This window comes from Beta vulgaris, chromosome 6 (assembly GCF_026745355.1).
Source record: "Beta vulgaris subsp. vulgaris cultivar EL10 chromosome 6, EL10.2, whole genome shotgun sequence".
NCBI classification, from domain to species: domain Eukaryota; kingdom Viridiplantae; phylum Streptophyta; class Magnoliopsida; order Caryophyllales; family Amaranthaceae; genus Beta; species Beta vulgaris.
In genome coordinates this window covers 71,394,111-71,499,096 of record NC_079207.1, presented here as the reverse complement: position 1 = coordinate 71,499,096, position 104,986 = coordinate 71,394,111, and the positions used below count along the sequence as shown (strand labels likewise).

Here is a 104,986-nt window from a genome sequence, read left to right as displayed (position 1 = left end):
ATATTTATTGTTTTTATTATATTTTTTTTTGAAATGAATCAGTTAGTTCTTAGCTATATTGTAAATATATATTTCAATTTGTGTATTTTGTATAATAATTTTTTGTCATTAATTTCAATCAGTAAGTTGTTTTATTTGCTTTTAACCTTTTTGTCTTTCAAATTTGATGGCAAAATGCAAAAAAAAAAAACAATTTTTTTTACCTGTACAGACCCTATTGCTGCGGTTTTACTTAAAAAACCGCAGCAATATGTCTATTTTTATTATTAAATATAGCATATTGATGCGGTTTTACCTAAAAACCGCAGCAATATTCTTTCTAAATCTGATTTAAAAAATATATATTGATGCGGTTTGGCATAAAAACCGCAGCAATATTTGTCAATATTGCTGCAGTTTTAAACCGCAGCAATATAATTAATACCTATTGCTGCGCCCTTAATTGTTGCGCGCCCAATACCGCAGCAATAGGGCACTTTTTAACTGCAGCAAATAGCATCTATTCTACTAGTGATTTTTTGTTATTACTCATCAATTCTTTTTGTCTAATAAGGTCAAATAAGTTCCAATTAGGTCCAATAAGGTCTAATAAGTTTCAATCAGATTCAATAAGATCTAATAAGTTTCAATCAAGTCGAATAAGGTTTAATAATTTTCAATCAGGTCCAATAAGGTTTAATAAGTTCCAATCAGGTCAATAAGTTTCAATCTTGTTTATGCATGCCTTTTAATATATTTATATAGATGCATATTCTTGAAGCAATCCCGTCCTTCACCATGACAAACTCTTAACTGAGTTAACTCCCCACCCTACTTTTCCTGAAAAACTAAATCGGTAATTTTCATTTCTCAAATTCTATTTACTCTCTCCTCTTCCACCCCAAATTCTCTCTCCAGCCTCAAATCCTTAATCTCCTCTATTGCACCACAACATTAATATGGCCGCCATTTCCGATCCCAGCCTCACCTTCCCAATTATGTCATTCTTCGGCGACACCACAACCACCTGTCGGATGCTGGATCTCGCTTCTTCATATGTTCTTGGTGACAACACCACTGCTTCTGGTGTTCAGAGGCGAATGAATTGTTATTCTCCTTGTTTTCGAAGATTGATTTCAAAATTGTTTTTGCGAGGCCATTGTTAGAGGTCATGTTGCTTAAGCTCTGCACAAGCCAACTGCGCCGTGCACTAGCGCGTGGTGGAGTGAGGTGTGATGGCGGCGATGTGAAGACATTTGTAAGAATGTCTTGAGTTTCATTTCAGATATTTTCTCTGAACTTTAGTAGTCGTTTTCTCATTCATTTGGTTCTTCCTTTACTGAAATACAAACCTTCCCTTTTATAGGGTGACACCAACTATACCTAGATTCTAGAAAATTTCCACCAGCATTCTTACATAAAGAAAAAAATAGAGACAACTCCCTAATCCCTAGATAACTACCTAGTACATTTAGGAAAAACATGAAATCCCTGGCTGCTCACTAGCTGGCTACTAGACTAGTTTGCTACAACACATAAGGGCCCAACTCTCAATACTCCTCCTCAAGCCATGAGTGAAGGTGGAGACTGAACTCCAAGCTTGGACAGTAAGTAGTTGTGTTGCTGTGTCGGCAGTTGCTTTGTGAAGACATCAACATGTTGTTGTGCAGTTTGAATGTACTTAGGTGAGATGACACGTTCCTGGCTTTTATCTCTAATAAAATGGCAGTCTATGTCCACATGCTTAGTTTTTTCATGGTGGACATGATTTGCTGCTATGGCCAATGCAGCTTGGTTGTCACAATAGAGAGAAAGAGATGCCAATATTTCACTCCCAGATCTTTGAGGAGTTACTTAAGCCACATGATTTCACAAATGGTCAAGGCCATGGATCCATATTCAGCTTTAGCAGAGCTCCTGGCAACAATTGTTTATCTCTTAGATTTACAGGATATATGAGACTTTCCTAGGAGGATGTAGAACCCTGAGGTGGATCTCCTAGTAGAGGGACATCCAACCAAATCTGAGTCACAGAAAGCAGCTAATTAACTGAGCTTGAGATGAGTTGGCAAGGAGGATGCCTTGCTTAGGACACCCTAATAGATATCTAATCACTGTCTTAGCAGCTTAAAGGTGGATGGAACTAGGATTATGCATGAATTTGCTAAGAACATGAACAATGTAGGTAATGTCAGACCTTGTCAAGGCGAGATAGATCAATTTTCCTACAAGTTGATGGTAGACAACAGGGTTAATTAGGAAGGGGTGTCTCATCAGCTTCAGTAGTGAGCTTCGAGTGAGTATTGATAGGTAATCCGAGAGTCCTGCACTGTTTCATGCCATATTCTGCAACTAGGCCAAGCACATATTTCTTTTGAGATAAGAAGATCCTATTTGCTTGCCTATCCACTTCAATCCTAAGAAAATACCTTACCTCTCCCATATCTTTCATGTGAAATTGACTTGCTAGGAAGGTTTGGTTTGAGTAATCTTACCCATGTCATTGCCTGTGATGACCAAGTCATCAACATATATATACAAGGATGGCAGTAAAATAGCTTCCTTCCTCTTTGGTAAATAAGGAGTAGTCTGACCTTGATTGAACAAAGTCAAACTCTTTCAAAGTTGTGCGAAGTTTTGCGAACCACTGCCTAGGAGCCTGTTTAATTAAGTCCATAGAGTGACTTAACAAGCTTGCATACAGTGCTCTTAGCTCCACATTTCCCACTGATCGCTCCTTCAGGCGTCACTTCAATTCTACTTCCCTCGCCAGTGTACCCATGTGGAAGGCTCATGTACACAGTTTCCATTTGGTGCACAATCCATTGTTTTATTGAAGCAACAACCAATAAATTAAAGACCTAATTGTGGCCATTTTTGCCACTGGAGCAAATGTCTCCTCATAGTCTACCCCTTATTTTTGTCTGTTTTCATCACAACGAGCCTAGATTCATACCTTTCTATGCTCCCATCTGGGTTGTATTTAATTTTATACAACCATTTACCCCCTATGGCATGCTTTTCAAGGGATAAGGTAGTAATCTGTCAAGTTTTATTGCTTTCTAAGGCATTAAGTTCTTCATTCATCGCACTAACCCACTCTTTGTTTTTTACAGCATCTTTGTAATGCTTAGGTTCACTTTCCTTTACAAGGTGAGACATAAAGTAGGTGAATTCAGGTGTTGTAGGTGTGTTGGTGAGAGAATGTATAGTGGTAGGAGTGGTGTAGTTACTGGTGTGGAAGTTATTGTACCACTGAGGAGCTCTATAAATTCTAGTGGATCTTCTAAGTTGAGGTGGAGCATATCTAGGTGGTTTAGGTGTAAATTCAGGTTCATGTGGGTTTGTGTCTTGGTTAGGGTCTTGTATAGGACATTGGGTACAGTGTGGTTCATCAATGTCTTGGCTAGAAGCAATGGTAATAGGTGAGTGTTGTGGTTCATTATTGCTGGTGGAGAATCAATTCCATGGCCTGTTGAAATCGAAGGAAAGCTCTAACCACTTGACTATCCCTCACTCTTAAATATAGATGAGTATGGAAAGCACAGAATATACGACGTTACATATATACGATAATACGAGTATGGGTAGCACAGAATATATGACGTTACATATATACATATACTCTTGCTTCCGTCCACTACTTTTATTATCAAAATTATTCTGCTTGCTATGTTGGCATTGATATCATCCACATCTCCTATGCCATCAAACAAATACGAGCACTTTAACGGTACTTTTTTTGACAGGAAAAAAAAACAATAGAAAGAGGGGAAAAAAGAATATAATAAAAATCAACAAAAGATGATGGAGTTCTTGCTTCAAATTAGGGGTTAATTAGTTATAAGAATACACAAAAGTGTGCTTTAGATAATAACGTCAAATATAAGGGCTTCATCATTTTGAATTTAATTGAGAAAAATTAGAGCAAAAAAAAAGATTCATAGAGTGAAAATCTTGAAAATAAAGCAAAATTAGTCTTAACACCATATGATGCGGGTGCAGCCAACGCTACCAACTCTAACTAGTAGTCAAAATACCACATACTATTTACTTGGGTGCAACAAGTGTTATAAATGATGTCGAAGTTAACTTTTCTCGACACATGTTCACGTAACTTAGGCTTCTAATCAATGAAAAAATAGAATAAATGAAAAAAAAATACGAATTCTTTGTCATCGGCAAGAAAAGTTAGTTCCGGTTTAGCTTTATTTATGACACTCGCTGCACCCAAGCCAATAGTTTGGGGTGTTTTAGTTACTAGTCAAAGTTGGTGGTGTATAACTTGTGGTGTTCATACCAGTTTTGCCTAAAAAGAATGAAAAATCGTAAAACCCACAAATTAGTGTAGCAAAACGTGATCAATATGAGAAAAGTTTATCGATTTCGTAGTTCAATACACAACTCAGTTGGTTGAGGAGGCCTAAAGAATTCTAAAAACTATAAGCTGATGGATCTTCGTCTAAAGATAAGTAGAAAAACATTAAATTAATTTCAGCACCACCAATTATTTTACACAATTTCAGTTCAGTTCAATTCAATTCAATTTTATCAAGTTCTGTTAAGTCCCATCCGCTGCGATAAGTTTTAAAATTTTCAATTAAGAGGAACATGGCTTTAAACAATGAACTAAGTGTTATGATTCCCAAGAGGCCAAGATGATCCATAAAGTAGATAATACTTGAAGAAAAACCTTATTATGTTTCACTAATAATTAATGGTTAGTTTCTTATCTTTAGTTATTGTTAAAGATCTCTATTATATAAGCCAAGGGAGGAGGTGTGGTGTCCTATTTTGAAGTGACTAAAATACCCTTAATGATCTAATTAATGGAATGAAAAAAATTACAAAAGCAAATCATTTAAAAATTCTCATTCCAACTTGCCATTTAAAACAAGTTTAAAATGGTATATGCATCAAATACTTTAATCAAAAATTAAATGCACAAAATATTTATACCTTATAAAAAAATATGACATACATAACGTGCACATGAAAAGTCTGAACATTCACTACCTTTGATACTCTTTAATTCAGTTAAACCAACTCATTATTTTTGTTCTTTCTGTTCAATATTCATTCACAAATTTTGAAATTAACGCACGTATCGCGTGCATATGAAAGCTAGTAATATATTATTAGAGTCGTACTTGATATTTCACTTACTCTTTCTCTCCTCTAACTCCATAGTAACCATGACCACCATCATTCTGCAACCGGACTAACAGTACCCCTCCATCCTAAACAACCACCAACCGAAGCAACCCCACCACCACTCTACCACCTAAAACCACTACTGTCCATCCAAAATGACCCCATCATCACTAACCAATCGAAACAATTTAACTATTAGAGCCTTAAACTAATAGTTAAATTGTTTAAGGGTCTATTAGAGCCTCCCGTTGTTATATTTAAACATACAATTTAGAAAATTAAAGGTTAAACTTTTCCATTCTATTTATAACTCTGTATTAAACCCTTTTCCTTTTCTCGTAACAAACCAAACACCTTCTTAGTAGCTTCAATTACATATAATCCTACACGACTAAAGCCACTAGAGAGGTGGTATGAATCGAATCAATTCGAGTTTGTCCAATTATATATCCGGTTTAAGTAATTGGGACCATTGATGTTTGATTACTCAATAATCGACTATGTATGTTACTTAACTAATTATTAGAGAGGATACCTTTGCTACTATCCTAACTAGCTAAACTTCGTTTGTTTCGGCATAGAGTTGATATTGAGGGAGTTCAATCCCATCCATATATCTTTCACTCTCTAATGTCAATTAGAATAAAATGCCTTATCACATTTTTTTTTAAATGCTATATGTGCATGCATGTTACAGGGCCACCAAAATTTTTTGCATAGAAGAGTTACAAAGAGCAATAGAAATTTAATCAAGGTCTTAATTACCAGCCCTAAGTATTTATTAACAACTCAATAACTGATACTCGCGTTTATTTATATATACGTATATAAAATAAAAATATTAGGAATATTAATACTTTAAGATCTAGCACACATGTACGTATATTATATATACTTTATTTATACGTACATAAAATAGAAATGATTGGAGCTAGCACACATGCTCATAACATAGTGTTAATTAAGTAGCTAGCGACAACATTTCTTTTTGTCCTTAATTAGTTAGCACTAGCAAGGTGACATGCAAGTTTGTTGATGGTATCAAGTGAAAACTCCATAATCTGATGAGGTTCAGGTGCATCTTCATTTATTTTCTCATATTCAAAAGTAAGTTTCAACACGCAACATTCGTTCTCCTTTGGAATTACTTGGAATTTGTTCGCGAATGTCTTGTAATGAATCTTTAATATATCTGCATCAACCATGCTACGATATATAATCTTGTTCTCCTCATCAATTGCATCAATCCTCTCAATGATGCATTGTGCTTTCCCATCTGTTAAGCAATTATATTTAACTACTTACTCAATATTGCGAACAAATACTCAACAAATTGTTTATATATCTCTAGCTATTTGGAACGCAGAAAATATACAAGCCGAAACTATATTTTTAAAAATATATATATATACACTTAGCCAAAAAAGTTTCTATAGAAAAAATAATTTCAGATCAGATCAGTTCAGATCATGCTTATATTTAAAAATTATTATTACTATTAAATATCTCTCATTACATATTAGTAAAAATTATAATAATTGAATATTAATAAAGTACTCATTGAGACGAATCAAATAAGACCCCACGTGACTATATTTTTTCTTATATATTGAGAAAAATCTAAAAGATAAGATTTTGTAATCAGATCAGTTCAGATCGGATCGGATCGGTTCAGATCAGATCAGAAAAAATAAGTTCAGATCAGATCAGTTCATATCAGTTCATATCAGATCGGATCATATCAGATCGGTTCAGATCAGATTAGAAAAATTAGTTCAGATCAGATAAGTTCAAATCAGAAAATTTCAGGTGAACTAAACATAGACTAAAACCGAAGAAAAAAACTTAATAGTAAGGTATATACCGATGACACAGTCCCATTTTCTTGTACTACCCACGCATGTCCAGCCACCTTGGAGTACCTTATTGCTTTGAACATTGTGGGAACAGACGTCGGGAATATTGGACTGATTGGCTAAAAACATTTGGAAAATCTTGTCTGCACAACATTTGAGTTCCACTTCTTTCTCCAACTTATGAAATTGAGCCATATTTTCCTCCCTTCTTTCACAATTAAATTGCACAAATCTAGCTAGTTGTATATGATTGAATTGAAATGGTTGAAGTAACTGAAGTAGTGTTATGGTGCTTTATATAGATGAGTATTGATAACCAAGAATATATGACTTTAAATATACTCTTGTTTCTGTCCACTACTTTTTAGCATAACTTATTCTGATTGCTATGTTCGCGTTGAATTCTGTCGTATTTGGCTATTAGCGGATAGCTATTAGCTGTCAGCTTATTGTATTAGTTTATAGTTGATTTTATTAGCTAATGATTGATTGTACAAAAATTATTAAAAGAGACGGTCTAATTTTAATATAAAAGTAGACTTAGTCACTAAATGGATTAAATTAGTCACCGAAAGAAATTAACCTTACCACCACTTGAAACAACCTAGAGATCACAACCCTACCACACAAAATCCTACCATTCCATTCGAAAAATAACCACCTTCGACCCAAAAACAACCACTATTCAACCGAAAACCACTCACCATCTATTGAAAACACCTCCCTCCCTCTGAAAAATCTACTAGATCTACAACAGAGACTAGAGAAAAGTTGATCAGTCGGCGTAGGAGAGAAGAAGGGGGCGGCGGGGGAGGGTAAGGTGGGACTGCTGGAAGGGGAAGATTGGCGGAAGGGGAAGATTGGCGCTGACAGAGGAGAGGAAGGAGAAAGTGGTGAAGGAGGTAAATTTTGTAGTGTAGGGATGATGGTGGTTTTAGGGGAAAAGTTGTGGTGGTGGAAATATTAGAGTCTCCCTTTGATATATTTAAACATACAACTTATAAAATTAAAGGGTAAACCTTCCGTGCTATTTGTAACCCTGTCTTAAACCATTTTTCTTTTCTCGTAACAAACCAAACACCTTCTTAGTAGCTTCAATTGTATATAATCCTACACGACTAAAGCCACTAGAGGTGGTATGAATCGAGTCAATTCGAGTTTGCCCAATTATCGATTCAGTTTAAGTAATCGGGACTATTGTTGTTTGATTACTCAATAATCGACTCTCTCTCTCTTATTTATCTAATTATTAGAGAGGGTACTACCTTTGCTACTATCCTAACTAGCTAAACTTCATTTATTTGATCATCCTTTTTAATGGTAGTTAGCTCAGTATAATTTCTCGTTCTACTTTTATATACTTTTCGTCAATAATAATTCTCCTTTATCTCTTTGTTGGAGAGTTTTTTTTTAATCTAATTAGTAGGTTCTTGTCTCAACTAGTGGGAATTTGGAATTTGATTTGTTAGTCTACCCTTTTAGGAGTATAAAGTTCAGTTTTTATGGTTTAATTTATTGCAAAGATATAGTTCAGTGATTAATGGTTTCATGTACTAATTTACGAGTAATAATGGATTTTTGTATGCTATCTTCCCAGTGCAATAAAGAAATTTATTCTCGAAACTATGTCAGAACGATAGAAACTCTCATAAAAGGATGAATCATTCAGCAAATTGGGGCTATGTTGTATTGTAAGACCTGATTCATTATCATCATAATTACATCATAGAGGAACTTTATTTGATTAAATTAGGTTGTGTGGCGTTTTTCTTTAATATCGATTGTAGATGTCGTATGACTTTAATTTCAATCGACGAAATTTATCGTTTCCTTCAACAACAAAAAAAATACTATAAAGGGTTTTGATACTTGAATCATCATAAAATAGCTTTTCCAAACTAATTATCATAAAATTATACGTTGTGCAATTTCGTAAAAAAATTACTCCCGTTGTCCCATAATAATGTAAGTCATGTTTTCGTATACGGTCCCAAAATGTAAGTTTTATTTCCATTTTCAATCAATAATTATGACCTCAATACCTTCATGATTATAATTTAATTTCCAAAATCTCATCATGATTTCAACTCTCAATTCACCATTATTAATGACAAAATAGGATCTTTTACCCTATTTAATTAACTTCTCTATCTATACATTAAATCATGTAATATGAAATGTTCAGAATTTCCAAATAAAGTAGTTATTAGGCCCGGGCTATGCCCCCGGGTAAGAAAAGTTCATTTATTAATATAATACTTTATGATAATAACACTAAATATAACTTAGTTTAGTGGCTAAGACTTTAGTATATGTACTTGAGGTCTTGGGATCAAGCCCTATATTGTGCAATTTTCTAAATTTTTTAATTGTACATGGATTACATGAACTAAAACTCCTTAGGGAGAGCGCCACGTGGCACCGTTTCTTGTTCATGCTCACCTTTTAATATATTTGTATAGATATGAATTTATTTATCTAAATAAAACAAGATTTCACTTAATTAACTTAAATTTCTGTGTAAAAACAGAATAAGAACTTATATTATGAAACGCATGGAATACTATTTAGGAGTAATACATAGCCATAGAGACTAAGCCTCATGCTTTCATACTACATAGTCAGCACAACATCATAATGATGCGTACATAATTAATTAAGATAGTTTGCTATATGTATAAGATATAGGCATATAGCTTATTGGAGCATACATTGATTTAGACCACCCACATACACAGTGGAATTTAGGGATAATATGCATATTAGGTAGGTGCCCTTATTAATTAGGGACCATTGATGGATGAGCAGCAAGTTCCTTGAAAACAGAAAGTGCAAACTCTAGCACATCATGAGGTTCTGGTGCAGCTTCATTCACCTTCTCATATTCAAGACTGTAAACAAAGATGCAATTGCCATCACCCTTTGAAACTACCTGGATATTGTTTTCCAGGCTCTTGTAGTTCTTCATTACCTCTCCATCAATCACTTTGCGATGAATCTTCATATTCTCTTCATCAACTGCCTCAATCCTCTCTATGAAGTATTGTGACTTTCCTCCTGTATGTTACGTGATATATATATGCGTTACATATCAATAATATTGCATTGAATTATTGTAAATTTGCCTCATCAAAAATCTGTGAGTTGTTCATGTAGATTGGACATACTTTCATTTTCACTTTTTTCGAAACTAATGACGACTACTAATTACTAAACTCAAGTTCGTCTATGTAATTAGTATTTGGTCCTGGCGATGCTTCGTATCAATTACAATAAAGGAATATGTTATTTTTTATAATTCATTTGTTATGTTTTTTTTTATTGTCCATTGGAAAATTGAAAATTTGATGTCATTATGTAACGAGTACAAATAAATCTTAAGTGTTTGAGAGTTTGAAAATAATAGATTAACTAGGATTTGGGATAGAGTTAGATTAGGGTTAGGGTTAGATTAGGGTCAGGGTTTAGGGTTAATAATGGTTAAATGGTAAATAAAGCTAACGGCAGTTAGAAAAAGCATCTGGTGAACGTTTGGTATATAGTGAATATCTGAAACATTAAGGGTATATGGTGAATTTTTCAATTTGACTGGGAATTTGGTGAAAAAACATTTAAAATATTGAAAAAAAAATTCTACAAGGTACCACTGTACTTTTGACTTATCCTTTTGATACCCAATATACATGGTACCATCGTAATTTAGACTACTCTACCATAACATTTCGTTAAATAATAAGGGTATTGAGTTCCTTGGAAAAAAAAAAGTTATTTGAGAGTCAATTAGGGTAATGAGGTTGTCTCGTTTTGCATGTCAGTTTGCACACCAGGAAAATCAATCGGATGAAGTTTTGGGGGGGAATTTCCGCTCTCAAATGTGATAACTTATATAATTCAGTAAACAAAAATTACTAAAAGAGACGGCCTAATTCTAATATAAAAGTAGATCTAGTCACTAAATGAATTAAACTAGTCACCAAAAGAAATTAACCTAGTCACTATTGGACTAATTCTCTTTTTAATATTGGATTTGTCATTGTCTAATTTTAATTTAAAAGTATACGGTCTCTTACAAGACAAGCTCTTCCGTAAAAGTTTCCAAAGAAAATTAGCAAGAAAGTCAGAATTACCAATGATACAGTCCCATCTCCTGACGCTACCCACGCAAGTACAAGCATCTTCATGGACCTCAATCTTTGCAACTTTGCTGGTGCAAATATTGTGAATGTCGGGTAGTTTCGCCATTATTTGTTCAAATAGCTTCTTTGCTGAGCAGTTTAGCTCTACTTGCCCCTCCAACTTCTTTTGATTTGCCATATTTCTCTCGTTAGAAATTGTAGAAAACAAAGATGATTATGGTAATTAATTACGTTATAAAAATGACCACAAATAAGGTGCTTTATATAGATGTGCATGCAGCTACAAGAATATATATTTTTCTTTGCTCTACCAATATAATAGTTTATCTTCTACTTTACAGATTTTTGGAGAATATATGATCTCTTCATCAGTTCCACTAAAAATAGTATAAACACATTTTTTAATCAGTAACCATACTAATACTCCAGATAAATAATATGTATAAGCTAATAATGCAAGCAAATGTAGCAAACTTTAGGAATTCCGTGGTCACTACCATATGTGCAATTGTGGAAGAAGAACAGTTTCAGATTAGATTCTTTTTTATTTCAAGGAGTCCAATTTTTTATTGCCTGCAAAGTTGTAATGTGGAAGAATAAATATGTCTTTAGTATAGATGCTTTGAAATTTATTCAAGAAGTGATTCTTCAAAAAAATGGATGCCTCGAGTCTCGTGAGGAGTGTTAGATATTGTGAAACTTAGTAATTTTTGAGTATTTCATGAATTAATATATATTTTCTCCGTAGCTAAAAAATATAACATTTGCCATTTTAGGTCATATCGCAAAAAAAACAACATATATATATATATATATATATATATATATATATATATATATATATATATATATATATATATATATACATTATATACACATACATATATACATATATGAGAATTATTACAGAGATGAAGTAATGAGAGAGAGAAACAATGTAGAGAGAGAAATCTCTATTTTAGATTGTATTGACTTAACCAAAAAGGAGAGAAAAGAATGCTACTTATAGTAGCTTACAGACTACATACATCAAAACAGTAGAGAAAGTTAGTTATAACAACTAACTAAGTTTGTTATTTTTACAATAGTATAAAACTAACTCTAGGGAAATACAACCAACTAATATATACAAGAGTTATTCTTCATATCCCCCTTCAAGCTGGACATGTGACAAATCCACAAGTCCAAGCTTGGAAGCAAGATACTGATGTTGAGGTCCAGATAGAGCCTTGGTGAGCAAATCATCTAATTATTGATGATGGAGGAAACATGGGCTGTTTGGAGGAAGCCTGCTTCAATCTGCTCTCTGACATAATGACAGTCCCTCTTCAAATGTTTAGTGCGCTCGTGGAACACTGGATTTTGTGCAATGTGTTCAGCAGCTTTGTTATCACAAAGTAAAGTAATGGGCAAGGAAATAGTAACATGTAAATCTTGCAATAACCCTTCTAGCCAAACAATTTCAGAAGCTGTACTAGACATACTCCTATATTCTGCCTCAGCAGAAGCTTTGCTAACTGTCTTTTGCTTTTTAGTCTTCCAAGACACCAGATGAGAGCCCATAAATATACAATATGCACTAAGAGATCTACTTGTGAAAGCACAAGTACTCCAATTAGCATCACTATAAGCACAGAGCTGCATATTACTAGTAACAGAATAAATTAAGCCCAAGTTGAGAGTGTTTGTTAAATATCTCACAACATGAATAGCAGCTTGTAGATGAGGCTTTCTAGGACAACTAACAAATTGACTCAAATGCTGAGTAGCATAGGACAAATCTGGTCTCATGATGTTGAGATATAACAACCTGCCAATAAGCTTCCTGTATTGGTCAGGTGATGTCAATAATTCCCCTTCATCTGTAGAGAGGCTAATGCCTTTAGGGAGAGGAGTAGAAACTGGTCTAGTATTGTCAAGCTTTAAGTCTTGAATAACATCAAGAATATATTTTCTTTGATTCATGAAGGTGCCTGAAGAATTTCTAATGACTTCAATTCCCAAAAAATACTTGAGTGCACCTAAGTCTTTAATGGTAAAGGCTGCATCCAAGGCTTGTTTAATGACATTGATCTGAGCTTGTGAAGTACCAGTGAGAACCATATCATCCACATACACAAGGATCACAATAAACTCCCCATCTAGATCTCTGGTGAATAAAGAATAGTCTTGTTTAGATTGAACAAAACCAATGGAAGCAAGAAATCTACTTAACTCCTTATTCCATTGTCTAGATGCCTGTTTCAGACCATACAAGGACCTTTTAAGATGACAAACATCCCCTGGCTTAGCTTTATCATATCCAAGAGGTGGTTTCATGTAGACCTCTTCATCTAAGAATGTAAGAAAGCATTGTTTATGTCTAATTGACATAAAGGCCATTGTCTGGCAGTTGCAAGAGAAATGATAACTCGAACAGTTGCAAGCTTAGCAACTGGACAAAAAGTATGAGTGAAATCTTCCCCTTCAACCTGCTGATACCCAGTACCCACCAATCTGGCTTCAAATCTTTCAACTGTGCTATCTGGGTTAAATTTGGTCATAAAGACCCACTTAGAACCAATGGCCTTCTTCCCAGCAGGTAACTGTGTGAGGTCCCAAGTATTATTTGTTTCAAGAGCTTGCAACTCTTTCTGCATAGCAGATCCCCATTCAGAAAATTGACTTGCTTCTTTGTATGAAGTAGGATCATACACAATATTGCTATTATGAGACTGAACAATGAAAGAGTGAGAATGAGAAGATAAAGGTATAGTAGGACATATGAAATCCTTGAATTTAATAGGAGGTTTAGCAAGTCTAGTAGATGGAGGTCTGAGAGGTTTAGGAGAAGAAATAGGAGGATTAGCAGGGACAACAATATCAGTTGGAGAAAGAGAAGGAGAAGGAGAAGAAGGTGTAAAAGAAGCAGGTGGAGAAGTAATAGAGGCAGGAACAGTAGAGTTATGTGAAGAAGTAGGAGAAGAAGGAATAAACTGATTAACAGGAATAGAGGAAGAAGTAGGAGATTCATGTAAAGAAGGAGTAAAATCTTGGTGTAATGGGTCATCAAATGTAACTATAGGAACTGAAGAGGTATTAGAAGATTGTGAAAGAGAAGAATGATGAAAAGGAAATAGATTTTCTTTGAACACAACATCTCTGGACACAAATGTTTTATAAGTTTCCAAATCATAGACCTTGTAACCTTTTTGGGCAAAAGGATAACCTATGAATAGACATCTTTTAGCCCTGGGTGTGAACTTGTGTTTATTTCTATCATTGTTATAGGCATAACAAAGACAACCAAATACTTTGAGCAAAGAGTAATCAGGTGATTTTTGATAAAGAAGGTCATAAGGTGTTTTCCAATTGATGACAGAAGAAGGCATTAGGTTAATAAGAGATGTAGCAGTAAGAAGGCATTCACCCCATAATTTGGAAGGAAGATGAGCATGAAATTTAAGGGATCTAGCAACCTCTAAGAGATGTCTATATTTTCTTTCCACACGCTCATTTTGTTGAGGTCTACCAACAACACTAGTTTGATGAAAATCCCTTTAATCATGAACATGTCCAAGCATTGTTCTTGAATAAATTCTGTTCCATTATCAGACCTAACAATCTTAATTTTGGTTAGAAATTGGGTTTCAATTTGGAGAATAAAAGAGGAAATAGTTCTGTAAACTTGCAGTTTATTATGTAACATGAAAGTCCATGTACATTTACTGTAATCATCTAAGATGGTCAAGAAATAAGAAGCACCTGTGAGAGACTTGGTTCTATAGGGCCCCCAAAGGTCAATATGTATGAGGTAAACAATTGTGAGGCTTTATTTACACTTCTTGGAAAGGGCAATTTATGATGCTTAGCTAACACACAAACTTCACAAAAGAAAGTAGTATCAGGATTACAAGTACAATGAGAGAGATGTTTCATAATAGAGACAAAAGGATGTCCTAGTCTAGCATGTAGAATAGGAAAGGATATTTCAGCAGAAGAATGATTAGGAGAACCTAAATGAGTAACAACTATATTTGTAGTAACAATTTGAGATGAGGAAGAAGAGATAGTAGCTAGACCAGGATTGAAAACATCTGCATGATTGAGAAGATATAAGCCTTTGAATAACTTGCCTATGGCTAGAATTTTGGAATGATTCATGGAATAGAAGGTGCACATATTGTGTTTGAAAACTACTTCAATACTAGAATCCAAAGCCAATTTACCAATAGAAATCAAATTATGCTGAAAGCAAGGCACAAATAACACATCTCTAAGCATCAAATCATCAGTAATCATGACATCTCCAATTACAGAAACATGATTTTTACTCCCATCAGGCAAACCAACCTCAATCATTTTAAACAATTTTCTCTTGTTAATCAACATTTTATCATCAGAAATCATGTGATTCGTGGCACCAGAATCAATAATTCATGTATTACAATGTAAAACAGAAGAAGTTTTACCTGCACAGTTAGCAAATGAGTGTCCAGTTTGAGTAGAATCTCCAGAAACTTGTTTCCCTTTCATAGCCTTCATGACTTCTTGCATAATGTTCTGGAACATTACAGGGTCTACATTTCCAGTCTTATTACCAGCAACATTGTCATGAGTATAGTTTGCTGGGCCAGCAATATATAACTCTAGAGGATCATTTTCCAGAGCATAATCTTCAACAACAGTATTAGCAGCAAGTTTGGAAGATGTTGTTTCCATACTTCTTATTGAACCAATCAGGAAAACCATTAAGTTTGAAACAAGTATCTTTAGTATGTCCTTGTTTCTTGCAATATTCACACATTCTGTCAGTCTTTTCTTTCCTCCACTCAATCTTGTAAGAAGTTTTAGCATGAAAAGGTTGTTTGTGTGCAAGGAGTGCACTAACCTCATTTCTATGATTGAGACCACTAACTTCTTTTTGCTTCTCAACTTATTGTGCTAAGTAATAGGCTTTGTTAATAGGTGGTAATGGATCCATAGCTAAGATGTTACTAATAGCATTATCAAACCCACTGTTGAGACCTAATAAGAATTGCATCAATTTTTCTTCAGATTCGAACTCAGACAGTCTTTTCAAGAAATTACAACTGCATCTAGACAGAATTCCACAAGTACAAGATGGCATACTCCTCAGATTTTGTAATTCATCCCAACATTTCTTCAATTTACCATAAGAAACCATAATGGACTGATTTTCTTGACGCAAATTATCCAACTCACGCTTTAATTGGTAAATTTGCGGTCCATTAGACTGACCATAACATTCTGCAATTTCATTCCAGAACTGTGCAGAACTTCCACAAATGTAAAATTCTCTCCTATATCTTCATTCATAGAATTCATCAACCAACATATTATCAAGTAATCACAACGCATCCATTGATTATAGTTCTTATCACTTTCTTCAGGTCTTCCAATACTTCCTTCAACAAAACCTATTTTATTCTTAGCTATTAAAGCTCTACGAATATTACGCTTCCAACTAACATAATTGTTGCCATTCAGATTAACAACAACTAATTTACTCATAGTTTGATCAGAATTTGAGATGAACAATGGATCTATAAGATGCACTTACATTAAAAGTGCTTCCGAAAAACGAATTCGAGTTTTCAACATTCTGATTTTGTTTATCGCCTCCATTTGTGCTGATTTCCACCATTTTTACAGATAATCAGTATGTCTTAAGAATACTGTTCAAAGAAACAAAGATTATAGAAGAAAATTCTATAAAATTTCAGCAAGAATTAAAGAAAATCTGCTCTGATACCATGAGAATTATTACAGAGATGAAGTAATGAGAGAGAGAAACAATGTAGAGAGAGAAATCTCTATTTTAGATTGTATTGACTTAACCAGAAAGGAGAGAAAAGAATGCTACTTATAGTAGCTTACAGACTACAGACATCAAAACAGTAGAGAAAGTTAGTTATAACAACTAACTAAGTTTGTTATTTTTACAATAGTATAAAACTAACTCTAGGGAAATACAACCAACTAATATTTACAAGAGTTATTCTTCATATCACAAAAAAATGTAACATTTGCCATTTTAGGTCATATCACAAAAAAAGCAACATATATACATATACATATACATATACATATACATATACATATACATATACATAATATGACCGTTGTATATATCACACTAAGATGAAATAGTAGTTTTATAACGAAAAACACTACTTTTATATGAAATTTTAAAGATGAAAAATTGATATAAGGCACCATTGTGTTTCTTGACTCCAACCCGACTGGAACTTGTAAAACCGACATGTGTGTCGACCCGATCCGAAGATACATCGACCCGTATATTTGACTCAACCCGTATTTACCAACTCTGAAATCCACCCACCCACCGGTTGGACAAGTGGTCTACATGGCTCCCTTTTTATTTCTCTATATATCTTTGTTCTTCTTAATTTATGTGCCTCCTTTTCCATATTATAAGTAAAAGTGAAGGGTGGAAGTATACGCATGCACCTGTGGGCTATGCTCGATTGCTCGTTGTTATGGTCAAAATTTGCAAGATATGATGTCAAACAAATACATCCAGGCGACAAATTAGTAACATCGTGACACCTGAAAAGTAATGTTTGGACGACGGGTGAATGACGTCTGTATGACGGACGAGTGATGTCAGGACGACGGGCGAGTATGAGTGACGTATGAACGACGGATGAGTCCGGACGACAGATCATTAACACTGCGACAACAAGAAAGTGATGTCGTCAAGGGCGGACCTTTTAAGGGGCAGGACTAGACCTTACCCCTATAAGGTTTTAGAAAAAAAAATAGGTTTGTTATTTGTTTGGCTCGTTAAAGAGAAGCCCAAATTATATGGGACATAACAATATTTTATCCGTGTCTGGAGAAGGAGAAAAATTGAAAAGGGAAATGGGAAAGGGCACAAATAGAGACCACCTTTTTTTGGAATATTGTGATGTTGATTCTTACCTCATCTTTCTTCTATGTGTAATCACGTGAAGATGTGAGTTCTAAGTTTACTAATCCATTTCTTTTGTTTATTTTTTGATGAGTTTTTTTAGAGGATGTTTGTTTCTAGTTCATTAATTATTATTATTTTTGTCTTATACAAATTCTTTCAACACAAAGCTTTAAACTTTTGGCTTTTTTATTTTATTTTATTTTATTGTGAAGTTGAAAGATTATTTTAAAAATTAATAAATATCATATAATATTATTTATGAAGAAAAGGTTTTATCCCTCTACCTATATCCAGTTTAGGACGGTGTCTCCGTATTTGTACTTATTATATGATGGTATACTTGGATTTGTACCTGTACCCGGAACTCGTACCTGTATGGCCTATCCCTATAGTATAGATATAACTGAAGGTCTAAAGTAAATAATTGGCCCTCAATAGCAAAAGTTTCAAGATGTGTCACTGGATGTCGCGACGAAAGGTGAGTATCGTCGCGACGCCCAAACGCCAATAGTCGACGCCCAACAACATAACCAACTCAAAACAAATTACCAGAGAGGTGATTACCAACGTCAAAAGGAAGTCAAAAGTTGTTCCTATATTTGTGGGATCCTTATTTCCATTGATCACTTGACTATTCAACATGAGATAAAAGATCACTTGGCAACCGAGGTCAAAACAGTTGGAGAGAATCGATGAGCCAACCAAGGACATTTATAACTGATTTATACTGTACTCCATGTGACGCCAGTAGTATTGACCGACGCGACGGATGTAGTCAGCCGACGAGAAGGAGCAATAGACCAGACAAAGTTGTTGCAACAGTCCTTGTAATCAAGGAAGCACTTACTACTACCCTAGAACATGTGGGTCAAAGCAATATACATTACTTGGAGGAGTCCGCAAACAGCAAGAGGACTACGTCATGGGTACAAGTACAACCACTATGTTCTACACTGTAGGAGGCACACATCTCTTTGGTCAACCACTTACAACCTCCTAAAGAGTTGTAAAAGGAGAACAATTCAACATTATTCAACTTGGATTTTGATTAAGCAACCTACAAAAGATACACCATCAAAGGCCATGCATCCTCACTTACACACTTCTCACTCCATGATTATATTTATAATTTCTCAAAGATGCTCTTCTTGTATAACTCTTCTCTTAGTTAAATACTTTAGATTAACATTGTATAAACATCCAATGTACATGTAATTTTTGGATATCAACTAGTAAAATTGGTAAAGTTATGTAAGGAAGTATATTTCAAGAAATGAAGAAAACTCAAATGTCTAATAATGCAAATTCAAGCAATCTAAAAGAGAAAAATTTACTAGTTGAAATCCAAAAATTTCACTACAACAAATATTGTATATCAAAATTTCCACGTTATCATCCTCCAATTCTCAAGCATCTCAACCGCAAATTATTGTCAGCCAAGAATATGTAAAATTAAGATCTAAGTAAGGTCTTTCTTTTTTACCATTAAATTTTCATTACTTCTTTGACTAATAATTAGGGATGATTTGGACATTAGGCTTCATCTACCTACAGTTAAAGATCACAAGAGAGTCTCCTAGAAAATCAATGATCACTCACTAATTTTAATAGGTTATGTATTCTACCTTTTTATATATACTTGTCCTTGGTATGAAAATCATGTGGGAGCCCAATGGTAGGAGCTCCCACTTCCAAATCTTGTGGTCGAGAGTTTGACTCTCATCATCCCCATATTTGGGGTATTTGTATGGATATTTGCTTTTGGATATAAATCTCCAGTTTTTAGTCTCCGAAAAATTACCGAATAAAAAAAAATGGTATGAGGGTAACATAACTAATAATGTGACAAAAAGTGCAGCAGAGGCTAAATCCTATGAAACAGATGTCAGGTATGGAAGAAGGCTGTGATTTTGTGCAAAAATGTATATACTCCTGAGTCCTGTGTTCCAAAATAAATGTATCATTTACAGGCTATACATCTGGTAATAGGAAGGCTTTTGCTTTTGAAATAAGAGTAGGGTAGAAGGATATAACACCAAGGAACATAATCAATGGCACAACCAACAGAAGGAAATAAGGGGAGGTAGACACAGCTTGAGAACTCAAGAGAACTTGACTGTGTACAAACCCGTCTTCCATCCTTATCCATGACTTCAGGGCGAAAGGCTGATCCATGATCTCTATGATTCTAGCCCCTCTCGCCCAATCACCATACCCGCCATAACCAGTGTGTCTACCGTAGCACAGCCACATCTTCTTGTGAGGGCAGCACCAGTCATTTCCATGATCATGCCCTACAAACACAGCCTACCACCAAAAACAGAATAAGGCTCAATTGTATATAGACATCGTTTGCTACAAAGTTCTTCATGATTACATGCATTTACCATATATTGCTTAAATTAAAAAACATAAAATTACCTGAGCTGAAGGCCGATCTTCCAATACTTTCATTATCCCCGATTCAGTTTCTTGAGTACAAACAGATTCCTTATTTATTGAGCCTATGCAAGGCCGAGGAACCAAAAACAACCAAGGTCCGGCCTTCTTATATGCTATACTAGGTATGTGCCAGAAGAATAGTTCAGGAACCCTGCAAAATTTAAAGAAAAGATAGTCTCCCATAAGTTCCATGTAGTAAATACAACCAAAGCTAAGAATAATGTCATTGAGAATGAATCTAACAAAAGAACCCTATACCATAAATCTAAATATTGGTGTCATGTTCATCATTTTCGAGTTGTATTATAAGATTCTTAAGTTATGCTTAATAGTACCTAGAATCTGGATTAATTTCTTCAGCTATACTTTTGAGCCACTCTGCTTGGGCAACTGAAGTAACTTCCGGATAGGACCCTCCTCCTGAATCTAGAAAATACATAAATGCCACTGGCGAATCTGGGTTCTCCGATGATGAGACTTGCAGGACATAGTTCGATACACTTGGCCAAAGATTTTTTGGTCCTTGCTGAGAGAACGAATACGTATTATTTCCTATCTGATTATTCATCAACTGCACTCTTGTTGTACCCCCGAAGCTGCAATCTCCATCTCCTGATGAATCATATAATGCAACAAATAACAGATGGTAACGATCACATATGAATTCTCGATGCATCTACATGAAATTTTTTTACAACTCCGAGGATTTTTAAGATGAAGCCTTTCTCAAGAGTCAAGACCATACACATACAAGACCTTTATATTTTTGTTATATTATACTTCATTTAAATTTCATTTTGAAATGGAAGACCAGACCCTTTATATGCAAGTTCTTGATAATACAAAAGTTATACTTAGCCAAATCTATAGTAGAGTAATATGAAAGGCATTTTGAGGGGTGTAAAACTCTTTCCTAAAAATAAGTTCTTTTTTCTCAGTTTGTCAAAAAGGGTTATAAGTGGGAAACATCATAACTTTCTCAATCTTACTAAATATTTCTTAAACTTGCCACCATGAGAAAATAAGTAGGATCTCAATTACCTGTGAACGATGAGTTAGATGCCGAGCAAAGTAGTGGGGGAACCCCATCTCCTGAAAACCATTCGTAAGGCCACTCGAAATAATCATCGTCATGATTACCGAACACACTGGCCCAAGGTATGCCCCTATCTCTTGTGGGTGAAGTAGCTTGATCCCAGTACAGGCTTGCATTTGCAGTAGGTATATTATTGGCAGTGATTACATCTCCAAGGTATACAACAAAATCTGTCATCCAACAGACAATCACTTGTGAGAACGAACTTAAAAGGCATGTAGAAAATTTTCATGAAACCAATACACTTATAACTACTTAGTAAATCAGAGAGGAGCCTGAAATTTGCAAAGATGATAATCACCAGACGAACTTCACATGTATCATCAGGATAGAAATAGTTAGCATCATTGGGTTAGTCTGATTTGAAAGAACAATGTACATCTAATTCCATATCACGAGTCACCTACCAAGAGGTAGCACAAAAGTTGGAACAGGGTCAAACTCTACTATGTCAATAACAATGAGGACAGGCTTGGACTAGGGCTAATGAACTAAGGGGACATGAAGATGAGTTTACGGGGTGTTAAAAAGAGATGAGGTAGTGACGATGCAAGGATGTGATGAGAAGCGGAATTACTAATCTCATTTTGGTGCCAATACATTACAATTACCCCCAATCCTCCTCTTTGCACACTACCTCATCTCGCCTATCATGCTATCACTACCCTCTCCACCCAAGTCTCTTTCTCTTTTATTTCTTCTCCTATTCTTTCCTCAACTTATTACCTCCATCTAGGTATCCAAATATCCAAGCATTGCCCTGACATTAGTAAACAATAACACCTTCATATTATCCTTGAACTGAATATTCTTCAAGCCAATCAGCAAGTTGATCACCTATGATCTTCATTAAAATTCCACATATTGAGTTATGAATTATCTTTTAGCTCAAATGCACACCCATCACAATACATGAAACTGAACTAATTACCCGGGTTACAACCAGCAGTTATGTTCCAACGACGAAATCTAACCTTGACTTATGAAGTTGAAGTCTGTTGAACTATATATAAAAGACAGAATAGGGAGGGTGTAAGCAAAAAAGATTATTACTTTAATCAAACAACTTAAGAAGATTCATATATAGCTAAGGTTTTCATGTTGGTAAACACTTCAAGTGTTCTAGGTTTAGCCACTACAGAAAAAAAAAAAAACGAGCAAATAATCCAAGCTCAAATCATACCAATGAGTTCAATCACATTCAATTCTACAATTTCTCATGTATAATTAAACCAGAGAAATCTTCCAAAGCCAAGGAATCACTGGAAAAATTTATGTAACTACATCAATTCTAAGCCTAAATTCAAACATAAAATTGATCAACAGCTTCTTCATAGTACTTCTTAATTAACATAATCATAATCTTTAACCAATTCAAAATTCCAGACAAATTAAAAACTAAAATTTACTACAAATTTGACACCCAAAAAAATATCCAACATAGATATCACATAACTCCCAAAATTTAGTAAAACTTTCATCTAATCCAAATTCCAAATAAACCCACATAATTAAACACACTAAAAAAAATTCTAGATTTCTTTGTATTTTTAACAAAGATTCAAACTTTTGAACACCCAAAAAAATAAAAGTTAAAAAAAGACCTGGGTTTTCATGATCAAGAAGAGATGACATGGCTTTCTGAGACTTGACATCTTGCCTAGGGCCCCACTTAGTCCAACCATCTTCACCAAAATGCAAGTCTGCAAAAATTGCAATCTTGAAAGATGATGATCCTGCTTTTTTTGGCTGCAATTTTTTCAGCCCAACTGTAAATTCAGAGCTTAATAAAAGTACCAAAATTTGAAAGAGTATGAAGAAGAAAAAGTTTTGCTTTCGATTAATTGAAGAACCCATTAAAAAAGATGATACTACTGTAAGATTAATTTGGTGCAAAATCAAAATTTTGAATGAGTTCGGTAACACTAAGAAAGGGAGGTAGTTGTGTTTCAAGTGTCAAAGGTTGACAAAATCAGAGGAGGACTTAGACTTTTCTATTTAATCTAGGAGAAGAAGTTTTTTTAGGGTATTATTATTATTAATATTAGTAGGATTTAATCCAACACAACATATACTGAGTTATCATCAAAAGATAAGTTATTCCCTTCCAAAAAAAATTGATAAATAAGAAAAATAAGTTTAAGCGGTTAGAGATTACTTTTTTTTTTTTTTGCCATAGGATAAAATCCGGTGTATAAGAATAATTATAAGTTTACCCCGATCGTTTTTATTAGGGTATTAATTAGCCAAGTTTAGGCTGCTCGTGAATTATTCGAGTTCGGCTCAAAATATCGTGAATATGTTCGAAAATTCTTTAAATAAGATTTTTTATGTAAAATATTAATTGTCCCTCATCGTTCTATATTAAAAATAATAGTTTTTTCTTTCCATAAAATGTTACTATCCTAGTTATACTTATACTTATGGTTTGATCTTGTCCCATATTGGTTGAGAAACAAAAGATTAATAGTGTGTGGCCCTATTAAAAAGAAATTAGAAAGTAGATACAACCTAGGCCAAAGTACTAATATGAAGTGTCTTGATTCACAGCTTGAGAGGACTCGGTGCTTGCTCTAGAAGAGGCAATAGAGGTGATCATGGGCCGAGCCGGGCTATGTCTAAAAAAAATTATCCATTGGCCGGCGGGGACAAAATGAGTGAGCTTTTCAAGCCAAAATCATGCCAGACTAAAAAAGTAGACTAAAAAGTCATCTTTAACATGCCCAAAGTCCGTCCAAAGAAAAAAAAATTGAATGAGACGGATCCGACCACAGGCCAAAAAAATTTGTCTAAAACCCATTCAAAAATCGAGCCGGGCTAAAATAATCAGCTTTCTAAGGCATGCAATCGCAAGTTTGTGATTCATGTAGTTTTAGATTATCCTTGACTACAACTCAGATCCCACTTACCCAAGTAATAACTTCTTAGTTGTTAGTTGTTACTAAGGGAAGTCCTTTTCTCACGATATTGCTTACTATAAGTTATAACTGGAGACAGCTTTCTCTTTTTCGTGCTTGTCAAATTCTTTCACTTTTCGATTTTCGTAGGTTTTTCTCTCTCATTTGATCTTCAAGGTACTCAATTTATTCTCTCTAATTTCTTTTTTTTGGTTTCTTTCGCACTTCTAGTATACTGTCTCTATATATATTTCTTAATTTATCGCTTGAATTTAAATTCAATCTAGGTTTTTCTGGTGAATCAATTCGTGATTTATCTCAATAAATTCCCAATTCAATTTTGTCTTCACTGAATTACAACTCTATGAATTTCTATTTAATCTCGCATTACTCGAAAATTTAGCTCATGATGAAAAAATCAACTGTAAAATTGAGTAAATTATGTGTATGTTGACTAATTTTGCCATCCTGGTATAGCTATTGTTATCAGAAGACGTGCTCATCTTATGTTTTCTAATATTAGTTATATTTGATTTTATTTATTTATTTATTGGTCGTATGTTGAATTTTCTCAGTGAATCAGTGGTCCTCATTAGTATGGTTGTTTGTCTAGGAATTTTCGAGGAAGCTAGGCATTATAATTGATAATATACCATCTTACAAAATATCTTATGCCTCTTAACAATAATACATATATAGGGTATTGTTTTTTTATACTGTTTCTTGAGTATTGTGTGTTAGTTTTGTTGTGTGGTAGCTAGAAAGTATTGGTATATCTGATTTTTGTATCTGTTACGAGTTGTAGAAAGAGGAGGTGATATTTGTCGTCTGTGCAATCGTTGCTTCATTGGTGTTGCTCGTTGTTCGTTCTGGTATTTTATGTTAATCGTGATTACTTGATTGCGTATTGTGATATAGGAATAGGAATATGCTCTCTTTAGTTTACTTCTGCCTGATTCTTTTGTTCTTTTCTTGTTCATGAAGTTTACTGGATAGTTGTTTTATGGAAGATATACAAAAATTTCAACATCATGTTTGACAATCCTATCTAATATGTAGCTGATCTTTTGCATTGAAAGCTGTTTTGAAGGTCTTGAAATGTTTAGATGTTTGGGGATACTAATATGCTAAATATGGCTATTGCGCTTGTGCTTTACCCAATTATGTCAAACGAATATATTGTATTTCCGTGATCTAGGATCAGCAATGAAATTAAGAGCATAATTATTTGTTCAGCTGCTTGTAATTCCCCATGACTAGATTATATGTCTATCAATGGCGATGTGTAGCTATGGTTATCTGTCTGTCAATGGAAATAAATGAATTTCTGAAAATTGGGTAATCTTCTGGGAAAGCTGTGGAATAAAATGAACATTCTGATTAGTCATTTTAGTTATTAGAGGTTACGACACTTCTCTGTTCCTAAGAATTACCATTTTAAGTTATTTACTCCCTGGCCCTTTTTGGACTCTCGTATTCTTAATGCATGCTTGCTGTGCAGAGAACCAAACCATGGGACAAGCTTTGGGATGTGTTCAAGTGGACCAGTCAACTGTGGCAATTAGCGAGAGATTTGGAAAGTTCCAAGATGTGCTAGATCCCGGATGTCACTGTGTTCCATGGTGCCTTGGGAGCCAGTTGGCTGGTCAACTTACCTTGCGTCTACAGCAACTTGATGTTCGCTGTGAAACCAAAACTAAGGTTTGATATTGGTTTCATTTGGCAGTATTATGGACTTCTTTACTCTTTTGATGATCGCTGAATTTCGTTTAGCAACTTAATGTCTCGTCTTATAATTGAAGGTTGTTCTACATTTATCTGCTTTTAAAATGTCACGTCAATAACTCATAACTATGAACTATATCATGGAATATTTCTTTTCTTGGTGCTTTAATATCTGTTTTTATGCCTGAATGTACTTGAAATCACTGTAGAAGATATGAAGCAGATGAAGTTCCCTTCTCTTTAGTGTAACCCCTTTTGAAACAGCTGATTAGAGAGAAAAAAAATTACTTCTATATTAACGTTCACTATTTGTTTTTCCTGTCTTATATCTGGCACCTTTTTATAGCAAGAATTCGGCACATGTGAATGATATATCCATTGAAGAAGGTACTCAATGGTGTTGTTTCAGTATACATAGTGTTGGAACACAAGGTGACACTCAAGAAGGGGGGGTTGAATTGAGTGGTGAAAACTAATCGATTTTCGCAAAATCTCTTTGATGGCACTGTGACTGGCACTGTACCAAACACTCGTAAATCGCTTATTTGAATTTTGCGAAAACTTAAACTTAAAGTATATGAACTTTCATACGCAAACACAAGATATGACGTGGTTTAATCTCACCTCTGAGATCTACGTCCACACGAAACAAAACTCTTTATTTCTTTGAATCCTAAAATGTCAACCTCTTGATACAATAAGACTCCCTTACTACTAACCCTAGTAGCACTAACCAACCCTTAACTTTAAGAGTTGACACTCTCTATAATAGTGAAATTACAGAAAGAAAGAATCCTCAAACGTGTGCTTCTTATTCAAGCAATTAGAGGACAATTACAATCGTACAATAGTTACTCGAAACTGATTCAAACAGTGCTATGCTCAGTGCCGTAGGAAATTGTTTTCAACTCTTAATATTTCTAATTTTTCTCTCTGAAAACGTGAGATTTAAAAGTGAATTACAAAACCCTTTTATAGTACATGGTTTGGACGAATCTATTGGTTATTCAAAATATAAGATAAACATTGATTTAAGGAAAACTTATCTTTTTAGAATTAAAGATAAAGAGGAAAAAGGATAAAGTTGTTTTTCTAAAAAGGAAGTTTTATCTCTTAAATTAAGGGTTAAAAGATAAAGATATTTTGAAGGACTTTCGTCCAAACCATGTACTATAAAAGGGTTTTATAATTCACTTTTAAATCTCACGTTTTCAGAGAGAAAAATTAGAAATATTAAGAGCTGAAAACAATTTCTTACGGCACTGAGCATAGCACTGTTTGAATCAGTTTCGAGTAACTATTGTACGATTGTAATTGTCCTCTAATTGCTTGAATAAGAAGCACACGTTTGAGGATTCTTTCTTTCTGTAATTTCACTATTATAGAGAGTGTCAACTCTTAAAGTTAAGGGTTGGTTAGTGCTACTAGGGTTAGTAGTAAGGGAGTCTTATTGTATCAAGAGATTGATATTTTAGGATTCAAAGAAATAAAGAGTTTTGTTTCGTGTGGACGTAGATCTCAGAGGTGAGATTAAACCACGTCATATCTTGTGTTTGCGTTTGAAAGTTCATATACTTTAAGTTTTAGTTTTCGCAAAATTCAAATAAGCGATTTACGAGTGTTTGGCACAGTGCCATCAAAGAGATTTTGCGAAAATCGATTAGTTTTCACCACTCAATTCAACCCTCCCTTCTTGAGTGTCACCTTGTGTTCCAACACATAGGAACAAACTAGCTTCTTTAGATAATTGATACCTATTTTGCTTGAAAATTAGAGGAGCGAGTATTTAAGTTATGTTTACATTATTATCTTTAATGTATATTCTATGTCCTATCCTTCTGAAAGTTGTGAGAACTTACTCCATGGATCTCTACTATCTACTGTTGACTTATTGTATCTACTAAGTGGATGATCTCTTCTCTTGATTGTTGTAGGATAATGTTTTTGTCACAGTGGTTGCATCTGTGCAATATCGAGCACTGGCAGAAAAGGCAGCGGATGCTTTCTATAAGCTCAGTAACACTAGGGAACAGATCCAAGCTTATGTCTTTGATGGTATGTGTATTGCCTTTAACAGAGGGATTTAGCATGTGTTTTGGGCTTCAGGAGGCTGAAAACATATTAGGAGTGCTCCTGATATTAATCAATATAGGTTTATGTTAACTAAAGAACAATAGTTCTGCCTTTTGATTACAAGATAAGAGGGAGTATTTCACTGTTCTGTTTTTTTACTTGGCTTACGAAGTGATTTAGGCCAAATATGAAGTTGAATTGTTCTCAATATGAGGCTCATTTTTTGTGCTATTGGTGAACTGCAGTTGGGTGCCTAGGATTAATAGATCTATGGACCTATATATGCCTAGCTGTTTCTTTATCTTTCTGTCTCTCCACTGTGTTAATCAGCATCTTTTATCGTGACAGTTATTCGTGCTAGTGTTCCCAAACTGTACCTTGACTCTGCATTTGAGCAGAAGAATGATATTGCAAAGGCTGTTGAAGAAGAGCTGGAGAAGGTAATCTAGCATTTCTAGCTTTACATAGGTGGTGTGTGAGAGTGAAATTGTGTAACAAAATTCAGTAATATGCCTCTTGTGTTAATGCAGGCCATGTCAGCTTACGGCTATGAGATAGTTCAAACTCTTATCGTGGATATCGAACCTGATGTGAATGTCAAGAGAGCAATGAATGAGATCAATGCAGGTAATGTGCTTACCGATCTTATAATCTCTGGGCGGTAGTTTTTCATTTCCTGGCACCAGTTTCTATGTGATATTAATACTTTTTTGTCTACTGTATAATTGATCGAGCAATGTTTTGGGCACTGGCACTTTATTTGAAAATGATGGAGAAAAGGTTGGGAGAAGAAGGGGAGGAAGGGGAGAGAAAAGTGGGCTTGTATTTTCCTTCCAAATCTTTCCAATATTGGAAGTATTTGGTTTATTAAGAGTGGACGGAAATTGATACCTTCCAATTCCCCTTCTCTTCCCTTCCCCCATGTTCCCATGTTGTATCCAAATAGGCAAAAGTGAACCCCTCCTTTTCTCCTCTCCCTTTCCCACCAAATTTCTCTATCTAACAAGCTAATGCTTGTCAGTGGTCATTTAGCATAGAAGAACATGTTGCTTGTCATCTCCAACCGATAGCCACGAGCCCACCACATCTTAGAATATGGCTCTATGATCCGTTTCTATTATTGAATTTTATTATAGGAGACATAGTATATAAGGTTGGTATGTGTAGATTTTCTAAATTTTGTTGCATGTCGTTACGCTAATTCCTTGCGTGGCTAAAATTTCTGGTTTTTGTTGTACTAATATCTTTTTCTTCTGGAAATATGAGAAACTGATTTATGACTTTCCATCCTTCATAGCTGCTAGAATGAGACTCGCGGCAAACGAGAAGGCTGAAGCAGAAAAGATACTGCAAATAAAGAGAGCTGAAGGAGAGGCAGAAGCTAAATATCTGTCAGGGCTGGGTATAGCTAGGCAGCGTCAAGCTATTGTTGATGGGCTGAGAGACAGCGTGCTCAACTTCTCTGAGACTGTTCCTGGCACAAGTGCTAAGGATGTCATGGACATGGTTCTAGTGACCCAGTACTTTGACACAATGAAAGAGATCGGTGCGTCATCAAAGTCATCCGCTGTGTTCATTCCTCACGGTCCAGGCGCTGTAAAGGACATTGCAACTCAAATTAGAGATGGCCTCCTTCAGGGAAACACAATGGAGAGGTAGTAAGGTTAAGATGTTGATCTTTGCCCTCATCAAGTTTGCTGTATATGTCCAGTATGCATTTCAATGGAGTCATCTTATTCTGTGGTAAATGATGTATAGAAATTGCTTGGTGCGTTTAGATATGAAGAAGGGGAGGGGGGGATTTAATTTGGTATTGTTCAGACATTATATTGGTATTTTGCAGCTTTGATAGGATTACTGAAACTGGTTTTGTTAATGTTTGTGCTAAATAATCTTTCTATTAGATTCAGCTACTTTTGAAGCATTTATTATTCCTCACTGTGATTCCTTTGTCTTTGTTTCTAAGTATTCTACATATAAAAAAAAAAATTATTTTATGAGTAAATTACAGAACCACCTTTTAAATATATTTTTAATGATATATTCCTCTGCTTGATGTTATAGTATTTATAGGAAAAGAAGGGGTTTATACCAAAACACGAACACTAAATATCACTAACACACTATAATCACCAAGGTCCAAGGCAAACACTATATATGAACGCTATATACGATAATACGAACGTGTTACATATATTTTCGGCGTCCAATGATTAAAGATTTATCTTTCCTCCTAGTTTGAGACAATAATCAAAATGTTACATGGTTTGAATCCTGCCATTAAGTTTCTTAGGAGATTCGGATTTCCTGCGAAAAATAACATGATGCCCATATACAAGACGCATTCTTGACATCACAACTTAAGTGCATTAGCTTTGGAACTTTTCGAGTTTTTCTACCTTGCTCAGAAAAATAATCCGATGTTGCATTTGAATGTAAGAAACAGCTTTAAAATAATGAGTACGAGGGGAAAAAATATAAGGAATGAAAGTATGAAACTGAAGACCACATGAGATTGCAATTTCCGTTAAAAATGGCAACACTTAGCAAGTAAAGCTGTTGCTCAAGAGACATTCTCATCAAAAAGTCAAGACCAAAGAGCTGGAAACAAAAGCCAAAAGGCAACTGGTCCACCAACCAGCTAGAATTATTTTTTACAATTGACCACCATAATGAAGCAAGTCAACCAAACCCATGAATGCATTCCAAACAAAAAGTTCTCTAAAAGTCTTAGCCTACTTATTTTCACCCTTACAAAGATCTTATAGCCAAACATAAAGAAGTATCATCAATATCTCAATGGCAACCTTCAAGGCTTCAAAACCAACGCCAATCCGAGTTTAGCACTCTTTTCAATGGCACTCGTGTCCACCTCACCGGATATGGTGACAGTAGATTTTGGACGCCATTCATGCTGGATGAGGGCACTTGCTTTCCCATAGTTGTTGACACGAGCCTTCACTGAAGTCAGTGGGTCCAGTGCATGCTGAGTACCAATGGTAAGTGTGTTCTCATTACTTGAAAAACTGTGGCTCAGCTCAGCACCCACAGCTGTGTTAGTCAGCGGGCTCACGATGTGATAGTATGAAGCATTCAAGATGTCAGCTTTGTCATTCCTGCAACGGGATAATTGTCACCATTAGTGTTATTTGACTAACAATATAACACTTAAATCAGGTAGGAGGTTATACTTTCTTTCCTCTACAGCGATCAGAGCACATTGATTCAGCCAAGCAATTATCTGATGCATTGAACATAAAAAGCTACTTACACATTCAGAGATGCAATGAGATCAGTATTGGTAAAGTTCAATCCAGCATTGCACTTTGTGAAATTTCCAGAAGCAGTGTCAAATGAAAGGTCAGTCCCCAAAGCAAGAGTACTGTTTCCAATAACACCAGAAAAGTTAACAATAGGGTTTGCTGTCAAACCAAGGCTTGTGCTGATGCCAGCATACTCATGCAAGTATTGGAGTTCAACCTGTTGACATACTCAGAGTTAGGGCGTCCATCCATAACATCCACAATCATGTTTCATTTAAGCAAGAAAAGTACTAGAAAGATAATTCAATGTCACCTTGCCAGATCTCTGATCAGGAACACGGAAACTAAAAATAGCCTTCAAGCCAGGAGCAGGTTCATCAACTGTGATTGTGGTGAAAAGCTATGGAGGGGGGAAAAGAGAGACAGCAAAAAAGTTGAAAGATTAAAATACTAAAACCATCAAATTTTATCATGCTATATCTCATCAATTTTTGCTCACTTATCAATTATATAACCTATACAGCTTAGGCATCATGAACTTGGTATCCATTGACGATAATACATACAAAAATATACCACTCACGTTGGAGTTAGTGTCAACTTTCACATCTGTGGTAATATTCTTGTTTGTCAACTTAGTGCTCACATCAGCCAAAAACAACTCTCCCTTCTTAGTCCCAGTAGAAGTGATTGCCTGCAAGAAACCAAGTCAGGCATTCAAATTAGAAAGAAATCACATCAGGCATAACCAATCGGGATAATTCTCTACACTATAGAATAATAATTCAGCAACAACCAGCAATTGCAAAAACATACATAGTTTTTTATCCCCAACTCCCATATGCAATGGCCCTTTAAAATGTGATGTTGTTCTCTATGTATTTACATTCTTATTTTTGACACATGCAAAGGCAAACATATTTTAAACCATAATGCCAATGCTGGCTAATTAAAAACAAGTTGTTAAGTCAGAATTTCATTGCAAAAACCCTATTAAAAAATGCAAGAAAATGAACCTTCTAATTCACAAGAGTGAGGACAAAATCAGATTTTTAAACAGGAGAAGAAACAACGAAGCTAACGGAGTCTAAACTCCATAGAAATATACAAAGTGCAAAAGTCAATCCTAAATTTCATTGCACAGTCAAGAACATCAAGCCTTTCATAGTTTCATTTCATGAGAATGCAAAGGACGAAAGCAAATTCCTAGAATGGCAGTAAAAATAGTAAAGCTAATAGAGTCGAAAGTCCAGAGCAATATAAAGAATTAAAAAGTCAACACCTACATTCTGATAGGGCATAGAATGATAGAACACACTTTCACCTTCTTTTACAACTCGTCACAGCGTGAACTCAATATCACAACAAACAAACACAATTGACACACCCCAAAACCCATAACTAATCTTAGGTCAAATCTTAGTAACATGGACTTTTCAATTCACCTCCAGTACCCATGTCAAATCGTTGACACTGGGACATTGACACGAACACTTGGACACTTCATTTTGGGCCAAAATCATTGAAATTTTTCATAGCATAGCCAATTCAGCTACACGATTTCATAACAAATTCACAACCCAGAAAAATTGGAAATGTTCAGGTAACATAGGGTCAAAACATTCCCCAACAAAAAAAAATGGAAATGTTCACTAACAATTTCATCCATCCGATTTCATAATAAATTCACAACCCAGAAAACCCTAAAAATCCATCTATCATCATTTCACTCAAAATCTGGCGATCTTCTCATTCATACAGTTAATCATTTCCCCCAAAATGATTCCTCATAAACTAAATCCACGAAACTAACACCAAACTATCAGATTAAAAAAAAACCACGAAAAAACATTAAAAAAAAAAGGAGAGAGAAAAATGGGAGACTTACAACTCCATTAGAGGTGAAAGTGGTAAGGGTGAACTTGTGGTCACTCTGATAATCCCTGTATAGAAGATCTACAACAACAGCAAAAAAGAAACCCATAAAAAATCGATGAAATTAATCGAATTTTAGCGCAATCATTTCCAAATTAAACAAAGAAATTGAAATTCGTCGAACAAAATTCGGAAATCAGAGAAAAGAAATGAAACCTCTGGCTCTTTTGCCGATGTCAGAGTAAAGTCCTGGACCTTTCACCATCTCTTTCGTCAAAAAAATGGAGGAGAGAGAAAGAGATGAGAGTTTCGGTGGTTTGTGTGTGGTTGTGTGCTGGTGGAGAGAGAAGTAATGAAAGAAAGAGAATCAAAGAATATTTGGTGTTTGAAGTGAAAACCCTAGTGTGTTGTCTTCACCGTTGGATGGATTTTTGTAATTATATTTGGATGTATTGTGGGACAAGAAATCCATTTTTAATGAATTTCAAAACACAAAAAAAAAAAAAAGGAAAGGGTGTAATTAATCATAAAAATCTATCTATACAAATATATTAAAAGGCGTGCGAAAACAAGAAATTGTTTCTTATGGAGTTTTAGTTCATGTAATCCATGTACAATAAAAAACTAAGAAATTGCGTAGAATATGGTTTGATTCCAATACCTCAAGTACATATACTAAAGTTTTAATCACTAGGCTAAGTTGTATTTAGTGTTATTATCATAAAGTACTATATTAATAAATGAATTCTTTTACCCGAGGCATAGCCCGGACCTAATAACTAATTATACTTCAGTAAGAGTTAAAATGAATTTTTCACTAGGTAACCCTAAACTTTTACAAAATTCATAAGATACTTTTACGTTTTCAAAGAATTATCTGATATTTTTTAAGTTTACGTATAATGTACCAAATACTTTTAATAACTTACTGGTGTTTATTATGTTAACTTAAATGACCTAAAATTAGTTGTCCCTTATACTAATTTTCCTAATATTTCATATTATACCCAATAAATTCTTCTAAAAGCAGATAAATTTTTCTAATAGGTATTTTGGTCATTGTTTAAACTATTTTGATCGCATGAAAAAAAGGAATTTATATCACTATAAAAGGACATTTTTGGCATATTATTGGTTAGTATGCGAATTAGGTCGAGGTTCAAGTGATTTCAGGTCATTGATGTTAACGGAATCAACACCAATTAATTCTTGAAGGTGTCTAGTATATTATATGCAAACTTAACGGGTAACCGTTAAATTTTTAAAAACGCAGGGGTACCTCATGAATTTCGTAAAACCTCAGGGGTACCTGGTAAAAAATCCGAAGTTCAGAGGATAAACCACCATTTAATAGAAAATTTGTCAAAAACTAAATTATGAAAACAAAACTTTGTGGAATTGTATTTTGTTGGCAAACGAATACAATCCAGCATATTATTAGGTTTTGACCAGTTGAGCAATAACACTAAAATGAGTTGTTTTTCCTTTTATTTTCTCTTTCTTTTTCTCATTTTTGTTCATTTCTCATTTGCAATTAAAAAATAACGAAAAGAGAGCTCATAAATTAAAGCTTATACCATTTCTCTTCAAGAATTATCAAGAAATGCACTATTCTTTAAGCTTTTAGAGTTTTTTCAAAGTTAAATACTACTTTTATGTAGGAAAATACAAAATTGTGAAGAAATATAATGCCTAAATAAGAGGCCGGGAACTATCAGACGCATTGCATTGGCTGGCTTTGAACTACTCAATCTTCAATACCTTTAGTAAATTGTGAGTAGGTTTGTCGTTCTCTTCATTACAATCCTCCTAAAATTAATTAATAACATTTTCGAGAATTCCTCTTTTATCTTTTCACCTTATTAGTTCATTTATTCACTACTCTATTGCATTTGACTCAATACATATAGTACTTACATGTGAAAAAAGGCTTTTTGTTCGCATATGAATGACAACAAGTACCTAAATTCACAATATTGTAAATTACAATAGTTATAGCATAAAACATAATCTTATTTTTGAATTTAGAAAGGCTCATATTCTTATCAATGTTTATATTTTAAATGGTACGACGAAAGACCTTGTTTACACCTCAACACGCATGATGTTCTAGGTATAACATTTGCAGGCCAAACGCTTGATAATAGGGTAAAAGGTAAGAGGAATTCCTACTTCCTAAATACCGCATATAGAGAATTCGAGCTTGTCATCTTAATGTTATAATATAAGGTGGATTCGTAACTAATTACACCAAACAGGCTTGGTTCATACACGTATCAACATGCTTCTGTATTTAGCACAAATGATGGAGTTGATTTCATCATTCATTTTTTTTACACAATCATTGAATTAATTTGTATCTAAAGAAAGACAATTTTGGCAATTTTGGTCCTCAACTTCCCCATCCTAAGTAACCGAAATATGAAAGCATGTTTGGGAATAGGACATATTTTACATACCCATTTTGTCCACTAACACACAAGCAATAGAAGTGGTCCAAGCCCTGATCAGTCAAGGAAGAACAAATAAGAATATCGCCCAAATAATAGTAGAGATAAAGAAAGTAGCTAGTAGTTATCACTTTGTTTCCTGTATTAAAGTTAGGCGAGAAGCAGTTAACCTAGCCCATGACTTAGCCGCAAAGGCAAGAAAAGGATTAGTTAACTGCTCTCTGTTTTGAGTTTAATTTGATTTACCCTTTGTCAAAAAAAAAAAAAAAAAAAACAAGTTCTATGTGCCATTTGTATTTACTCTTTACAAAGTATTTGCCATTAGCATTTATGTGCATTAATTTGTCATTAAAACCAAAGGTCAAACTCTATATATTGCTCTCTATGACCAACTTAATTGGATTGGTAGGTATCAATCATCATGTAAGATCTTCTTAAATTTGTATTCATATGTTTTTTTTTTTTAAATCTATATAATTTCTATTTATTATGTTTATTATACATAATTAAAGATATTAATACTCACAGTTGTTGTATTATGTCTTTTAGTACTATTACAAAGAAATAGTTAGATAAAAAGACTTAACCACACAATTTAGTTGGGCCACTAAATGAAGCATATCTCACAATCTAAAGAAGAACAAAAGAAGTAGTTAGCTAAAGACGACATAGGGGCATTAAGAGTTAAGAATTGTTCCAAAAGCATTTGTCATAATTATGCAAAGGCCAAAAGCTCAATACTAAAAATCACTCAAAGTTATTTTGGACCCATAAACATCTCCTTATCTCCAAGAATAAGAAAGAGAAAATCCACAAACTCATATATTTGCATTCAAACCGCCGACATAAGTATCAATGAGTGCTACCAAGTAGTATTTGACCTAATGATTAGAAATGCTCTTTATAACCTTAAGATTATAAGGTTAAATCTTATTAAGGGATCTTATAAGGTATGAATTTCCTTTCACTCACCTTTTATTCTCAAATGGTTTAACTAACCTATTAAATTGGTCGTCGAACTAAAAGGTATTGAGACTGATAAGTTCATTCTCACTACTATTATAAAAAATATCAATGTATGTCAGGAAAATGGACTAAAATAATACTTATGAATTAATTATAGTTCATGTATAACAATTTAGTTGATGAAGTATTGGAAAATGATAGACAAGACTTAAAATCATATTTCGTCTTCACTTTTTCTTAGTTTATTACATACACCACTAGTAACAACAACAACAATAATGTCAGAGCCTTAATCCCATAATATGGAGCTGATTGCACTTTCTTCTATCAAGTTCATCCTATGCATCCTCTAAACGACATCTTACCCAAAACCACCGTAATCGAATCTCTCCTATCTTACATTCTTTCCATCAATATCTACAACTCTAACCAACCATCATTCGAATATCTTGTAAATGTTAGCTAGTTTAATTGCTAAAATCTTTTTAAGGAGGTAACGCTCATTACTATGTTTTTTCACAGTTTACGAGATGCAACTTCAAATACCAATATCTTGAGTTACATATATGAAAAAATTATATATTTAAAAAATACAAATTGGGACGAATCAAACAAGATCCAACATGACTATGTTTTTTCTTATGTGTATGAAATAAAAGATACTCAAAATTATGACGTGAATAATACATACGATCAAAATGTAGCAAATAAATTGAGACAGAAAGAGTATCTACATCAATTAATCTTGTGGACTGTAGTGCTCTCTACCCCAACAAAAAAAATCATTGGAATATCCTGGATTCTATAAGAAGAAAAAAAATCTAGACGTGTGTTCCAGAAACGAGTGAAAGGGTATGAACCAGGAAAAGTGTAAAGAGATGTAGGTCCCCATAAATCAAAGCTTACGTAAAGGCAAAAGAAGGAAAAAAAAGTAGAGATTAACCGTAACCCAAGTTTTATACTATAATTAGTAGCAGAAAACCAACCAACTCAATCTTAAAATACCATTCTTTCTCTTTCTCTCTCTGCAAAACTCCTGATCATCATCAACTGGAAAAAAAAATGTCGACAATTGCTGCAGAACCACTCCTTCACTTAGCTCTGAGACAACCTACACCCAAAATTCAACCAATTAAATCTCGGAAAAATTTACCCTTTTCACTGAATTTCAGTTCAAGAGCAAGCAAAATTAGAGGGAGTTTTTCTAGCAATAGTATTCAAAAAAGTGTCTCTGTTGCTCATTGTACTGCAACTACAACTCTTGCGCAAATTTCTGAACCTACTGAAGTTGTTTACAGTGAAGAATTTGAGTTGCCAAGGTTAAATAAGGTCTGAAGTTGATTGCCCATCAAGTGGATTTTTCTTGTTTGATATAAATATCAGAACTTTTACAATTTTATTAACTTGGGTGTGATAAAAATGCTGAATTTGACAAAGAATTTTATGTTTAGGATTTGGTTTTCTGAAGTGGGTTTGTTTTGTTTGGTGAAATTTCAATTATTGTGTTGGTTATGTGAAGTGGGTTGTTGTTATTTTGATGAAATTGTCATGTTTGTTCTTGATTTGGGGTGATGAATATGTTGATTTCTTGTTTTTATTAACTAGGTTGTTTTTTTATGTTTTGGTATAAAGAATGATAAGTAGTACTGATTTTTTTTTTTCTGATTGATTTGGAATGTGATAGGTGGAGGGCAAGATATGTGTTAGACTGGATCAAAAAGATGGAGATGATTGGCAGTTGACAGTTGGGTGCACTCTTCCGGGGAAATGGGTACTGCACTGGGGTGTGCATTATGTGGGTGATGTTGGAAGGTGGTGTATTTAACCTATCTAATATTGTCTATGTTTTACATGTTTGAATGTGCATGAATTTTTTGGTTTAGGTTTTGTTGTATATGATTTATGATCATAAGTCAGTTAGTTCGGGTTAAGTCAAAATTTTGCAATGTGTGTTATTTGGACTCTTTTGAACTTGAAGCATTTTGTCCTAACCGTCTGATTCACTACTAAGATATGGAGCCTGAATGTTTTAAGTCTGTAATTTAGTCTAGGAGGTGGTGAGGCTCTCGAAAAGTTCGCAAATGAAAGGAGTAACATAAATTGAGTTGTGATAGGTTGTTTGCTGGGTAGGTTGATTTATTTATAAGTATTTGTTTCTTGTTTCTAATGGATGTTCAGTGAGTGGGATCAACCTCCAAACGAAATGAGGCCTCCAGGTTCGGTTGCTATAAAGGTATATGTGCATTTCGTATTAGAGCTTGTAATTTGTTGTAAAAGTGTTTCTATGTGTATAGTTTTAACCCATGTTTTATGTATAATATCAGGACTATGCTATAGAGACGCCATTGAAACAATCATCTTCCTCTGAGGGCGAGGACTGCCTTCATGAAGTGAACATCAATTTCAATTGCAATAGTAATATTGCGGCGATCAACTTCGTGTTGAAGGTTATTTTTTAGTTGTTGGAGCTTGTGTTTCTTACGCATATGCTATAGCTGTGTCTGAATATTGCCTTCATGTTTGGAATTGGAGCAGGATGAAGAAGCTGGGTCATGGTATCAGCACAAAGGGAGGGATTTTGTGGTGCCTCTTGTTGATAATCTCCGTGATGGAGACAATGTCATTGGAAAGAAGGGCCTTAGTTCATGGCCAGGTTGAATATATAATGATGTCCATCTTTTCACTGAGGTTTTGTATATGGGTTTTAACAGTCTGTTGTCTATCCCTTTCCGGAGCTCATTGATGAATGAGAGCAGTTTATTACCTTTAAGAATTGCAACATTTGGTACACCTCTCTATCGTGTTGCATCTCAGTGCTTCTTAACTACAGCAAATGATTGTTGCATTGTTGTTAGTTAGATCCTTTTTTTCAAGGAGCTCCCGTTGCTGTTTCATGCTTCAAGAATTGTTTAATTTCTGATAGCTTAATATGACTTTAACCTAGGTTTTCTAATTCGATTCATGTTTGCATGATTGTCTTTCTACACTATGATTTGATTGGTAATAGTTATTACGCACTTAGGGGTGGGAAAGTCTTAATATTTTAGATTATATTCTGTTTCTCTGAACTTGACCCTGTTAGTTCACGTGATGCAATCTGTTGGGAATGTAATTGTTCATATGGTGTGCTTCGTTGTTGTGGCTAACTTGGCTTCTGAAGTTGATTTTCGTGATTTCTGGAAGTCAAGCTATTCAAAGTTTTTTAGCACAGTTTTGCTTTCTTTTATGCTCTAGTTAATAGATCTGCCATGGGAAAGCCTTAATATTAATTGATAGACATGGCACAGAAGTGGTTTTATCTATGCTCTAAGGAACAAATATGTGATAGAGGGCTTTTATTTATTAACTTGTGAACAATTTCTTGGGATCTTGCCTCATGTAGGAAATTTGTCTCACATGCTTTTGGAAGGTGAAGCACCGCAGAGTGTAGCTGAAGGCAGTGGTGAAGCATCTCCTGAGCCCACTTTAGCAAATAGGTTACTTGAAGGGTTTTATGAAGAGCAGCCTATAGTGAAAGAAGTTCCTGTTTGCAATTCACTATTTGTCTCTGTGAGAAAGTGCCCAGAGACAGATAAGAATCTAGTCTCTGTAGAAACCGATTTGCCCGGGGATGTTGTACTTCACTGGGGAGTATGTAGAGACAACCCAAAGGAATGGGAAGTACCAGCGGCACCACATCCACCAAATACTGAAGTGTTTAAGAATAAGGCAATGCGTACGAAATTGCAGGTATGAAACTTGCGTAAGAAAGAGGTACAAAAGTCACTTGGCCTCCTCTGTCTCTATATGTATACATACTGGTGACTATTCGTCAGTCACTTTCGGTGAATACTCTCTGAAATCTTTCTCTGGAGCTTGAAACTTTGAATGAGGCAGTCGATTTTATGTTGTCTGCTTGTCCTTTTCACACTTTCAAAATTTTATTACTGTTCTATAGCTAGTTAATATTCCGTTTTTAATTTTCGTGTTTTAATCTCATGTCTGTTGGATAAATTGGAACACATTTGTTTAACGCATCAACTAATTTGATACTCCTACTGCTTGATAAATCTGCAACCAAGCCCATAATATTCTACATCCACATAGTTCTGTTAATACAGTTGACTAATACACTTGAAGCTAGCTTACCTATATTTTGTTTGACCATCAAATTTGCTGACTAAATCACAATGGGTAAATACATGAAGCTGTACAGCGCATGGTATTTTTGACGAAATCAAGAATGAGTGATTTAGTCGATAAGATAATGGTTAATATTTCAAGATAGTTGTTTTGAGTTTAATTCTTATTTGAATATTTATGTTCTCTCTACAATAATCAGCTGTCTGCCATGCTTTTTGGTTTGCAGACTCATTCTGCGTGATATATTTTCATCTGTAATGGGTTGTGTAATCAACAGCTTCATCCTTCTCTTTTGCAGACTAAAGAGGATGGATTTGGATCTAAAGGATTGTTTACTTTAGATAATGAAATCACTGGATTTCCTTTTGTGCTGAAGTTGAATGATGACAAGTGGTTGAACAATAGGGGAAATGATTATTTTATCCCTCTGTCTGGAACACATAATAAAGGTGGTTCATCGGCTGAAATAGAGAAGAATGTCTCTTCGGAAGTGTTGTCTGGTCCCATAAGGGATGAAAACCCACCAGTGGAAAATCAAGAAGCTCATACAACTCCTTTTACGGACGATATCATAAAAGAGATCCGGAATTTAGTTACTGGCATCTCATCTGAAACAAAATGGAAGACTAAAAGTAAAGAAGCACAGGAAGATATTCTCCAAGAGATTGAAAAGTTGGCTGCTGAAGCATATGGTATCTTTAGAAGCTCCAGTATGACTCTTTCTGAGGAAGCTGTTGCAGGATTTGAAGAAATAGAACTCCCAGTCGAGATTTGCTCTGGGACAGGTACTGGATTCGAAATATTATGTCAAGGATTCAATTGGGAGTCTCATAAATCTGGAAGATGGTATATGGAGCTCCAGGACAAAGTTTCAGAGTTGTCTTCGCTTGGTTTTACTGTAATTTGGTTGCCACCGCCTACTGAATCTGTATCACCTGAGGGTTACATGCCAAAAGATCTTTATAACTTAAATTCAAGGTTAGAAATTCTGCCTACAACTATTTATTAATCTTTCTATGCGGGGTTCATTGTCTAGGAAAGATGAATATCTAGTTCATTAATGAGATTGACATTCTTTATTAGATGCATTTAATACATATATGTGATTCAGAAGGCATTCCATATTATCAGCTTGCATTTTGGTTGGTGGCCATCAAATTGCAATTCAGACTAAATCATGGCTATTACTTTTTTGGCTGTCATGACTTTGGGAACCAGATATGGTACAGTTGATGAGTTGAAGACTGTTATCAAAAGTTTCCATCAAGTTGGTATTAAAGTTCTTGGTGACGCTGTTATAAATCATCGTTGTGCACACTCCAAGAACCAAAATGGTGTCTGGAATATTTTTGGAGGCCGTCTTAACTGGGATGATCGTGCAGTTGTTGCTGATGATCCTCATTTCCAGGTTTCGACTGTCATTTAATGTTTTATATTACTGCCGTATATATGTTGGAAATATATTTCTTTCCATTGATATATTGTTTTGATATGGAATTTCCGGAGTTTGATGACATTGCAGCGGACCTTACCTGATTGCAAGATTGATTTCACTTGCCTTATGTGTGACTTTCCTATTGATATTTGTCAAGTATTTTCACTTGGTATGATTCACGAAACTGATGGGTTTCAATATTATTTGTTAAGAACTTAAGGTTGATTAGACAGGACGAAGAAACCTCATCTAGGGCAAGATGATCACCAAGAATTCTATAAAGCTTTGTGCAGTGGAAATCGATAATTAATAGGCTGTGGAGCCTGTCTGCACTTCTTCCAAGAAGTGACACATCCAGAAATTTAAAAGACGCTGTTATGATTAAGTTAATATGAAGTTTGCTGAGTTCTATACTTTTACTATACCTTTGTTGTTTTGGCATTCTTTTCCTAATTTTTGCAACTACAAAAGCAAATGATTCTTTTTCCCTTATAAACTATCTGAACTTACCTTATTGTTTGAAAATGGGGATGTGGCTGCTCACATTGGAGGTAAAGTAGATCTGTCACTGCTTCCAAGCCACCCCGATGTTAAATTCAGTTAGTATAATACCTGTGTCAGCTGCCACCTGGAACACAATGGAAAGCCAAGAATCACTTAGTATCAACCCATCTTTCTGTATAGTGCCAGTTCAACTAGAGTAAGCATATCAAGGGGAGGATGGAGGAAGGGAATAATTCTTGATGGTTATTACATTCATTGTCATGATTGCTGAATTGGGTTAGTGAGTACCATCAGTTCTTCCTTACAAATTCAGGGGCTGTTCAGATCATGTACTATATGGCTTATTGTGACCATGTTTCCCTCTTGTGACTGGATCTGTAATTTGCTGTGTATATATATGTCAAGATTGTCTGATTGTGCGTATGCATATGATACGGGCTTCCAAAATTTTAAGTCTCCACCTCATTTCTTTTCTTGATGGCTGGGTGAACCCTTGGGTCTGACTTGTTTTAAAGGTGCCTGTGTCACTCTATGTGAGGTGTCATTGGGGGCCTAGGCCGTACTTTTATATAGAAGAAATGGTTCACAGTGACTTAGGGCAATTGTCTTGAAGAAGGGTACATTGTGTTACGCATCCAAAACTGGTGCAAATTAGTTTTCTTTGAGATCACTATTCTCCTTTTAAGTAATGGCAAAAGGAGGCAAGTATTGCAGTTTGCTTACACTGATAATTCATATCTTGAGGGTACCTGTGTTATTCTGCTTGAATAGAGTTCTTTATGATCTTGGAGATTGATACATTTGTATGTGTGTTTGACGTTTGAATAAGTATGACAAATGGCATCTAGTGTGCTCTGCAAAAGTTTGCAACATGACTGTATATACTTGAGTATACGACTTCATGTTGTTCATGGAAGTCTGGATCTTATGAACTTTTTGTTTCATGATGGTGTACATGACTCAAGCACAAAAATATTCCTATATGACTAAGGATTGGTTTTGTTATTTAGGGTAGGGGCAATAAGAGTAGTGGAGATAACTTCCATGCTGCACCAAACATTGATCATTCACAAGAGTTCGTAAGAAATGATCTTAAAGAATGGCTGGGCTGGCTGAGGTTAGTTGCTTGGCATTGCTGTTTTGATCCTTCAACTTGATCATCATCTGGGATGATTGACACTGGCTTGAGTTGAATTCTGATTTTGTCAGTATTAGATATTCCACATTAGTGAATCTTTTAGGATATCATTTATATTTTGTACTCTTCATGTGCTGTGTCACAAATATGTAATATTTTTCTGTGGTAAAAATGATATTCAGGAAAGACATAGGCTATGATGGCTGGAGGCTTGACTTTGTTCGAGGATTCTGGGGTGGTTATGTCAAAGATTACATCGATTCTAGTAAACCTTACTTTGCTGTCGGGGAATTCTGGGATTCACTTAGTTATACATATGGAGAGATGGATTACAATCAAGATGCTCATAGACAGAGGATTGTGGACTGGATCAATGCTACTGGTGGATCTGCAGGTGCTTTTGATGTCACCACAAAAGGGATTCTTCACTCTGTATGTATCTATCCTGTTGATGTGTCACAAGACTTGGAGACAACTTAGAATTGTTTTCAAATTTATAATTTAAATGATATACTTTTAAAGTTTTAACTAATGAAAAACGATATGACTGCATTCACTTTGCATATATGTGTGTTTGTATATATATATAGGAAAACTTGATGGGACTTTTTGAGAAGAGTGGCAAAAGTTGGGATTATTCCCATCAATTTTTTCTATGCATGTGCGCGCACACACACACACACACACACACACACACACACACACCACATGCACATATGTATGTTATTATATGTATAAACCCAAATAAACTCACCCAACAATCGACATTTAGACTTGACTACAAAGGCTTTATCCTTTTCTTCTCAAAAGTTTTCGGGAAAATATGTTCAAATAAGTTCAAATAGGGGCTACCCATGTTTGATTCAAAACTGAAATAAGTTTCAAAAAGTTCACAGCAGTTCCTTTTAGTTATGTTAAGTTGTCTTTAGGGGAAAATATTGAATCCTGAATGCCAAATGTCCCTTTTTTGTTCTATTAATTTTTTTTTTAAATCAGAAACTACATATATTTCGGAAACTGCCATATACATGCAGCTTTTGTTTAAGTATATATTTTGGAAACTAGCGTTCAAATAAATGCAAGTATTTCTGAAAATTACATACCTTTTCACCTTTATGTTAGCCAACTTGCATATTTTGTTTAGCTTTTCCAGTTATGCAAGCATGTTGCAGTCATCTTAATGGACTTGCATAGCTTCTATTCCAGTTTATCCATCTTGTTTTCATTACTGGAAGCTAGTAATTTGTGTCTATTAACTGCTGTCATTTGCCTCAGGTGCTGGAGAGATGTGAATATTGGCGTTTATCAGATCCAAAAGGAAAACCGCCTGGGGTTGTTGGCTGGTGGCCTTCTCGTGCTGTTACCTTTATTGAGAATCATGACACCGGTTCCACTCAGGTTCATGCTTCTTAACTACACTTCTCTCATATCATGGCATTAGTATGTATTTGTCACTGGGAATTAGGAAATATCTGTGTGGCCGAGAGTCCGGGACTCAAAATCACTAAAGCATTTTCTAGATTCTCTTTCTTGAGTCCATGTTGTCAAATTTTGGCACCTGTTTGTTTTGTTAAATTACACTGCATGCTTAAAATGCTTGATTGAAGGGAAAGGATTGCATCCTAAACTATGTTACCTGAACTCTTCATTTTACCTAAAGTACAGATCCTTTACACCCTATTATAGTGACATAGGTGTGGAACAATGGGTACTTGACGCTTTGTTTCGGGCCAAAATCATTGAAATTTGCATAAAAAAGATGAGTTGGACACTTAGACATATAACCGTGCATGATTTTTTTTTTTTTGGGGGGGGGGGGGATGAAAATGGGTATGTGAGTCTGAATAACAGATTCTAGATTTGATGCTGGTTTGTGTGTGTCAGTGGGGAGGGTGGGATGAATGGTCTGGTCTGGTCTGGTAAAGTCCTATGTGACTGCATTGTGGCCCATTTGGATGGGGTCTCTTTTCCAAAAGTAGAAGGTTAATATCAGACTACTTGCATTGTTCTTTTCGCTAATCTTTACTTGTATACTTCCGTGTAGGGTCATTGGAGATTTCCTGGTGGCAAGGAAATGCAAGGGTATGCTTACATCCTGACTCACCCTGGAACACCAGCAGTTTTCTATGATCACATCTTTTCAAACTACAAACATGAAATTTCTACGCTCATCTCTGTCAGAAATAGAAAGAAGATAAACTGCAGGAGCATTGTGAGTTTCTCCCTTGAAATTTGCTTATATATACATATATATATATATAGAAGTGAGTTCATATGAGAATAAACACTTACATGAGAAATGAGAATCAATTATACGCACTATAACTCTCATCAATTTTACGCCCTATATATATATATATATATATATATATATATATATAAGTAGTAGTTTATTTAATCAGAAAAAGGGATACTTTCAGCTACTTTACTATCACTGAGATTTACTGTGCTACTGAAATTTGAAAGAACAAAGTTCTATATGCCCGGCTGCTTGTGATTAAGTGAGCACTCGGCAGTGGATGCAATGATGTATAAGTGACTGAATACCCTTACGGATATCTTTTCAGGTTAACATACACAAAGCAGAGAGGGATGTATATGCAGCAATCATAGATGATAAAGTAGCCATGAAGATCGGACCTGGCCATTATGAGCCGCCAAGCGAGTCCCAGCAATGGAGCTTGGCTATCGAGGGTAATGATTACAAGGTTTGGGAAGCATTGTGAGTACTCAGCTCGTTTTTCTTCAAGTGAGTTGGGAAGCATTTCATGATGGATTTTCTCAATGTAGATCCTGTTAAGTAAAAACCATCACAACTTCTCGGGATCTATAACATTATAACTGTACAGGAAACCCAGAAAGATGGGGTTTCGAGATGATTGAAATTTGCATTGCAGTGAAGTGGACCTATTCTAGCCCTTTACTGCCTAAGGAAGAACATGATGTCTTCGACGAGTAATTGTTGGATGTGTATGTGATCTGTCTATACATTTTTTCATAAGAGGAAGCATAGAGGAGCGCTAGTTGATTTTGTACTGGCACAATTTCGTACTATTTTCATTTAAACAAGACACTCATGTTTAAATGGGTTGTATCTTTGTCCTCTTATGTACACTATCTTCTCATTATATTTCATTGGCTTATCTAGGGAAGAACTATGTACTATCAGGCATAAGTTCTGGTTACCAGATTTAGTATTCATGACAATGGCAACTACAAAGGTACTCTTGAAGTCTCGAGTCGATTCGAGCCATGGCTACCCAGTGAGCATGATGGCTTCTTAGTTCTCTGGACAACAATACCATATGCCAATGTGTATAAATAGCTTAAGAGAGACTGGCTAGTGGAGTATGTGGGTTTATCTCTTTGAGTTTTACTCCTCAAAGTTGTTATTAAAAATCAGGGGGGAGGCAAAGTTAATGGGGGTCCTGTACCATTATTTAATTTTGGGAACCCCTAATTCATAATTCAAAACAAACAAAAAGGTCTTTATGATGGAAAAAATGAGATAATTATAGTTATTTCTTCTGTTTTTTTAGGTAATGTTTCTGTTACTTTTAAGAGGGAGTTGTTTAGTTTAAATTATTGGAAAGTTGAACATAAATGTATTAAAGATAGCTATTGAGAATTGAAGATGCTATTAGTTGAAATATCAAAATTTAGAAGGATAGAAGTAGAGAAATTTATGGGTGGAATTAGCAATTAATTGGTATAGCAATAGCCAATAAATAATATAACTGTAGATTTTCAATAATTTCTCTGTAACAAAATAGATGTTACACTTTTGAAATAGGAAAAATTATTTTTAATAAGTCAACTTTTGGGCGATCTTCTCAAAATAAGTCAATTTTTTTAATTATCTTAGAATAATATTTCTGCTGTAAACGATTTAATGACGTTGAAATTATGATACATTTCACATTTTAATAGGACGACGTTGTGATTTAACTCATTTATAAAAAAAGTAGATACAACGTTAATTTATTCATAGTTAATCGAAAGGTCGACTTAGTTTGAGAAGAACGCGCAAAAGTTAAATTATTAAAAATAACTTTTCCTTCTAAATATAGTTGTAACAAAATCGATGTTACACTTTCTTTTTAGGCAACAATCTCTCTCCATCTCTCCCCTATCACATGGGTCTCCTTTTTTCTCTTTATATCTCTCGTTTTCAAAAAAATTGCTTAGAAAAATGTGTTTTTGAAAGTGTAACATCTATTTTGTTACGGAGGAAGTACAAAACATAGGGCAATGTAATCATCGAAGCGCGGAAGAGGTCATTGGGTAATGTATCTCCAAGCTAATTAATGATATAGTTAAGTGACAGAAAGCAATGTCAACTAAAGGTTTCAGAGAAGTTCTAAAAATAGAATGCTAGCTGTAGGTATCGACACCGAGACTTTAGTTCATAGCTTGCAGTCTGCAGACCACCCGTTACCATTTATCCAGAAGGTTTCAGTGTATTTACATTGCACACAAAATATACTTGGCTTAATTTGAGGCCCCTAATTTTGAGGGGCCCTATGCGATCGCGCACTTTGCTCCTCAACAAAATGGACGGGTGGAACATAAACATAGACGACTTATAGGTCGTGCCTTACGTTTTCAGGGTTGTTTTCCTTTACCTTTTTGGAGGAGAATGTATATTAGGTGCAGCCTATTTGATCAACCGTACTCCATCTGCTTTGTTTGAGTTTAAATATCCTTATTATGAGATTTTGTTTGGCACCCCTCCTCCTTTTCATCATTTGCGCGTGTTTGGCTCTTTGTGTTAAGCTCACAACCAAAAGAGTAAAGGGGATAAGTTAGCTAGTCAAAGTAGACAATGTATCTTTGCGAACTATCCTATTGAAAAAAATGCTGGAATTTGTTTGATCTTGATATAGGTGACTATTAGGGATGTGAAATTTCATGAAAATGAGTTTCCTTATGTTGATAGATTGGATGAGCATACTCTAGCTGGGAGTACGCTTTCTTCTCCCCTTGGTGGAGGTATTGACGACTTTTCTTATGAGATGTATGATGATGTCGATATCGGGTAGTCGTCTGCTAGTGATAATGGTATCGCAAGGAATTATGATCCAGGTGTCGTAGATGTTCCTGCTCATACTATTGTTCTGAGAGTGTTGTTCTTAGCGCAGATGTTGGGCCTCTTGCTGATTACAGTGTGTCACTAGAGGTGGAATACATGGGTTATGAAAAATGGATTAAGGTGCCCTATGTGAGATTGCGAGATTTTGTTGTTAACACCGTGCGAAAGTTGAGTCCATCTCTCATCTTCTATCCATCTTCTCCCATTCATTCCTCAGGAACACCTTATACTTCAGCACATTTTGTGAATTATGATCGATTTCTTTTAGACATAGAAATTTTCTTGCAGCTGAATCTGCAGGTACTAACCTCGTTCTTTAAAGAGGCTATGAAAGACACAAGGTCGCTAGAAGCCATGCAGAAAGAAATTCAAACTTTGGAAGATAATGGGACTTGGAGCGTGGAAACTCTCCCTCACGGGAAACGTGCTTCGGGTAGTCGATGGGTGAATAAGGTGAAATACAATTCAGATGGAAGCATAGAACGTCTCAAATCACGATTGGTTGTTTTTGGTAACCGTCAGGTTGCTGGCATATATTACATAGATACATTTGCTGCCGTAGCCAAGATGATCATTATTGTTCGTGTTTTCTTAGTTATTGCTGCTGCTGAAAATTGGGAACTTCATTAGATGGACATGCAAAATGATTTATTACACGGGGACCTTTTCGGAGGAAGTGTATATGAAATTGCCTCCGGGGTTTCAGGGAACAAAATCAAATCAAGTGTGCCGTTTACAGAAGTCCTTGTATGAGTTGAAACAATCCCCGAGCTGTTGGTTCGCTAAACTTGCACATTCTTTGAAGTCGTATGGTTTCGAACAATCATACTCTGGTTACTCTCTCTTTACTCTCCATCAGGGCAAAAGTCAGATTAATGACCTAGTTTATGTGGATGATTTGATTGTTTCAGGGAATGATTCTGCTATTTTTTTTTTTACTTTCAAGAAGTATTTGTGTTCTTGTTTTCATATGAAGGATCTCGGAGTCCTGAAGCACTTTCTTGGTATTGAGGTCGTTCGTAATATAGAGGGTAATTGACTTTGTCGGAGTAAGTATACTCTTGATATCATCTTTGAGGTTGGATTGCTAGGTGCAAAATCTGCAACTTTTTCGATGGAGCAAAGTCACAATTTAGGGCGGTCTACTAGTCCTGTGTTTGAGAATGAGGATTGATATCACCGTTTAGTTGGGCACCTCATTTACTTGTCTTTGACTCATCCGGACTTGAGTTATGCTTTACATGTTCTATCTCAATTCTTGCATGCTCCACATTGTGATCACTGGGATGCTGCATTGCGCGTTGTTCGTTGCTTGAAACATAGTCCAGGTCAATGTATTCTTCTTCGTGCTGATCGATTGTGATTTGCGTTTGTCAGGATGGTGTGATTCTAACTGGGCTAGTTGTCCTCTTACTCGTCAATCTCTGTCTAGTTGGCTTATCTTTCTTGGTATCTCTCATGTATCTGAATATCAGTCTATGGCGACTTTGACTTGCGAACTAAAATGGTTGAAGGGTCTTTTTGGTAGTCTTGGAGTTAGGCATCCTCTGGCTATGAACTTGTACTGTGATAGTCAGTACTCTGCTCTCTATCTTGCTCAAAATCCCGTTTTTCATGAAAGGACGAAACATATAGAGGTTGATTGTCATTTTTAACGTGATGTTGTTTTAGACGGTACAATATTTCCATCCACGTTCCTACCAACGAGCAGTTAGCAGATATTTTTACCATTGCTTTGGGACACCAACAGTTAGCTTATCTCTTATGCAAGTTGGACATTTGTGATCTTCATACTCCAACTTGAGAGGAGGGGGGTAATGAGAATATTTATATATATGTACATATAGGCTTTGGTTTTATTCTTGTACGCCAGCTTATGATGGTAATTAAGCCCACTCTGTATAGTATATATTACACGTTTACTCTTAATGAAAAGCTAAGGCATTACTGCTTCCTTCACACTTGTATACTACTCCCTCCATTTCCTAAAGATCTTCCTTGTTACTGTTCCTACAGATACCAAGGAGGATCCATTTGTGTGGGGTGTGGGGTGGGTAAAGTAGGAGAGAAAAGGGTTAAGATAAATAAACAAATAAAAAGGGGTTAAAGTAGGAGAGAGAAAGGGAGTAAAATTGAATTAATAATGTAATGGTGGACCATATGATAGGGACATGAAAGGGTAAAAAGGGAAAAAAATTCCAAATAAGGAATAAATAAAGTAAAAGAGGAAAGTTTTTTTAAAACACACTTAAACGGAAAGTGTGGAGATCTTTAGGAAACGAAGTAAGTATATGTTTTGATGTTTTAATAGTTAACAACAAACTTTTAGTTTTACCAATACCCTTAAGGAGGGGGAGTACATTCTCCCTATTGCTTATTTTATTATTAGTATTTTAAAAAGCTATTGGGTTACAAATTGAGAAAATTAATTTTTTTTTTTTGAATTATTCAAGTGTTAAAGTGTCATCCACTTTAGTTTTAGTTCAGGAGTGTATTAAAATTATTGCTTGATTAATCAAATTAGGAATAATTTAAGGGATTCATAATCCTAATCAGATAATTAGGATTTTAGAAGTGATATTTTGATCAATTTAACCTCTAATTTTTGATCATATTTATACAAATAAAAACTATGCATATATGATTAATGATTTATGAGTCATACATCAACTATGAGAAATGTTTTTACACAATAAGTCTAACCTCTATTAATATGAAGACAATCATACATGAAGGCACTAAATTTTTATATCTATTAAAATGAGAAATGTTATATCTGATTTTTCATATCCATTATGGAAGAGTGAATTCAGAAATCCAAAGAACAACAATCTTTATCTAACCCATTATTAATAACAAAACTAGGTCTGACATGATGAACGTCAATGAGGAAGGGTGCGTTCTATTCAACTTATTGGCCCTTAACTTATTGGACCTTATCTGAACTGAACTTATTGAACCTGAACTGAACTTATTGGAACTTATTAAACCTGATTGGACCTGATTCAAGTTATTGGACCTGATTGAACCAGATTGGAACTTATTAGACCTTATTGGAACTTTTATTGACCTTATTGAAACTTATTATACCTTATTGGCCCTGAGTGAAACTTATTAAACCTTATTGAAACTTATTAGACCTTATTGGACCTGATTGAAACTTATTTGACCTTATTAGACAAAAAAAATTAATTATTAATAACATAAATATTACCACTAACGTAAATACTACCCCTCAAAATTTTTTATGGAGTAATAATTATTATATTTTGTCCTTTTAAAAATAATGATTATTAATTATCTCTCATGATAATTAATTTAACAAAAAAATTTACTATTTATATATTTGCCTATACATAACTTTCACCACTAATATATCTAATAGTCTTGTTTTGATTTTATAAAACACTAGTAGAAAAGCAAAAAATTTAATATGAATAATAAAATAATAGACATAATACAAATAAATAATAAAATAATGTAATTATAATTATTATTACAAAATATTGTAATTATAATAATTATTATTATTGTTAACCTTAATTATTTGATCATGATTATAATATCATTTAATAGCAATATGAATAATCAAATAATAAACAATAATACAAGTATAATAATATACATTGTGGTACTTTAATAAAAAATTCTAATAATAACATAATGAGCTAATAGTAATATGAATAATAAAATAACAGACATAATATAAATAAATAATAAAATAATAGGCATAATATAAATAAATAATAAAATAATAGACACTAATACAAGTATAATACTATATAATCATTGTGGTACTTTAATTAAAATTCTAATAATATATAACATAATCAGCTAATAGTGATATGAAATTATGAATAACAAAATAATGGACAATAATACAAATGTTTATTAAACATTGACTATTTGGACCTTATTAGACCTGATTGGAACTTATTGGACCTTATTAGACCTGATTGGAACTTATTGCACCTGATTGAAACTGATTGGAACTTATTGGACCTTATTAGAACTTATTGCTCTTATTAGACCTTATTGCAACTTATCTGAACTTATCTGAACTTATTGGACCTGAAACTTAATTTTTTAAGTTGAACAGAACGCACCCGAAATCATACATCATTTCTCCCTTCAGGCCTTCACTCCAATATTATAGGAAAAGTTTATTTTAGAATGTAATTCCTCCGTTAAAAATAGTTGCATCATTTCTATTTTGTGCATTATTCACATCTTACACTTAGATTGTCTTTGATAATATATATTCTAGGAAAAATATAGTCATGTGGGGTCTTGTTAAATTCGTCTTGATGTAAATTTTTTTAGGGTTATGCTATATGCAGCCTTTAGGTAGGGTTGCATATAAGACATAAATACACTACTTAAAATGGAAATAAGTTGTGAATATATGGAAAATTTTACATCAACCGATGTAATAAATATCAATCAATGCAATTTATTTCTATTTTTAGTTTCTTATATACAACCCTTAGGGCAGCATATAGTTTTTCCCATTTTTTTAATATAATTTTTGTTTTAATAATTTTTACTTATTGATAATTAAACATATTAATGGTCGAAATTATAGATCGGCATGCGTGAAACTTAGAAATGGTGTAACTATTTCTAAACGGAGGAAGTATAATTTATTGAACTAGAGAGAGGAAGATGGTGGAGATAGACCTACTGTCAATGACTAATGTGAAATTATATATAGACATACCCATCTGTTTTTATTCTGTAGATAACAGTTCTCTAAATAGTCTACTTCATAATATATCTTTTATATAATTAGCCTATGAGGAAACTAAAAATCCATCTTAAAATGAATAAAGAAAATCTTGTCTTGGAATGAAAGAGAATTAAGTCAATATTAGTCTTCTAGAGGGATGGTATTCCTATAATCACGCCCCACAAATCTCAAAAAAAGAGTTGTAACTCTCTAATTATCAAATATATACCATTCAATATTTAGAACTTGAAAAGAAATAAGAGTACTTAAACATTTGTTTTTCATGTCATTTACCTTCTTTGTGAGGTAAGAAATTCAATAAGGTGATTAATCTGTGGATCAATTCCATTGATCTTCTTGTCTTTTTGTTGGGAATTGGCAAGGTCTTGGCTTAAAAACCATGGCCAAAATACCTTGGCGATAACCAACATTCTTTTACATGCACCACCAATAAACTCCTCAGCTCACAAAAAAAATAAAATAAAGAGGAAGAATAAAAATCAGAATAAAGTTTAGAAAAAAAATCTAGAAAATGGGAAGAATAATAATGAATGAAGTCCAAATTATGTGTTGTTTGTGTATGTTAATGTGTTTGGCATTAACTTTGAATGCCAATATTGCTGAATTCGATGAGTATTGGCACAAACGAAGGTTGGAAGCTGTGAAATATTTTGAGGAAGCTTACCATCCTGAGCCTTATAATGTCACTAATCACTTCAACCATCAAGTTCACTTGTGAGTTTTTATGGTTTTACATTTCTTAATCTTCTTTAGATTTTGATTAATTAAGAAGAATTTTTTTGTAGATTATTTACCATATATAGAAGACAAGCTAAACACCATCTCATTTATAAGACTACTAGCTTGTAGGAAATACAGGCACATTGGCTGGCTAAGAAAATACCCTAGCATAATGCTGGGGATAAGGATCGAATCCCTAACCTCAAGGGCCAAGGGGGAGCGCTCTACCTACTTGAGCTTAACTCCTATCCTTATCACAAATTTTTATTAAAGAATGAAGGGGTAATTATTGCATGAAACAGATTTATGCTCCCCATTTTGAAGTTCATTTAATCCGCGTTCAAGTGTCTGCTAGACCGTCTAACACAAACATTTCTGACCAGATTTTCATTACAAAAAAAAAGCATCAAAAGTTAAGCAAAAGACGCAAAAAGTTACCCTTTTTGTGAAATTCTCACAACTTTTCACATATTTATGTGAGATATATATTCTTGTTATTTTTCTTTTCTGGTATAATATTTTCTATTAATAACTTTGGAAATCTCATATGGATTATTACCTGTATCAAATCTATTTTTTTTTTAATTTCGATACGTGTCTATCATTATCTGACATATGATTTTGTGTAAGTTGTATTAGTCATTGATTTATGTTCATGTTTTATTTGAAGACATGCTAGAAACATGAAAAAATTGAACAGCACAAGGAGGGGACTATTAGGAAAGGGTCATATAGGACCATGTGTGGCTACAAACCCTATTGATGCATGTTGGAGATGTCAGCCAAATTGGGCCGAAAATCGAAAACGGCTAGCTGATTGCGCCATTGGGTTCGGTAAGGGCACAACAGGAGGAAAAGATGGGCGTATTTATGTAGTAACTGACTCCTCAGACAATGACATGCAGAACCCTAAGCCAGGGACCTTAAGGCATGCAGTGATTCAAACGGAGCCACTTTGGATCATCTTTGCGCGCTCTATGAACATTCGATTGACCCAAGAATTGATCATGACGGGTGATAAGACTATCGATGCTAGGGGTGCTAATGTTCACATAGCTCATGGTGCAGGCATCACCATTCAATTTATTAAGAATGTCATCATACATGGCCTTCATATTCATCAAATATACCCTGGGGATGGTGGCCTAATCAGGGATTCAGCTAACCATTTTGGTCTTAGGACACGAAGTGATGGTGATGCTATCTCCATCTTTGGTGCTAGTAATATTTGGATTGATCATGTTTCCATGGCTCGAGGTACTGATGGTCTTATTGATATCATCCAAGGATCAACTGCTATCACCATCTCCAACTGTCATATGACTGACCATAATGAGGTACATGAAAAATTATTATTATTGTTTCCTCTACACTTATTATTGTTAGCTTGTAATTAATCTAAGGCCCTGTTCGGCAATAGCGTTTTAGGTAGTGGGTGGCGGTTGGACAAAAACGCTACTTAAGAAAATTTATGAGTGTTTGGTAAGTTAGCGGTTGTATTAGCGGGTAACGGTGGTTGGAGTAGATTATGGGTAGCGGTTGTAGAACATTAATACAAGTAACGAACCTTTGAGATTTACAGGTAGCGGTTAGCGAATAAACACTATATAATGAATGTCATTTATTGCATTTGACAATCTCATCAACAACTATTTTTGCCAAACACTCCTTATTAAACAATTACTTCAAACGATAATCTCTAACAGCTACTAGTAGACAACTAGTATACACCAACAACTATAACTACTGCAACAGCTAACAGCTACTAGAACCGCTAGTTTTGCCAAACAGGTCCTAAGTTTGCATGAAAAACTTTAGATTAGTTGCTCAATGCTATATGTGGATGTAGGTTTTTCTCTTTGGTGCAACGAATGACTACACTGACGACCAGAAAATGCAAGTCACAGTAGCATTTAACCACTTTGGAAAAGGGTTAGTTCAAAGGATGCCAAGGGCACGATTTGGGTTCATCCATGTGGTTAACAATGACTATACTCATTGGCAAATGTATGCTATTGGTGGCAGCCAACATCCTACAATCATCAGCCAAGGCAACCGATTTGTCGCCCCTTTCAATCCTTTTGCTAAAGAGGTATATAATTCTCTCATATCACACATATTTACCATGATCTATAAATGCATGTGTACAACTATACAAGCATGTTTATTACACTCTATCATCCATTTGTTATTAGTTGTAACATTTTGATTTTTCTACTGCTCATATGACCTACGTACTTTGAGGAGGAAATTAAAATGACTGTCATCGAATTTCAACATATTTTCGTAAATTTCACTAGCAGTTATCAGATAGTTTAAGATATTACTTAATAGTAAAAAATACTCACAAGCAAAAGCGTATTTATAAGTTAAGTCAAAGTCATAGTAAAACAACGTACTAATAATAGACAGAGGGAGTATATACACAATAACGCATGCATATAGTAGAGATATATGTTTTCGATTAGAATATACTACATTCAAGTTCCAATAATTAGCTGAATATTTCATACGTACACATATGATTATATGAATGATCTAATGAAGGTGACAAAGAGGGAAGCACCAGAATCAGAATGGAAATCATGGACATGGTTATCTGATAAAGATTGGTTTTTGAATGGGGCGTTTTTCCGCGACTCAGGACGAGGAAATGCGATAGACAGTAAGAACAAAGCTCAAATGTTTTCAGCAATGGCGGGGACGAAGGTGGGTGAATTAACAAGATGTTCTGGACCACGTAAATGCACGCCTGGAAAGCCTTGCTAGCACTTATTGTACTGTGGAAAAATAATCTATGAAAGACAACGTAAATAATTAGCAAGTTATTAATTAGTATTTTGATCAATGATCATGGAGCGAAATGCTTTTCATTGTATAAATTGTTAGATGCATTTTCTCCCACAAAAGACCTTGTATGGGGAGAAGAGTATGTTTTTTTTTTTGTTGATATGAGTTTTGTTTTTTTTAGCATTATCTTTTCTTGTGTTATTTTCTTTTTCCACAAATTTCATCGATTATTTTGTACTATGTTGGAGTACAAGGTAACAATTAAGGAGGTTGAATTGCGTGATAAAATTTAAGGCAAGTCGATCTCCACAGTTGATTCGTGCTAACTCCTAGCAGCGGTTATGTAGGATCTCTGAGACCAAGCCATACGCAAAAATAAGATTATAGCATTGTGCCTCATATAGTATGTTAAATATTTGCAGATTCGTTTTTAATGTTTTTGCTCAAATAAAGTCGTATAGATAGTAATAGCAATTAAATAAAAGAATAATGAGACACAGGGTTTTATAGTGGTTCAATCTCAACTCTGAGATTTACATCTACGTTACCTATTATTATTTTATTAAATGAATCTCAAAATATGACTCTGTTGATATAATAAAATTTCCTACTACTAACTCAAGTAATGATCCCCAACACCTAACTCTAAGTGTTGACAACAATTAAATTGGATACACTCCCGACCCCAACTTAACAGACCCTATAGGCTATAATCATAATTACAAAAAGATTTCCGTCCTCACAAGAGTGCTCCTTAGATAAGCAGATTGAGGATCGTTGCAACCTTAAGAAATAACTTTAAACTCTCTGTGCTATGCTATGTATGTGCTATCGGGATATGTTTTCACCACTCAAATACTCACAATCTTCCGGAAAATGTATTTATTTGGCACAACTGATTTTTATCCCTTATAAAGATCATTTTCTGATCAAATATCACCCTTAAAGATATGATAATCTTTTTGAATAATCTTGTTATTCCTAGATTTAAGGGATAAAATCTTTAAAGAAATCGAAAATATGTTTTGTTAAGAAAACTGATTTTTATCTTCTAAAGATAAAGATTTCATTCTTATCCTTTTCCAACTACAAATCATATTTCATAAACTCTTTTTCACCAAATCTTTTTCGAAAAATCTTAAAAAAAATAATTCTTTTCAAACTAATTTTGAAATTCCTTTTTATAAAAAAAAAAAAAACCCTTTTTATCCTTCAAATACAAAAACATAAAATTAACATAATTATCTATTTTTACTAACTATAAGAAAATAGTTGATCATCCTAATTTTTCAAACTTTAGCCTTAGCACAAAATTCCAACAAGTTGATTACATTTCATTAACATGAGTAAAGAACATAACTAGACCTAAGCTTCAATTTCTTCAATTCCTTGATCTTTCATAAACATACAGGCTTGATAACTGTCTTAGATTACTGTTACATAAATCACATGTTATGGCACAAAGTATTTATCATCATCAAAATAAATTCAGACTTAGATTCACAACAAATGCCCCTTTTTGATGATGACAAATACATAATACTTTCCCCTCCAAAATGCATCATTAATCATATTAGGGAAAAGACTTAACACCACTTTTGACCAGACACAAAAAAAACAAAAAGCATGATAATCAGAATGGATAGCTTGATATATAGGGTAATTTCAGTCATTAGTTTAAGTATTATACCCATGTTCCCGTTTTTTATATTATAAAAAAGGAGAGCATCAACATGTCCAATGAGTCAAAGTGAGACATACTTAGCAAAATAGTGCAAGTAGCTCAAGCAATAGATACTAAGGATCCTGATGCTATGTCATAATCCAATTCAAAATTCGAAGTCATTAAGCAAAAAATAATGCAACTCACAATCCAAAGTTATGAATTAAGAAATAATCATGAAGGATCATGGCTAATAGATTAAGAGAGAAAGATAAAGATCGATGATGCAAGCTTGAATATTTGCAATTTGCTTAACAAGTGCTTAAACCTTTCTTCTCAGATTTTCAACTTTCGCAAATAAACACCGTAAGACTTTCTTTTTACTGCGGCACTGTATGTGATTCTGTACCACTGAACAATCTATTCCCTTTCAATAACTTAATTTTCACATATTCAGGTGACCAAAGTAATGATCATCAAAACTATTATATTTTTCTTCACCTTTGAAATGAACTATAGGATTTGTCCAAAACAATTGTCTTACTCTCCTTTATAATTTTCTTCTTCTATTTTTTTTTTTCTTCCTTTTTTTTTAAAAGGACAGTCATACCATACAATATTACTAGAGTCAACAAATAAGAGATTAAAGGCGATAAGTTAATTCAGACCTCATTTTCTTTTTGATACATCTCTTGGCACTGTGCCTTGTACAGTGTGAAGCAATTATTTCATTCTTTCACGTATTAGTGCTCATTCCAACCTTTTCATGTTCCCTCTTAATTGATGCATCTTCTTCTTTCATCATCTTATCAAGATGACTTTGTCTCATAGATAATAATGAATTAAGATTTAGAACCACTTGTTGAACTTCTTAGCTATGGGTAAGGAAAAGAAGAGTGTAATAGGGAAATGAACAGAAGAAATAATGAGGCACAATTATCAAACTCAAAAGGAGAAAATCAGAATAACATCAGGGTAAAGATCAAGCTTGCCATAGGAGAAGGAATTATGATCATTTCATAACTTAATAGTTTGGCAACCTAAGATCATATAGCTTATTAGTTCGGCAACTTAGGATCATAACTTTAGGACAACATCATTAGACCATTACGAGTCCTGCATTACACTCAAGTTACTGTTTTTGAAAAGGTACACCAAGCAACACAAAAAACATTATTCTAGCCAACATCTAGGGAAAATCACTGGAAAAAATTCTTACTTGTCAATCATTAGTAGTATTTCCATTCTAATTTTTTCAAACATTTTCTAGTGAAAGGTTTTGAAATAATATATAGGCTAATTGTTCATTGCTAATGCAACAAGCAAACAAAAAGAATATATATCATGATACGTTAGTCAAATGCTAAAGAGAGACATAAAAGAAAATATAAACATGTATACACTTTGCCTCTTCTAACAAAAATAATCAAAACTCAACCAAGGTCAATTTTAAAGAATTGTTATAATAACTTATCATACCAAACTTACAATGCGACAAACTTCTCATTATTAGGCTATTTCAAAGTGAGAGGAATAAGATTAATTCGAATTGTATATCGATTGCTCTCTCCCACTAGGCCTGAAAAAAAAAATTAAGTCTTGGTTTTCCTTTTGGGTATCCAAATAAATTTTGGTCCCTTATCTTTTAGTTGGGCTCTTAATAAATCTTTTCGGATCCATACTTGACGTACAAACTGGCGATTTCTTTCAACATGTTTTTTCTTTTCTTTACAACCATCAATTATGTGACCCTTCTTTCCACAAAAAGAGCATATCAAATAATCAAGTAAATCCACATATACTTGCGTTTCCTAAAGTCTCTTTCGAAATTTCTAGTATTGTGCTTTGCATTGTGTCTTTGGTCATTGTATCCTAAACCAAATTTGTTTCGATTGCTAGTAGAACTAATTAAGACAGATAGTTTAAGGTTTTTTTTTTACCAGCTGACCATTTTTTATACATTTTGCGAGCAACCATCAATTGTTGATTCCAGGAAATCAACTGAGGTGTTTAGATCGCCATTTCTTTTTCTCAAACTTTTCATGTCTCTTTTTGCTTTATCAAGTTCATTACTTAACTTAACACCATGAGGTAGCATGAGTGGAATAATTCTAGATCTTTGTTTTGATTTTTTTCAACTCAGTTAACTCATAATTTAAAGAATCAATTTATCTTTCAAGATCTAAATTTGTTGAAACAGAAACAGTGTACGGTACAATGTCAGGAATGATTCTTTATCTAAAGACTTTTCAAATTCTGATGAGGATTGGTCCTTTTCTTATGATTTTTCAGCATTGATAATCTAACCCTTAAATGTATATCCTCATCCTAGCCTTCCAACATCCGTAATGGAAAAACTGGACACTTCAAGTGTCTTTCTCGATAGTCATCTTGCATCTTCATGTCTTCTATTCTCTAAGGGACGAGCCTCAAGAATAGTCTGTTGTGATACCCCTAATTAACAAGCTCAAGGATTTGAAGAAATGGAATCATTGGTCTAGTTATGTTTTTTAGTTATGGTAATGCAATGTAATCAACTTGTTGGAATTTTGTGCTAAGGCTAAATATAACTGTTGCGACTCTAAGTCTGATTGTATTTTGATAATGATAAACACTTTGTACTATAACATGTTGTATATAACAGTGATCTAAGAAAGTTATCAAGCTTGAATGTTCATGAAAGTTCAAGGACTTGAAAAAATGGAATCTTCGGTATATTTATGTTTTTTAGTCATGGTAATGCAATGTAATGAACTTGTCGGAATTTTGTGATAAGGCTAAAAATATAAATTTAGGATGATTAACTATTTTCTTAGAGTTAAGAAAATAAGTAAATATTTTTGTATTTAAAGAATAAAAAGGAGAGTTTTTATAAAAAAGAATTTCAAAAATTAGTTTTAGTTTAAGATCATTGAAATTCCAAACTTCGATTATGAGTCCATTATGAGTCCAAACTTCATATGGTTTTTCCATTTTATTCTCATAGAAATTAACCTAACCTTCTTTTTTTAAAATATATTCTTCCCTAATAAAAGGAATCTAAACAATTAACGGTTCCTTGATTCTGCATCCTAATAATGGGGGGAAAATGCTGTAATATTTTTTACACCTTTCATTATGTATGCATACAAGTTGTCATCCTAGTTTCCTTGGAATTCGGGATATTACAAATAGCTAAAATGAGTTTGATATAAAAGGCATGCTTTCTCCTGATTTAATTGTTAGTTGAATTAACCAACCTACTATATTCCTTAACATATTTTTGGTTAATTCAACCTCCACAAAAGAAAAGATGGAGAAACAATTAGCTTTGTTTCTCCTCCTATGTTCTTTGTCTTATCTCGTCTTGGCTTTTGCAGAAAATATTACTTTGGAATCGAAGAAGTATTGGGATATGCGTGAAGAAGAAGCCAAGAAGAGAACCGTGGAAGCCTACCATCCTCAACCTTTTAATGTCACAAACCACCTTAACTTTCGTGCTCGAATGTGAGTTTTAATCACTAAACTACCTCGTATTTAATTTTATTTCATCGCTTTGTTATATCAATAATTTGTTCTTCAAATAAAATAGATACCCATTAGATATTTGCGTGTATTATACTCTCTCCGATCTTTATTAGTTTACCCGTATTTTTTTTTTGGATGTCCACTATTAGTTTATTCCTTTTTTTGTTTCTATTTTTGGAATGAGACCAGACTACTAACTTTTAATCACATACATTCAACTTTAATACCACGCACCACATTATTTCTCCTAAAACTCCGTGTAAAAGAAAGGAGTAATATAACATACATGCATGCAAGTCGCATCAACTAATTGAGAAGCTTTATTTTGCACAATGCAAGTTCTATATCCTACACTCGGACTTAATCTACATCCTCTCACATTCTTAATCCATGTGCTCGTGTGCAATCCCATAATGGAGACTAATGTAGGGTGTAAGATTACAAATGTGGGAGATGAATATCTTGTCAATTTGTTTTCTTCATTACAATGTATTTGAAAAGTCACAACTTGCACTAATTCAAGTTATGTGTATCACACGGGTAGTTAAAAATTAGTTTACATTCGGTTAAAATGACATTCGTATTAAAAGATGGGTTATGCTATATGCAGCCCCTAGGGTTGCATATAAGACATAAATACACGAATAAAATGGAAATAAGTTGTAAATTTATGGAAATATTTTGCATCAACCGATATAATAAATGATCAATTAATGCAACTTATTTCCATTTTCAGCTTCTTATATACCGCCCTTAGGAATGCATATAGTTTTTCCCTTAAAAGATATATATGAAACAATCATGTGATGTCTTATATGACTTTTCAGACTACTAGAAGATGGAAATTAATTGTCACCATTCTCTTTCTTTTTCTTCATGCCAATTGAATGATGACAATGCAAGAATTGCTGCTTAGAATTGCTAGCTAAAGTTATTTGCTTGTGCATGTAGATTACAAAGCAAGTGGCTAGAGAGTGATGTAGGAACAAACGGCACAAGGAGAGTATTAGCAAAGAAATATAGAAAAGGTTGCATGTTTGCTAATCCCATCGATGCATGTTGGAGATGCCAACCTGACTGGGAGAAGAAGAGGCGGCGGCTAGCGAAGTGCGCATTGGGGTTCGGAAAAGGCACAACAGGAGGCAAAGCTGGGCGCAAGTACTTGGTGACAGACCCCTCAGATGATGATATGTTGAACCCTAAACCCGGAACCCTACGCCATGCAGTCATTCAGAATCAACCACTATGGATTGTGTTTGGCAAGCCTATAATGAGAATTAAGCTCAAGCAAGAGGTTATTATGACTAGCCATAAGACCATCGATGGTAGGGGTTCACATGTGATTATTGAAGGTGGAGCTGGGATTACTATACAATTTGTAGAGAACATCATTATTCATGGGATTAAGTTTAGGAACATAGTCCCTAGACCTGGAGGACTAATTAGGGATTCACTTACACATTTCGGATTAAGGACTCCGAGTGATGGGGACGCCATCTCTATATTTGGTTCACATCATATTTGGATCGATCATTGCTCGTTCTCAAGGTGCTATGATGGGCTCATTGATGTCATCAAAGGCTCGACCGCCATTACCATCTCCAACTGCCATATGACTGATCATGACAAGGTATCATTAGTTACACAATGGTAGTACAATGTTGTAATATTGTACCAAAGGTGAGTGATGTATAATCAAGAGAAACTTGTATGTGTGCAGGTATTTTTGTTTGGTGCATCTGACCAGCATTCTGAAGATAGGAAAATGCAAATAACAATTGCATACACTCATTTTGGGAAAGGATTGGTACAAAGGATGCCAAGGTGCAGATTAGGATTCTTTCATATAGTTAACAACGATTATACTCACTGGCTCATGTATGCCATTGGTGGTGGTATGAACCCAACCATCATCAGCGAAGGCAACCGATTCATAGCTCCTCCAGACCTAAGAGCTAAAGAGGTAACATTATTTCATGCATCTAAAGTCTAAACGGTTGTTCTTTGCCAAATTTCAGCAACTGATCTCAGACGCTATATTTTACTCCAACTCAATTTCAGTCAAATTTTGAACTTAAATTTTATTTAAATTTTAACACCTTATCATTTAAGTCACCTTAAATGCTTCCCCAAACAGAACCTTAATAGATCTCAAATCTTGGATACTAATATAGGTGCCAAATAGCAGCTTTACAACGGTTTCGATTTAGGTCAATTTGACTGATATGTCTAGATTATGAGTTATTTGATTGAGGTTTGAATTAAAATCAAGTTGAGTCATTCAATTGTCAATTAATTTAAAATAAGCAAATCAATGATATTAGTCATAAATATGTTTAATCAAGTCAAATACTACAAGACAAAAATCAAGTCATTTAGTTCGAGTACAATATAAGTCCAACCGTCTAACCATACTATATCAGAATGGTCAACTTTTCCAAGTTTAGGTATTGCAAGATAAAAACTAATCTCTCCAAACTCAAAATCTAATTAAAATTTCTGAAGCACTATTATGAGAATTAAGAGGATCTTCATGGAAGTTATGTTAGCTAACAATTGTTTTAACATTTGTAGGTTACACACAGACAAAAACCCAATTCAGCATGGGATAGTGGGACATGGATTTCACACGGAGATATGTTGGTGAATGGTGCCACCTTCCAACAGTCGCCCTCCATTCTTCAACTACGCCCATACGCCGGTAAGATGGTATTTCCGATGTCGGGAAAATACGCTGGACGTGCAACCAAACATGCAGGACCATTGAAATGTATACCTAGACGACGTTGCTGACATAAGTTGTATCAATGTTACTGTAGATTTGATTTTTTTGTCCCCTTTTTTCTTGTGTTATCGTCTCGATCACCACCAATCAGAAAAATGGAAAATTAACAAATCAAGAAAACTATGTAACGTATCTTAATCCACATCCCGTCAATAAATGATAGTTAAATATCTGTAAGTTTAATCCGCGATAGTAATAACACCAAATACAAGTACAAATCTATCGAACGAAAATTAATGTCAAAGACCAATACAGTTGCAGAAAAACACGGCCAAAAAAAGGTTATTCGGTGAATGTTTCTAAGGTTTTGCATGATTTGGTATTTTGGTATAAAACATGTTCAATGGAAAACTATATAAAGTTATTTTTCCTGTGATCGATTGCACAAAAGAAAAGATAAGAGGAAAGAGGAAACAAAATAAGAACAAGGAAAAGATGAAGAATGTGAAAGAAAATATGGCATTCTTCATTAAAAAGAGAATAAATCTTCACCTTTTAAATGATGGGAAAACTTTTCAGAACTAATTTTTTCCTCCCATCAAAACACTCGCTAAAATCAGACATGACAAAATGCCGGTCCAGTGAGATAAAAATAGTGAATCATACATATATAAATCATTCTGCTGGTACTTCAGATTCTACGATCACAACTCACAAGCGTGAATTATAATGAAACAAAGGCAACAAAAATACCACTCTTAGATCTTGAAGCTCAAGATGCACATCGAACTTTGATTATAAAAACAGGCAATGCAAGGATGGTAGCGAATAAAAGAAATTGATATTGAAAAAAGAATTATCATGGTTTTCCTTCCTGCAGTTCTTCTGCTTACTAATATATACCATTACGAAGTTTTATTCGCCATATGTAAACTTTTCTTCCCCGACAGCAACCTAAAAGAATCCAGTAAAACCGCCTTGTCTAGACCTTTGAAGACTTGGCTGAAGCAGACCTGTATAGATCATTAAAGAAAATTCAGTAACTGATAACAGAAGATATAGTTACATAATTCAACATGTAAAACTTAACGACCAAGGCTCGTATATTGCCTCCAATAAGAATATTCTCACATTTTCAGACATTCAGTGAGGTAAAATTCCTCATTGCTGGAAAGGATTATTCAGACATTTTCTGACACCAATATAAATATTTTAGGGTTGATTGTAAGGGAGGATATATAATATAACCGATAAAACCATGTTTGAACCATGTGGTCCATGGTAAAAAAAAAAAGTATCAACAAAGCCAAATACAGGCTCATGGGACATAACCAGAGTCCAGCAGGCAAGAGACCAATATCAAGCTACACTAAAAACAACGAGAGAAAAAATACCAAAATTTGTTCTCAGCAAACATCTTATGTTGCAGTAACAGAAAATACAGATTAAAATATCGCCAACAGACATCTAACTAATGCCCAAGTTAGTGACCCGTTTTTCCAAAGTTTGTTTCAGCAACCATCTTGTATTGTCTTGTGAGACAGGACACAAATGCATAAATCACACAAAGGCACAAGACGTGATGGAGCAGTTCGAGTAAAATGTTCAAACCTCGTCACACTTCTTGTTGGCTGTTCATTTGACCTCAAGTCATCATCTTTAATAGATCTGATCTCTTCTGCGATCTCTTTGAGGCCCTGAAAACAACGAGGTCAATGGAAAGAAAAAGGTCGGCTATGCTCTTCATAAAAAGAAAATTATTTCTTCTACTAAGCAGCAATAGCTGAGAAAATGAACCATGAAAGGAACCACACATTCACGCACAAAATAAAATATAACCTCGACGGGACAGGCCTAATTAGATGCCGACAAGCAAATCATAAACAGGAATATAGAGACATCATAAGAAAGAGATCATCTTCATCAGATAATCCCTCCGTCCAATTTAATCACAACACTTTCCATAACTGGCTATTGCACATCAATTGCAATGCTTCCATTTTAGGCATGGACCCATTATTATTTAATTATTTCCCACTCTACTTCTATTCCCCCACACCTTAGTTCTAAAAAGCGCACCAGGCGAGCCAAGGCGCACAAAGAAAATGCACCCTATACCTCAGGCGAGGTGAAGAACGAGATGCGAGACAGGGAGCCAAAAGGCACGCGCCTTTGCCAAGGCGCGCACTTTCTGCATCGTGGTGCGGGTGACCCCCATGTGCCTTCTTTTTCTTTTTTTTGGGTTTTACCCTGTTTTTTTAACGTTATACTACTTAGAACTTAGAAGTCGAACAAACCCATAAATTGTTGTTGTACTTTAGCGATGAATTATGCTTTCTTATATCCTTTTTTGGGTCTTTAGTATAATCTATGTTGTTTTAAGTATTAAAATGCTTCTATATTTGATTTCTAATCATTTTGGCATCAAAGGTGCGCCTTGCGCCTTTTAAAACTAAGCCCCACACCTTTACTGAATGATGAAACAATAATAAAAAAGAAAACCTTTACAAGTACCCAATTAAAGGACCCACACAATTTATCCGTGATATACAAATACCCAATATCTTCAATCAAATCAACTTTAACAATAAACTAAAAGAAAACTCATGTCTCACTTCCTAAAACTTTGTGCACGAGGGTGTGTTGTGATTAATAAGCGATGGAGGAAGTTTAAAAGGCAAAGAAGAAACCTGAAGGCCAAAAGAATCTGTAGATGGGAGCTGAGGACGAGATTTCCCAGTAACTTTGAGTTGATCCTGAGAGATGACAATTAAATAACATAAAAAACCATATCAACTTTACCAAATTTTATTGAGACAGTCTCATAGCAAGTTACGTATAACGGAATTCATAACACATCTAATAATCTTGAGTATATTTTGCATTCTGAGTTGACTTATAAAGTTATGAAACGAATTGCTTTACATTTCTAATAATGACTTTTAGCAATTGATCAACCTCCGACTCCGATACTTAGCCAGCTCGGAGTCACACAAGCCTTGGAATGACACGAAATCACATTTTACAGTACATTCAAACACTAGACCTACCCAATTTGACAGTAACCTATTTCCTTGTGCCATAAGTATGAATTGCAAGGCTTAAATGAAGATCTAGCTAGTGGGCTTATATACTTGATTCCAAATCTAGGATACACGCAAAAGGAACAAAAAGCATTTTCATCAAAAAGCTAAACGTAGACATTGACAGTAGAAGGCCCGTACATTTATGACACCAATTTATCAAGTTGGCATAAATTAGGATGTACAAACTCTTGCACATGATTATAAATACCACAGGACTGCACAAACATATAACTCTTACCTGAACGTATTGAGAAAGGCCAGCCACCTTCATAGTCTTCCCATTAACGAATTGGCACAGGTAGTCCACACCCTTGAGTGTAAGGATCTATAAGAACATAAAAGTTAGTATTGAGTAGATATGTGGATAAACATGGAGAAAGATATAATTTTGAAGATATCCATGTCCATGTATGCAATAGAACCTTCTCGCAATAGGCTCATCCAGCATATAATATGTAGTAATGTAGATTCAGAAGCTAAAAGGAAAATATCAACTACAATTCTGTAATGTTCAATTCTTCTACATCGCTCACTAGTTTAAGTTTCCAGGACTTTGTATCAAGAAAGTTGGTATCTCCCAAAATAAAATTATGAAGGCCTTCGTTTCTATGAAAGCAATTTTGTAAAAGCTAAAAATTCACATAAGAAAAATCATCAAGATCAAAAGAAAGCACAATACCTGTTTATCTTCAAATGAACACATCTTGTCCTCCTGCCATAAGATGTCAAAATCAAAAAGATTAAGAACATAGTCCACTTAAGTAAGTATTTGAGAACATATTTTGAAAAAATAGAAGCAAAAAAGGGAGATAAAAAAAAATTATTTATGCCTCGGATTGTAAAATGGAAAGAGCCTAAATCCCTCGAATAAAATATTGCGAAGACACCTCCAATATACAAAACTAATTTCTAATTTACGTGCAACTGTAATCCAAAATTCAGAAGATAGCGGTTCTTTCAAACCCCATCCAGTCATACATTATACGATTAGGTTCCTATAGGTCTCTCTATATATAATGTATCAGCTGAAGCAACCTGTGGTAACAATTGCAAACTGAACAGTTCACAGAACTAATTTCTACATGCAACTATAATCCAAAATTCAGAAGATAACAGTTCTTTCAAAACCCTTCCAGTCATACATTATACGATTAGGTTCCTATATATCTCTCTATATATAATGTATCAGCTGCAGCAACCTGCGGTGATAATTGCAAACTGAACAGACCATCTAAATTGGTTAAAGGGAGGTTTCATTGAAAAACGGACACAATCATGTGTACAAGATTCAAACACATGGAAAACGGAAAGTGAAGAATTAAAAAAACATGGTATTTCTTTTCTGCCAAAACACACCGATCTGTTCTTATTGATTCAGAAGTCTGTTATCAGACATCTCATATCAGACAGAGCTCTCACAGTATATGAAGTTTTGATGCTTCAGGTGACCGAGCCTGTAAACAATCTACCATCTAAATGTATTGGAACATGAGTTGCATGGGAGCAAACATAAACACGTATACAAAGATACAAACATAGTATAACGACAACCCCTATAAAGACATCCAATGAGAGGAATCATTTGTCTACATGCTGCTAGACTACTAGACTCATCCAATGGATGACCAATCAGGTCAAGCTGGGCCGCCGGGCTGGTAAGTGGCTATTTGCAGGTCTGATCATTTTGGTTTCATGTGGGAGAATGCTTGAGTACAACTCCACCCTACCCTCATGGGTCAAGGACGCCTTTTTTTTCTCAATTAAGTACCTGTAAATTGTGATACTATTTCTTTTTTTCCCGAATAGTAGAAAATCAACCTTAGCCCAGAATAATGGAAAGATAACATGTTATTATTACTCCAATATCTTCAAACTCTGTCTACTAATTGTGTGTCACTATAGAGTATATTATCTGCTTCTACCACACCTATAAAAGTACCTTGACTTGACACTAAGCCCATAATTGGTTGGATCTGGCTAGCAATCTCTGGTATCATCTAGATTTGGGTACTTCAATTACAAGCCTCTCCAATTCATAAGTTATATTTCAACATTTAAGATGAAATTTGACAAACTTCAACTGTTATTTAATGAGAAAGAATAGTGATTCCCGCAAGAATAAATGAATGCTAAAAAGAATATGAAATAAAATACTTTCATAATATAATAAAGTTAATGCCGAAAAAAAATAAACAGTAATACAATGAAATGGAGAGAAGATTCAAAATCAACAGTTGGTAAGAGATACTAGCCAGAAAATTCATGCCAACTTTACGTGCTAGACTATCCAAATAAAGCAGAACAGCATAATAAGGATATAAAATAGCTTGACAATGAGCTCACCAAACTAAAAACTGTGTCCCTCAAGGCGTATAACTCGTTGGTCACTTTGTCGATATCGCCGCGAGTATCACAAACCTGATTTAGAGGCATCAAAGATTAATATGACACATTTATCACCAGACCAATATCAAACAATAACATAGTAAATATCACAAATCAGTACAACCTAGAGTCCTAGACTACTGAACGAACTGGTGAAGCAATAGTTTCAAACAGGCATGGCAATGAACTATGCCAGGTGGTGCTCCGTGCCACACCTTCATGCCAGAGGGTTCGCCAAGAACAAGGCACTGGCCTTATGCAGTTTCAACAAGTGCAAGTGCACACCCAAGCACAGCACAGCTCACATGAAGTTTTCATGTGATGGACCGTTCTACGCTAAAAAATCTGCACCAACACACATAATACTGTGCATGCAGTGTCTGAGCCTTGGATGGACCGAGCTATTAACGGGGTCGACCTAGGCCAAAATTAATGATGTTTAGATCACTTTGAGGACTATACACAGACTAGTAATCTCTTAAAGATGATTAAGTGCCTTCGGATGGCAATAAGTTTACTTAAATATCCCATCCATTTTTACTGAAAGCAACACCTTGACTTTAATGCTCCCCAACACACAGCTTTGACAATTACTATCTCTAGCAATCCATTACTACAAGTTATAAGAAGTAGATATGTGATAATATACATTGTAACCAACTTCTTACATAATAGCATTTGTTTTTATATATTACCAAGAAAATGGTTAAACTTAATATTTATACTGCACAAAGATATAACATTGCAATTATTAAAAGATTGAGGGATAATATTTAGTGGAAAGTAATCTGGGATAAACTCATATGCAAGAACGTCACCATCACTGGAAAAAGGAGGCTGACCAGTGAACTGAGCAAGATACTGGTTGACATGGTTCAGCCCTTTTAACAGAATTTACATCAAGTTCTGACCAGCTATAACCTCAGAGAGCACAAGTAGAAATGTAAGAGTACAGGTTCTGTAGAAAGTTCAATTCTATCACTGTTTCCCAGAAAAAGTAAGATGCAGTTCAGAGAATTTTGAAAATCAGAAGCCGCTTTTATTTAAAGAATACAATGTGACATGTCCTAAAACAGAAAATATACACTGGATTCACGAGGCGAAAAAAACAAACTGCCAAAGATCAGAAAAGAACACTCAAGACATACAACTGACAAAGTGAATTAATACAAACCTTCAACACTCAAAACTTACTTTCACAGAGATCAACTGGACTAGTGTGCAGTTATCTACCAAGAGGACAATAAAATGCAAAAACTGATGTGAAAACTAGAGCAAGGAGATGCTAAGTGGCAAATCTTCTAACCGCACCTCATTATGAATTATTTTTGACAACTCCCTCTGCTCGTCAATTTTCCCATCCAGGTTTTCAATCCTCTGGGTCAAGTGTACCTTAACTTTCTGCAGGAAGAAAATGAAAAAAGCAAAAAGTATAACAAGTTGAAATGAGAAATACAGCACAGAGAAATGGCAGCAAATGAAAAGCAGCAGAAATAACAGTTGATGAGTATAAAATGATGTGCAAAAAAAATATTGGTGGATAAAGAAAACAGACGATGCACAAGATCAAAGATTTTATTGATTAGAATAAACTCATCTGTACATTTGCATGAGTAAATCTGGCATGAAATATTTTGCAACTTACAGAAAGCCTGTCTTTAATATTGTCCAAGTTTGTTGTCAGATTGGCCACTGCCGCTGCCATATTACGCTTGGTGACATACATAAGATCGGAGAAAGAAAATCCCTGAGGTATATCATGCAAGAACATGAAACTTAGCAAGTGATCCTTTAACTTACGAGAAGGTAAATAAAAAGATAGATTAACTGGGTAGTAGATAAACTTGATTATATACGATTTACCTTCCACCACATATACCCATATCCCAGAGCACCTAAGGTGGCCGCCGGAAGAATAAGAGATGACATATCTGAAAGTCATAAAATTAACAAAATGAATTCCAGAGGCACAAAACATAACCAAAGTACCAAATCAGATCAGAGAACACTAGGAAAGCCAGCTGTTAATTTTCATAAACGGACATACCTGTCCCACCAGAACCACCATTCACCACTGTAATTTGTCTTGATGAGGCTAGTTGCCGCACCTCTTGTGCCAACCAGCGTACCTATATTGCTCTCTGTGAGCATCTTAAGCAATGATAAATAATATGAAACATAACGCTATAGGAGACAGAGCACAGTGTTGTCTTTGGGCCATTTTTGTTTCAACATTAGTAATTAAGGGAACTTAAAAGTTCTTCAGAAGAAAAAACTTCATAGCCTATTCATATGCAAACAATCCTTCCCCCATTGAGTTAGTATTATCGTAAATCAATGGATTTGTTTTCATGGAAGTTCTCTACAAACTAAACAAAATCACCAATGGAACCAAGTAACATATAAGTAAGTTCAACACTTATTACCAGTTTCTGGTTATGACTTATGAAATTGGCTGCGTTAGGAGCCTAATTTCAGGCTAAAAGTGGCAATACATCTAGTTTACTATTCCCTCCTTCACATGAACTGAAAAGAAGCATAATTCTTAAGTTCATAAAATGTGATATGAAATGAGGAACATGAGCCACTTTTTGTTCCCTAAACAAGATGAAGCTTCTACTTAACCTACCAGGGGACAACAGAATGCTTCCAACAACAGCAGAGTAGATACTCAATATCCTTCTTTCTCAATCCCAAGCCCCACATGAATTGTAGTTGTTACCACTTATAAGGGGTCTTCACTCGTCCCTACAGAAGAGCAAAGGGAATAGGAAAAAGGAACTTCAAAAAAGGAAAAAAAATTATAATCCTCCCACTAAGCCCATATAACATTATTGGTCAGATTCACCTATTCCTTTCCAATTTTCACACGTTCTCTCATCATCAAGCCTAAAGATTCGTAGAAGAAACTCTCATTCTATTATAGCATAGGAATGCTGAATTCTAGTCCCTCAAATTTCAACTTAGGTGTTTAGATTCTAATATCACTCAATACTGAGCAACCCTCTACGCAACCAAATAGGCACTTCTTACTATTGATACGATTATACTTTACTTGGTACCTTCACATGGCCAAAAGAAAAGCATATCTACTCTACTAAAGTCCCTAAATTTTCATCATTGGACCATTAAGCAGAAAAATCTCTAGCAAATAATGGTGAGAATACACTAAAAGCCACCACGAGTAATGCCTATAATAAACCCCCAACTCGATTGGAATATCCTTCTTTGTTCTCTCGGTCATTTCTTCTTGCACCAATTTTAGTATTGGATCTCACCTTCTCCACACAAAAGAGCAAACAGGTAAAAGGAAGGAAACAAGGTTAACAGTTCCTAGCACAAGTCAAGTGCCCCTAAATTATTTCCACAAGTGCACCAAATTAGGTGTTGACGTGTTGCTAATTCACACAAGAGCATCGAATACATTGCTAACCACTTGACTAAGCATCAGGGTTACAACTTCATCCAATAAAGGAGGGAAAAGCAACCGAAACAACACTCCTCTATCCTGATGCGGGCTATACCACAAAGGCACAAACTACAGAGATACTTCCTCGACAAAGAAACCTATGTCCAAAGATCATATCCAAGAAAAGCGAACAATAATCAGCTCAATTAGTAATTAACCTTCGTGCTGGATTCAAACTCAACCATCAAAACTATAAATTTTGTTATGTCTCTCAGTTAAATCAACTTAAACCTTTAACCCCTAACCTCCGGTCTCGGCAACAATCCAAAAACAACAACATATAAAATCATAAGTTTCAATCCACAACACATCCCCAATTCCCAACCAAAAACAATCAAATTTCTAATATTCTCCGCTTCAAATTGACCATAATTGGTAGCAGTAAAGTGATAATAGTAAAATAAAAGAACCTGTGCAGCAATTGGATCAGAATCAACATTGGCAGAATCACCAGACTTCTCCAAACCCTTCACCAAAGCCTTAATTTCACAAAAAAAAAGTCGAATTTCAGTAATTATTACCTCATTAACAGAAACCGAAAAATAACAAAATTACATCAACAAAAACAATGGAGTACCTGAAGTTCGCCGATTATGTCGGATAATTTTCCGTTTTTGACAAGGATTGTTCCTGTATAACCTGCAAAAAGAAGTACGATCAAGAAAAAAATTAATGGAGGAGAGAGAAAGTAAAGAGAGAGATGAAAGTGTACCAGCTCCGACTATGAAGATGAGCCTAGATAAGCCAATTCCAGTTTGCATCGCCATGGAAATCGATCGTTAAGAAACCCTAAGTCGTCAACGACGTCGTTCGGAGGAGAGAGAAAATTGAAAGAGGGGTGGAAGGGACTGGTTGCAGGGTGGGAGGCTAATTACTGTTGTATTGTTGCTACTCCACGACGTCGTTTGGTAACTTCTTTTTCTTTGTACCCTGTTCAACACTTCAACTCCGAATAGAGGTTTTTTTAGTTTTTACTGAGGCTATGTTTAGTTCACCTAAAATTTTCTGATCTCAACTTATCTGATCTGATTTGATTTGAACTTATTTTTCTGATCTGATCTGATCGAGTCTGATTTGATCTGATTTGATTTACAAGATCTTATCTTTTATAAATTTTTTTTTGAGGAATTTTATAAAATATATTATTAATATTATATTATTACTTAATTCATTATTATGCAATATATTATAAGATTTTATTTATAGTATTACTATCATTATTATTTTATTTTTATTACAACTTTTACACAACTTTTGTTATTAATAATAATAATTATTAACAATAATTATACAGTAGATGTGCTCAGTTAATCATGGGATTTTTTTTCTTTGAGGCGAGTTAATCATGGGATTTTTAATTTTTTAAAAATTGAGTCATAATATGCATGGTTTGAGAACTGTATTCGAAATTGACGGTTTATTTTGTATGTGATGTCTTTTTTTATGTTTTTTTTTTATTCACATTTAAGTAGGTAATTGGATGAGTGAGAATATTGTAGATACTAAGTAATTGGATGAGTGAGAATATTCTATAAGATGTAATTTAGTTAACTTGTTGGGGGTAAAATAAGGGTTTTCATATTTTGGTATCCTACCCCTATTCCCTTATATAATAGAGATCTTCTTAAAATAAATAAATAATAATAATAATAATAATAATGATAATAATAATAATAATAATAATAATAATAATAATAATAATAATAATATAAAAAAAAAAGTTACTTGTAAAAGACTTTGAATCTATGTTAACTAGTCTTATATGCGCACCATGTGTGCAAGAGCGTATAAAAAGTTAAAGAGAAGGTATTATGTCACACTCGTCTGACACAATACAACTGGTCGGACCACTTCAGTTAGAAGCACGTGTGCTTCAGTTAGACGCACTTGGGTTTCAGTTGGTCTTTATTTTTTTCTGGTAGTCTTCATTTTTTTCAAGTAGTCTTCATTTTTTTTCAGGTTGTCTTCATTTTTTTTTTCAGTTAGTCTTCTTTTTTTTTTCAGTTGGTTTCAAATTTTTTTAAACACCAACTGAAACATATAAAACATCAACTGAAAGAACAACAAGAACTAACTGAAACACCAACAAAGCACCAACTGAATGAAAGAAAAAATAAGAGCAGCTGAAACATATTAAGCACCAACTGAAACATATTAAACACCAACTGAAATAACAACAAGAACTAACTGAAACACTACCAAAGCACCAACAAAAACAAAACAAAATCCAACTGAAACAAAACAATACCTAACTGAAAAATATCAATACCCAATTGAAAAAATTCAAAGTCCTGGTTTTCCTCCAAGCCATATTCATCTTGCTTTACCATAATGTCATTACTGACTATTCTTCTCATCATCCTCAGCAGACTTCTCAACATCCTTCTTGTCCTTCTTATCAATTTCATCAAGATCCTCATCAGCGATCTTGCGAATCATGTCAAGAGCCTTCCTAATTAGCTTCTTGGATTGTTTTCAGACTACACCCATCTTGCCATACACCAGATGAATACAAACCTGAGAATCCCCCAAGATATATGGGCCAATGGAGAAGCTGGCGAGGTAGCCTTGTTCCATGAATTAATCAAGAAGAAAGCTTGCTCTGAACTGTCTTTTTGTATCTCTTGGAAAACAACATCGATAAAATTGTCATTTATGCCTACCAGATTGGAGTCATTGGACATAAAAAACATACAGATACAATTGCCCCATGATTAAAGGGAGACAGAATGTGTTGTTGAAGCATTTCTCGCGAGACGTTGAGTGGGGAAGATGACAGGGAGGCTTTGGCTTATGCAAACCTAGGCCAATAATGGTTTTGATGTATTGGGCTCAGCCCGTCTGACAGTAAACAATACGTCAGACGGTCTAACCCAATACTTTCACTAAGTTAAATTATTTGTATACTCAAATCTAATAATTTAAAATAATATGTAAGAAAATTATTCATTGTCAAAGAAAATCATCTTAACAACACAACAATGTTGTTGAGATCAACGGCTCTAAAGAGAACACGTGGGTTCATCTAGCCCGTACACATGTCCCTTCCCTGTTGCAGAAGGTACCAGGTCCAAAAGACAGATTGCTAAAGTACAATTCCCAAATTGGGAAAAGTACAAGCCCATCTTTCTGCCCTAATTTGTACTTAGGCCCATAATCCAAAAAGGGTATTTGGATAAAATTGGATGATGTGTGATCTCCAATCAATGTATGTCACGTTTCTTTCCTCAATCATAAACCTCTCATAGTTTTCATTTCATTAGAATACCAAACAATTACTAAAAGTAACAATTATTATTTTCATTTCCGTTAATCATACCAAAAGCCACCTAAATACATGGATGAGATAATGGTAGATAATGTTACAGTTGCAGTGCTTAAAGGCATCAAACGTTTTTTTATTTTCACCAACTGGGATCCGTGGCGCAATGGTAGCGCGTCTGACTCCAGATCAGAAGGTTGCGTGTTCGATTCACGTCGGGTTCAAAATCCCGATCCCCAATATGGATTTCCACTTTTTGATTTGCTGTATAATTATTTTAAGTAAATGTTTAGCGATAAGTCTTTAAAATAACAAAGTCGTTGTAGTATAGTGGTAAGTATTCCCGCCTGTCACGCGGGTGACCCGGGTTCGATCCCCGGCAACGGCGAGTTGTTTTTTTTAATGTTCTTGCGTCTTTTTTTTTTGTCTTGACCATAAATAAATGGGCAATTGTTAGTTGTGCTTTAATGAACCGACAAACCGTTTATATGATTGTGTTCTAATGTTCTTGCGTCTTTTTTTTTTTGTCGTTGATTGATGGGGTAAGTGGAAGTGTGAGGAGGTAATAAAATAATCAATGACCATAAATTAATGGGCAATCGTTGGTTGTGCTTTAATGAACCGACAAACTATTTATATGGTTGTGTTCTAATGAACCGACAAACCGTTTATGTTTTCTCATTCTAAAGCAGTCAAGTGTTTTATTCTTTCTTTGTTGTGATGGTGTGCAATATATAATGGACTGTTTTGGGTTTTGACTTTGAACTTATTAATAAATCAGGTGATATTCCTTTCTACCTATTACTTCTTAAGAGAAAAAGTACGTAAATATTTTATCAAGTTACATTAAGGTCGTGAAATACATCCAAATACAAACAAGTTCAAAATTAATACTGTTATTTATATCCCACTGAGTCACAAAATGGATAACGTTAATACTACTAACCGACTAACATGACAACATTTAAAAGAATAAACAAATTGGCTAATCTCATAACGTCCACGTGGAAAAGGAATATAGGGGAAACTCCTACATAGGATTGTGTAATTGCATTCACCATTTTAACGTTTCATATTTTAAATTTTTAACATGCCTTCTTGAAACCCATTTTCTTATCATATCAAACAATACTATTTACTTATCTTGAAAGTTCTAAAAAATATATTCAAAAGATTCCTCAACACATTATTAAGGTACTTTTTTTTTATTTAAAATCCACTATTAATTTGCATACTAAAAAGTCACCATATTAGATTACATAATAGCAAGATTACATTGTTCAATAACAAATTGACACTTTGAAAAAAAAAAAATCTATGGTATAGACTTTTGCCTAACAAATCCACAAATTTCGCCAAAGTACTTGAAATATCCTTATAATTTGTCATGTCAAATGCCAAGTGCATCGCCTTGCCCATGGTTCAAGTTCATCTTGTTTATTCTAGGTAGAGGTGCCAAAAAGTGAGTGGGTCGATTCATAAGTTAACACACATATAATTTAGACCTAACTTGTTTAATTTTGAGCCGAAAAGCAAAAGGTTAAAAATCCGGCACAACTTTTATCGTGCGCAGTTTTACCCGTCAAATGGATATCAAAACAGTTTGAGACCGACCCAAGTTGTACCCGGACCCAACTAAACCTACAATTTAATAGATTTAATATGTTAATATGTTATTAATGTATTAGTTAATAAATATCTGTTTTCCTATTTATAACTTCATAAGTTCATACTTCATAATTCTTAATTCTTAATATATTTCATAATATCTATTGTTAACATATATATCTATTATCTTATGTATAATCACATATTTTCAATTTCTCATCCTTTAATTCAATTATTCAACTAATGATCTTGTTGCTAACTTGACAACTTGCTATATATATAACATATTAACATACTAACAAAGAATTCAAGAAGTTGATTACTTGATCCAAATATTTGATGTTTCGATGTCAATGGAGTAATCGACAATACCACAACGGATAATGATGTCACAAGTCACATATCAATATCACGATTCACCGTTCACATATCACATGTTAATTATATAACTTCGTAATTTAATATATATAAATAATTTTAATTGTATTTTATGATTTTATCGATAATTCTTGATATATGTTGATAATTTATATAAACTGTTTTTCATAATATTTGAATTAAGTCGACCAGACCCTACATGCGCTTCACATGATATTAAAACTAAATGATACCGACAAGGAGGCAATGCCCCAACACAAGAGTGACCCAAGCTTACGCGAGATTAAATACGACCCAAGTCCTTCTGAAAGTCAGCTCGAGCCAATCGAACTACATTCCAAAGACGTTTTGAGCCAACCCAAGTCTTTCCAAAAGCCAACTTGAGTCAACCCAACTCCATCCGATGTTGTCTTGAGTCGACCCAAGTCATTCTTAAAGCCAACTTAAAGTGACCCAACCATTGTCGGCTTGAGCAGACCCAAATTTTTTTGAAAGTAGCTTGAGCCGACCCAAGTTCATCTGAAGCCGATTTGAGCCAATACAAGTCCTTGTGATAGTCGATTTGTTCCGACTCAAGTCCACCGAAAACCGATTTGATCCGACCAACACTCTATTCCATTCCGACCCAAGTTCATCCAACCCAACTCCCACCCGACCCTCACTAAATTGGACCCAACATAAGGCCACACAAAACTCACTCACACCTGACCCCCTTCCCACTCTCACACTAATCATTCCGACTCAAGTTGGGTCAACCCAACCCCTCTAGTAAGCCTCTTTGTCGCTTTGATGCCACTAATTCAGAGTACTCCTATAGTTTAGGACAAACTCCTTGAATTGTTTGGAGTAATTAAGTCCTGGAGTAGTAGATTGAAGAAAGACGAGGGAAAGCCAAAAGCAAAAACAAAAAAAATGGTGCAGCAACTCCTATCTTCTCCTTCCAACTTCTCCATCAAAACCCAACTCCCAAGCCATGGACCAACTTCTCTCCCCTACCATTCTCTCTCCTCCCGTAATTCCTTCATCACTAGTACTAACCATTTTAAGCTTACCAAAAACTGGGTATCTCATATATCTTCTTCCAAGCTCTTGTTTTCTGTAAAATGTCGCCAATCCTCAGAATATTTTGAACAATCTACTCCTAGATTTTCTCCTTCTTACTCACCAAATCCTCCAACTTCTTCTCCAGGTAATTTTGCTTCTTGGGTTAATTTTTTGTGTTTTAAAGCTGTGTTTTTGGTTTACACAATGGAAGTGTAGTAAGTTTGCTTGTAATTTGAAATGGGTATTATTATTATCATAAGTTGGAAAATTATTTGCTTTGTTTGTGTTGTATAATTGCATGTTTGCTTCAACTAACTGAATGCTTACTAGTTTTGAGAGGAAATTTGTGTTGGAATTTAGGTTGTTGAGTTATTATCTGAAGTCTTGCTGTAATTTTGTTGTCATTGTTTTTTTTTGGAGTTTATCATGATTATTGTAGTGCTGCTCTATAATGCTAATTCTGTATACTCTTATAGATTTATTGATAACCAAAATATGGTATTTGTGCTTGTAATTTTATATATTGGTGAATTTGAATTGTAGGTGGTATGCCTAGGGTTTTTGTTGGCCATTCCATATATAAAGGGAAAGCTGCTCTTACTGTGGAACCGAAAGCTCCGGAGTTTGTGCCGTTAGATGTATGTTATGCATCGATTTTTGGCTCTTTTCGTTGTTATAATGTTTGTTCTTTCTATTGACATTAGATTATGTGAAACTCAAGTGTTTTTGTTATAGTCAGGTGCATTTAAAATTTCAAGGGAAGGTTACATTTTGCTTCAGTTTGCTCCCGCTGCTGGTGTTCGTCAATATGATTGGAGCAGAAAGCAGGTTAGACTGTAAGGATCATGTAGTGACTGCATTCCACATGTAAATAGATGTTTCGTAACTCCTATTCTATATTGATAATGTATGTTGTGGCAAAACTTTGCCTATAGCAGGATTATAAGTGATATGATGTGGAGAATTAAGGAGGACCAAGTTTCATATGCTTGAGTTGTAATAATATAGTAGTCATAGACTCATATCCAATACGGAGACGAGATTATTTGTGCATTCGTCCCATGGATAATTAGTGGTATGCATGAGGTTTGAAGTGCAGAGGCCAATTTCAGAAATGGAAATTGTCTTGTTGATAATTGATATATAGCATATGTGACATAAGTATGTGTTTGGCAAGTTGTCATAGTACTAAAGTATGTTAAATTATACTGTACTTGCAGGTGTTTTCTCTTTCAGTGTCTGAAATTGGAAGTCTGGTGAGCCTTGGTGCTAAAGATTCATGTGAATTTTTTCATGATCCAAACAAAGGGAAAAGGTACTTTAAGTGTATAGATGATGCTGATTCTTCTTGAAAAAAAAATCAGTTTAGATATGGATATCTACTCATAGATATATGCTGAACTAGTTCTACATAAATTTTGGCTGTTGATATCTGTTAATGGAGGCAATTGCTTACAGCTTAGTGCCTCCTTTCCTTGATTTGTCTTTCTGCTGCCTTCCAATCTGAGACATCCACCGGGAGAAGAAACGTCCTAATAGCTACTTCAAACAACTGAATATCTCTGCAAAGATAGCAAAATTCTGAATAACCCTATAAATCTAAACCAATCAACTATTCTCATATCAGTGAAAAAAAAAATTCTTAGCTGAGTAATTGATGATAAATTTCATTTTTCAAGAACAAGTTATGCGATGCAGCTCACCATGCTAACTATATCCCTGGAAAACCTGACTAGTGTAGTCTAGCTTGAGATCGCTAGTCCTGTGTATGCTTAATTGTTTAATCCTCGTTAATTCAAGTTAAGAGCTGCAATACTCATTTACTCTGTGTCTGCATTACTCATTAACTTTAGAGTTTAGACCTCTGAACAACTATTTTGCCAGTAAGAGCTTTGATGAGGTCTAATAAACATACGTTCCTCATTGCAAATACTTCCTCTGTTTTTTTAACTGCACCATTTTTCTTTTCACGTTTCCCGAGACGCTTCTTTGAACGCGAATATCTCAATTGCGTATAGATAAAAATTTAAAAAATTTGATATTTGGAATCCTTGCATTGAGACGAATCTAACAAGACTGCACTTTACTATGTTTTTTCTTATATAATGATGTGAGATAGTTTAACTTGGTTGATGAATAGTGTGAAAAGCGAAATGGTGTAATTTAAAAAAAACAGAGGAACTATTAGGATAAGGCCTGAAGTACCTATTTGCAATTTTATATTATCCGTATCATGTAGGGGTCTATTCAGAGGTCTAAAGTCAATAGCAATTGCATGTTGGTGGCTAATATAATTGCATAGTCACCTTTTTTTGTTGTTATCTTCCTCATGGAAAAGAATTAAACTAGATCTTAACTTTTATGATATAATGTATTGACTATGAGGGCACTGCAGAATTTATGAAACTTCATGTAGGATCATGTAATTGGTTATGAAGCTTTTATAATGCAATAATGATCAATGAGTTTTGGATTTTTTTTTTCCAAGACTGCTTCGAGGACAATTATTTTAGACTCTAACTGTAAGTTAAAAGCTGTCTTAATTTGTTTGTTGTGGTTGAAGTTTGCGGTTCCAGATTTTATGTACATATATGCTGCCCAAGTGACGAGGCAGCAGGACTTCCCGTAGCTAGTGTTGAATTCTTTTCCCCTTGCAATGACATAGGCACATAATTTGTGGTTCCTGATTTCCTGTAGGTTAACTATAGCAAATTACCAATGAACTAAAGTAGCTTGAATTATATGTAATTTAACTTCGTTAGCCATACAAGACATGGAAGTATAACAACATAAAATTTGAAGGCACAATTTCAAAATACGAGCTTTATAGGTGTTTGTGGTGGTATTGCCTGCTTCTATGATGTTTTTAAATGCTTAGAATGTTCTTGCATCTGAGCTTCATCAAGCTGTATTTTCCCCTTTGCTTATTTTGCATTGCTCATATGTCTGTTTGTTAGTGGTGACATCAAGCATATTTTGCATGAAAACCAGATATATCTAAACTTTCACCAGCCACAACATTGGTTTCATTTTAGGCAATATGAGCATAAAAAATCTCAATTTTTACTGATCTTCTCTTAACAACCCTAAGTTTTGATTACTTAGGAATAATCCCAGTCATCAAGGTGACATCAAGCATATTTTGCATGAAAACCAGATATATCTAAACTTTCACCAGCCACAACATTGGTTTCATTTTAGGCAATACGAGCATAAAAAAATTCAATTTTTACTGATCTTCTCTAAACAACTCTAAGTTTTGATTACTTAGGAATAATCCCAGTCATCAAGGGGACCTTGTCAAAATAAGCTGAAGTGTTTTTTTCCTATGTATGATAGACCCCAAATGACTCAACAAAGACGAGAGAAATAACACTTTAGATTATTTTGAGAAGGTCCCTATAAACTTGGGATTTTTCTTGAATAATAGATAATCAAGATTGTCTTGAAAAAATCAGTGGAAGTTAGGATTATTTATGTTAATTGTTCCTTAATTTTTTTTTTTATTCTTTACATTATTTCTCTATGTATGTTTTATTCTTTTGGTAAAGCAGTTCTTATAACTATGATGAAATTTAGTTTATACCTACTGCTTCCATACACGGTGGTGAAGGTTTAATTACTTCTAGTGGAGTCTTAAAATCAAATTTGGGTGGACTGTTTTGGTCCTTGTGGTGACTAGTGTATGCTGTTTGGGCCTTGCCTTCTGCTGTACGGGTGGGCATTTGGTACTGTCAAAGGAGAAAAGGTAACAACTATTGTGGAAAAGGAAAGAGGAATATAGTTACATCTGAAACATCTCCGGTCTTTTAATCTCTTTACTTCCTAATCGTTTCCTCCTTTGCCTGTTTGCTGGATAATTGTTGCCCTATGAAGCTTGTATGCTGAAATCAGAATTGCCTGAAACCCTATATACGTGATGCTGTTTCGATGTACTGAGTCCTGACTATCTCCTTAAGAAGCTATGTACTGTGTCATCTGCTTCCAGCTTTATATGTACTCTCCAACTCGCTTGGATGGAAATTCTAGGTTTTCTTTTCAATTTTTTCCCCGGGCATTGGGGGTGGTGTTAGTGACAAGTTATTGTGTTGATGTGCAATTTTTTCTGCAAATGCTAACAGCCACCTATCTAATTGTGAAGATTTCTTATTCCGCTAGTTTATGTAAAATGTATAATACAGGATGTACGTAACATGTTCTCTTCTTTCTTGAATGCAGCGATGAAGGAAAAGTAAGGAAGGTATTGAAAGTAGAACCCCTTCCAGATGGCTCTGGCTACTTCTTTAACCTAAGTAACTTCTTTCTCCTGAACCCTTTGTAATTACTAATCGATGAATACTATCTTTTGTTGTGATCTATCGCTCTGTTTCATGAATCCCTTTGATCTCTTTTTGATAGTAGTATGATTTTTCTGGATGGCCTGCTAATAGAAAGAGCAAAGAATTATTTAGAGTAGTTTTGCTTTGTGACACAGGCATCTTTTTGTGTAGTATGTCTTAGGTTCATGGTCTAATGTTAAACTGCTAGCACCATATTAGTGTAGTTTTGTGGTTAGAACTTAGAAGGACCATCTTGGAAGAGGTTGAAAATATTTGGTGATCTCACAAGGGGAAAAGATGCAAGCCCTCCTACATGATTGTTTCAAGAATCAAGATTGTAGTTCCCTTTAAGAAGCTCGGAGTTAATGACGGCACTAGCATGGAATACTATACTGCAACTTTCACATTAATATGTTTAAAAAGAAAAAACAATAAGCTATGATGAGAAGTATGATGTAAATAAGAAACTTTACTAGTGTGATTGTCCTTTCACAACACCTCCCATTTATTCAGGCTTCAGATACTCGTCAAACTTCCATATTGAAGATATATTTTAGTGCTTTGGCTGTGATTAACACCTCAGTTGCTATGGCTCCCTATAAGTACGATGTCCTTCATTGTTTGCTTGTAGTTTCCATGAATTTTGAATGTCCATGTTTGCTTCTGAAGTATCATTTTCACCTGTCGAGAATTACAGATCAAGGTTAGCCCTCTTGTCATAAATGCAGATTAGATATGTTTGTTAAAGCAATCATCACTCTGTTTCCTGATAATAGTTGAAGTCTGGAAGGCGTCATGACAAAGATTTTCTTGTATCTTGTATCTTGATATCTTGATATCCGTCCTAATTCTGCTCTGACATCACTTAGGTGTTCAAAACAAGCTTCTGAACTTGGACGAGAACGTCTATATACCCATCTCTAAAGCAGAGTTTGCAGTTCTTCTGTCAGCATTCAACGTAAGATAAATCTCTCTATCTAACTAGATTTCCTGCTGGTTTAGCTTAACTCTTATTCAGATTTGAGATGTTTTTTTAATAAGATGTTTTTATCCACTGATGAATATCTTAGCTCTATCGTTAACCCGATTCTTCTTAAATGTGCAGTTCATTTTGCCATACCTTATAGGTTGGTATGCCTTTGCTGATTCCATAAAACCAGAGGACAGTAATCGTGCCAACAGCTCGAACACAAGAACGGTAGATCATGAATGGAGTAGATAGTTTGCCATATGAAAGAATGGAACTTAGCTTCGGTGATGTAGTTTTAAATGATTTTTTGTGTTATCAGAAAGATTTGTAGTAATGTTGCAGGTCTCATGGTTTGTTTTATTTACATTAATTGATGTGTTTGTAATCCTGTTTCTTAATCTCGTTGAAGATTAGGAAGTTTTGTGGGGGAGGTCTCAAATACTCAATGTTTACGATTAAGAATGGTGGAAGATGACAGACTAATAGTAGTATTTTGTTCTTCATACACCTAATGTTTAAAAGTTCTTTTTTTTTTTCGACGGGGCCTAATTAAGAGTTGCTGCATCAAGATTATAGCATCCTCCAAGATTGTGAAAGAAAAATGTAGAAATCAACATTAAGAGCATATTTGGTTCATTATTTATGGACTTCAAGAAACGAAATCAACTATCGATTCTTTTTTTCCTTGTTTGGTTCAACTCTCATCTTTTTATTACTATTACTTGATGGTAATAGATCCCTCCAATTTGATAACTATCTCTCCCCTTCAAGCAACGCAATTTATTACTTGTTGGTAATGGACATATGCTAACCATTAATTTTCATTATTCCTTGGTTTGTACCAAACACTCGATAAAGGTAACTAATTACGTTACCATTCTCCTCTATTTGTTTTCATTTCCTTTTCATTCCATATCTTGAATGAAACAACCCCTAAGATTTAAGTATAAGTAATACTCATTTCGCTCAATTAGGGGTCTTTGTCTCCAAAAGGGAATAGAATTAAGAAAGGGTTAGAAGAGGAAAGGAAAGCAAAATCTTAAAAGAAAGATGTTTGGATGAGTTTTATTCTTCCACCTGAATTCCTCCCCTTTCCCTTCTCTTCTTCCTTCCACCCAGCCACCGCCCTCTCCCCACCTGTCACCCCCCTCACTGCCATTGTTCGTAATCAAAGGAATTTCGAGATCCCGAAAGGTGGGGGTAATTTCTGGTTCTTTTGAGTTGTTTTTGGGAGTGGGTGGGCGGTTTTCAGGGGGGGTGTTTGGTGGTTTTTGGTAACTAGGGTTGGTTTAGGGCTATGAACGACTTTTTAGGTGGTGCTGTGGGATGATTCCCTGACATATTCGATATTTTGGCGGGTGGTGATGTATTTTGGGGGATCGGAGTGGTTATTGGGAGTTTGGTGGTGGTTTATGAGAGGTTGTGGGTTTGGTTTTATTAGATCTAGTGTATAGGAATATCTCCACTATTACTTGATGGTGAAGTGATAAAGGTTTGGTTTTATGACATTATAGTCACGTACGAGAACAAACTCCAATATTAGTTGTGCTTCTTTGAGGATGAAGATTCCCATATCCTTTTTCTTTTCTCCACTTTGAAGGGTTGAGCCAAGTAATGGATCAAATTCAATTAGGTGAATCGCCTTACTTATTAAGGGTGAATTCTCTTCCGAAAATAAGTTTCACAGTTAATTAAGTCTAATCAGGTTTAAACATTATATATGTAGTTTCAAGACTGTATAGGTTTAACTAGGCGTAATAAGTTTTAAAAAAGTTCAAATCAATAAACTTTAGATAAAGAGAACGCAAAGAGAGCATATTACATTTGTCAATATATGGAAGAACTGTCATTGTACATTAGGAGGGTGTTAAGTTTGTTAAAGAGTCTTAATGTGTATTTCTTTTTCACATTCAAAAAATTTATTAAGAATGATCAATCAAGCTAAGTTTAAGGAATAATAACACCAAATAAGTTTAACTCATATAAAGTCAGTCAAGGACTGATATAATATTATTGGGTTCACCTAAGCGTTTGTACTTTGAGTGATAGGAATTCCCTCAACTCAACTTAATTAAATTTGTTTATATTCAAAGGTAAAAAGAAAAAAGAAATAGCCTACATATATCATTTGTCAAAAAATTAATAATATTTCATAAACACACAACATTTATATGGAACTTTTGCAAGCATGAAGTACAAATATGTACCATCAAATTTTCTTGTCATGAATATAGCCATCGGTTTGTTCAATGACAACACATGTTTGACTTGATTGAAAATGTATACATCTTATGCAATAGCTAGTTTAACTATACCTAGAGAAAAATCTCTTATAGAGTAGTATATATTTGAGTAGATGATCGCATAAATACTTTGACCACTTAGATAATCTATTTTACTCTACATCATGTTATCATTAGAAATCTCCATTATCATATTACTTGTCACATCAAAATATTGATAAACTATTGTTAGTCAATTTTGATTTTTAATTGAGTAACTAAAAGAAGTTTGTGTATAACCTTAAGCCACCGATAATTTAATTAAAAATAGAGAGAGTCTTAATAATTCTACGACATGAATTAAACTTAGGATATATACTAGCTTTGCTTTTACATACAAGCAAAGAATTAAAATTAGTTTACTAAAAAAAAGTATACATAAATGTACATTGACGTCATATGCACACACATAAACTTGAATATATATACTGATCAGAACGAGTCTCAAATTTAATTTTTCAAGCAATCTAAATGGGGGAAAGAAGTTTTTGGTGTTTGCACTCGGTTCACCCTTCGGGCTACATCCGGATCGAGGTCACGTTCGGGGTGGTTAGGTTTCATTCCTCTCCCAAAAGTATATATTGCGGGGATCCGAATACAGGTTCGTCCTATTAAAGACAGTTCCATCACCATTGGGCCAACACTTATTTGGTAATGAGGGCAAGAAGTTGAACTTAAATTAAAATGATTTCCGTTGAAAGTTAGATATGGTTTTGTCACCATTAGGTTTAAGTTTTGCCTCAAAATATTCAGAAATCAACATCATATTGTTTACTTGATCACCTTGATGACTAGAGATAATATATATATAGACCTTCAACATTATCTTTATGCAACGCATGTCTTATGTAATCACTAGTCACCTTATATAGGTATATTATAATGTAATGTAATGTTACTAGCCTCCAAAATTGAGTGATAAAAGAGTACTAGCCTCCAAAATTGAGTGATAAAAGTGTTCAGAATAAATTTACCAACGGCTACCTTGACTAGGCTTAGGAGTTAGGAATATGCCAAGACAGTGAACAAGTTGGGTTAAATAATATGTAGCGTGCATAAGCTTGAAAAATTAGATGAAATGGACTAATTAGTTAAATACTTCAAACTTGCCTTTCTGAATCATTTGGGGATTCGTAAATACTGGCACATATTAATGCCTAATGGTGCATTAGATCCATTGCTGAAGCCTGAAGATTAAGAAATGGATTGATACTTGTCATTCAGCAGCATATTCAAGATCTATATATTGAAGGAGATAATCCAGTAGTTATAAGAGTGTTGCAAGGGCATTACGATTGCCCCTGGACTATCCAAACCCTAATTGATGACATTCGAAATTTGCCTCGACAGTTTCGATTCTACACCATCAAGCATATTTTTCGGGAAGCTAATCGGGTAGCAGATTTTCTATCAAAAAAAGGTCACAATAGTTCTGCTGCTTCGGTAGACGTGGATGTTTCTACGGAACCTTTGTTAAATAAATTAGTTCTTCTGGATTCGTTAGGAGTCTCCCTTGAGAGAAGGGTGTCCTAATTTTCATTATGTACCCAACCAAAAAAAATAAAAAAATGGTGCATTAGATCTTGTAATTAGGGGTAGAGCTATTTATATATACTGTTTTCTCTATATACTATTTTCTCTAAATGTTAACCCCAATTGTCTTATGAAGATCGATCTTAAAAAAAGTATATGATACCGTGGATTAGACTTTTCTTAGGGAAATGTTAGGGTTATTGGGTTTTCCTAGGAAGTTTGTGGAGATGATTATGGAATGTGTTACTAGTACAAGAAAAGGCCAAAAAAATGGGATTTTTTCTTAGGAAAATGTTAGGGTTATTGGGTTTTCCTTAATATATTTTAATTGGAATGCAAAAAAAAAATATATATCAAGTTCGGAAAACAGTACCAACCCGGAGCAACGTCCGGGCCCAATTATTAGTTAATTTATTATAATGTGTTATGCTAATTTAATAAACAAGTTTTTTTTTATCCATATGAGCCACAAAGTACAAAGAAGGGGAGGGGGGATTTGAACCTGTGACCTATCATTCACAGGCATCCCAACACCTCAATCTTAACCAGTAGGCCAAGACATCCTTGGTTGATTTAATAAACAAGTGATATAGATAATACTAATAATAAAAATTGATGTAATAATAAAGTGGGCTTTGGATAAAATGGAATTTTGAAATAAATGTAAATTGTAAAAGTTTAAACAATTCTAACCTTATATTTTAAATCAACTGCTCATATTATTATGTGTTTGGTTCAAGCCTTGATATGAAAAGGAAATGATAATCATTACCATGACAAATGAATTTTGTAATTTGAGGGGGAAGGAAAAAAAACAAATTGAAATAGAGAAGTCCATTACCGCCAACTCGCCAAGTAATGATAATATAATGAGTTGAGAAAGGATTAAATCAAATAAGAAGAAAGAAAGTAGGTAATTGAACGACAAATAACACGACATATTTTTTATATGGTTAGATTACTACCCCAAATTGCACCATTAATCTTCAATTCTTCACATACAAAACACCCTTTAAGGTAAACTAAACTTGATTGTAAACTTAATGCTTAATCCCTTATCCAGGTTAGCAGCTTCCTTGTACGTACTTGATATGGTGTTGATATCTCATGCAGAATGCAATTATCGATGCATGGTCATAGTAGCAGCACATTTTCGATTTCATACATACAAGTCTTAAATTATTACCCTTAAGGTCAATGAAGCACATCAAAAGCACATGAAATCTACCTTTCAAAATGTCTGATCTCAGCAATATCTGCTACATTGTCAACTATACATTTTTTTTTCTCCCAATATGTCTTCCTTCTATTGTCTGTAACATACATATCCTGTCTTATATGAATTTTATATGCGTTGCAAGTAATAATATAAGAAAAGTTCGTTCCACTTTCATATAAAGGGTGCTAGCTTAGCTCTGACCTCTAGGAACTGTTAGATAACATTTCGGGAGGTAGTTTTGTCTGCCCATGCACTTTGGGGGTAAAATATATAGTTTGTGTTTCAGTCAGCAATATAATTATTTGTTACTTAATCAATCCTCAAACAATAATAAATAATATTTGCCTCAAGTTGAAATTAATTAAATATATTAATTTTAACTCTAAATACATTGAAGTTACTTCATCAATTTAAAATTATTTGTTACGTTTGCTTTTAGAGTTTGTACAAATCTTTTACTATTAATATCTTCAATTTTAACTCTAAATAAATAATTATATTGTTTCGATTATCAAACGGTTGACGGCCTTGAGAGAAGCCCGCCAAAGATCTGGGGAATGTCCTTTGGTGAATAGCTGCACAGTAAGCAAACGTGAGCTGCTCGCGGGGGGATGCGAGGAAACCCCCTCCAACGCTCAAGTCAGTGTTTGTCCAACTAGGATTTAGAGAGAGATAAGCTATTTTTAGTATGAGAGAGAATGTACCCGCAAAATAGTACTATTGGGAGTATTTATAGAAGTATTATTCCTCTGACAGGGGGTGTAATCCTTTAACACGTGTATGGCTATGATGCACATGACAGGTCAGAAGATTCCCATACCTTTGTCTTATTTAGAGATGTAAATGGATCGGGTTTGGGGCGGGTGGAGCGTCACCCGCATCCACCCACTCCACCCGATCCATCCATCACCCGCATCCATCTCCACCCGAATCCATCCATCCATTTGTAATCGGGTTAAACGGATGGATCGGGTGATTAACGGGTGAAATCTCGACAAAACGACAACAATACTTCAATAGAAGCTGATTAAATATGAACAAAAATCCCCCCAATCACTTCCAGAGTTCCAGGTTCCAGAGTCAAAGCTCATAGTTTCACAATTGGCGTATTTATTTCGTTTTTATATCTCCATCACAATAGGCTGTCTTTCCAACAGAAGAACAAGAATTTTGTAGAACTATCTAAAATTATTTGCTTCCAAAAAATCTAAGATTTTAGTTAGATTCTTACTTTTCGATCACCGTTTGCTATAGAAGCTTCCTTCGTGTGCTCTACTCTCATGGTATGATGGTATTATCTCTCTCTTCTTTCTATTTCACTCTTATTTTGCAATTTCGAATTCATATTACTGATCTTTCAATGTAACCCAGTTGACTCTGATTGAAGACATTTTGTGGGTTTTAATGGGTTTTTTGAGATTGTAGATTTTCTTCTACGGATTTTTATTTATGTTGGGTATTGTGGGAAAGAATGAGAGAAACAGATGACAGAGGTTTAGGTTTAGGGTTTTTTGTTTTTATATTTAGTATTTTAATTTAAAATTTATTATAATAAAAAATAAACGGATGGATAATGGGTCGGGTGATTAATAGGGTGGTGGATCGGGTGGTGGGTGAGAAATTGTCACCCGCATCCTACCCGAATCCGTCACCCAGTTCATCCGTCACCCGCTCTTCACCCGTTTATTTCGGGTTTTCACCCTTTTATTTAAACAGGGTGGAGCGGATTACTGGATATCCACTGGATATTGCCATCTCTAGTCTTATAAGGCGACCGCCAACGTTGTCTGACCCCACTGGTGAACTGACTTATTAGAGCTGTGGACGACGCTGTGCTCGCGGCCTCATTAATGTTCACGGACTCGCCATGTTGGTCCGCTAACGTACTTGGGCTATACCCATACAACTAGCCCCCCCAGCATCATTTGGGGTCTTGACCGCTAAGGATGTTGTTAGTGGACGCGAGCTACTTTTGCCGTGTCTGATTTTTTCGATGAGATTAATCTGTTGGATGCCACGTGTCGCTGTAGGGAGTTGAAGCATTTTGAAAAGTTAATGATTACCTTTCCGAAAATCCCACCCAATATTTTATTAGGGTTTCATTTCGTCATGACACTTGGCAGGAATCTGGAGAGGAGTTGGAGAGTTTTTTAATCTCAGCCGTTTATCTGTGCATATAAACCAGTTGTCTTTTCTGAATTTTTCATCCTACGCTCAAAACTCTTTCTCTCCTTCTTCAGTTTTCTGACAAACTCCTCCATAGCAAAACTTGCATTGCTTGATTAGAAATCACCCTTCCTGTGCTCAACTCACTTCGAAAAGTTTCTCAATCTTAGAGTTTTTACTTTTTGGTTCTAGAGTACTGAAAATTTTGCTATTTCTCGACGAACATTTTCTGGGTTTTTCTGCTCTTGAGGTTTCATGTTTTTCCGGCGCTCTTTTGGAATTTTCCGGTGATTTTCTTGTTTCAAGCTGCGATCTTTTGGTGAGATTCCACTGTTTGAGGACTTTGTTCATTTTTTCCGGCGATTTTTGCTCTTTGCCTTCTCTTTTTTTTTTCCGGCGATCCTTCTTTTCCAGGTATTCCCTTAATTTATTTCCTCGTTTCCTTAAGTTTCTTTCGCGTTTCATCATGTCGGACATATCTGATAGCCAAAATTCCCTTAGTGAGGTGTTTATGACTGAGAGTGATCTTTCTTCCCCTTTGGCTGATAACGATCCTGCTTCCCCTTTGGCCGATAGCGAACCCGCTTCCGGTTCAAGTCCTGTCGGGAGTACTAGGTTGTTAGCGGACAACTTACGGTCGAGAAAGAAAAAGAATTGAGGTCAAAATTTCTTAACGACCCTTCCACCCCTGAGGAGCATAACTTGACTATGAGATATCTGTCCACTAGTCAAACCGGTGACAAACAAACGCTTAAGGATCGGAGCTTAGGAACCAAATTCTTGCTAGACGCTCTCTTAGGCATCCACCAGCCGATGTCCTTCCCGGACTTGATGTAGCCCCTCTTAGCTAAAGAGCATGCCTGGTTAGATAGCTTGGCGGATGTCGGGGTTAGGGTGTCGGTCGATTTTTACGACCGATTGCAGGGGTTTGCGGCTCCTAACCCTCCTATTATTGATTTAGGTGACGATAATGATTCGATTTCTACTGTCATGGTTCGTGAAGATGCTACTGAGGCCGTTTACCATCAGATACGGTGTTTCATTTCTACGCCTTTGATGGCACCTATAACTGGGGAAAGTTCCCGGTCAAGCTAGCCAGAAGAGGCTGTTGCCGGCCCGGGGTCAGATGCTCTGTGGCTGCCTGAGGATGCTACTGCTAGTCCTCTCAGCGTAGAGATAGATGGACCATGGCGTCGGGACGCGCGCCCTTGATCTTGCGTACCCGAGAGTTGCTCGGGATTTATATCATATGCCCTCGGGATATCGGTTGATAGTGCCGCCAGAGGGATCCATTGTGACGGAATGTCCTCCTGGTCATGTAGCCTTATACACCTAAAATTCATCAATATTCGTATTATGTAACATAGTTAAATTTAATTTTAAATAATGATCAATTTTATTAGGTGATGATCCAATATTTTATTGTACTTCCTCCATTTCTTTTTACTCGCTACACTTCTCATTTCACGGACTCCTAAGCAATTTTTGGAGAAGAGAGAGGTAGAGAGTAAAAAGAAAAGGGACCCATGTGGGAGGAGAGAGATAGAGAGATTTATTGCCCTAAAAAGAAGTGTAGCAAGTAATGTGACACTTCCCATAATGGAAAGTGTAGCGAGTAAAAAGAAACGGAGGAAGTATTATTAATGCAGAGACAAATGATCCTTAGTTTAATCCAAATTTTTATTGATCATACGATCTATTAATTTTATTCTAACCTATGCACTTTAGCTATTTAGCATAACAAAACTAGTGTATATAGTAATCAATTAAAAATATAATTCTCATAATTGATAAGGAGATAGGAAGGAAGATGGAATTATGGTATATAAAATTAGATATTCATATATTAACTAAAGGAATAATCTAGAGGAGGTCCTGACTGACTTCAGTTGCGTTGTACTACCTCCAGCCTTTATTAGTTTACCCGTATTTCTTTTTGGGACGTCGATTATTAATTTATTCATTGCTTATGTTTCGATTTTTAGAGTGGATCAGTAACTTTCCATTACACATTTATTCCACTTTGATATAAAATAATAGTTTCTCTTTCTTTCTATGTCGCACAATATTGTTATTGCTAATACTTTGGCTATTTCAGTTCACCTTTTTTTTGCTTATTTCAGATCAGATCAGAAAAAATAAGTTCAGATCAGATTAGAAAAAATAAGTTCAGATTTGAGAAGTTCAGATCAGATCATGCTTATATTTAAAAACTCATTATTACTATTATTACTATTATTTACTAGTACATTTGTTCAAAAGGATTATTATTATTGTTGTTGTACTTATTAACTATTAATATTAGTAATTGTTATTAATCTCGTTGTTATCATTATAAATGTCATTGTTATCATTATTTTAAGTAATTTTGTTTTTATTAAATAATAGAAAATTAAAAGCCACATGTTAAGAACATAAGATTGGCGCAAAAATAAGAAATATATAAAATATGATAGCTCCATGATAACGAAACTACTAAGTTTGGATTACATTTCAAAATAAGCTAAGTGCGAGATACAAATTATAAATTTAGATCTGGTATATCTCTTCCTACCGAATTCCAAATCTCTCTAGCTATTTGAAGTTGCACCATATCCATTTATTTCTTGTGCAAGTCATCAAACATATCACAATCTGCTCTACTTGGTCAACATATCATTGAAATCGGTATATCCAACTCATACAATCGGATGAAATTTTGGAATGTGAATGAAGAAACCATAATAGCCAATTGATATGGGACATCCATGTTCGACATGTTTGATAATATTTTCCATCTCTTTTTAAGGGTCCCCAAAACATCTTTCAATTGTAGTATAGAGAGATGAGTGACGATAATTTTAAAAGTGCTCTTATAAATTAATGACTTGGGTTATAGAATTATTTTTAGTAATAATAATTATTAGTATGATTATAATTATTATTGTTGTTATTATAACAATGATAATAATAATAATAATTATTATTATTAATAAAAGTTAAATAAAAGTTGTGATAAAAATAAAATTATAATAATAGTAATACTATAAATAAGATCTCATAATGTATTGCATATTACTAAATTCCCAAGTAATAATATAGTAGTAATAATATATTTTATAAAAGATAAGATCTTGTAAATTAAATTAGATCAGAAAAAATAAATTTAGATCAGATCAGAAAAAATAAGTTCAGATCAGAAAATTTCAGGTGAACTAAACATGTAAAAGAAACGTCCCACATACACGAAATTTCATTTACACTAGGTCAATCAAATACTCCATAGTCCATACATTTATCACTCACCACATGCCAATAATTTGAATCTGAAATTTTGTATTCTCTCTCCTCTACCTCGTGCTCGAATTGCAGAAGCTCGTTCCAGGTTCTTCTTTTGTTCCTTAGATTAATCTACTTGACCAGACGATTTTTGTTATTGTTGCGAATTTTGGTGTCAAATTACGATTTTTATATCTTCTTCATGTGATTATTCAGGCCATTGTTTGTTTTTATGCAGTTGTTATTGTTTGTTTCATGAATTCAACCTATTTTTTCTTTATCTCAGATACTTGGTTATTTCATATTTTTATGATTCGAATTTCTGGTTATAACTTGTTAATTCATGTTTGTTTGTTTCATGGAACTAAATGGTAACTAAATTTATGATACAATTTATAGATGGGCATATTTTCATGCCATTGTTCACTTGATTAAATCATCATATTAAGTTTTCAAGTGTTGTGATCCCTGGGCCCTGGGCGGCCGCCCCTCTTGCCCTCGCTCAGGGACGTGCCTGCCACCAGACCATATCTACATCCTTCATTTTCTTAGGTAACCTAGAATCATTACGTTTCTGATAGGTTGTCGTACACCCGTCAAAAATAATTCCTGCAAAACCTTCTAACAATGTAGTAGGGTAAGTAGGGTCGAATCCACAGAGTGATGGTCGTTTTAATCTAGTTTCTAAGGTATAGAGAAACTAAACAAGATCACAAATATCTGAATTAAAGTCTAAACTAATTAAACTAGGGAAATCAAACTAAAAAGGATCTAGGGCAATGGTTCACCATGTTTATACTTATAAACTATCAAAATATCATCACAGTTCAATTAATCAGATATCTAGAGCACAAGTTAATCCTTGATCAGGCATTAACGCTCTCAAATCAACATATGCTAGTATGGTCGCTCAATATAATCAGATTTGCTAATTGTAGGTAAGCCTCTAAAGAGTACTATCTCTCGATCTATGACTCAATATTAACAATATTTAATCAAACAATTGATCAGATTGAAAGAAATACAATAAACACTAATCAATTAGAGAAATCAATAATAATCAAACCACGAATAAATATATCAATCAATATCATATCATATAAACATGGATTCCCAAACCCTAGAAATAAAAACTACTCTACATGAAAAAATAAGAAATATAAATCACAAGAGAAAGCATAATCAAAGAAAATCAAGGAAAGAAATAAAAGAAATGAATTAATGAAGAAGAATAAAATCTAGGGTTTACAACTAAAAACTAGAGAGAAAAAGAGATGAGAGAAAACTAAAACCAAGAAGATGAAAATAACGTGAAAGAGGGAGAGGAGAGAGAAAAAGAATGAAAACTAATCTAAATAATATCTTTAAACCTAATATGACTAGGAAAGTAATTTACAAGATAAGGAAAGTCTTAAATAAATCATTAATAGGCGGATTAGTGATCCGCGCGTACGCGTGGCAGATTCCAGCAAAAAGTGAATCTTCCGTAAGACATAACTCCTTGACTAGAAGTCTCCTCGGGGCATGCCACCTATCGTTGGAAAGCTCTTCAAGTCTAGTTTCCAAATATGCTGGAAATACTCGATTTTAAGGAGCACATCAAAAGTTATGATCAAAGAGTAGACGTGACTCTTTTTACATTTCTTCTAATATTTTCCGCTTCGTTTTTGCTCAAATCGTACTATGACATATCCATACGATCCTTATGCATTGTTACTTCTTTCCAAGTGCTCCTAATACTCAAGTTTAGTTAATCATACTCCAAATACGTTATCAATGCCTGAAATTCATCAAAAATAAGAAAACATACCGGATAGGAGTAGAAAATCATAACTTAAGAATATAATGCAATAATGAACCTAATTATGACACTAAATGCTCTAAAATGCAACCTAAATGAACTTAAAAACTATATATAAATATGACTTATCAGTTTCCTAACAATGTACTGTATATCCTTAATCCATAGAGCTTTGTTCTTCTCTTTCCACACCTTGTAAACCAAGCCATGGTACTTGCCTGGATGATTTACCTCTTAAACTTACTGCCTCTACATCTTCTCCTAATCCACATCGATAGCTAAGCTAAGGGGCCGTTCGTTATCGTTTTTTCTTTTTAGTTTTCAGTTTTTTTTTTTTAAAAAAACTAAAAATAAAAAACAAGAAATCAGAAAAAGTGCTAGTGGTTTTCACTTTTTAGTTGTCAGTTTTCAAAATCATCATGTTTTCAATAAATTTGACTAATTTTTTATTCATTATAGAAATTAGGACATATATCATATGACTTTGAAAATCAAAAAACCAAAAAACAGAAAACTACAGTAATACCGGGCCCTAAACTGGTGGAGTTCGTTTTGATGCCTAGCCAATGCTTCAATTTTCGCAAGCACTGCTTACTAAAGTGAAATTAGGGACTACCTAATTAAAGTAATTTGGAGCATCAATTATACAATATAATTCTGGCTTTTATTTGGGCGCTTTGATTTATTTTTATTTTTTTTTGAAAGAAAGAAAAGGGATTTCATTAATATTTCGCCAAACGGCACTTACAAGTTATTTCTGAAAAACATAAAATTCTAATAGAAATACATATCACCCTAGAAATGTAAACATCGCAGATTTGACTTAATTTTGCCTTAATAAAAATCTTCATCTGAAGCAATGCAATCTGTGAGTTCGCTCTTGTTCGGCATACGATCTGCAGATGCGGAATTTTTGGGATGAACGTACTCCAATAGTCTTCTATAATTTTACAGAAGTTGTGAAACCTTAATTCTTCAGGTTGAATCTTGAATTTCAACCAATGAGAATAATTTCTCATACCTAAAAACAAAAGAACCATACTCACAACTCCCATAGGGGAGAAGGAGATTTCCAAAACAGAAACTAAAAACCCCATAAAAGGGTCTGAGAAAATCTCATAAAGAGATACTAATTTATTGAACAAAACAAGAAAATGAACTGAAAACTGAAAATAAAAGGGAAAAAGGGGCTTACCATAGATGAAAACATCCATGGCAGCCCCCTAATTGATGAAGAAGGGGTAAGGGAGGCTAGGGTTTTAGAGAGAGAAAAGGAGAGGGGAGGCTAGGTTTTTTTAAAAAGCCATTCGTCCGCTTTGATTTATTTTGAAGTATCTTAGGGGATAAACATCAAGCCATACTAAACTAAACACAAAGTTGTTGATTGTGAGGAGTTGGTTTACAAACTAAGGGTCAAAATCAGAATATCCAACACTAAAAACTTATCTTTTGCATAGAAATTTTATTACTTCCTCCGTTTCGAACTAATCGCAACAATCAACATTTTGCACAGTTCACATGATGAAAAACATAGTCAAGTGGAATTTTGTTAGATTCGTGTCGTTAAATATTTTTGTAATATCAACTTTTTATAATTTTTACATATATATTATAGTAGATATTAACCGTCAAAGTTATGTCTCAACAAGCGTGAAAACTCAAAAGTGAATTGTTGCGATTAAATCGAAACGGAGGAAGTATAATATATTTCTATTTGAAGTATGTAAAGACCTATCTTGAAAAAATTTCAAATAGCTATCATTTATAAAAAGGAGTTTATAACTTATAAGGAGTAGTATGAAGTATGAACTATGAAGTAGTGACTTATAAGTAGTAACCCTAGGAAAAAAAATTTTATGAAGTTGTAGCAAGACTACACCCTAGAAAATTATTGAGTCAGCTGTCAAAAGTGGGAGGAAGAATTAATTTGTTGCATTCAAACATGCATACATTACACCAGTCGGTCAGTTCCGTCAAGCATGCATCCATTCAAAGCTTGCCAAGTCAGCAACCAAATAGAAATTTTGCTGACATGGCTTCAGCTCATTGGACAGTTTTTTTGGCCCACAAGGTCTTCGACAAAGTCAAACTTAAATCAATAACGATAAAAGAAAGAAGGCTAAAAATTTGACCATTTTGGTAGTTGTCCTATATTCTTCTTTAACAAATATTCTAAGAAGCCTGTATAATATAAATGAAGGTAAGAAATTTAATTTGTAAATTACTAAAGGATGTAATCAGGTGGTCTTGACATAGTGGTTGCTCACTTTGACCTTTAATCAATTGATCGGCGGTTCGATCATCAACCTTTGGGAATGGAAAGAGATTCTTGACCACCCCTTTACCCTTAAGTGGAGCACTCGACGGAATTAGTCATGCATATCGGCGGTGGATAGTTAAAAATAAAAAATTAATAAAGAATGCATGACAAAAGATTGAACTTTCATTTGACCTTTTCATTGGAAGGAGAAGTCCAAAGGTGAGTTGTGCATGCAGAAAAGGGCGCCCACTGTTCCTCTTTTTGTTTTCTCTCCTCTGATCTCAAGCAAAGGTTGACGTTGAATTGTTTTTTTTTGTTTTGAAAATTGCTCTTCAATTATTTATTGTAATTATTATTTGGCAAATATTATTGAACGCAAGCATCTATACATTTCAACGGTGTGAGATATAAAATACGTAGTACTTACTCTATGCTTGATTGTTACTTTTACTTGTCTTTTTATAGTGTATCTAGTAAGAGAAAAAAATATTATAAAATAATATTAATACTTGAAATATTATATAAATTTAGAAATATACATTGAACTGAATGTAACGATAAAAAAAATTAGTAAATTTATTATCAAAATTGATAAACTTTAATAAAAAATCAATGATGCACACAATTAAAAACGGTGAGTATATTATTATATTATTAATATAATAACAAGCCAATATCATAATTCCAATTGCTTGTGAGAGTGAAATATGGTGCAAAGTTGACAATTCTTTGTTTTACATAGCAAGCCAAAAGATAAAGGTCTAACAAACGCCAAATATAATTTGATTTAATTGGTTTAAAGTCAAATTTAAATGAAAACTCCATATTAAAAATATATAAGAAAAAATGATTGACTATGAGAAATGAAATAATATTCCGTACACTTTGCTCTATATATATGCAAATGAAATGGAATTTTGAAATATTTTCATGAAGCTCAAGTACTCAATTGCAACATATTCAAAAGCCACAATTTAATTTTCCAAGAAACGTACTGCGATAGCCTCAAAATATAAAAGGTGATTTTTGAAGTAAGTCTTTCATTTCAATTGCGTCCGATTCAAATAAAATTTCTCTTCCTTTCTTTATTCAAAGGTCTTTTCTTATTACTATATTTGGTAAGAATATATCTTCCCATACTTTTAATTCTTGGCTTCTTTTTGCTTGGTTTGTATTGGACATGGGAAAACCTAATTTCTATTGATAAATTGAAGTGAATTTAGTTATCACATCTATGAATCAGTGTGTTTGCATATAAAGTCATTAATGATCTCATAATAATCTAGCTGTTCGAGTATCAGTACTGGCAGCATATGGTCAACGAGATTCTTGATGAACATATTATACTATGTATTCATGAAAGTAAGATCTTGTTGGTGAAAGTTGACTATGTACGGTTGTGTTGCATGTATAACATGATCAATAGCCGTATTATCAATTTACATGGATATCAATCCTCAGTTTTGTTCTTATGTGAATAGAAATATGTGATCGATGATTTCCTGGAAAATACTAATTAGTAAATGGATTTGATAATAAAACTGGCTAGATCGATATAGATTTAATGAATAAGATGTAAACAATCCATCCCTTATTAAGAGCTTTCAACAGCCCTATCTACATGCCCACATACATATTTACTAAGATTCCATTATCCTAAAATTATTGATAACATGAGGAGTAACTTCCTTCCTTATAAGTAAATAGTCCTTAGTATTATGTGTTAATGAGTGAGTCAAACTTAAGTTTGGGATAGCAACACTACTGTGCGTAGCTGACATCTTAAGTCGAGTTCACTTGGGTTGAGTTTTGTCTCAATTTACACCAAGTTTTGATCAAATAGTTTTGATCAAATCCAACTTTTTTTTAAAATTCTGACGGAGTCAATCTTAAGTAGTTTACCATTCATCTCATCTCATTTTGCTCCTGGTAGAAGTAGACATTTGTTTTTTTTTTCGAGTTTTTCAAGAGTTTCCGAGTCAGGTTTTAAGTAGCTCAAATCCAATACTCACCAACTCTAGTCGAATTTTAACCAAATTTATTTCGATTCTCGAATAACTCGGAAGCTATCTCATCTCATGAACATCGTCCCTAATTAGTCCTCACCTAGGATTTGTATGCCCAAGCTCCATGTCAAATTTGTTAATAATCAATGGTCAATTTGGGCCCTGTTGGTACCACATATAATGATATAAACTAAGTGAAGTTTAACCGTAGATGGAGATTTGACTAGGATGAAGGTTTGACCGCAATTTATGTCAGTCCCGTAAACCTAATCTGCCTAAAGATTAGTGTATCATTGAATGTAAACCGGAAAATGTTTGCGTAATCGTTAGGGTTGCTAACCTTCTTATATATTAGAATAAAATATTGTTACTCATTTTGCGATAGTAAAAAAAAAAGTTTTTACTTAGTTTAATTTCATAATTAATTTTATTTCACAATACCTATAATTCCGTTACCTCCCACCCTCTGAACATACCTATTATAATATGCGTGATATAAATTCATCACACGCATCAAGTTGATCAGAAAACATTATTTTATGAAACTAACAAGTCTACAAGCTAAAACTACAACTTGTTAATTAACAAAGACTCTAATAAATACTCCATTATTTAAAAATTAGCTTTAATCTATACCATATATAAATTATCTTCTTAATCAACGAGTCTGTCAAAATATCCCACTATTTTTGACCTTTTAAAATTGCGGCATGAATCTTTTGTACAATTGGCCCCCACAAAGTCAACATAAAATGGTCATGGATTCCTTTTAAGTACAGCTATATTATATTAATTATAAAAAATTTCTTCTGATCATGTTCTAATCCATTTATTTCTTCTGTCATTAAATGTTAATTAAGAAGACTGATTGAATCTTAGTTTATTTAAACCAAATTATATCTCTTTAGTTAACCACTCTTTTTCCACGATCTAGCCTTCTTGAGTTGAATATATACATCTATCTGTTAGTCCACATGTGCTAGCTGAGGTATATATCATCAACCATCATTCATTTGTTGGGAAGTAATACTAGCCTCCGTTTCTTTTTAATCTACACACTTTTTTTTATAGTCTATTTTTTTTAATCTACACACGGTTGCTTTTCCTACTTTTGATAACATATCACATCTACTTTCTCCTCTTTTTCCACCCATGTCATTCGCTTTTTAATATTTTCTTGGTTCTCCCCCAAAGTCAAGTGAGTAAATTAAAATGAAACGGAGAGAGTATTAATCTAATCCATCTTATTTAATTCTAGTCGACAAAAGGTTGAGTTACTAGAATAAGTTATATATATGTATGTTAGTTTGGTTCATCTAACTTACATTATATTTATTAGCCTCTTACTATATATCTTATTAGGTACTCCTAACTCACAATTGTGAATTGTTGCAGTTGTTGCATAACTACTAATAAGATCTCGAAAATGGAGACCGAGATCAGTGGTTCTTCAATCTATAATAATGATCAAGTAAGCTTTTTAGTCCGTAATATCATAAGGAAACTATACTCGTTTTCTTATGTACTCTACTAGTAGGTTTTTTTTTTTCGTTTAGTTGAATTTCTCTTCTTTATTTTGTTCGAGTACATAATTAGAGATATTTATGTATATATATGTTTTTAACATGTAGGAGGAGCTTTTAAAATCAGCCAAAGCAAAGATGGGAGAAGTAAAAGAGGAAAATGAAAGATTAAGAAAGTTATTAGGACAAATTGTGAAGGAATATCAATCTTTAGAGAAGAAAATTTCGTCGATGGAACGATGTAAACCATCAAATGAAACAAATTCATCAAGCAATAATAATAACAAGAAGCACAAGGAGGAAGATGATGATGGAAATCAACAGCCTGATTTGATCTCCTTAACTCTTGGTAGTTGGAGTTCATGTAATAATAATAAGAAACAAACAATAAGTGATGATACTTTGAATAATAAGAGAAGAAAGGTAGAAGATGAAGGTGGAGATCAATTGGAGTTAGGTCTAGATTATCGTAAATTTCAGCAAAATCCTACTATTAGTGCTAGCAATTCGATCAAGAATTCGAGCTTCGAAAACTCGAAAAAAGAGCACGTAAAGGAAGATGAGAACACAAGTTGTAAGGAAGGAGATGATCAAGAGAGCTTGCATCAACCTCAAGTAAAGAAAACTAGGGTTTGCATTAGATCAAGATGTGACTCACCCACGGTTAGTATATGAATATCTATATGTATAACAATTTAAGTTCATGAAATGATATATAAGTTTCAATATAGTACTATGAGTAGCAGGTGATAGCCTAATGGTGTTGGCTTCACCTCCGATCCCAAAGGTCATACGATCGAGTCTCACCCCTTGCATAGAGGAATCCCCAGTTTCTCGCCTTCCTTGCAAGGGACTTCATCTTACCTTTTAAAAAAAAAAGTTTCTATATACTATTATGAATATAGTATGGTTTTTTGATACTTTGTGAAAACAGATACATGATGGATGTCATTGGAGGAAGTATGGGCAGAAAATTGCGAAAGGAAATCCATGTCCTCGAGCATACTATCGTTGCACAGTTTCTCCAAATTGCCCAGTCAGAAAACAGGTAATTAATCAAAGTAGTATAAATTAAAGGTTATGTAAATTTCAACAAAGCTAGCTAATTTTTTATTGATA

General features: G+C 34.4%; 12 protein-coding genes and 2 non-coding genes across 19 annotated transcripts in view; 9 read left to right on the top strand and 5 right to left on the bottom strand.

The window, feature by feature from the left end:
- Positions 1-5,926: 5,926 nt before the first annotated feature.
- Positions 5,927-7,267, bottom strand: LOC104897976 (MLP-like protein 34). Its single transcript, XM_010684957.2, has 2 exons — positions 6,998-7,267; positions 5,927-6,409 (listed from the first exon to the last, which is right to left on the bottom strand). The coding sequence occupies exons 1-2, from the start codon at positions 7,182-7,184 to the stop codon at positions 6,132-6,134; spliced, it is 465 nt and encodes a 154-aa protein (XP_010683259.1). The 5' UTR covers positions 7,185-7,267; the 3' UTR covers positions 5,927-6,131.
- Positions 7,268-9,492: 2,225 nt separating this feature from the next.
- Positions 9,493-11,369, bottom strand: LOC104897975 (MLP-like protein 34). Its single transcript, XM_010684955.4, has 2 exons — positions 11,117-11,369; positions 9,493-10,046 (listed from the first exon to the last, which is right to left on the bottom strand). The coding sequence occupies exons 1-2, from the start codon at positions 11,301-11,303 to the stop codon at positions 9,769-9,771; spliced, it is 465 nt and encodes a 154-aa protein (XP_010683257.2). The 5' UTR covers positions 11,304-11,369; the 3' UTR covers positions 9,493-9,768.
- An 8,586-nt stretch (positions 11,370-19,955) lies between these two features.
- On the bottom strand, positions 19,956-23,658 carry LOC104897974 (probable inactive purple acid phosphatase 16). Its single transcript, XM_010684954.4, has 5 exons — positions 23,208-23,658; positions 21,549-21,773; positions 20,843-21,119; positions 20,487-20,658; positions 19,956-20,372 (listed from the first exon to the last, which is right to left on the bottom strand). The coding sequence occupies exons 1-5, from the start codon at positions 23,458-23,460 to the stop codon at positions 20,037-20,039; spliced, it is 1,263 nt and encodes a 420-aa protein (XP_010683256.1). The 5' UTR covers positions 23,461-23,658; the 3' UTR covers positions 19,956-20,036.
- An 857-nt stretch (positions 23,659-24,515) lies between these two features.
- LOC104897973 (hypersensitive-induced response protein 2) lies at positions 24,516-30,242 on the top strand. 2 transcript variants are annotated; one of them, XM_010684952.4, is made up of 6 exons: positions 24,516-24,677; positions 26,002-26,201; positions 28,160-28,280; positions 28,647-28,738; positions 28,829-28,925; positions 29,596-30,242. In XM_010684952.4, the coding sequence occupies exons 2-6, from the start codon at positions 26,013-26,015 to the stop codon at positions 29,955-29,957; spliced, it is 861 nt and encodes a 286-aa protein (XP_010683254.1). In that variant the 5' UTR covers positions 24,516-24,677; positions 26,002-26,012; the 3' UTR covers positions 29,958-30,242. The 2 variants fall into 2 exon arrangements, with proteins under 2 accessions (XP_010683254.1, XP_010683255.1); XM_010684953.4 differs by lacking the exon at positions 24,516-24,677 and adding an exon at positions 25,216-25,372.
- A 549-nt stretch (positions 30,243-30,791) lies between these two features.
- Positions 30,792-33,851, bottom strand: LOC104897972 (mitochondrial outer membrane protein porin of 36 kDa). The gene is made up of 6 exons (XM_010684951.4): positions 33,653-33,851; positions 33,450-33,517; positions 32,145-32,255; positions 31,875-31,961; positions 31,570-31,778; positions 30,792-31,414 (listed from the first exon to the last, which is right to left on the bottom strand). Exons 1-6 carry the CDS (start codon positions 33,699-33,701, stop codon positions 31,108-31,110), a joined length of 831 nt encoding a protein of 276 aa, XP_010683253.1. The 5' UTR covers positions 33,702-33,851; the 3' UTR covers positions 30,792-31,107.
- Positions 33,852-37,695: 3,844 nt separating this feature from the next.
- Positions 37,696-47,198, top strand: LOC104897971 (alpha-amylase 3, chloroplastic). The gene is made up of 13 exons (XM_010684949.4): positions 37,696-38,181; positions 38,537-38,664; positions 39,031-39,085; positions 39,177-39,299; positions 39,388-39,505; positions 40,235-40,581; positions 41,273-41,952; positions 42,193-42,382; positions 43,924-44,030; positions 44,234-44,483; positions 45,327-45,449; positions 46,096-46,263; positions 46,619-47,198. The coding sequence occupies exons 1-13, from the start codon at positions 37,915-37,917 to the stop codon at positions 46,775-46,777; spliced, it is 2,715 nt and encodes a 904-aa protein (XP_010683251.1). The 5' UTR covers positions 37,696-37,914; the 3' UTR covers positions 46,778-47,198.
- Positions 47,199-54,458: 7,260 nt separating this feature from the next.
- LOC104897970 (probable pectate lyase P59) lies at positions 54,459-58,054 on the top strand. Its single transcript, XM_048646282.2, has 4 exons — positions 54,459-54,607; positions 55,293-55,950; positions 56,463-56,705; positions 57,161-58,054. Exons 1-4 carry the CDS (start codon positions 54,459-54,461, stop codon positions 57,380-57,382), a joined length of 1,272 nt encoding a protein of 423 aa, XP_048502239.1. The 3' UTR covers positions 57,383-58,054.
- Positions 58,055-62,358: 4,304 nt separating this feature from the next.
- On the top strand, positions 62,359-64,227 carry LOC104897969 (pectate lyase). The gene is made up of 2 exons (XM_010684946.3): positions 62,359-62,552; positions 63,525-64,227. Exons 1-2 carry the CDS (start codon positions 62,359-62,361, stop codon positions 64,225-64,227), a joined length of 897 nt encoding a protein of 298 aa, XP_010683248.2.
- Positions 64,228-64,260: 33 nt separating this feature from the next.
- Positions 64,261-65,489, top strand: LOC125498286 (putative pectate lyase 11). The gene is made up of 2 exons (XM_048646287.1): positions 64,261-64,536; positions 65,148-65,489. Exons 1-2 carry the CDS (start codon positions 64,261-64,263, stop codon positions 65,364-65,366), a joined length of 495 nt encoding a protein of 164 aa, XP_048502244.1. The 3' UTR covers positions 65,367-65,489.
- Positions 65,490-65,940: 451 nt separating this feature from the next.
- LOC104897968 (hypothetical protein) lies at positions 65,941-75,140 on the bottom strand. Its single transcript, XM_010684945.4, has 13 exons — positions 74,951-75,140; positions 74,816-74,877; positions 74,649-74,717; positions 72,817-72,898; positions 72,633-72,700; positions 72,415-72,516; positions 72,081-72,170; positions 70,728-70,802; positions 69,064-69,096; positions 68,623-68,709; positions 67,989-68,054; positions 66,910-66,995; positions 65,941-66,311 (listed from the first exon to the last, which is right to left on the bottom strand). The coding sequence occupies exons 1-13, from the start codon at positions 75,003-75,005 to the stop codon at positions 66,281-66,283; spliced, it is 906 nt and encodes a 301-aa protein (XP_010683247.1). The 5' UTR covers positions 75,006-75,140; the 3' UTR covers positions 65,941-66,280.
- Positions 75,141-77,652: 2,512 nt separating this feature from the next.
- Positions 77,653-77,724, top strand: TRNAW-CCA (transfer RNA tryptophan (anticodon CCA)). Its single transcript has one exon. It is a non-coding gene; the product is annotated as a tRNA-Trp (tRNA).
- A 92-nt stretch (positions 77,725-77,816) lies between these two features.
- On the top strand, positions 77,817-77,888 carry TRNAD-GUC (transfer RNA aspartic acid (anticodon GUC)). The gene has a single exon. It is a non-coding gene; the product is annotated as a tRNA-Asp (tRNA).
- A 2,405-nt stretch (positions 77,889-80,293) lies between these two features.
- LOC104897966 (single-stranded DNA-binding protein WHY1, chloroplastic) lies at positions 80,294-86,324 on the top strand. 2 transcript variants are annotated; one of them, XM_048646590.2, is made up of 8 exons: positions 80,294-80,675; positions 81,074-81,168; positions 81,266-81,358; positions 81,751-81,845; positions 84,749-84,822; positions 85,481-85,552; positions 85,719-85,807; positions 85,955-86,324. In XM_048646590.2, the coding sequence occupies exons 1-8, from the start codon at positions 80,399-80,401 to the stop codon at positions 86,069-86,071; spliced, it is 912 nt and encodes a 303-aa protein (XP_048502547.1). In that variant the 5' UTR covers positions 80,294-80,398; the 3' UTR covers positions 86,072-86,324. The 2 variants fall into 2 exon arrangements, with proteins under 2 accessions (XP_048502547.1, XP_010683246.1); XM_010684944.4 differs by lacking the exon at positions 85,481-85,552 and having other exon boundaries at positions 80,298-80,675.
- Positions 86,325-101,233: 14,909 nt separating this feature from the next.
- Positions 101,234-104,986, top strand: part of LOC104897965 (WRKY transcription factor 72A) — a 6,019-nt gene continuing 2,266 nt past the window's right edge. The window contains exons 1-4 of one of the 4 annotated variants that reach the window (XM_048647421.2): positions 101,234-101,357; positions 103,740-103,815; positions 103,976-104,530; positions 104,802-104,915. In XM_048647421.2, the coding sequence (XP_048503378.1) occupies positions 103,771-103,815; positions 103,976-104,530; positions 104,802-104,915 (714 nt within the window). In that variant the 5' untranslated portion in view covers positions 101,234-101,357; positions 103,740-103,770. Of the gene's footprint in view, positions 101,370-101,392; positions 101,457-103,706; positions 103,816-103,975; positions 104,531-104,801; positions 104,916-104,986 lie in introns of those variants that run through there. The other 3 variants (XM_019250534.3, XM_048647419.1, XM_057395521.1) reach the window with 3 other exon arrangements.

Bases quoted from the DNA above. Each gene is read 5' to 3' on its own strand.
- LOC104897976 (XM_010684957.2), bottom strand. From the start codon at position 7,184: ATGGCTCAATTTCATAAGTTGGAGAAAGAAGTGGAACTCAAATGTTGT. The intron at 6,410-6,997 runs GTATATACCTTA...ATTGCTTAACAG, and splicing joins AAAATGGGACTGTGTCATCG to ATGGGAAAGCACAATGCATC.
- LOC104897975 (XM_010684955.4), bottom strand. From the start codon at position 11,303: ATGGCAAATCAAAAGAAGTTGGAGGGGCAAGTAGAGCTAAACTGCTCA. The intron at 10,047-11,116 runs GTAATTCTGACT...CGTAACATACAG, and splicing joins GAGATGGGACTGTATCATTG to GAGGAAAGTCACAATACTTC.
- LOC104897974 (XM_010684954.4), bottom strand. From the start codon at position 23,460: ATGGGTTCTTCAATTAATCGAAAGCAAAACTTTTTCTTCTTCATACTC. The intron at 21,774-23,207 runs GTCTTTTTTTAA...GTTGGATGACAG, and splicing joins TCTTGATCATGAAAACCCAG to ATTTTGTTGTATACCTTGGA. The intron at 20,373-20,486 runs GTAATTTTATGT...TTTTGGTGGTAG, and splicing joins AAGATCGGCCTTCAGCTCAG to GCTGTGTTTGTAGGGCATGA.
- LOC104897973 (XM_010684952.4), top strand. From the start codon at position 26,013: ATGGGACAAGCTTTGGGATGTGTTCAAGTGGACCAGTCAACTGTGGCA. The intron at 26,202-28,159 runs GTTTGATATTGG...TGATTGTTGTAG, and splicing joins GCTGTGAAACCAAAACTAAG to GATAATGTTTTTGTCACAGT. The intron at 28,926-29,595 runs GTAATGTGCTTA...CATCCTTCATAG, and splicing joins AATGAATGAGATCAATGCAG to CTGCTAGAATGAGACTCGCG.
- LOC104897972 (XM_010684951.4), bottom strand. From the start codon at position 33,701: ATGGTGAAAGGTCCAGGACTTTACTCTGACATCGGCAAAAGAGCCAGA. The intron at 32,256-33,449 runs GTAAGTCTCCCA...GGTTTCTTGCAG, and splicing joins CTTTCACCTCTAATGGAGTT to GCAATCACTTCTACTGGGAC. The intron at 31,779-31,874 runs GTGACATTGAAT...GTATGTCAACAG, and splicing joins CTGATCAGAGATCTGGCAAG to GTTGAACTCCAATACTTGCA.
- LOC104897971 (XM_010684949.4), top strand. From the start codon at position 37,915: ATGTCGACAATTGCTGCAGAACCACTCCTTCACTTAGCTCTGAGACAA. The intron at 38,665-39,030 runs GTGGTGTATTTA...ATGGATGTTCAG, and splicing joins TATGTGGGTGATGTTGGAAG to TGAGTGGGATCAACCTCCAA. The intron at 40,582-41,272 runs GTATGAAACTTG...TCTCTTTTGCAG, and splicing joins CAATGCGTACGAAATTGCAG to ACTAAAGAGGATGGATTTGG.
- LOC104897970 (XM_048646282.2), top strand. From the start codon at position 54,459: ATGTGTTTGGCATTAACTTTGAATGCCAATATTGCTGAATTCGATGAG. The intron at 55,951-56,462 runs GTACATGAAAAA...ATGTGGATGTAG, and splicing joins ATATGACTGACCATAATGAG to GTTTTTCTCTTTGGTGCAAC. The intron at 56,706-57,160 runs GTATATAATTCT...GATCTAATGAAG, and splicing joins TCAATCCTTTTGCTAAAGAG to GTGACAAAGAGGGAAGCACC.
- LOC104897969 (XM_010684946.3), top strand. From the start codon at position 62,359: ATGGAGAAACAATTAGCTTTGTTTCTCCTCCTATGTTCTTTGTCTTAT. The intron at 62,553-63,524 runs GTGAGTTTTAAT...TTGTGCATGTAG, and splicing joins CTTAACTTTCGTGCTCGAAT to ATTACAAAGCAAGTGGCTAG.
- LOC125498286 (XM_048646287.1), top strand. From the start codon at position 64,261: ATGTATAATCAAGAGAAACTTGTATGTGTGCAGGTATTTTTGTTTGGT. The intron at 64,537-65,147 runs GTAACATTATTT...TAACATTTGTAG, and splicing joins CAGACCTAAGAGCTAAAGAG to GTTACACACAGACAAAAACC.
- LOC104897968 (XM_010684945.4), bottom strand. From the start codon at position 75,005: ATGGCGATGCAAACTGGAATTGGCTTATCTAGGCTCATCTTCATAGTC. The intron at 68,710-69,063 runs GTATTGTGCTTT...ATGTTCTTATAG, and splicing joins GTTCATTTGAAGATAAACAG to ATCCTTACACTCAAGGGTGT. The intron at 68,055-68,622 runs GTAAGAGTTATA...GTCATCTCTCAG, and splicing joins GCCTTTCTCAATACGTTCAG to GATCAACTCAAAGTTACTGG.
- LOC104897966 (XM_048646590.2), top strand. From the start codon at position 80,399: ATGGTGCAGCAACTCCTATCTTCTCCTTCCAACTTCTCCATCAAAACC. The intron at 80,676-81,073 runs GTAATTTTGCTT...TTTGAATTGTAG, and splicing joins TCCTCCAACTTCTTCTCCAG to GTGGTATGCCTAGGGTTTTT. The intron at 85,553-85,718 runs GTTAGCCCTCTT...GACATCACTTAG, and splicing joins GTCGAGAATTACAGATCAAG to GTGTTCAAAACAAGCTTCTG.